The 144179-nt window shown below is 41.1% G+C and overlaps 2 protein-coding genes across 2 annotated transcripts; both read right to left on the reverse strand.

Moving 5' to 3' along the window:
- Nucleotides 1–885: 885 nt before the first annotated feature.
- On the reverse strand, nucleotides 886–1515 carry LOC119652089 (uncharacterized protein F54H12.2-like). Its single transcript, XM_038056026.1, has one exon. The coding sequence runs from the start codon at nucleotides 1513–1515 to the stop codon at nucleotides 886–888; it is 630 nt and encodes a 209-aa protein (XP_037911954.1).
- Nucleotides 1516–21731: 20216 nt separating this feature from the next.
- On the reverse strand, nucleotides 21732–92976 carry LOC119652963 (PH and SEC7 domain-containing protein). The gene is given in 17 exon segments (XM_038057359.1): nucleotides 21732–22058; nucleotides 23900–23994; nucleotides 29772–29965; nucleotides 32399–32536; nucleotides 32587–32862; nucleotides 32921–33018; nucleotides 47583–47749; nucleotides 47806–47998; nucleotides 48081–48274; nucleotides 48513–48845; nucleotides 48847–49247; nucleotides 49334–50131; nucleotides 50229–50704; nucleotides 50765–50818; nucleotides 50874–50940; nucleotides 92291–92795; nucleotides 92868–92976. Coding segments are annotated over 16 exon segments (3636 nt in total). The 5' UTR covers nucleotides 92426–92795; nucleotides 92868–92976; the 3' UTR covers nucleotides 21732–22041.
- Between the last annotated feature and the right edge of the window lie 51203 nt (nucleotides 92977–144179).

Here is a 144179-nt window from a genome sequence, read left to right on the forward strand (position 1 = left end):
GTCGCAGCTTTTGGAACCAGACCATCGGGTTTCTTGCAGAGCGCAGATGTCAATGCACCTTTTCCGAAGGGCTCTTGCGAGTTCCTCCGTCTTTCCAGTTAGGGTACCAACATTTAGCGTGCAGACCTAAACAACGGTGGCTTGATACGCTGGATGGGGATTTGAAAGCCTCGAGATTGCACCCAGATCAGGCATTCGATAGAGCCAAATGGCGAAACCGATCACGACGAGCCGACCCCGCTTATGAACGGGACAAAGGCTGAAGAAAAAGAAGAAGAACCTCCAAATGAATCAAAGTGCTCCGCAGGTCCTTTTTTCGGAATGAAGAAAGCAACCCAATGAGTTCCACTTTTGTAAGAAGGATCTGTATTAGCTATTACACATGCCGGTCTTTTAACTCGCTTCGGTAAATAATTACATGGAAAAACGCCTTTGAAGAATCTTGATGGTATTTTGCTCGTTCTGAGTGTTCTGTTTAGTTCAATCGTGTTCATTCCTGTTCAGAAAAGTTGCAAGCTTCAATATTAATAACTTTCGAATGCGATGTTATATAGTGCTTTATAAATTCTTTTACACCATCATCTTTAACAAATACCGTAGTAAATTTCGCCAATGTTTTTATAACGTCTTCATCCAACCGTCTCAGCTCCAAGTTGCCGCATCTTCCCAATTGTTCCACACCTGCTAGATTGCTTGTTGTAGTAGGATATCTAAAGGTGATCTCTCTGGTGAACAACTTATTATCCGCAGTAATACCAGCGAACGACACCTTTTTAAAGAAAGCTAAATCACCTCCAGGGAGATAGTCAACATTCACTAAACAGCTCATTTCGACTTTTGATTAAATGTGAAAGAATGTCGGAATGTCGGCACTATATATAGATTTTAATAGCTTGTGAAAACATTCCGAGCCTTGTCTATCTCGATACTGCTATCATACTCTGCGTAAACAATGCATGTGACGCTTTTCTTTAGAGCGTCTTTGAATCGCCCCTCGATCCTAATCGTGCCCTGGTTGAGTAGACTTCCACATGTTGAATTGTAGGAATTGTCCGGGGTGAGATCAAACGCCAACAAGAACGCTCCATTATCGAAGAATTTTTTTGATATTTGATGATCCTTGTCGGAATAATGTATTCCAGTGCCCTTGAACAAGCTTAGGCATCCTCGCGTACTAATGGGAGTTTCATTTGAAAAGTCAAACTCAAGAGGTTGGTTCGGTACTTGTACTCCATTGTCTGATAAATTGAACCTTGTCAGATTATTGTGTTTAAAGTTGTATGACTTTTTCGACCGTTTTCCTGTATATGCCTCATTGTCTACCATACCAAACACTAGCAAGTTAGATAATTGTCCCATGACCACATTATCGAGTGAAAGTAAAAATGCGTTTGCCAGTAGAGTATATGTCTTCACTTCTACACGTTTATATGGGTATATTGCATTGGATCTTTGGAGAACACTTTCATGCGCAAGTAAGATGTTCGGATTGACAGTTACATGGATCATGTACATTGTCGCCTCTATAATTTTGATTAGTGATGGCTGAACGTCGTCTTTACAATGCAAGTAAAATTCGGGTTTTTTCTAGCGAAAAAATGACACGCAAATCTACCCCGTTGATTAGCAACTTATCTTGATTTAAGATATCTCCATGAACTTTTCCCATAAACTCCATCACATTGCTGTGTACAAGCAATTAGGATCTTTTATTATATCCTTGGTTTGCATCAGATGGCTTGCCACTTTCAACTATGTCCATCTCATTTTCATCGAGATACCATCCAACAGACTCCAAATGGATTTCGGCGGTATTCTTGCCATAATTTAGCAAATTTTCAATATACGCTCTGTATTGGTGATTGTGGTCAGTTTGCGCTATTGGCCTACCATTTAACTATATTGTACATTGTCTGAACAGCGAATGCAGAACATTATTGACAACGCCAATTGGTGGAGCAGCTTTGTCGTACAATTCCTCTTTCCCATCTTTTGCTTTAATAAGTTGTACTTTTAGTCGAAGATATATGGTAGACAGATCGCGGTATGTATCGCCATGACCTAACGAAACAAATTCTAAAACGGTAGAGTTATCTAATGAAGCTATGGGTTTGTATGCTACTTCCTCTGTTTTTAAAATATTACTTTGAATTGGCGAACTTGAGAAAAGATCTAGTTCAGACTTCATGCACTCTTTGTACGACATTTCTACTTATCAAAAATGTCTATCACACGTTCACGTATCTGCTTTTTGCGTGGTTTGCCTTGCTTTGAAGACGGAGATTTTTGTGCATCTTGGTAATATATTTCGAAAACGTGCGTGTGTGTTATCAGGGTAAAAGAGCAACGAACTATTACTTAGGAGGGAAATATAAAAGTCATCGCTTTCTATATCGACGGGCATCTTTATTACTTTATATCCTTTCCCAATCAAAATCGGGTACACTAGCGGCTCGCTCCTTCCTACCTTTCAAACGTTCACTTTGCCTTGCAGTTTTTTTCACTGGAAAAGATATTTCATATTGACCAGGATCTACACGTGAAGGTTTTAATGTAGTCTTTTTGACAGCACCTTTTTGCTTCCTTTTATACCCTTCCTCTTCTCTCTCCTCTAACTTCTCCATAGCTCTGGCAACTTCACCGGGACTCTGTCTATAGGAACTGTGTATTGAGTCTATAGGAACTGTGTATTGAGTTATACCATCAGCAGCTGTTATTATCCTATAATCATCCGTGCCTGATCTACTTGTACTATAGAAAATATAAATAAATAAGTGTACACATATTGTTAATTCTAAAGAATATTGAATGATGTATATGTAAATAAGTATAATAAAATAAATATTTGAACTTTATCAACGAACTTTTTCATTTAAACTTAATCCCATTACCTAAGTCAGCAATGATAATCGCAAAATCTGCATCGGCCAGCCAACCGCCTCAAGCCCGCGGCGAAGCCTACCACTTAAAGCCCGCACCATAGCCGCCCGCCGTGCACCCCACAAACCCCACTTCAACCAAGGCACTCACCGCAAAGGCCGATTCCCAGGCAAATACATCTAAACAGCTTAATAAACGACAAAAAGCACACCGAAAAGATCGATACCCCCTATAAAGGCACACAAACAACTTGACACTCCCCAAAAAGCACTCAGAAAACATCGCTATCTCATATACACACCAAACCAGCTTAATAACCCACAAAAAGCAAACCAAAAAGATCGATACCCCATAAAGACACAAAATAAAACTTGACACTCCCCAAAAACACTTGAAAAAGATCGCTATCTCAGAAACACACCAAAACATAACTCGGTATTATCCAAGACGTGTCTACTTATCGTAAAAAAAACAGCAATAGAGCTAAATATCCCCAAGACACAAACCACCCACCCCAAGACACGACCCCCGACGAAAGCACAGGCCCCTTCACACAAAGCAACACCCCGTACCCAAGTCGCAACCCCAAAGGCTCCAAAGGCAGGACCCCCGACAAAAGCACAGGCCCCCCACGCAAAGCAACACCCCGTACCCAAGTTGCAAACCCAAAGGCTCCAACGCCACGCCCCTCAGCCTAGGCACACACCCAAAGTTCCCAGCAAAGGCACACCCCTTACCCAAGGCGCGCACCCAAAAGCTCGCAGTGCGAAAGAGACGGAGCGAGCGAGATAGCATGAAAGCCTAAAAGCTCTGTCATGCTATCTCCCTCTACCACACAGAACCTATTGGGAGAGTATCTCACTTACTACTAGCCTTGTACAGCCTAGTTGCTTCTGTGATCTGTTCGATCCCTTCACAGAATTCCCTGAAGCTGTTCTGTTTCGCTTCCCTGATCGCGTTGCTATACGCTATACGCAGCATTTTTGTACCCCTGCCAGTCCCTAGTTTGTTTTGCCCGGTTGAAGAGTTTTCGAGCCTCTGCTCTCATTCTGGCCAGGTTGCTGCTCCACCATGTTACAATCCTTAATGACTTAACTGCCTCAGCTGGACAGCTGGCCTCATATGCGTCAATGGCTACTGTGTTGAAGTTTTCCACCACTGTTTCTAGTTCCAGTTGGCTCCTGATGTCACCGCCCCCTTGAAAGTGGGCAATGTTGCTGCTCAACTGCATCCGTTCTCCTGGGGTTCCTTATTATTCTTTCTATTTCGGAGTTACCTTCAACGTCGAATCTGATTATCCTGTGATCAGACATAGAGAATTCATCCGAAACCCTCCAATACCTGACCATTCCGTTCAATAGAGTATTTCCTAGAGTTATGTCTAGTACCTCCTGTCTAGTGCTAGTCACAAATGTTGGAGTGTTCCCTAAGTTATATATTTCTAACTTATTGTTAAGAATAAATTCAAGAAGGTAGGCGTTGGTATCGCAGCCGAGGAGAAGTGGTAACCTCCTCTTCTCACAATACTTTGTCAGTCAGTTTTGCGACTTGTTCCGGTAAAGCCCGGATTTCGTCTCCTGGGAAGTATCCCGATGCCACGACTGCCTCTCCAGTGCTCCTCCCGGCTTCCAATGAGACTTGGTTAGCCACAAGGTCCCCGGTTAAGAACTCTGAAAGACATATGTATTTTAAATTACGTTTAAGAATTATGCAAGCTCTTGGTTTTTTACAAGAGGAGTCCCAAATTACCTGCATGCTCCTCCTTGCAGACCACGAATCTGCCCCCGGTACACCCAGGGCTCCTGAGCCAGCACTATTCCAATGTTCTCCTTGAAACTTGCCCTTGCAATTACCGCAGATGCAGCTTTCGCATGGTGGAGGTTTATCTGGGCTATCTTAGTGCTGGTCATTGGCTCCGTTATTGTCTGGAGCTCTTCTCCACTGTCAGAGTATTGCCCTCCTCCTCGGACATGGCGCTTTCCTGCGCATCACTGTCCACCCTGAGCCATAGGAGTCCTAGGTCTAGGTCGTCCAGCTTCCGCTCTTCCCTGGGCAGCAGGTCTACTTCCCTGGTTGATCCATCCGCCTCTATGGCTTTCGAGACTTCTTCAGGAACCTCGGTATGCTTTTCATCGGGTGCCTCTTCCGAGGTATCTTTCCTCGGCTTTCCCTATGTACATGCACGGATATGTTGCCAAATCGGTAGTTGATATGGCAACTCCAACGTTTGATTGCCTCCAGGGATCGGTCATCTACCCCGATCGCGAGGAGTTTACCCTTGCCCTTCACCTTGCTTCTGAAGAATCTCCATAGGGTATGGAGATCTTCATTCTGGGCGATTAGGAGCCCCATAAGGTCTTTAATTTCTATTGTTGCGGCTTTTGGCAGATAGATTGTCACCATGTGGGTTCCTCGTATATTATCCCCTGCACATGTTAACAGTTCCACCCCTTCCCACCCTGGCAATCTAGGAACTATGGTTCTAATCCATTCTGCAGTGTCTTCCGTCGCGCAGTCCACCAGTATAAGGCCTGGTCGAAAGCGTATCCCGGTGAACACAAGTTTCGTTGTCCATCCCATGATCATCTGCCTGACGACAAGGTCTTCAATGGTTTCCTGCTCCTCACAAGTGAACATTTTTGGCAGTATGACCAGTCGAATGTCCTTGACCGCACTAGCATAGCTAATGGCGGGCTTCCTGAGTCCTGGCTTCACTCCTGACTTGCCCGGGTTTTCTACCTCCTTGGGTTCAGGTTTGGATTTTTTGGAAGCATTCCCTTTATGCGGGCTGATCTCTGCTGCTCCCCGTTTTCTCGGCTTTGGTGGAGCTGGCTTAGGTCTGTCCTGAGCCTTCTTAATGGCCTCTTCTGGTTTCAGGTCTTCCTTCAGATAGTGCAGGTACCATTTAACACCGGCGCCACTGAGACCTGTCTCCTTCCTGACGTCTGTTATATTTATCTCAGACGTGCTTTTACTAGTACCTGCTCCTTGAGCAGTGGCGTTTGTTGGTTGTTGTCCACGTATTATACCAATGTTAACCTTGGATCTACTGCTTGACGCCCCAACTTCTCCCTTCTTGGGTGTAATCACCTGGCTTTCAGTAATTCGGAGATGTTCCTCGCTGATTAACCAGTTTTTGTGCGATACGGGGCCCCGATTTATTGGTTTTCGTATTCTTTTCTTTTTTGTTTGTACTCATTTGATTCCCACGAGTATGGGGGTTAGGAGGTCCACTGTGCCATAGCCCCCCGTAGCACAGTAAGGTTTAACTTACTCACTGAGGCGACCAAGTATCAGTGAGGCTCCGTTCGGATACAGTCAATTACCCCCGACTGCAAACTACCCAATGGGCACGGTTCACATAACACCCTGAATTGGGGGAGGTGTTTTTCGACTCCCCAGTCTAGATCCGTAGCGTTTTGTTAATAGTAGGGTTACCTCGGACAGGGTGTGGCTATCACCACTCACTAACGCTCCTGGTAGACGAGAGGCTTTGCCCCTGAAAAGCCACGCACCGCCCCAGAGGAGAGACAGCTCATCCTAAGAAAGAGATAGGTTGGCCTCAGGGAGCTATGTTTCGCGTCAGTCTATCCTGCAGTGCACTGCTTGACACTGAGATATTTTTGGTTTGGTTTTTAATGCTGCTTCAAGTTGAAATTTGCATATTTTTCAGAACTTTCTACCATAACATTTCACCAACAAGCATATTCATTTTTTTTCTTCAGCCTTTGTGAACGGGACGCAAGCGTTGTCGACTCGTCGTGATCGGTTTCGTCATTTGTGCTTTTAAGTCGCCATCCAGCGTTTCAAGCAACCCTTTCGACCTGCCTTTTGGTCGTTTATCATCGACGTCGATGTTCAGAAAACTCTTAACAATTGAATTCTCGTAAGCGCGAATTGCGTGACCATACCATCAAAGACGCATTTCTCGCAATTTTTCCACGATCGGTGCAACCTCATAACGATCGCGGATATCGTCATTGCGGAGGTGATCAAAACGTGTCACGCCACTAGTCCAACGCAACATATTCGTCTCCATTACCGCAAGACGCCGTTCCTTGTCTTTTATAGTCGGCCAACACTCAGAACCATAGAGGGCGACAGGATGGACGACATTGCGATAAATTTTAGATTTAAGACGTTCGTTGATACGTCGATCACAAAGAACGCCAGTTGTGGAATGCCACTTCATCCAGGCTACGTTAATGTGTGAAGCAATTTCATAACGCAGTTCTCCATTAGCTGATAGCATTGACCCGAGGTATTTAAATCGCTTAGTTCTGGGCAGATCACTGCCGCTGACAGTGATTGTGCCTATTTCATGCGGATCGGTCGTCAAAAATTCAGTTTTATTTAGATTCAATCTGAGACCGTGTTGCATGAGGCGATCATTCCATTTTGAACAAGTTGCTCGAGATTATTTTTGCTATTAATATTAATTGAATATTCATGTTGAAGCATTTCCATAAAATTCTAGATTATCATTGATAGATAAATGTGGATACTTTAATGCATTTAGTTTGTACTACATGAAACCTTAATTCGGTAAGTCATTGAAGAGCAGTGTGAGCTACGCCCTGGAGTGAGAATGTCAGTATAAAAAACGCGTTATTACCACTGTTACCTAAATATTTTCAGAACCCATTTAGCATTCTGCTTAAAATGCCACCATACCATACCATACAATGTCTCCTAGATTGCATGCCATTTTCTAATAGAAAGTCTCCTTCTCCGCTACACCGGAAATATCCATTGCTACTTAGTTTTGGGTTACTTGCCACCCGTCAGCTTGAACCGAAATATCGCAGCTAAGGTCTTATAAATATTAATCGTTAGCGCGACAATCCGCTAGCACCTGGGTCTTACAGCGTGTTAGAGCACTTCGGATCGTAACTAGGAGGAGAATAAGAAACACACTGCACACTGCACTCGGTATTTGGGTGAATGTCCGGGTCCTGTATATTGGCAATGCACAGTAGTTCATCGAGATATGCGGAAATCCTGAATGATACTCGGTAACATTGCATTATTAACTTGATTAACTTGTGTGCTACCTTATCAGTCCATGGCCCATGTTAGTAAATAAAGCGACATGTATCCCACATGTTTGCAAGCATGACCGTTTACTAACAATGGGAATTCACCAGCGAGTTCCGGACTGTAGAATTCATAAAGCATTAAGTATGCTGCTTTAGAAATAGAAAAGTACATTTTATAAAGTAATTATACTGAAGTGTTGTTGGCAACATGGGTAAGTAAGAAAACGAATGAAATTGTTCTTATTTTTCCCCGATCGGAACGTGACAGTATTTAAGGAAAGACCACCAGGTTTACAGGTAATTTTAACCATTTCATATTTGCAGCCTCGCTATAGAATCAATCAATTACGACGGAAGAGATAAATCGGTTCCCGAGGATAGGTGGCCCAGTAGAGCGAACTCAGCAGTAGCCGCCACTGCATATCGGATACTTTATACAAAGTGCTCCTTGGAGCCGGATTCGAACCAGCGACCTATGGATTAGATATACAGTGCCGGAAGAAAGTATTCGCTCTTCATCCCAAATTTGCAAAGAAGGTATTGCAGGGGTATTAGAATTCTTAATTATCCCTTCAAAAATAACTTTATTTACAAAACAGGACAATAACACAACAGGAAAAAAAAGTAAATGATTCATTTATTACATAAATTGACGGAAAAAATTATTCGCTCTTAAACAGATTTATAACTAAAATTTCAAATTTAGTAATTTGTGTGACGTTCTTTAGCTTTGAAATGTGTTAAAAAGGATCGGGAATGAGTAACTAGTTAGAGTAAGGTTTTGTGTAAAACTAAACCTTATAAAAATCGGTTTACTGTCTGTCTGTCTGTCGCACGCATTTTTCTCGGAAACCGTTATAGCCATTGACGCTAAATTTGGTGGAAAAGTTGGAACTGTGAACGCTCACGCATACAGTGAGTTTCATCATTCCACCTCGAATTTAAGGACGGGTCCTCACACACGTAAATGGGGGCTTTAAATTTTTTTTTTACCAAATGGAGTCATCTGAAAGACATGGACATGAAAGATCTCGGTTAATAATTCCCAAAGCTGGTCTTAACTGGAAAGGTGGGGAGTGCGGGGGATTGAAAGTTATCGTTCCTTTCACCGACCGATTATCGGAAACTACCAAACCGAACAATCTCAAAAAAATCAAGAGGCTGCCACTATATAGGGCCTAGGCTCCGAAATACCATCCATATATCTGCTCAAATAAAGTTAATAATAGTATATTACTATAATTGTTAGTAATTGACTGCGATACCCCCCTTAAGTTCACTCTAGAATTACGATTTTACTATAATGTAGGCTATGACATAAAGCATAATCCTACCACGTTCTGTGAAATTCGCACTATTATTAACAAAGTTATAATAGGTAAAAGTTGTCGCTTCTGTGCAAATTCAAGATTTTGAATATCAGTATCACGCGAAAGTGGATATTCTCACATGATAGGCACAAATGTCCACTGAAATGTTTTTACAAAAGAAATACATAAAATCTTCCTTACCTTTTTTCTCTTGTTAAGGTTTTGTGTAAAACAAAACTTTATTAAAATCGATTCAATGTCTGTCTGTCTGTCACACGGACTTTTCTCCAAAACGGCTAAACCGATCCGAACGAAATTCGGTGGACAGATGGGAACTATGAAATCCCACGCATACGGCGAGTGGCATAAGTGTAGGTGGAGTTTAAAGGCGGCTTCCCATGCATGCAAAGGGGGGATTCAACAAATTTGTTCACCGAATATAGTCATGTAGGGTATTAAATGAAAGGTCTCGATTTGTACTTTCCGAAGCTGACATTAGTTTTGGCTTGAATGGCAAAGTATGTATTTTCGGAAAATCCGATCCGATTCCGATACCTGCTCAAATAAACTTACTAATAGTATATTACCAACTTTCAGAAATTTACTGAAAAATATAATAATAATAATAATCGTTGGCGCAACAATCCATATTGGACCAGGGCCTTGAAGTGTGTTAGAGCACTTCATTCAAGACCGTAACACTACAATACACTTAGGAGGCAATGTGGTCAGCATTGCGCTCCCCCGAGATTATTACCCTGATTTGACTCAGGTACTCATTCACAGCTGAGTCGACTGGTATCCGACGTCGAATCACGATACAAATTCCACTGCTACCAGTGAGATTTGAACCGCGACCTTCCGTACGACAGCCTTGCGCTCTAACCACTCAGCTATCCGGACACACATTACTGAAAAACCCCCCTTAAATTCATCCTAGGATTTCCGTATCCGTACCCGCATAGAGGACAATATTTTGTATATATGTGCTAAATTTCATGGAAATCTGGTTATTAACACCAAAGTTATAGCAGTTCAAACTTAGCAATTTCGCGCGAATTAACTGCTTCCAAAGCCATGCAAATAAGATGCTGACGTCATAATTAACGGGAATAATTGACACTCGAAATGAAATATTAAGGTCGCATTTATGAAGAATCTATTTATCTGCAGCCCTTTTTAAGGTTTTGTGTAAAACACTTACGTGAAATTTAATCTCCGAGAGACGTCCCATTCCGGTATCTGCTGAAATAAATTTACTAATAATACATTATCAACTTTTAGAAATTGACTAAAAAACTCCGCTTAAGTTCATCTTAGGTGCACTAAATTTCGCACCAACATAGAGGACAGTCTCGTGAATACACATTACATAACATACACATTACATTACCGCAAGACGGTGTTCATTGTCCTTTATAGTCGGCCAACACTCAGAACTATAGAGAGCGGCAGACGGACGACATTGCAGTAAATTTTAGATTTAGAACGTGCGCTGATACGTCGATCACAAAGAACAGTAGTTGGGGAATACGATTTCATCCAGGTTGCGTTAATGCGTGAAATAATTTCATTACGCAGTTCTCCATTGGCTAATAGCGATGACTCGAGTTATTTAAATCGCTGAGTTCTGGCAATGGCAGTAACCTGCCTTCGAGATATTTAAATCGCTCAGTTTTGGCAATGGCAGTAACCTACCCAAAACAGCGAATTCAATATCTCGGGTCAATGCTATAAGCCAATGGAGAACTACGTTATGCTCCTCACATAGGGAACCACAAAACTTTTTATACCTGAAGCGTCAAGCTTCCGGTTTCCCGACTTGTTTAGTATATTCTAGAGGAGTTTTCTCCCATTATTTTCTAGGTGAAAATTTTAGCTGTGTCTTATTAGATATTTAATGTTGCCGAAGGCGTTTTTCTAAATCATTCCATAAATGTTCTATGGGATTGACTTCGGGGGATTGTGGTGGAGTATTTAGAGTGTGAAGAATATTATACAAAACCCACATTCGGATGTCTTAAGACGTATACTTGGAATCGTTGTCATGTTGGAAATAATAATCGCTCCCAAGACCTAGTTTTTCAGCACTTACTTTTAAATTTTCCTTGGGAATATTACGATAAACAATCTTGTCCGTATTTTGGTCGATAAAAACAAGCTTCCTAATACCAGACGATGCCATACACCCCCAGACTAAAACTCCACCTCCAACGACCGTTACGGCGCTTAAAATATTTTCAAAGTCTAATTCAGTACGGGGCTTTCTCCAAACACGTGTACGTCCAACGCATTGAAAAATGTATTGGCTATCGGCGGAGAACAAAACACTGTCCCACTACTTTATACTTTTCATTTAGTACTGCTTTGCAAATGCAAGTCTTTTCTCTTGATTCACTTTGTTAATGCATGGCCTTTTCCTAGAACTCACTCTTGTAATTTTGTTGATGTATCGTTGGCTCTATTTGACCATCATCATCATTATCAACGGCGCAACAACCAGTATCCATTTTAACCGTGCCTTAATAAGGAACTCCGATTCCCGATTTTGCGCCGAAATCCACAAATTCGATATCCCTAAACCTGCCTAGTGTCCTAGCCTACCTCATCTCAGGCAGGTTCTGTCTCGTCTTCTTTGTCTACCATAGATATTGCCCTTATAGACTTTTCGGGTTGGATCATCCTCATCCATACCGATTAAGTGACCCGCTCAGCGTAACCCATTGAGCCGGATTTTATCCACAAGCTGACGGTCATGGTATCGCTTATAGATTTCGTCCTTATGTAGGCTACGGAATCGTCCATCCTCATGTAGAGGGCCAAAAATTCTTCGGAGGGTTCCTCCCTCGAACGCGGTCAAAAGTTCGCAAATTTTACTTGCTAAGAACCCAAGTCTCCGAGGAATACATGTAAACTGGCAAGATCATTGTCTTGTACAGTAAGAGCTTTCATCCTACTGTGAGGCATTTCGAGCGGAACAGTTTTTGTAAGCTGAAATAGACTCCGTTGGCTGCCAACAACCGTGCGGGGATTTCTTTGCCGTAGCTGTTATCGGTTGTCATTTTTGACCTCTTCGGTCTGAAAGTTGTAGTCTCCTATCTTTATTCTTCCCATTTGACCAGTGCCGTTTGATGTTGTTGGTTGGTTGGTTTTTGGTGCTGACGTTGCCACCATATATTTTGTCTGGCTTTCATTGATGCTCAGCCCAAGATCTCGCGTCGTTCTTCTCATGATGTCGATATCGTCAGCATAGTCCGTTAGTTAGGTGGACATAAAGAGGATTGTACCTCTCGCATTTACCTCAGCATCACGGATCACTTTCTCCAGGGCCATCCCCTTGTCTTAGATATTTGTTGATGTCGAACGGTTTCGAGAGTGATTCTGCTGCATTTACCTGGCCTCGCACATTGGTCAGGGCCGGCCTAGCCAGTCTTATCAATTTTTTCGGGATACCGAATTCTCTTATAGCCGGGTACAGTTTTACCCTGGCTATGCTATCATAGGCGACCTTAAAGTCTCTGAAAAATGGTGCAAGATCCATATTTCAACAGTTTTTCCATCGCTTACCGCAGAGAGAAAATCTGATCTGTTACTGATTTGCCTGGAGTGAAGCCTCTTTGGTATGAGCCAATGATGTTCTGGCCGTATGGGGCTATCCGACCTAGCAAGATAGAGAAGAATATCTTATAGATGGTATTCAGTAACGTGATACCTCTATAATTGCTTGATGTAATTGGTCGCCTCCATATTTAACCAATTCGGCTGTAATTCCATCCAGGAGTGTCCAGGTGTATGAGGCTTTGTCCTGCTGATTTGTTGATAAAGCTTTCACGTCTGGTGCGATTGCTCCCTGTACTTTTTGGGTTCATAGACCTGTTCTCCCAGGCTTCCTTTTTCCGTCTGTGAAGTCGTTTCTCCGGTTGTCGGAGTTCGTGATAAGTTTCCGCGCTTGCCCGCGTCCTTTAAGAATGCAACATTACTCGGTATGAAGCATTCTTCCGTTCCGTTGCTAGCTTACATTCATCGTCAAACCACCCGTTCCGACTCTTTGCAACTGGGGCCAAATATGTTTGTGGCCGTATTTATGATAACGTTCTTCAGGTGATTGTGAAGATCATTTCTTGATGCTTCATCTTCAGGATTTCTGTTGACTGCGGTTATTGCGTCATCAATTTCTCCCTTATAGTCCGGATAGCTGATTAGTTAGAGCACGAGGCTGTCGTACGGAAGGTCGCGGTTCAAATCTCGATGGCGGCAGTGGGATTTGTATCGTCATTTAACGTCGGATACCAGTCGACTCAGCTGTGAATGAGTACCTGAGTCAAATCAGGGTAATAATCTCGGGCGAGCGTAATGCTGACCACGTTGCCTCCTAAGTGTACTGTAGTGTACCGTTACGGTCTTGAATGAAGTGTTCTAACACACTTCAAGGCCCTGATTCAATATGGATGGTTGTGCCAACGATTATTATATTATTATTATTAATGTGCCTAGTGATTAACAAATACTTAATCGATAGCCGAAGCAAAATTTGTTTCTTTGTTTCTTCGTTGGGTAGCCTTTGTTTTAGGAGGACTTTTGACGCTTAGGATTTTGTTCCATTCGTCCTACAAAGCATTCCTGAGGTCTCTGATGGTTTCCACATTGTAATTCTCGAACCTCGTTTTAATTTTTTTTTCTTTATTTTTGCGAAGAAGAGACTTCCTTCGATTGACAGGGTTTACGAAAGGTTTGTTTACCGATATTCTGCTTCGAAGTTTAAGCCGACGAGGTGACGACATATATGCAAACTTGTTAGCACTGATGAAGGGAACAAGTGGGTCCCGAAATATCGGTATTTGCAAGAATAAATATCCACACCAACGAAAAAGAAACAACAAGTTTTTTATTATTTCAAACGTATAAGGTTTTTCTCGAAGCCCACAATCTCCTTCTTCGAGAAAGCACACCTCAAGATTTGGTATACTTCCAGAACAAGATCTCCGTGGTGATAGGCACCTACGTGAAAGCGAAGGAGTTGGTCTCAATGGTACACGAGGGTATCATCGTAGAAAATAGCAGTCCCGAGGCGGTTGAAGGAATGCCGGGGACATCAAGTTCATCTGGCGTGGAGGGAGATTTAGACAAATCTACCTGAAATGAGTTCGCTCAAAATATCGGTTTTCTGTCATCAGGGAAACGACAGCAGCGGATTTGGTAAGTGCGTTCGGACTCCAAGACAATCCGTTGAGACGGGAAAGTGGCTACCCCTCGATTGATATGCTGCAGACGAACCTCAGCAATTCGGTAATAATTATGGCCAGCGTTAGTACCGAGTTGAAAGGTTACCATATTGGAATAATAGATTTTCACCTCACCCTTGCCCCCAGTGCCCGAGATTCCTACGTTTGGCGGGGACCTAAGTCAGTTCGCGGCATTCAAAAGCATTACCAACTCTCTCTACGGTGGGTCCGATATTGGAAGGGCAGAACGGCTGATGCTTCATAGTAAACTTAAGGGTGATGCTAAACGAGTTGTGGATCATTTGGGGAAAATTATGAGAAAGCTTGGGAACTCTTGGATCGGCGGTATAGTAATCGCCGAGCGTTGATTGAGAATAAGATTCAGGCCCTCATAAACCATCCCCCGATAGCTCAAAAGGATCCTAGTACCATCAGGAAAAATTTAGACACTACGAGGTCGGTAGTACAAAATTTAAAACAAGTCGGGAAACCGGAAGCTAGACGCTTCAGGTATGAAAGGTTTTGTGTATTTCTTTCATATAGAGCTGTGAGTGTGCATTTGTCCCATTAGTATGTAGCACGTAATATATGCATATACCCAGTCTTGAATTTGCACTAAAGCGACAGCTTTGACCTATTATAACTTTGTTAGTAATAGTTCGATTTTCACAAAATTTGGTAAGATCATGCTCTATGATGTAGCCTACACTATTGTGATTCTAGGGAGAACTTAAGGGGGGTTCTCCTGCCAATTACTAAAAATTATAGTAATGTACTATTATTAACTTTATTTGAGCAGGTATCGGTATGGAGGGTATTTCGGAGCCTAGGCACCATATAGTGGCAGTCCCCTTATTTTTTTCAGATTTTTCGGTTGGGTAGTTTCTGAGAATGGGTTCGTTAAAAAATGGTCACTTTGAACTCCCCACCTTTATAACAAATGTCAAAACTAAGACCGGCTTGGAAAAGTACTAACCGAGACCTTTAATTTGATACCCCACATGACTAAATTTGATGAAAAAAAAATTTACACCCCCATTTTGCATGTAACTCACTATATGCATGAGCGTTCACAGTTCCCATCCTTCTACCAAATTTTGTGTCAATCGCTACAACCGTCTCCGAGAAAAATGCTGGTGACAGACGACAGACAGTAAACCGATTTTAATAAGGTTTTGTGTTTACACAAAACCTTAAAAAGCTGGGCTTTACTGCGAAGAAGGCGCTCCGTTTATCCCTTTCCTAACAACCACGAAAATCTATGTCCAAACCCGCATGAAATTCGACACACACCTAAAGAGTTCAAAATTGCATGTAAGGCTAGACAATTTAGGTCAGTTCCTGGGGAACCAATTCATAATAGCCCTCTGGATGAGAAGGGATGAGTGGACCGCCGCGAACTCCGAATTCTAAGAAACCTTTTGCTAATATAGGAAACAACTCTATCAAAAGACAAAGGCTTCGGGAAATCACCCTGGTGGCTAATACCAGTTGGTAAAAAAAACAGGTGTCGTGCTACATTTGCAACGGAGATCACAGAGTTCTTAGATATCCAAAGCTCCTAGAGACCCAAAATAAAATTATTGCATGATTATCAGCTGTGCATTTTATGTGGCTCCTACAACTTCTGACAGGAAGAGAGGTGTCACAAGCAGGAAAATCGAATATGTGATATTTGTCACGGGCAGCTCCAAACGGTGCTACATCCATCTAAGTTCCCGCCGGGGGTGCTTATACGGTAGGGAGCTCATCACACCACGCCGGAAACTCGACCGCAATGGCACACTCTGGTACTATTCTTCCCACAGCCGTGATATGGAAGTTTCAGATGTAAGGGGGATATCCGCAGGGAAGGTGTTTTCAATTCTAAGATTAAGTAACCTATCGTGGGACGAGTGATCAAAGGGGGACTCCCTCGCCTACTACAACGAATCGGTGAGTTATTCGCGGACATAAAATTAGCCGACCCAATCACAAAGTATGCCTCACATGTTCCTGCTGGGGTATAATATCTTGCTTCAACTATTCTTGGAGGGAGTATCAGTGAAAGAGGGATTTCTGGTTCAAAATACACGACTTGGTTGGGTGGTGTCGGGTTCAACGGAGGTAGGCACTGCCAAGGTTGCGGCTACATACGTAGCAACGGAGGAGTTCGAGCGAGAATTAAGAAACTTCTGCGACATGCCTGTCGGTACAGAAGAGGGCGTGGAAATAGATGATGAAAAGTGCGAGCTTCTGTATCATATAGCCACTATCGTGAAAAGGATGGGCACTATGTGGTGCCCGCGCCATGGCTGCAAGAAAATTTCCAGTTGGGGAATTCCGTTCAACACATCAAGTGTTTCTTCCAATGGTATCAGCCTTAATCAGAGAATCCTTCCTGGTCCTAAGCTATAAATTCACATTTTCAACATTGTCACCCGTATCCGTAAGTTTGAGTACGTTTTCTCCAGCGACATAACAAAAATGTATCGAAAAATTCTGCTGTTCCCAGAGTATCAATTGAAAATGCGTATTCTGTGGAGAAGTAATCCCGAGAAGTCTATAAAGGAATATTTCCTGAGGTCCATCTCTTATGGTGTGAACTGCGTCCTGTGGCAGTTTTAAGAACGCTCCATCCGGTGGCCGATGATAATGCTGTCCATGAGGAAACCAAGTGGGTTCTCAATAATGCTTTTTATATGGACGATCTGCTCTTAATCTAAGGACATTATTCGAATGAATTGTAGTTCTATGGTCCTCTTTTTTAATTCCCTCCCAACAACTAAATCAGGGCATGTAGCCATAGAAAAACCGGAGTCTGTGGAGTTCATTACCCATTTTTTGTCATTTAGATGGTTGCCAGGTGCCTGAGGTGAGAACTTCAGGATCTTTAACAGTTCAATCCTTAACGATAATTAAGTTTCAGCAGAGGAGTGTTTGAGAGCCAATTAAGGAAAATTGAGAAAAGTCTCATTGGTTGAGCATCCTCAATCCTTTTATCGAGCATCCCAGTGGTCCGTATTCCGTGTCACCTTAGACAAATGTCATCTATCAGACTTACTGATTTGCTAAGTTCGTGAAGGGAATGATCATTGCAGGATAGGGCAGGTCATGTCACTCTTTCAGGAAAAGTAATATATTTCGGCGTTGTGTGTTAATGTATGAAATGCATCAGGTTTAAAGGGCAGGTGGCAGCCCCCAGAGTGAAAGCGTTTAACTTGAAGTATACAATCGCGACCTCAGTGAATTTAACGGAGAATTTGTTACTAATCTTGCAGTCGGTGGAAAAATTTAGTAAAATATGTGATAAGTAAACTAATGATGATGCACGGGAACATTGTAATTTGAAAAATGCTGTGGAGCTACAAGCTATTGATGGTCGTCAGGACTTAATAGCTGCTTACAAAATCAGTCAAGTTAGTCGCGCTCTCGCGAGCTTTCTTCCCCTTATTCGTCGTTAAGTAAGCAGGGGCTAAAGCTTGTTCAGTACGAAGCACTTGGCAACAATTCTTACAAAAGGAAACGTAAGATACATGGGGTATCGGGACATAATAGTCGGAAAGGAACAGCAGGCTATGAAACAGCAACAAGCAAAAATTGCTTTAATGCTTAATATAATGGATCTGGAGTATAATCAAGTGGAGGGCAGATCAATGCCGTTATAAGCCTTAAAAACCATAAGTCGCCAGGAGCCGATGGAATTACAGCCGTATTGGTTAAATATGGAGCCGACCAGTTACACCAAGTGGTTCATCAACTTGTGCTCAAGGTATGGGACAGCGAATCAATGCCTGACGATTGGCACCGAGACATTATATGTCTCATACATACAAAGAGGGATATTACGCAACGAAGGCAAGACAAAATATATGATGGCAACGTCAGTACCGAAAACCAACCAACCAACAACATCAAACCGCACTGGTCAAACGGGAAGAATAAGGATAGGAGAATATAACTTTCAGACCGTTGAGAATTTCTCTTATTTAGGGTCGAAAATGACAACCGATAATAGCTATGACGATGAAATCCGTGCACGATTGTTACAAAAACTGTTTCGCTCGCCATAGAGTCAAAGCTCTTACTGTACAAGACACTGGTCTTGTTAGTCCTAATGTATTCCTCGGAGACATGGGTTCTTAGCAAGGAAAATTGCGAACTCTTGGCCGCGTTTGAAAGAAGATTTCTCCGAAGAATTTTTAGCCCCCTATGTGAGGATGGATGATTCCGTAGCCTACATAACGACGAAATCTATTAGCAATACCATGACCATCAGGTTGTGGATAAAATCTGGCTCAATAGGTTACGGTAGACGGGTCAGTTAATCCGTATGGATGAGGATGATACAACCCGAAAAGTCTATAAGGGCAATATCTATGGTAGAAAAAGAAGACAAGGCAGACCCTGTCTGAGATGGAGCGATGGTGTAGGTCAGGACGCTAAACAGCTTTTAGGGATATCGAATTTGTAGACCTCGGCGCAAAACTGGGGTGTCTAGAGTTCCCTATTACGGCAGATCTAGACCGAACACCGGTTGTTGCGCCGTTGATGATGATGACAAGCAGCTGAGCCAGCTTCGGTCTCTAGCAGAGCTCGCAAAGTACGTGAAACGCGTTACATAAGGAGGTAGCTGGATTAGTATTGCCGGAATTGGATCGGCCTGAATACATTTTTGATGTTCATCTGATGGCATCGTGAGAGAAAGATGGTCCCATAAGTATTAAATCCCTGATCCCCCAGTGAAGGTTTTTCCCATGTAACGGTGAACTCAACACCTGACACGAAGAACTTTACTTGGGATTTACGAATGGCCGCGCCATTCCGTGGCCTGTTCGTCAGCGCCGGAAAGGATAAGTTCTTCTTTGAGGAAGATGTAGTCGAGATTTTACCTGAGGTCTATGAAACTAAACTAATTAGACAGGTACAGCGTGTCTGGTGAAAATAGTCTTCGAAAGTGTTCCTTAAAAAAATGGAAAGATTAAAGAAAGAAAATTCCCGCAGCCTGCAATAATACCTAGTTGGAGCTACGGTCTCCGGTCATCATGAAAGACTTGTTTTCCTGTACTCTGGACGTGACCACTTTCAACATCAAGCAAGTTCTTTGGGGTACGGTATTGAACTGGCCGAAGACGTTTGAATCAAATGTTCCCCCATTTCGTTAGCCGGCCAACTTGGGTGTAATACCTCCCAAATGGAACGCGCTAAGACCGGAGTTAAAAGAGACGTAGGGATGGGGATAACTTCAGGTAATACATACTGCATAGTTGCGTGGGTGGAGGATTGATATTGAGCGCACTTATAGCTGGTGTTATTATTCGGGGGATGAAAAAGCGAAAATGGTCTCAAACAAAGCGGAATAGTTTCGTGAGTCATCTATTCCTCTTTTTCTTCAGCCTTTGTCTCGTTCACAAGCGGGGTCGGCTCGTTTTGATTGGTTTCGCCATTTGATTTTACCAAATGCCTGATCTGGATGCAATCTCGAGGCTTTTAAATTCCCATCCAGCGTATCAAGCCACCGTTGCTTCGTCTGGTCTTTTAGTCGTTTATCATCGACTTCGATGTTCAGATCAATCTTGACAAGTGAATTTTCGTTAGCGCGAATTACGTGATCATAACGTCTGAGACGCCCCATTCGCAGTTTTCCCACGATCGATGCAACCCCATAACGATCGCGGATATCCTTTTTTTCGGATATGATTAAAATGTGTCACGCCACTAGTCCAACGCAATATCTCCGTCTCCATTACTGCAAGACGCCTTTCATCGTCTTTTATAGTTGGCCCACACTCAGAACCATAGATTGCGACAGGAAGGACGACATTGCGGTAAATGTTAGATTTAAGACGTGAGTCATCTAGACACACGGAAGCTGGCGGGAGGTAATAACCGCAGCCGGTTCAGGAGAGGGGACCGCCTCCTCCTTAGTATAAACACTTAAGGTGTCGTTTTCTGGTATTTAAGAGTACTCTACTATTGCAAATAGTTCCAATCCCCAGTTGTCCGAGAGTGGCCAATCATCCTGACCATTTTTTTTGTCCCAGAATTCTCCGCAGAATTCATTCAACCATTCCAATATTAACCCATCCAGAAATTCCGCTAGTCATCTCAAGTAAGGCCAAACGCTAGTATTGTTATCTGGCTATAGCATAATAAGAAAGGTATAAAATAAGAAAAAATCAAATTAATGTCAAGGTCAGTGTATAAAATAAGAAAATTCAAATTAACGTCAATATCAATGTATAAAATAAGAAAAAATCAAATTAATGTCAAGATCGATGTATTAGATTTAGATTTCTTAAACATGGATGACTAACGATGTATTAGATTTGGATTTCTTAAACACGGAAGACTTGCGATCTATTAGATAAGATTGTAACAAATTTTGAAAAAAATATATATATATATATTATAATCAGTAACAGAATACTGGTTATGCATCGGGTGAATTTGAACCCACGTGTCGCTCAACTTATTGAGGAGTGCCAAACAAACATAACATGTAACTAAGGCTGTCTCCAGGCAGGAGGATATTTGGGTGAATGTCCGTATTTTGTATATTTGCCAGGCATTGCATTACTTCAATGCATAATAGTTCATCAAGTTATGCGGAAATCCTAAACGACGGTCAGCCACATTGCATTATTATGTAACTTGTGTGCTAACTAATCAGTCCGTGGCCCATGTTAGCAAATAAAGCGATATGTATCCCACATATTTGCAAGCATGATCGTTTACTAATAATGGAAATTCACCAGCGAGTTCCGGACTGTAGAATTCATAAACCATTAGCTATGAAAGACGCGGCCTTGGAGTTCTGTTCGAGCGGTGAGAGAACCGTGACCTGTGCTGTTAGGCTACTTTAGAAATAGGGAAAGTAAATTTTGTAAAGTAACTGTACTGAATTGTTGTTGGGAACATTAAAGTGTTCAATAAGGGAACGAGTGAAATTGTTCTTATATTCTCGGTCGGAACGTGACAGCGTGTGGGGAAAGTCACCAGGTTTATATTTCATATTTTCAGCCTCCCTATATAGAAGCAGTAAATTGCGGCGGAAGATAAATCGGTTCTTGAGGTTAGGACCTCGAAGATTCAGTAGAGCGAACTCATGAGTAGCCGCCATCGCATATCGGATCTTCTATAAATTCAGTTAATAGCTCCCATACACTCAATGGGAACATACCAGATAAACCAAGCAGTCTGCCATTCACTTTAATACTCAAAAAAGCATTCCTTTTGCTATATAAAAACAACGCAGTTTATAAAAATATTTACTTCTTTATGAGAGTGACAGCCACAACTAATGTTCCTTCTTTAAATGCTTTGCATCTTTATTATCCAATTTGGTTCTACTTTTCTGATTTGTATCTTATAAATTATGGAAGTAGTTATACAAATAAAGAAGTCTGTTATATTATTGGAAAATACTAAAACAAATAATTATTGACCTTGGAACAATGTAACAATACTCATTTCCTTTAAATTTATTTGGAATTTTAAATATATAGTGGAAAATTCGATTATTAAATTATGGCTTAACCTAAGTTTGTATCAACATTGTAGTAGCTTGTGTATGTTGATGATGAATTCCAATAAACTGGGAGAACTATTTCAGAAAACTATCCTGCCTGAAAGAGAAATAATATTTTCACTATTTAATAATTTTTCAAAATCTCTTAGCGCATTCACAATCAGAAAGTTTGAAATAAATGTGAAATAAAAGGAAAAAATTAAACGTCCTTTCTGAATTCAATAATTGGCCTACGGAATCTTTCTATCGTTAACTTACCACTTATATAAACATAGTTGCACAAAAAATATTGTGTATGTACGAAAAGCTGAAATTATTCTCGTTTATATTTAGAGTTCTCATGAAATATTCAAAAAAGAAACCCTTTTCGTGAGGCCATATCGAAAAAAAGCTGTATATATGAATGAGGACGGTTTTCCTACAAATATAATTCTTTGGCAAATAGCGGAATAGTAAATTAGTACTCATATCTATACTAATAAAGTGTATCATACGGAGGAAGTAACAAATATTTGTTAAACGGACATCTTCATTTCTTTATCAAAGTCCAGCGATATGTTGTGTAAAATTTCAGGAGGGTCAATGAAAACTGAAACCAGAAGACGTACATTTGGTAATGCTAGGTATGTACAAATTCTGCCGCCAACACAACAAGAAGTTCGATGCGTTATTCTTTACGGTTTACGACCTTAGTTGAAGCCAATGGAAATTTATAACAAGTCGATAACCGGAAGCTGGATGCTTCAGGTGTGAAAGGTTTTGTGTATTTCTTATATACAAATATTTGAGTGATCATTTGCCCCATTAGAACCTAGCACATGGTATATGCATATATTATTTGAGAATACTGACATTCAAAGTATTGGATTTGCGCGGAAGTGACGACTTTGACCTATTGTAACTTTGTTAGTAGTAGTGCGACCCAAGCTAGGCAGGATTGTGCTCTATCTTATAGCGTACATTGCTGCAAAATTTGATGATTCTAGGATGAACCTAAGTGGGCTTTTATAGCCAATTACTAAAAATTATAGTAATATACTATTATTAACTTAATTTAAACAGATATCGATATGGAGGGTATTTCGGAGCCTATAGTGACAGCCTCCTGATTTTTTTCAGATTTTTCGGTTTGGTAGTTAAAGAAATCATCACTTTCGGCTCCCCGCACCCCCCACCTTTTCAACAGATGTCAAAACCAAGACCGGCTTCGGAAAGTACTAATTTTCATTTGATACCCCGCATGACTGGTGGGAAAAAATGTGCACCCCCCTTTACATATATGGAGACTCCCCCCCTTGAGTTCGACCTAGAATGATGCAGCTCACTATCCACAGTTCCCTAATTTCACCAAATTTGTTGTCAATCGCTACAACCGTTTCCAAAAAAATGCGTATGACAGATAGACAGACAGTAAACCGATTTTAAGAAGGTTTTGTTTTATACAAAGCCTTAATAAATGGTCGGTCCTCATTGAAACCTGTTTCAAAGTAGTCTGGAAGTTTCCAGATTGGACAATTTTCCTAAAAGGACAAACCACGTGAAGGTCGCTCAAAAGTGAAAGTGAAAACCTTAAGTAGAAGAAAACTCTGAGTAACCCAAGAAACGTTTGCCAATGAACTAAGCTTGAATGCCACGATGATATCACAAATATTTGATCAGCATCCGGGATACAGGAACTTTGAATGACGCTCAAAAGAGCGACCAAGCTATAACCTTCGTCAAAATCGCTATAGATGACAAAACTTGGCTCTGCAAGTAGGCCCCGGAAACCCACTTACATTGTATAGTATGGAACCCAGAAGAAGCCATTTCGCCCGGCAAGGCTAGGCAGCAAAAGTCAACAAAAAATGTGATGATCTCAGTTTATTTCACTAGCAACAAAATTGTAACTGTTATTTCTCTGAAACAGGACAAAGTGGTACGCAGAAACATGCTTACCATAAATTTTCGAAAATTTATTTATTGCACTTTCAAGCATCGGAAAAATTCGTCCAGCTTCATACACCCATGACCTAGTACCATAAGATTTCTGGCTATACCCAAATATAAAAAAAAAGAGAAGAAGAGTTTTTACATCGAATGAGTACATCATAAATGCCGTTAAATTCGAAATTCAAAAGCTGGAAAAAAAAATGTCAAGGATTGTTTTGAATTTAATGATTAATGAAAATTGTTAGTCCCCTCGCAATATTGCCTTGAAGCATAATTTATGTTCAAAAGAAGCGAAAAAGTAGAAAGGGAATTTTATTTTCAATTATATAGAGATATAGAGATAGAACGACTTAATATTCATCGTGTTGTCCCTACAACTAATCACTTTTACAAAGTCATGTTCTGTCGTCTCTCAGTCAGAATCTTGCTAGCTGATGTCTCTACGCCTTTGATTCGTAGTTCATCATTACATCTTTAGCTAACTTCAAGGAGAACACACACTACACTAAACGGTAACGAATCGGACTGAGTAGTCGTCTGATTAACTGAGCTTTAATTGATTTTAGCTTTACTGATTTTTTTAAAAATAAAAACAGACCTAACGTTTAAACCATTTGGCAATAGTACATTTGGAATCATAATTTATAGGTTAGTTTTAACGCCAAGCTACATATTTAAATTGCTTTGCAAATGTATTTACTTGCTATGCAAATTGCTGCATTAAATTTTTTTGTAAAATTATCAGTTTGATTGAAAAAAAATACCAATTTGCGTGGAAAAGTGTTAAAATGGTTGAAAATAGTCCATTTCAACCATTTTAATACTTTTCCACGCAAATTGTTATTTTTTTTCAACCAAACTAATACTTTTATTTTTACCTTTTATATGGAATATAAATTATTTGAAGCGAAAATGCAATCATTAGTGTATAATAGGTAGAACAAAATTAAATGCTGATATGTCGACTTTCAAGACCTTGTGCAAACCCTAAAATTCCCAGAATTTTTCTTCGAATATAATTTGATGAAAACGATTACTGGATAACTCTGCTTCTTAGCAAATTGTAACCTTAATATATTTAATATATATGGGTAGATACCAAACCGAATCCCAAACGTCTGAAAACCATTCTTTGCTTACAAAATTCAAAATAATAACCTGCATTTGTCAATCAAGCAAATCAATATTACCGAGTAGTACAAGCGAAGAAAAAACTTGAGCTGAGAGTAATTTCATTTATTTCGTTCCAATTTTCGTTATTTTATTTATAGAAACACTGCAATGAAATTTATATAATTGATCTTTTTAGCACACCGTTCTTAAGGTATTTTTAAGAATCAAACCTCTATAATATTCTCAACAGCTTTTCTAATTGTAGTACCAATGTCATAATTTCGCAATGCTGGGCCGTACATTCATTGTACTGTCAAGATTATTTAATACCTATAAATCTATAAATCAATAGTTTTCGTTTATGTCTAATAAATAATTCTTGTTTATGTCTGTAATGTAATATTCACAGCCCTAACTAGAGTTTCGTTATGCTAAATATCATTAAAACGAACAGTGAAATGAAACCAATGAGTACATCCAAAGAACTTTTGGTTTGATTTACATACATTTGAATATATAAAAACAATTCTTCTTTCGAAGGCGATCTGAAGTAGTGATTGCGCCATTGATTATATACAATTGAGCATATATTCAGAGCGAGTTTACAAAGCTTTGCGTGTTAACGGTAGCATCCCTCTCGAATTTCCTCCATGAATATGTGTAGATGGGAGTAATCACTCGCGAAACTCACACTATTAATTCAGTTAATATTCTCAATAGCTTGAAGAAAATCAGTCAGCATCACAGCTTAATTTTTATTTGTGCACAACTTTGGTGTACGGAAATTATAAGTATTATGGAGATACAAATTCAAAGTGGTTAATACCTCATGTTTGTACCCTATTTTAGAAACCCCCTCCTGATTATGATTTGTTAATGGTTGTGTAGAATGCTTGAATCCTTCCAAAGAATGCTTTTATACATAAAATACATTAATTTTCCATTAAACAGAAAAACATCACTAGAAGGTAGTGAATGATTTTCCAGTGTTACCGATTTTCCGGCATATTTACATCAAATGTGAATATTATGCCCTAGTTACTAGATAAGTATCTCTATTTTTAAATTTTTTTTCTTTTTAAATAGATGCAATTAATTCCAACAATTTGGAAAGTAGTTGTTATTTATTCGCAGCCATTGTGTAAAAACGATATAAAAAAAATTTATAGATTAAGCTGGGTGATTATGAGAAATTACTTCCCAATATAGGGTAAAGATAAAAAACAAGAAGTTAAGAATTTAAAAAAATGTTGCCGCTTATTTTGCCAGATACCGATGTTAAGAAACCTATGATTAATAAGCTTATTCACAAAGTTGTCTGTAATAATTATTGCCATGCATTTTGCTTTCGACGTTAACATACATACAACTACAGTTTATAGATCTGTCACTTTTACCGTTTGAAATTAACTATGTTGAAAATTACCTATGCTTGCTATTGAATTTTGCAGTTTACTACTTTGATATGATTTATCAGTTCACATAATCAAAAGCGAATATATAGTAACGGACATAGAAATATTAACAGGTAGTCTAATTAATTCTAGCTCAGTTCATCCGAAGTTTTGCAACTAATTTGACGATAGTGCTGTGTTAGATGCAAAAAATGACACGTTGTAGAAAAAATGACAGAAAGTGATGTTATATTACGATCGCAAAATTTAAGTTTGAGTCATATCGATAGACTTATGGTGAGCATCATAACCATGAATTGAGAAACACCGTGAGAAGCATCGCCTTCTTTACATTGTATTTCTCGATCTGGAGAAAGCTTTTAATCACGTGCAACATTGGTATGCTCTACGACAACACATAGTGGCAGAATAAATCATGCGCTGGGTTCAATTGTTCTACCACGATTCGAAAAGTGAAGTTCGAAGTGTGCCGGGTGTATCAAAATCGCATCGTGTCTGTCGATGTTCACCAAAGAAGCGCCCTCTCACCACTCCTCTTTGTTCTTGTTATGAACACTGTCACAACGTCCGACGTCCAGCGCCCTATACAATCCTTTATGGAGATGATGTTTCCCTTGTGTCTAATAGCAAAAATGATCTTGAACAACTCGTCCAAAAATGGAATGATCACCTCATGCAACACGGTCTCAGATTAAATATGAATAAAATTGAATTTTTGACGACCGATCCCCATGAAACAGGCCGTAACCTTTCCGGAACTGAGCGATTCAAATATCTCGGGTCAATGTTATCAGCCGATGGAGAACTACATTATGAAATTGCCTCACGCATTAACGCAACCTGGATGAAGTGGCGATCTTTGTTATCGATGTATCAAAATAACGTCTCAAATCTAAAATTTATCGCAATGTCGTCCATCTTGCTCTTTATGGTTCTTAGTGTTGGCTCACTAAAAAGGACAATGAACGGCGTCTTGGGGTAATGGAGACGAAGATGTTGCGTTGGACTAGTGGCGTGACACGTTTTGATCACATCCTAAATGAGCATATTCTCGATCTCGATATATCGATCCACCAACCAAAAGGCCGGCTGAAGGAACGGTGGCTTGATACACTGGATGGGGATTTGAAAACGTCGCGACTACATCCGGGCTTGATAGAAAGAAATGGCGTAACTGATCATGACAAGCCGGCCTCGCTTGTGAATGGGACACAAGCTAACAAAAAAGGAAGAAGATGGTAAGCAGATTTTGGAAAGCTGCTTGAGAAGAAGAAAAGAAAAGGGGGAAGGGGTCCAAAAGATTCTGAGAAACCACCACGGTGAAGATTGATAAAGAGAATTCCTTTGCGGAATCAGTTCTAAATTACGGAGTGCATGAGAATAGGGCTTGTGGAAAAAGGATGGGATAGAACGGGATACGCGGACACGGTTCCATAAAAACTAGAAAGGTAGTCTATATGCCCAAAAACCCAGGGGAAAATATATAAATTGGACGGCATTCAACTTCAGAAGGATAATATCATAATAATGATGAATCCAAATTTCATTTCTTTGAAGGTGAACGAAGAATTCAGGTATAAGAGCCATTAGGCAGGAAGGTAACCAAATGGTAGACGGAAATACTTACGAAATCGTTATAAAGAACCGGCTATATGACTGCGCCGTGTCATGGGTACCAATTCGTTAGTGTTTTTCATTTTTTGTTCAAAATTTATTGATTATTAAAACCAATAGTAATGGAATTTAACATTATTTAACAGAAATCGGAATTTCTGCACTACAATGGCTTGAAAAACGGCAATGACGTAGAAACCCAAACCTTTTCCTGAGTTAGACAAAGTGGTCAAAGACGTACGGTATAATAAAATTAGACTACGCCTTTTGCAGAGTTTCGTCAATTCGGTGTTGATAGGGTTCAAACCCTCAGAAAACCTGAAGGAGAGTTCAAAAAATATTGAAACAGATTCAGAATATATAATGAGAAATAATTGCATGAGAAATATTGCTATGATAAATATAGATAAAATAAAATAAATAATGACTATGCTTTAAAAATGTGAAAATGTTTTTTTCTAGAATTGATGCTATTTAAAAAATCGCCATTCAGTACATTCACTAATTTCAATGCAAACGACGCTTTCATTTGAGGAAATACAGTGAAATATCAGAAAATATGTTTTTTAGGTGTTAACATTTTTATGTTCGCCACTGTATACAACAAGTTTTGCATTGCTAGTATATTTAATAAAATCATAAAACATGAAAAGAAGTGTTAACTTTTGCATTGTCAGTATAATTCCCCACATTATTGAAAAAATAATTCTGTTATCTAACGTGTTAGGTTAGGATAAAAACTTTTCTCTACTTTAGATTTTTTGCTGAAAAATTCGAAAGATTACATGAGAAGCATTTGTCATGCAGACGGATATTCAAGAAGCTTTCTGTTCTTAAAAACTTAATAAAAAAGATCCATTCATTTATACAGTTGCCGCTTCATCTCTTTTGGTGGAGCTCAGATATCATTCCCAAAAAATCGACAACGTGTATATTATTTTAGCCAGACTAACAATTAAATTAATTAAATTAAAACTTCTTAATTGCAAAAAATCGCGGGTATTTTTTGCTGTAAATCAATAGAACCACAAGAAAACGAAATTAATGTCTAATCGTTTTCGAGAAAAAGAAGTTGCCACATTTTTCTACATTTTCACGACGGCAGTAACTTATTATAAATAATATGAATGAGTGGCCGCCTTTAACATTGCAAATATATTCTGATCATAGAATCATTTTAGATCATTGATTGGCACTAAAGATTTTTGCAACATCTTAGTACATTTGATCAAAATTATTGACCGCGCAACATAAATGTGACGAATAAAGAAGGTTGCTCAAGGCATTCCATAAAAGATTTATTTGGCCCTGGGCTGCTTAACAAATTTGTACAAAGCATGGACATTAGTTGCTACATTATTTAAAATTAAATCGAAATAATCAACCAAAACAGCTATCATAGAATTTTCTCATGGAGTTTTCAGAAGTGCCTGAAAGTTGAGTTTACGATTTGAGTCACCACTGTTGACTTTTTATTTGTCAATTTACATTTATCCTCCATTGCAATTCTTATTCAGCAAGATTTCAGTTTTATAACTAATCTGCAAAGCTATGCAAGTTGAAAACAGTGTATGGGCACATAAGAGTAGAGTGTAAGCGTAATATAAGGAATAAGTTTGCATATGAAATAGGAATGATAATGGTCTTACACCACACAAGCGGAAAAAACCCCCATTACCCGTCAGCCAAGATCTTGTTGACCATCAGTACGATATGCGGCAGCTCGATAACTATACCTGTTTCCTTGTTGCTGGGCATGTCCCTGGAGCATACTGTTTCCCAGATTTTGCGTAACCTGGCCGGTACTAGAGAGAATTGGTCGGTTTGTTGGAAAACGATCCTCTGAATTTATAGGGCAGTTCTGCATTTCTACCTGCTGATCCGACAGTCGCACATTAAGCACATTCGCGTAGGTTTTATACCTCTTCAACTGAAATAAATATACAATTCCATATAATACATTTTGTGAAGGAATAAGATAATTTAATTAAAAAAAATACTTTTTTAGAACAAGCGCAATGAGATTGAATACGCATTTATGGAGGCATAGCGGTCTTACGCACTTCAAAAAAAATTTCGTTACTCGAGAATAGAATTCCTACCTCTTCGTAACGGCGGGTTCTCTTGTTAGTGAGTTATTATCCTTAGCCTATCCAGTAATACGGCCGTATGTAGGGAAAAATATTATTACACAAATTGTAACAACCACAGATAAATACGGTTATGCATATGTTATGAGTATTCCCCTATACCTATCATAAGTACACTTTGCCTGTTATAGAACTCTCGAAAAAACGTGAAAAAATAATTCCGATTAACGTTTTAAAGAATTTCATATGTATGAATATATTAAATGTCACTCAACCATTGTCCAATCTTTATAATTGGGTAATTCACTCAAATTGGGTTTATTTTATAAGTTGATCCAAATAATTTCAATGGGTGCTAAAATGGTAATTTGGTTTCACTTCACCGATAAATGTCTTAAATTTTCTTCTAAATTTGCCAATGTACAAATTTAGACGTAATGTATGTAGTTGGAACAATAAATAATTTGCAAATAAACTCTTAAAAATGATGCGAATGGCTGTGTAGACTTACTGGAAAACAACCCGCAACATGTGAATGTAGACTGCTTTCCGAAACGGAAGCGAAATCATCTTCATCATCAATATACTTTCGGCCTTCTTGATCTCCCCATAGAACCATTCAAACCCTTCTGTTCTCTTTAAAAAATCCTGGGAATATAAGATGTTTCCCAAATTGTATACTAGCTAATGAATTCAATTTTATGAAGATTTTTGTATCATAAAATATAGGTGGTTTTTGAGGTCCAAAAAATGCCATAACTTTTACATGAATATTAGCCCTCCAGTCTCAATGGGTTGTATACAGCCCATTTTATTACCCATAGGTGACATGCCATAAAATTTGGTTGAACGTTGCTGTTGCTTATTATAGATGCTCAAAGGTTAAACTATATTTTTTTTCCTGCCTTAAAAGTTCCAGCACTGAACGGATTAAACAGTTATATCTGGATAACGCTGTTTTGTTGACAGTGGTAATTTATTTGTTGTCACTCGATAAATTAACTATAATAAGTCGGCCTTCGTTTTGCCTTACTACTGGGGGTGCAGTTATCCCAACGCCAGCATCAATTCGGACTGTTTCCCGTCAAAGTTCTCTATGTACGGCTCTTTAGGACCGCCACTGCTGCACAAAAGTGATAAGCCTTTCATTTGTGTCTAGGTCGTACTATCGAGGTATTCTGGCCTGAGATAATACCAAGAACTCCAGCGTTGTTTGGAAAACAGATTTTTCATACGTGGATATATCCATGCGGGTATAGACAGAGAGATTTTGCGTCTTGGCTATGATGATAGCGTTGCATCCATCATGAAGAAATTACAAGATCATCGATGCTATAACCGTCATATAATCCGGGGAAATTAAGATTGGGGCTGAAAATCCAAGTCGATGGGAAACAACCTAAAACCCGACCGAAACTGCGTGGTTTTATATGCTGGAAGATGGTATGAGAGCTTCTTGACTTAACCCGGGCCAAGCTTACGACCGAGATAAATTCCAACCCGATCTAAAGACGCCAACCTAGTTACTGATCAGAGGTTAACTTTTGCTGATCAGATTTTAACTTTTGAACGAACAAGACATACATACATATAACAATTGAAATGTTTTCGCTTGGTAATATGAAGAATAAATGGATCTGATTCATGTCATTTCCAATAGCTTTCGAAACAACATTTTGAAGACGCTTGGCTCATCAAGATTTAGATGGAATTTGATGAGATACTAATGCTTACGGATATTTTTTAAAAAACGTTGCGGGGTAGTCATTATATATGAAGATTATGACGTGAGGTGATTCAATTGGCGAACGTATTTTCATTAATGTGAGTACATTTCATCAATACTGTTACTCTTGTTAGTTTGTTACAGTAGGGGATGTGCCGCTGTAAGGCGATTTGAGCACTATGATTCCAAACTTATTTAAAGAAATCGGTAACCGGTAGCTTTGTTTATGTGGAAAATTTTAGGTATGCGGCTCTCTGACATACGCGTAACCGCATCTACCGTAGAAGCTGTTACGATTTACTCAATTTGGTATTGACGTGAAGACTTGCACCCAACCCCGCAATTTAAGGTAGTAGTGGGTTGGATATGATATCCCTATATAATACTTGGACATTTTTCAACAATAGTTAGAAATGCTTTGCCTAAAGTCGCATTTATGAATGAATAACCTAACCTGGAAACGTATTAAACGTGTTTTAAAACTAAACCACGGCATATTCATCATTTCGCTGAATATTGATAAATGTAAATTTTATATGTACGTTACCTCGTATTGTAGATAGGCTTCCTTTTCCTTATAATTTTGCAGCGGAAGCCCTTTGCTGGGTATAGGTCCCTGTTTGTGTTCAGTTAAGGCATTTTCTAATTGCGTTACTTGTTGCTCATGGAACGCCAGTTGTTCACTCTACGAAATAAAATTAATTTTTCTTCATTTGATTTCGATTAAATATTTACCAGTAAAAATTTTGTATGTGTACTCGGTAGAAGCGGACGCTGGAAACGTTTTTGACTCCCAACACCGCCCTCTAGAGGGGGCGCCGAAAAAGCTGCACATACGAAATTAATTGTATCAATCCATGATTGCAATTCTTTCGAATCACTTGTCTGAAATAAGTATTCTGATTGGTCAGCTGTTTGCAATCGGAACACATGTTGTTTTTTTGTGTAATCAATCGCTTTCGTCGCTAATGCATGATGAATCCTTATAGCGTTATGAACGTTATCAGACATCTGTTCAGGAAATTAACACGCTATTAAACAATATTTTTACAACATACAAAATGTTTACCTGACTTTTCCTGAAGCCATGTTCATCTTTGTGTAAATAAAGTACGAGATCTCGTAAAGTACAATAAAACATCTTCCAAGAGCGTTTACCAAACGGTGCTAAAATGAAACCAAAACAATCTACGTCATAAGCCTAACTGAAATTTTATAAAATACATAAAATTATCAAAAATCAAGCGAGAAGCGATAAGCTGATTAAGATTGAACACACTGAATATGAGGCGATCAGCAACGATATATCCTGCACGAGTTTAATACTGATTTCCTCTTATCTGGAAAAAATGAATTGCACTACCTATCATTAACTAAAATCACAAAAACAAACAAGCAATTCTCTCTCGTAAGTCTTATAGAGTTCCCTTCAGTTAAAAGTTTTTAAGGGCGTTTTCCTATGTGAAGCTCCATATTTCAACCTTTTTTGAGAATAAAAATAAATTCAATCTTTTCAAATATTGGGGTCTTGGATTATGACACTTAATTTCGAATTAATGAATTTGATAATCAGTTTTATTTGTTTTTTTACGGCCAAAGCAGGCTACTCTGAAAAAGGTGTGTTGTTGTTAGGAAGCATATCTCCATTTGGAGTAATCTGAAAACAAAAATTCAAAAGTTTTCTAAAACAGCACTAGGACACATGAAGAAAAATCCAGGTACTTCAGAGAAACTAATAGTTATTATCGAAGTGGGCACAATAGTTCTTTAAGGACGCGGTGCAACTTTCCCTTAACAGAATATTATCGAAGCGACAAGCACGTATCAAGTTTAATAGAATTATATTCTTCTACCGATACTACTTCTTTTTGTCGTCCCCCGCCTTCATTCTACCGTGTCTGGAAGTCATAGGAGGAATCAATTGCCCATAATAGAATACCTCATGCACATTCACTATGCTGAAAACAATTTACGGTTTTCATATGTTCAACAAACCATTTTTTAAAAAAGTACATGTGACAGACAGAAAACCGTCGTTCTACACAAAACTTTAAAATACCTGTGATACAGTCCGCGAAATAATCATATCGGCCAGTAACAAATTTTATTTTTTGCAAAATCATTTAATTTATTATCCTTTTGTTTATAATTTATGCAATGGGGACATAAACACATTACATAATACATACTTATTTCGTTAAAATAATAATATACACCGACAAAAAATAATAATAAGAAAAACGAAAGAAATAAATATGCCGGATAATTATAAAAAATTCTAAATATAGTGTCCAAATCTACATAACGACACTTCGCGGGCTGACCATTTTCCGACGTTATAGAGAGCGGTCGTTAAATAGAGAATAATAAATATTATTTTAGTATTCTATAATATCTATTTATAAATATACTAGTACACATTTTACACACGGATATTAATATTCATACAAATAACACTTTTATAGACAGTTACCCTTATCTGATGATCCAATATTTTAATTGTGCTTTCTTGTGTATTTTATTCATATCTTCAGATACTGTCGGATCAACTTAATTATATAAAAATTATTTTTCTGGTAGTTTCGCTGTATCAAGTGCTTCTTTGATGCTTGGTGGGAGGACAATATTGTCTGTTTCATCTTCTTCCTCCCTTTGTTCTTCCTCAGTGTTTGTCACCGAATCCAAGACTTCTTTATCTGTCAGTGAAGCTGTTGTCGCCAGGTTGATTATTTGGCACTTTGAACTGGTTCTTTTTCTACTTTAACACTCTTAGAACATATACAAAGTCCAGCACGACGAAAAGAATCCAGCATAAATTCAGTTAAATAAATTCACCCATACATTTTCTATATATTTCGGATTTTTCAGAAAATTGTTTACAGTGCATTTATTTCGATTAATTTGTATTGCAATTTCAATCTGGAATAATCAAAATTTCGCACGTTCATCTAAACTTAACAACCCATTTGGGAGCATTGGAAGCTATTTTTCTGAAAGGTTTTTAATCGAAAATCGTTTCGTTGATAATCAAAAATAGAAAAATATTTTTCCTATTTACCAACTTACAAACAAGTACGGAAACCGGAAGTTGCTTCAGGTATAAAAGATATTATGTTTTCCTATGTGGGGGATGATGAGTACATGACAGTTCCGTGTGTTCATAGTTAAAAATTCAATCGCCCCCTACTTTTCAAAAGCTATCTATACAAATAATTTGGTCTGGAAAACACTATCATACGTTACACATTAGGAGTTCAATATTATTAATAAATGTGAAGAAGACAACAGATACAAATAAGTCGGGAAACAGGAAGCTGGACGTTTCAGGTATTAAAGGTTTTATGTGCAAGACAGTTCCGTGTGAACATAGTTAAATATTCAACTGTGGCTATCTTTTAAAGATCCATTTACACCAAAAATTGATGTGGAGTACACTGTATTGATAATAGTCAACTTAATACGCTTCACACTAGGAGTTTAATATTATTAACAAATGTCACGAAGTTAACCTACAATCAAATAAGTCGGAAGCTGGCGCTTCGGGTATAAAGGTTTTGTGTTCATCTTATGTGAGAAACTTTCTACGCACATTTTTCCATTCGTATATGACTAAAAACCTTCTTCATATTTTGTCAAACTACAAGAAATACGTATATATTACAGACGTAGATATGATACTCGAGCTAAACAAACAAACATGGCCTATTACCAGATACTGTATTCAATATGTATGGATATAAGTTGAGCGTACACCTATTCTTGGTGTACTTCGTGCATACAAGTATACATATGTACATATACCTTGAATACCGTTTGTTCAATGTACAAATATATTTATCTGAATTAGGCACTACCCCAAAGCTTCATATACATATATATATAAAAACATATATATGGCTATCTGGAGTAATTGATATTGACATATTAATGATTAAAAAAGTAAAATGAAGTGTTTCCCTGCAACCTTCCATTCACGTGAGCTCACTTTGTTGCGATATTGACGAATTTTATAATAGAAGAGAACTTCCCCGTTGTGATTTTTTCAGATTTTTCGGTGGGATAGATTCTGAGAACGAGACCTGTTACACTTTTTGGGGGTCATATTTTGAACCCTCACTCCCCTACGTTTCGCCCGATATCATATATAGGACCAGTTTCGAAAAGTACTAATTGAGCCCTTTCATTTGATGCACGGCCTCATTCTGTGAACAAAAATGTTGCACCTTCCATTCACATGTATGAGGAGCCCCCCTTAAACTTAACATATAGTGGTGAAACTTGTTGTATGTAAAGGGAACAGCAGAACACCAGAGACTCACCAATTTTGGTGACAATCGATCCAACCGTTTCCGAGTAAATCTGGTGTGACAAACAGATATCGATTCGATTCTAATAAGGCTTTGTTTCACACAAAACCTTAAAAAGGGCTGAGGAGAGGTAGATTCTTCATGCATGGAATTTTGATATTTGATTTGTCTGTCAATTATTCACGTCCGCATCTTATTTGCATGGCTTCAGATGCAGCAAATTTGCACGAAATTGATAAGTTTGAACTGCTATAACTTTGGCATTATTAGGCAAATTTGCGAAACTAAACATGAGTATAGCGGCAATGTCCTCTATGCCGATCTAAAATTTTTTACATCCCCCCTTTAAGCTGTTCGTAAATTTACGTCAATCACCGTATGCGTGGCATTTCATAGTGCCCTTCTGTCCACCAAATTTCATTCAGACCGGTTTAACGTTTTGGAGAAAAGTGCGTGGGACAGGCAGATAGCGAACCGATTTTAAGGTGGTGTTTTACACAAAACCTTAAAAATGTCTAGAGAGAAGTGGATTCTTTATGAATGGAATTTTAATATTTCATTCGAATGTCAATTATTCTCGTTAATTATGACGTCAGCATCTTGCTAAAAAGTTGACACTAATCGCCGGATTTCCATGAAACTTGGCATGCATAAGTACGATACTGTCCTCCAGTTTTGTTTTACACAAAACCTTAAAAAGTCAAAAATATTATCGTTTCGACGAAACTTTAACCTTTGTCCGGTATAATTAATTCGCACTGCACCACGAACAATAGGCAAATAATTGACGCGTAGTACAATACATCACGTTGCGATCGCATATTTTAAAATACCGGTATTTATCGATAAGTTAAACGAGTTCATTTTAAGGTTTTCATACAAATACAAACAAAACCTTATTGAAACCGGTTCAATGTCTGTCAAACTGTCACACCCGACTTACTCCGAAACGGCTGAACCAATTAACACGAAATTTGGTGAAAAGATGTGGTCTACAAATCTTTTTGCATATGGCAAGCAAGTCGCCCTATTTTATGTTGAATTTGAGGGAGCTCCGTGTACATGCGAAAGGGAGCTTTACATTTTTTTCCCCAGAATGTCGCTACGTGGGGTAATCAAATGAAATGGCTCGATTAGTACTTTCCGTACTTTTTTTCTGATGTTGGGTGAAACCTAGAGGAGTAGAGACTTAAAATCTTTGCCCCAAAAAGTGAAGCAGGTATCGTTCTCAGATCCCATCCAGCCGAAAAATCTGAAAAAAATCACAATGGTGCATCTATATGAGGCAGACTTAAAAATACATCTCATTCCGATATCTCCTTAAAGTTAATAATAGCATATTACTATAGTAATATTTATATATATTTTAGATATATATATTTTAGAAATTTACCCGAAAACCTCCATGGATCTCATCCTAGAAATACAAGATTTGGCATTGGATAAGGCATAACTTTTGCAAATTTGAATGAAATCCAATTATTATTAACAAAGTTATGGACGTCCAAAGTTTTGCATTTCACATAAATTTATTGCACTCTGAGACGTTATGACGTCATCATCACATAAAGTGAAGTTATATCAACGGCGGTATTCATGCGGACATTTTACTTTTCCTTTTTTAGTTTTTTTTTTTAGTTATTTGTATATTTGTACGATATGAATTACTTGAGACAGATATGTGTATGCATATATGCATGTGCTAATAAAGCCTGCGCGTAGTGTCCAATAGGATAGATATCTGTGTAGCAGTGGTATTTACTTTAAATACATAAATGCTTTTGCGCATGGAGTAAAGTGAAAATGCGTTACATCAATTTGGATGGACGTTTGCTTATTTAGGGTTAGCACAATGTTGATGTCTTCGATATATATGTACACATATATATATATATATAGTTTAGCAATTAACCAAGGAATATTTTGCATTTTTAGCTATGTACGAATGAAAAAAGGTGAATAGGGAATTCCTGATATAAGATGAACACAAATCCTTTCACAGAAGCGCCTTGTACCGACATGTTCAAGGATATTAACTATTTTACCAATTACGAATGGGGTAATCAATCAAATAATAAGCATCCCGACTTGCAACCGGAAGCTAAACGCTGCAGGTATAAGGTTTTGTGTTTCCCTATGTGAGAAATTATGAGCGCATGATAGTTCCGTGAGAACATAGCTATAAATTTAATTGCGTTCCATTTTTTTAAAAAGCCATTTACACAAATAATTTCATCTGAAAAGCAATGTTTTGATAATAGTAGTTTAACATTGTTAGCAAATGTGAAGAAATTCACCTACAACAGATACCAAAATGGGGCTGAGAAGACAGATACTCCTTAAATCGAATTTTAATATTTCAGGCTAATTATGACGTAAGAATCTTATGTGCATGGCTTAAGATGCAGTAAATTCGCGCGAAATTGGTAATTCTTAACTGCTATAGCTTTGATACTAACAGCCCGATTTCCACGAAAGTCGGCAGTATTATGCGCGATACTATCCTATGCTCAAAAATTTAATACTCCTGGAATGAACTTAAGGGGGATTTTACAGTCAATTTCGAAAAATTGATAATATAGTATTAGTAAGTATATTTGACCGTTATCCCACTTCTTACATTAAATCAAATGCGGGTTCCAAGTTAAATATGGCATATTGCCGAAATGTACATTGTCTTTTAATGTATATTCAAAATTTTGAAATTCTATGCCAAAGACGAGAACCAACTTCGCTTCTTGCTGACATTACCACCCAGTTTAGCAGGGTATACAGTTGGATTTGGAGAAATGTCGTATGAAAACAATTGTTCGGGGAAAGCACACTAACAATTAAGGATACAGCCAAAATAACATCCAAAATGAGGGTACGATTCGAACGAAATCTACAAATACCTCGGCATATTGCAAGCAACAACACCTGCTGTGGCAATAATGAAATCTAAGTGGCTGGGGAAATTTGAACGGGGTCTGGATCTCGTTCTGAAAATACAGTTCGGGAAAAATAAAATCACGGCCATCATCACCTTGGCCATTCCCGTCCTTCTATATACTTTCGCTATGATACAGTGGAGTAATACAGATTTAGAATCTGTCAATAGATAGATAAGGTTATTTCTTGCAAACAACATGCACAATCGAGTTGCCAAAAAATTGTGGACCACTACCTCACATCATCAGCGAAGAACGGGGTACTTGATTAAAAAACCTTTCACTGCAATCAAGTGCATTCTCTTCGTGAATTTTTCTATGACAAACAATCTTCTAGCCAATTACATCAAGCTATCATCATGGATAGGGACTGACCTCACGGCAACGATCTTTGGCTATCGAAAACGAATTATGATTGGTTTCTGGAGGCAGGAATTCCAGAGATATAAACTGGACATTCTGGGCGTAAGTGAAGGAAGATGGTGGGATTCTGGAGAGTATTTCTCTCCCTCTTGCGGCCATGTGCCTTTGTATTTTCGAAAACCAAATGGCAGCGGACACGAATCCGGTGTCGGGTTGTTTCTGACGGCTACCGCAAGGCGCGCTCTCTTTGACATGGGAGTCGATTATTGACAGACTTCTAACTGCAAGATTTCGGTGCAGGTTAAGGAGCATTACGATTGTATAATGCTACGCATCAACGGAGATTTCCTATGTAGTGGAGAAGCAAGTAATTATACGGAGTTCAGGGAAAGCTTCCTAAAGGTGACATTGTGATCGTGATGGGTGATCTAAAGGCCAAGGTGGGATCTGACAACACCTTCCTCGAGCATTAATGGGGAAACACGTCTTGATGACCGTATCCGTAATGGCGGGAGGTTTATGGATTTCTGCAACTTCTCCCGCCTCGTCATTATTGGCACATTGTTCGAGCACAGAGCGTGCCATAAGTTGTTTAGTTTCAGCTGAGCAACACTGTACGAGCAATCAGATCACACTTCGCAGCTGTAGATTTGGGAGTCGGCTTCTGGTTGTGGATAACAAGAGAGACGCTGACATCGGTTTCAAAAAGGATCATGGTCTGATGGTCGTTCATGTTCGCTTGCGTGTTGCGTCTGCCACTTCTCGCAGGGTTGGGGAGCTGCGACAATCTAAGTTCAACATCGACCGCTTGTGCGACCCAGCTGTCACTCGACAGGTGGAAAGCCACCTCGCTGATTGAGCGACAGATCTTATGAGTAACGTGCCTGAGAATATCAATAAGCATTGGGTCGTCATCAAAAATGCTTTTTCCTTGGGTACTGCACAGCTTGTCGACCATGTCCCGAAAGGGCATCATAAGATCTTTCTGATGCGGAGTCGTAGAAGCGGATCAATGAATGGAAGGGGTTGAAGACTCTATTGAGCGCTGCGAGTGATGGCGCACGTGACGCTCTCGAACATCAATACCGAGCAAAATTTGAAAAGTTCAGCGTAGTGTACGCCGCGACAAGAGAGAATATACTGTTGTGTTGATCAGAGAAGTGGAAGATGCTGCAAATGGCAATGATTTCCGAACTGTATACTGCATCACGAAACTGCTTGAATATAGTCGCAAATCCTTCGATTGCTCTGTGAAGGATATCAATGGTCGACTTCTCACCCACGATGATGAACAACTGAAGAGATGGAAAGAGCACTTCACCATGTCTCTTAACCGTACTACATCCGGTGAGGTACCTTCTCTTGTAGATGAAATGGCTAGTCACCGGTGCGGTAATGGCCAGAGTATCGAAGGCGTCGATAAATTTGTATATCTAGGAACTATACTTTCTGTTAATGGTGGCACCGAAGTAGATGTTGCTCGACGCATTAACAGATCCACCTTTCACTGACCTGTCTAAAATCTGGAAGTACAGTTATCTCAACACTAAGATCAAGTTGAGACTGTTCTGTGCTAGTGTTCTTTCTGTATTGCTACGTGAAAATAGCATATGGAAAGTACACTGTTACTCAAAAACTCTAAACTTTCGGCAATACCTGTCTGCGTCGTATCATCGGGGTCCGCTGGCCTGATACTATCTTAAACGAAGAACTTAGTCAGCGCACAGACCTGCCACTCGTACGCATCGGAAGACGGAAGTGGCAATGGATAGGTCACACATCAAGGTAAGATGGCAATTGCATTGGATGCTCTCCCAAGATGGCCGACGAGTGGGTCGCCCCAAGGGCACTTGGCGCAGATAAGTAGAGAACGAGTGCGAGCGTCTCGGGAAGTTGTGGCGCAGCAGGATTCGATCGAAATAAATCGAGGATCGAAATAAATTTCGAATGTTGTTGATGATGTGGCCCAACAGGATTAACAACACTCGAAATTTATCGCCGCCGCTCTCCGCGGCTTTTCTAGAACTCGCCACGAGAGTGAAGAGCCAGCGATGAGGGAGTCCCGTTGTTTGGAGACAGAGGGACCGCATCTCTCTTCTGCTCTAACCCCCGGCGTGATCACACGCACTCTCAAGTAGTAAAGTTTATATGAAGCGAATTTGTGAATGCAGTCGCCTTTGCTTTACGAATCAAGAATTTTCAATTTTTTACTTTTCGGATGTTGAAAAATATTTTAAGTAATAACGAATAAAAAAACTGTATTTTGTTTTTCTTGATAATTTTAATTATCTTTATAAATAAATATATAAAAAGAAAGTGAACACTGAAACCAGCTTTTCAAAAGAAAAATTTCAGGCAATTCTGAGCATATTAAATTCGGCGTTACTTGCTTTTTAATTTCATACATTTTGTTTCCATACAAAGAAAAATAAGAATCGCTGACCCAAAAATATTGTACCGGGCCAGGGAAACTCTGTGGAACTCAAAGTCCCAATTTACTTATTAATGCCATTATCGGCCTATAGCAAAGGTAGAGAATTTACCCAGAAAAAAGTATTTACTCTAAAGTAACCTACCATCCTTATTATAAATAATATATATTCCGCAGGGAATCTTGGAAAATGATCAGGACAAACTACTTTGGGATCACATAACCGACCACAGTGTTAATCATAAAGACCCGATCTAATTCTGCTACTCAAGGAACGAGCTTCAAAACCGATGTAGTTGTACCGTGGGACAGAAATACTGTTGAAAAAAAAAACAAATAGAGAAAATTCCGGAACTACGGCCCCTTGGCGGACGATATAAAGAAGACTTGGAGACTGCAAAAGATCGAAGTAGTCACAGTCGTACTTTCGGCTACGGGATTAGTCCCGTGAAATTTACATAAATCGCTCGATCTTAGGGCATGGAGATGCAAAAAGCGATCATCCTCGCAACGTGTGCTATAGTCCGAAGAGTCCTGTCCGATAAGTGGCCTAGTGAGCTCCAATCAACATATTTTCGCATACTCGCTCAAGCTTTGCGTATCCTTGGGTTGGTCGTCCCTCAGACCGGTTGGGCGGGAAGAGGCTTCGTCGGCTTTTTTAACTGTTTTGGTTTCGTTTTTTTTTGGCTTTGAAGCCGTTATGTTTACGAGCAAGGAGGCTTTATCAGAGGTGCAAATCGAGAAGAGACGCATAGATAACTGCATAGTAGTTCAAAGAAGGGGATTAACAAAAGTAAAAAAAAACTATTTCAAACAGGTGTGCATGTCGATATAAACCTTTGGGGTGGGGCCATCACCCCAGGTGACTTGTCCCCGACTCCTGAAACAGATTGTTAAAAATCTGTTTCGTCACCACCAAGAAAGCGGAAGATAAATGGTGGCCCGGATCAACGAGCGCCTGATACCTCCAGTTACCGATGAGGAGCTACGGGAAATATGTGGTAAGATCGGTGACAATAAGGTTCCAGATTTGAATAGCACCCCTAACTGAGTTTTGAAGCTGACAGTGAAAACCAGGCCCGACCTTTTCGCCAAAATCTTCGAGGTGTATTTAAAAGTTGGAAAAAGCAAAACTTGGTGTTGCTTCCTAAACCGTGCTAGGAAGGAACGTGACTTCGGATAGTATAGTTGCGAAGATGCTGAGGTTAAAGGAGAACTGGTTTAGTAATACCTAAATGGTGGTCTCGCGGGTCAGGATTTTTAGTGGGTGCGAATCCCACATGTGGCGGCGTTCTATCTCTATCTCTAAAGTAGAGCTGCATGCGACCAGGTGCGTGTCATGGGTTGCGTGATGTTACCCTGTATTTCCCTTCCCTACTTTTGGAGGTAACCATACTGTAACATTGGGACTCTGTTGGGTTTTTAATGAAACCTCATGGATATGAAGAAAGTATCCAACATAGTTAAGAGTCTCTCAATATTAGAGCTTCTATTCGCCTTTAAATGATTTGGCAGGTATGCTGTTAATCACTAGGGACGGAAGACCTAGGCGTCGTATGGTTTTGACGCATCAATTCATCAGGGTACAGACACCGACTCCATAACGTATTCATGACCCGATTTCCGGAACGAAGTCATGTTCCGAAAGAGAACATCATCAACCAGTACCGGGTGATAGTGAATAACAATCAAGTTGCTCTACTAACTAGGCAACAACTTTTACACGAAATTTCGCTTGAGCTCAACGTGGAGTCATCAACTTACCGGACTTGTCAAAACAGCAACTCCAATACTCTACTTGTAAGGCATTCCATGAACCCAGTAGTCAGGAGAAGCTTAGTAACTGAGAATGTCGACCCAATTTATAATGAGATTTTGACTGCATTCCAGGTCACATTCACAGAATATGCTGAGATGCCCCCAGCCGCTAGGGCAAAGATCGCAAAACTAAAGTTTTCGGCGGATCGTTCGCGTAGCGACATTACTGCGGCAGATGCTCATAGCCTAGTTTACGTTGCAGCTGTCACAGTTATTCGTCTCAAGAATCAACATCTTGGAGAGAATAACAGAGGTATGCGCAGGAGGACTTTACGGTTCTGGGTGTTTCGACTCACCAAGAGTCGAAAAGATGAGAAAGGAGATTGGTCGTGTCACGCAACCATTTCTTTGGAAATCCATCAGCAAGAGTGCACAGATGCGTTACGAACATGATTAGAAATTACCATCCGTCCAATGATATGCCAGTCAAAGAAATCCTGGAGGTGCCGAAGCAGAAACGTGCGGTACTCCCCAATCGCATCAAAAGAGCTTTCTCCGAAGGATGGACAACACCTTTTTCTTCCAGAACCAACAGGGATTTTACAAAAATCTCAAAAACTCAGGCCAAGAAAGCAATCTCCATCTGAATCAGGCAGAAGACTTCTGGAGAAGTGTTTGGAGCCAACCAAATCGTTGCAATTGAGAAACAGAGTGGCTCCAACATCTTATGCGTTCATGCGAGGTGTTCCCCGAAATGGCCATGCCTGAGATAACTGAAATTGACATCGAAACAGCCCTTGAAAGGGCAGGTAATTGAAAGGCACCAAGAGTTAATAAGATTCAAAACTTCTGGCTAAAACCGCGATCTGAAATTAGTTCCAAAATTGTTCACCAAGGGGATAATTTTTTTCATCCATAAGGAACGGGGTGCATCTTGCCCTTCAAATTGTCGACCAATTACTTGTCTTCCTACCATCTACAAACTCTTCACATTAGTTCTCCGCGCCAACATCTCAAAACATCGTGATGTTCATAAATTGATAGCTGAGGAGCAAAAAAGATGCACAAAAGGCTCCTGAGACAGTAAAACATAGCTTATAATCGATACGCATCACAGCTGTAAACCAGGCTATCCACTAAAAACCAAATATCTCGACAGCCTACATCGATTATAAATCAGCCTTTGATTCCATATCACATTCGTGGTTACTACAAAGGTTACGCTTGTATAAAATCAACCGGAATGTTGTTCTTCTCCTGAAAAGAGTGATGTAAATTAGAGCACGAACTACCGGGATCCTCAAGAACATCAGGAGCGATACCAATCAGGCGTAGCATCTTCCAAGGGGATTCTCTAAGGGGATTTTGTTTGGCTTTGAATCCGCTATCCCACCTTTTCCATGAAAGCAAATACGTGTTCCAAATGAAACATTTAATGTATATTGGTGACATCACCATCCAGTTGAGCAGGGAAATCGGCATGCAGTAGGCTTGGAGAAATGTCGCATGAAAACAATTGTTCGGGAAAAACACAGCCAAAATAACAGCGAAATTGAGGGTATGAATTTGGACGACGTCTACAAATACCTCGGCATATTGCGATCGACAACACTTACTGTGGCAATAAGAAATTTAATTTGCTGGGGAAGTTCGATCGCAATGTGTATGCGATCATGCGAAAGTGTATTGCTGTACGCAAATTCTTCAAGCCGTGACGTGGTGGTTCTAAACTACAAGAGACATATTAATGTTAAATGGAAACAGTACGAATCAAGACTAGAGCCCACTAAGCCATGTATAGTGCAGCCCTCTAAGGTCGAGCGTTTTCAGCGCATTATGCAAATTTCGCGGGGCTAATCCGTGTCGTACTTGCAGTGACAGGATTAGTCTCGTAAAATTTACATACAGCGCTGAAAACGCTAGATCTTAAGACTGGACAATAAATGGAGATGCAAGAAGCGAGAGTCGCTCTACAACAACGGAGCGGTACTTCGTCCCTGGATATTTTGGCGGCTGTGCCTCAACCACCAGGAACGGAAGACTCAGGAGTCGTACAGTTTGGACGTACCAACTTGCCTCTTTTACCGTGTCACGGATTTTTAACGGAATGGAGCCGGAAACACTTCGGCTCCATGTCACGTTTATAAACTGCTTCCCGGAACTAAGCCACGTATCGAAACAGAACGTCGTCAATCAATACTGGAAAGTTTCACTTGAGCTCGGTGTGGAACCGTCAATTTACCAGACTAGTCAAAGGAGTAACTCAAGCATTCCACCTGTAAGGAATTCTATGAACCCAGTAGTCAGAAAAAGCTTTGTAATTGGGGAAATCTGAAAAGAACAAAGTAAATTTCTTTGAACACGTTTTTGTTCAATAAATCAACAAGAAATTGGAAAAACCACTAACCCTCCCCCAATAAAGTGCCGATTTTTTTTAACAGGATGGAAATTGTGAAATTTGTAAAAATTGATATACCAGTTCTTCTCATGATAGACATCCTGAATCCCTCTTCTAAATAATAGACTCCCTAGACACTGATTTGAAATAATTGAGACTTGTATTTTCTTTTCGCTAGTAATACAGGGTGCGGCAGCATAACTTCCTTTTTTTAAAATGCGCGCCACTCAGTTAGTTGATGTCATAGCGGAGCGATAGTGGTCTCGTTCAAGAGGGGATACTGTAAAGTTTTGTACCGACATGGTTCAGTCGCCATCATGCATTGGAATAGTGAGGAGCGTGCCTTTGCCGTTGAGGTTTACTTTTCAAGCGGATGTTCGGTTATTGCAACACAGCGTGCATTTCGGAATCGCTTTAATTTAGCCCCGTTGGCTCCCGTCCCAGACCGCAAATCAATTGTTACATGGGTCACTACATTCAGACAAACTGCAATTTCCTCAGCTGGAATTATTGGTCCCTGTTTTTTTGAGGAAAATGAGGTTACAGTGACAGTGAATTCGGACCGGTATGTAAACATGCTACAGAATTTTTTTTCCCACGGCTAGAAAATTTGGATTTGGGGGACACTTGGTTCCAACAAGACGGTGCAACAGCACACACTTCAAGAGCATCGATGGCTGTTTTGAGGGAACACTTTCCAGAGCGCCTTATCTCAATTAGAGGCGATTTGGAATGGCCAGCACGCTCTCCCGATCTGTCCCCTTGTGATTTTTTTCTATGGGGTTTTCTTGAAATCCCGTGTTTATGTGAACCGTCCAAGAACCCTACAAGATTTGAAGACCAACATCCAAGAAGAAATTGCCAACATAACACCTGCTATGCTAACAAGAGTCATGACAAACGCCAGAAATCGGTTTACGCAATGTATGGAGAATGGGGGACGTCACCTAACAGATTTGATCTTCAAAACAATGTAAATAAAAACTTTAGACATGTACCTACATTATAAAAAATAAATAAATATTTTCCGATGCATACAATAGTTTTTATTGAGTTTTGAAAAAAGGAAGTTATGCTGCCGCACCCTGTATTTATTAATCTTGTAAAATACCAATATTTGGGGGGGGGGGGGTCATTAATAATCATTTCAAATAATTTAATCGCTAGAAACACCGCAAGATTACACTTAGATTTTAGATACGTTCTCTGGATGCGAACGGTGTGTATCAAAATGTGCGTGAGTAGCGACCGTAAGTACATACCAAAATGTTCGATGAACTTAAGTCCAGTTGATAAGTAATCAACACACTTCGCTTGCCCTTGCAGGGAAGTACCTTGGTGCACGCATTGGGCAACAGACAGTTCCTAATGTGTGCAGTTTTTCATTAACTTAATTTTTCAGTACTTTATTGAGATTAAATATGATAAGATGAACGCAATTTAAGCTGTTGAGTTTCCAACTCTATACACACAAGCTTATTAAGAATATTAAAGAAAAACTGAAATATGCAGATTATGAATAGGATATATTATAATACACTTACTTTTTTTATAATTGGAATCGAAACAGCATTTGCGCATAACATATCCTTTCTTATACTCAATAGCTGCCGCACTTTGTGGTGCATCCAGAAATGGATTCGTTCCGATTTGAGAACTCGACAAATTGCTTTCATCCATAGGTTTTTGTTGCTCAGAAAACTCTTCATCACTGCAAATAATCCTTAGATAAATAAATATTAATTAAACCGAATTAACTTCACATACAGAGCCCATTCCAGAGGATGATTTTTTATGGCTTGATACAAGTATTTTAAAACATCCTTTGGAAAATTTTCACCATCATTTAATTCTACTAAGTTATCTATAAATTCGGCACATGTCATCTTACGTCCTATATTTGGCCCATGTAAATCTGTGTTTAAGAGCATGATTGCGCACGTTAGAGTATGAACTGCATCTAAAATACATACACATTTTAGAGAAACATTATCAAAATAATTCATGAGGTTTATCAGCAATTTTTGCCTGCTTCAATTTACCTTGCGAATTGAAAGTTCCGGGATTACAATCTAAATAGCGTTTTGAAAAGTGCACGAGAACTCTTTCCCGTTCTTGCGTCTCCCCAGAAAGAGCAAATTGTTGCAAAAAATCCCGCAACGATTCGTCCAATGTTTGCTTCCCAAAATTGAAAAACTTCAAATATTCATCTGCAACTGCCCGGCTGAAGTCATTGCTAAAGAGGAAAATCCACAAATACATACGTAAACTTATTTTGCGCTTTAATGTTAATTGTATGGAATTTTAACTGCTAGAATTCCCGACCATTCGAAAGTGATCTATTGGCTTATAACTATAATGCAATTCATATTTTGTATCATTAAATTGCCTCGCCATTCAACGAATGCAACAGAAGCATGCCAAATTATGGTCCGCATTTAATATTTATAAATTTCGATAAAACAAAAACATACTTTTTACTTAGGTGCCTCGAGACATCACTTTTCTTGAATCCATCTAAGTAATATAGACGTTTTGCTAATCTTATCGCTGATGGCATATCAACAGCTTTGGGAGAATAGTGATAAGAATGCAATGAGTCGACATCGCTACCATCATCCGAAACCGGAGGCGATGCTTCCTTCTGGTCTGATCCACCAACTAAAACAGTAGGTGAATCTTCTGTTATTGTAGCAAGCTCGTCTTCAGAGTCTTTCAATTCTGAATAGCCTTGGCTTTGTCCAATTTGATTTTCACCGCTCTTCACCTGGATGATGATTTTATGACTACGTTCAGACTTTTCACGTTTTTTTTTGCTTTGCTGCATCTGAAACTAAGATTGTAGAGTCTGAATCACTAGGATCACTAAGCGCCATAGCCGCTAAATCTTTCGAGCTAAGCAAGTTATCATCATCTTGATAATCTGGGCTTGAAATATTAGATACTGCTTCTGAAACACTTTGATCGCCATTTGCTGGGCAGGAAAGTAATCCAGTATTGCTGTTGTACAAAACGCCACCCATTGTTGCTTTTGAACCAGAATTAGATGACATAACAGAACTTGATACCGATGTGGGGGAAGCTGGGCTGTCAGACCTTTGCGGCGATGAACTAATCGAACTAGAATGAGAGCTGGGTGAAGTTTTCGTATTGGGAAAATTCGTTATTGGGGCATTATATGTCCACACTATCCGTTCACAATTTGCAATCTATATTAGAGAGAATAGGTAACTGTTAAGCCAGGATTGCTACACAAAATAGGTCTATCCTACATATTTGAAGTATAATTTCTCACCTGAGAGTCGTCTGAATCATGCCGTGTATCCAGTAAAGTATTGAGTGAACTATTAATATCTTCATCTATATCAATAGGTACGACTGTCCCAAGACCGTCTCGCTGAATTTGTTGCAAATGATCTTCCGATTTACTAGTGCGAAATCCAGCCGCATCGCATTTTCGAATAATACCATTATGCTGCCTCCTCACTACTTCGGGTAAACATTGTTCTGGACTAGTTGGTGCCGAATTCACAATATCCTTCGAATCAATTAGAGGAGTCGACAATGAAATTGGTGAGGCTGGCATAGAAAAACTAGTTTCTGTAGAACTAATTCCCTCACTTTTCACTGTTGTCGAAGATGACGAAGAAGATGGTTGTGGATAATGTTCGCTTTCATTAATGTTTCTACCGCACTCCGCAACTCTTTTTGGAACGTTGTCCGTCTTATTTATCGAGGAGGAAGACGATGATACAAACCCACTCAAATCTTCATTGCATGAAATTACTAAGCGTTCGTCATCACCGCCTCCTCCTCGCACACACTCTTCATTCTTATTAAATTCGCTATTTTTTTCAGTACTTAACGCTTCTTCTTCGTTATAGTCACAAAAAGCCTCACTTGGGACATCTTCATCCAACTGCTTATTACTAGCACTCTGAGCCTTCCTAACTTTACTTTTATTCTTCGTGGAATATTCTGAGTCGTCGGAAAATGAGGAAGATGATGATGGTGTTGATTCCCCAGATGCTCTTGGCGCCAATCCTCCGTTCGGATGCATGAATCTTTGGGGCGAATCGCGTAAACTGTCAACCTAAATCAGTGATTCATTATACCGTTTTCTAACTTTACATATAAATATTCAAAATAAGTAAGGAAAATGATTTCATAATATAAATTAATGCAAATACCTTTTTTGCTTGCGAAACAATTAAACTGTTACTTTGCGGGGTTCTCGAGAGGTTAAGAATCAAATCCCCAGTCATCATAAAAGCTTCAAACCGAGCTTTTCCCGAAGGATGTGTGGCGGTTGATGCCACCGATTGACCGCATCCATCAGCTTTCGTCACATTATGGCCGTTCGCTGATGAAATATTTGATGTCCGTGCTTTCTTGTTACTCGGCTGCAGCGAGATAGTTTTCGCGGGACTTTTCACTGCTGTTGGAATGCGTGATTTCCGACATCCGGAATCTCCTGAACTTTTACGTTGAATACTAGTATTAATACGTTCAAAAGCCAAATTGCTGACTGCGGTGTGTTCTTCACTTGCAGATACTGCTTTCTGTGTAGATCTTATGTCAAAGAAATCTAATGATGATACATCTGAATGATGTAGGCAGCTTGTACGAGCAAGATGCTCTTTTATATGTGCTTTGACTGCTGGATCTGTAATAGAGCCCAAACAATTGTGGAAATCGCCGCACGGAATGCTTCAATTGCATTTACCTCTTTTCAACTCCAATGCCACTGAATCTTTTGATAATCGAAGACACCTTAAAACTAAAAATAAAATCGCATCAAATATGGCGGAGTAATATATATAAAAAAAATTTACCTTCTTTAGTTGTGTATCCATGAACATCGATACCATTCACCTTAACTATAATATCTCCTGCTTCTACCTGTAATAGAAAAATAGAAAGGAATGTAACTTTAAAAGCCTTCTTTTCAATTCAGCGCTATTATGTTGTATTATTGAAAAACTGAAGAAATTCTATGTCTATATATATTTTTATGTAATTGCTACGTATGTGTTCAGTTGGATACCAGAATTTTCGTATTATTTTAAGGTTAAAATTTTTGCCACGAGGGATAGCACAGAAAAATCGAATGAACCGATTTAATCCATTTTTTTATATACTTTTGGCATAATTATCGACTACACGCACCTAAAATTAGATAAATATATAAAATTTTGGGAATTTAGTAGTATATTTTCTAATAAGGAACCCAAGAAGAATCACGTTATGTGGTTTGTAGCGTTGAACTTTTTGGTTGTCTTCAGTCTTTCAATGAAACGAACAGATTGTTTTTTAACAACGCTATTGTATTTATTTGCAAATATCGATATCCCCTTCTAGTTAAAAACTTTATTTTTTGATTTCATGCATTATCAAAATCACAAACACTGCAACAGCGAGGGAACTTTTTTGGAGGCTCCGAAGGTCACGTATAGTTTGCGGTGAGTAGAATATTTTCTTCCCTAAATTTCACCATGTACACATTATTTATCCAAAAATATAACATCAAAATTCCAAACCATTCGGACCATTCGTTTAAAAAAATCCCAAAAAATACTTTTTTTAAGCAAACACAGTAATTAAGCTCTTTAAGTCGATAGCTTTTATCATTTCTTTTTTATAACAATTTCAAAATGATGCACGTTTAACAGTAGAAAAATTCCAACAGTATTTTACTTTTTCTAAAGATTAGCTTATAGTCTTGTATTTTTCCCGAAATAAAGTTAGATGAAATTGAATTTTCAACTAAGTAGAAAAGGAAAAACGTATATAAAAAGTTCCTCACATAAGATGGAAAAAAAAAACCGTCATACCCGAAGCGTCCAGCTTCCGGTATTCCGTCTTGCTTTAATATAATATTGGGTAAATTGTCGGGCCCAGAATATTTCTTATTATTTTTGGTGGTAATGCAAGTTTCAACTCGACTAGATTAAACTGCATTTGTCTGCAAGATGGTTAGGCGGTTGAAGGGGAAAGTTATGTAAGGCAATTGGGTTCGAAGGTGTCTATCGACAGGAAAATCAGTTGTAAAACTGGACCATGTTTTGTGCGCTTCTAGGAAGTGATTGGCAAAAATATTAGCCATTAGTAGGCATGTTGTTTTGTAAGACGTGGGCAGGTTTCGCGTAATTCCAGTAAGTGTTCTGGATGAGAGATTTTACCATGTTTGATAGCATAGTGGTCGGCGTATAAGCTGTGAATTTAGTTTTTTATCATCTGTGATATGAATTTAATTTGGATGCGAGTCCTCCTGGACGAAATCGTTAGTCAATTTTTTGAATAACTTGAGAGTTTAACACAAAAAGGGGGTCCGTGGACCACAAGTGAGGAAGTAAGTTCCTTCCCAAATGGCCCAGTCCGTCACCAAGTGGATGCGGACTCCCTCAATCCTCAACAAAAAAAAAATACCTATTTTGTTTAGCTCTTAGGTGCGGCCGTAGTGTTGGTGTTGCTATAGTCGTGATTGCTTTTAATGTATCTAATGATTTGCCAGCAACAGTTGATGTTACTATAGATTTTTATGCAGGAGTAATGGATTTCCCTGTAGTAAACGGTATGCTCGTAGCTTGCGAGTCCGATGGACGATTGTTCAGAAAGAAGACCGTATTATAGGATGGTCGCATGGGTTTGCCGCCCATTTAATTGTTTCCAATGGCTGATGCAATTGTCGCACCATTTTCTGCCTTCAGCTGTATAATTTACCTTCCGACAGGACTATTTTATTGATTTCGTGATCTAAAAGTTTTTACGGTTAGACGCCATCAATTATAAGCTCCAAGTCTGAATAATCATCTTCTACATCGGAACTTGCCGCATCTCAGATGAGTCTGCTCCTTTTTGCTCGCTCTCCACGTAATTATAATATTAATTAAGTTGTGGCAATGAGCGTGACGCACACAAGGTATTTTCTGGATTACCTTCTCCGTCAGTTATCCGAGATTAAATATGTCGCTGATATGATTACTAGATAACTATTCTTTTCGGGTGTTCCGATCTTATTTTCATTTAGTTATCGCCACAATATTAGCTTATCCTAATACCATACTTTGAACACACATCTATTCACTTGCTCAAGATTCCACTACCGTGTTCCGTGAAGCTTAGCTATCCAGAATTGTTTATCATACTTGATGGGGATATAATGTTTCATACTACAGTCTATATTACTGCAATTTTTTATAACTGGAAGTGTTCCAGGTCCATTTCACCCAAAAAAAAAAACAAGTCTGGATTCTGGAAGCTCGCGCTTCGGTTATAAAGATTTTGTGTTCGTCTTATATGAAAAACTTCTACGTACATCTTTTCTATCCATATATAGCTATAAATCCGTCATATTCCTTCATATTTTTCCAAACTACAAGCGGTACGTACATATTACAGCCATAGATATTATCCTCGCCCTAAACAAACTGCCTATTTCCGAATGCTGTACATAGACCAGCACGTATATAAATTGATCGCACCCATATTTCCGATTTACTTCGGGCATAAAAGCATACATATGTACATATATAGTACGTATATTAAATACGGCTGATTTAATGTACAAATATATCTATTTGAATTAGAGATTACCGGCAAACTTCATTAGAACGCATATACTATATACCTACATACACACATGTCTGTTCGGATTAATTGATATTCATATACAAATGACTAAAAAACAAACAAAATAATTCTTTGCGACCCTATTCATATGAACTCACTTCGTTGTGGTATTGACGAATTGATATGGGATGATGACGTCATACACGTTGTAAAATGCACAAAATTCGCAAAAAATGGCAAAGTTTCACCCCCAATAGCTTTGTTAATAATATCATAGTTGGATTTTCTTCAAACTTGGCCAAATTGGGCCTGATTTTATCCGTTACACCCTCTGATACTTCTGGGATGGATATGAGGATGATTGCCGGGTAAATTTTTAAAGTGTGGAAATATGCTACTATTAACTTTGTGCAGATATCGGAACCGGATGTATTTTGAGGCCTAGATTTTTTAGAGATACACCACTGTGATTTTTAGGTTGGATAGGTTCTGAGAACGAGACCTGTTTCACTTTCTGGTGGTCATATTTTGAGCCGGCATTCCCCTACGTTTCACCCGATATCAAATATGTGACCAGTTTCGGAAAGTAATTGAGCCCTTTCATTTGATATCTCACATGGCCACATACTGCGAAAAAAATTTTGGACCCTCCATTCACATGTATGGGGAGCCCCCCTTAAACTCAACACAAAATGGCGCCACTTGCTATATCTGAAAGTAACAACAGATCACATGCTCTCACCAGTTTTCGTGACAATCGGGTCAGCCGTTTTCGAATAAATTAGATGTGACAAACAGACGGACAGACAGACATCGAATCGATTCTAACAAGGTTTTGTTTCACACAAAACTTTAAAAACAATAATATGCTACTATTACCTTAATTTGAGTACCTATCGACATGGACAATATTTGAGGTCTGGACACCATACAGAGACAGCTTCACGATTTTTTTCAGATTCTGAAAATGGGGTCCGTTGAAGAAATCATCAATTTTGACCGCCCGCAATCCTCGCCTTTCCAGCAAATGTCAAAACTAAGAATAGCTTCGAAAAGTACTAATCAAAACCTTTCATTTGACATCGAATATGACCATATCCAATGAAAAAAATGGTACTCCCCCTTGTGCATGTATAAGAACCGTCTGCCCCTCTTAAACTCAACGTATAAAGATATTGGTAGCTTAGTGCATGTGTTGACGCCCACATTCATAGTTTCTCACAAAATTTCGTGTCAATCGGTTCGGCCATTTCTGAGAAAAGTGCGTGTGGCAGACAAATAGACGGACAGACAGACAGATATTTAACCGTTTTGTTTTACAAACAAAACCTTAAAAAGCGTTTTCATAATAAGCAAGGAGTACATTATTTTGTGTTTTTTTTTGTCATGTAGAAGAGAACATAAGTTATTGCATAGTCGAAGAGCCGATTACATGACTCGTTGCACCCAAAATTTCACCTGCAAATGTTTGAATTGTTGACGATGAAGCAACAGCCGGATAGACAGAAGGCTTGCTGGATGACTAAGGCGTGGGCGGGCTAAATTTTGGCATAGCTATCCAGCAAAAAACCACAAATGCAGGATAAACATTTTCGAAAGGCTAGGTTGAAGATAAAGGGCTGAAATTAGAAACAAGTCGGAATACCGGAAGCTGGAAGCTTCGGATATAAAGGTTTTGTGTTCATCTTCTATGAGAAATTTTTTCCATTCGTACATAGTTAAAAATTCAAAATATTCCTTGATATATCCAACTTGGCTGCTCATTTGAGTTCACTTTATATGATGATGAAGTCATACTGGTCCTAGATTGCGATAAATTCACGTGAAATACAAAATTTTAACTTCTATAACCTTGTTAATAGCAGTTGTTGAGCAGGCACCGGAGTGAGATGTATTTTAAGGGGGTCATCCCGTGTGAAGGCCGTTTTTTTTTGGCTTTTTTTGTGAAGAACTGGAGAAAGATGCAAATATGAATTTTTCACCATATATTTATTATTATCTTGAGCGTGCATAGTAATTTTTCCAGCCCGATCGCATAGTTCGTTATTGAAATACAGAGCAATTTATACACTCATCTCCAAAAAAATGTGTTTTTCTGCTGCCACGCTAGAGGGCGCTGCGATCATCTTAGAGAAAAAGGTAAACGGCATTTGAACGTACAGACTTAACTACAGTCCGCAAACTAGGATTATTAATAAATATTAAAAACTAAATTTTTGGTGATGTGTTAAACTTTTTTTTTTGAATTTTGGCGTTTTTTACGGCTTCTTCAAGGAATAAAAAAAAAGCCTACTGAATGAATCGCAATTATCCTAGTTTGTGCACCGTAGAAATATGTTCTGAATAAGTCGTGAAAATTTCAAAGAATTCGGTTGGATAGGTTTTGGTCTATGGTGGCAGCCGATTTTCAACATGCGGTTTCGAGAAAAACGCATTTAAAAAGTAGCATGCGATTTTTAGCCATAAAACCTTAGCTGACCATTAATCTGCTATACCTAGTCCATAAACTTAGTTTTCTTGAAGAAACACATATACGGCCTGAGCTTCAATTCCTGTCATTCGAACGTCATTCGGACCGATAAATACGAGCTTTATTACGGCGATCGACATAAATCTAGCATGTGACTTATCACGCGTTTGACACTATAATTTCCGAATGACTCCGAATATCAAAAAATCACTTTACCTATATATTCTACACTATATCTAGATACAACTGATACCAGAAAAAAAAATTCAATTCAGCGGATCCGACACACGGGATGACCCCCTTAATATAGGTGCAGATTTTTTATATGGGCACCATTGGGAATTATATCCAGACCTGTTACACTTTCCGGGCATGAATTTTTAGCTTTTACTCTCCTATCTTTCATCCAATATCAGAAATATGATATCCCACATGACCATTATTATTATTATATTACGTGCATTTGCACTCCCCTTTCGCATGTATGGGGAGCTCCCCTTAAATTCACCAGAAAATGGCGGCACTTATCGTATGTAAAGTCATTCACAGACCACATGTTCTTACCAGGACAATAGCCGTAGCCGTTTCCGATAAAATCTGGTGTGACAGACAGACGCAAATGAAAAGTTGTATTCTTCTCCCCGAAAATTTGACTGTTTAACTCACTTTTTCTCGAATTTTAATATACACAATTTTCTTACAAAAAAAATAATCTCCTTTTCACCGTAATAAAATCTTGTTAACATCATTTCACCCTAATTGCCTAATTGGGGGCAGTCACGGGCCTGAAAATATAAACCACAGAAATTAAAAAAAGAATTCATGTCCTTTTTTCTGGACGGCCAGAAATATTTACTGGAGACTAGCCGGTTTGTTGTTCGAATGCCGCAAACATGTTGAATGTCCGAGTAGTTTACTCAAACAAGAAAGATGAGCGTCGCGCAGTTATTACTAACATAGTTCGGATATGTGTAGATATTATTAAGTATTATAAATATTATTTAAAATTTTTATTGCAGAAATAAATATGGGTTTCTCTTTTTCGCGAATAGAATAATTGACAAGAGCTGAGTGTTTGAGGTGAGATATATAAAACAAAATTTGATGTATTAATCTGAATGTAAAGGGTTTATAATACATACATTTTATTTTTAGATGAGGATGTAGCTACAAATAATTATGTTTTATAATGAAACTAAAGCCGATGTCGATACCGTTAGCTAAATAATGTGCGTGAGATTCACTTCCAAACGTCGGCACCTGCAACAGAGACAGGAATTTAGACCAGTGTTATAATTGCGAAAGAGGCACAGTGGAAACTACCGAAAATAACCAAATGGTTTCGAATATAAGCCGAATGGGAGGGCTTTTGACTACTCTGGCGCAAGCTGAAGAGGAAAGGCTTATTAAGAAATGCACGGCAGTTCTGAAACGCATGCGATCTGCGATGTTCCTCCAGAAAAACGTCAGCAAAGGGGTGAAAAATGAGCGAATGGAACTGGAGGAGCTACTGAGCAGGAAGTAAAAACAACCGCGCCTCCCGACGAGAACACTACGAGTACTAAACGGATCGCAAACAACCCATTGCAGAGCGAACTAGGGAAAAACGAAAGGAGAAAGGGACATCTGAAAGATACTTCACGCAGAGTCCCTCTAGGGCTCAAAAGGAGAAGGCGAAGAGGAACAAGGGGCAACACGTCGCAAAATCATAAAAACCTCTGCCTAAAATTATGGGGGACACGGGGACGGACCGCCAAAGAAAAGGTGGAGAGACGAAGGAGGACTAGACCGCCAGCTCTCCTTATTAAGTTGACGGAAGGCAAGCTTTTGCCAAAGTCCTCAGTGAAACGTTACAAGATCAAACCTGAAGATAACGAAACAGAAGTGTCTTCCACTCGTAAAACGAAGGATGTTGAAGCCCTAGTCAAACTAGGCATGAGGACAATAAATGAAGTTACGTTCTGTGAAGCAGTCAATGGTCCTCTGGGCGAAAAAACTTTGATTTCCAGCCACCTGTTCTCTCGAAATCCGAGACCATGACTGCCTCACAGAAAAAACAAGGTAGAAAAGGCCACCAAACGGGAATGTTCGGAGGTAACCAATGCCCAGATTGATATCACCTCTGCGAATGCCGAGGCCAAAAACGCGCTGTGGTAGTAGTTGCCGAGCAATACGCGGGGAAGCTTCTAAACAGCGGTAGGATACGAATCCGGGCCGCCCCAACCAAATGTTACAGATTTTTGGATGATGGGCACACATCTGCAACCTGTCGGGAACCTGACAGAAGGTCAACATGCCGTAAATGCGGTCATCCAGGCCATAAAGCGAACACCTGCAATGAAAAGGAAAGCTGCGTCCTATGCAGGGACCATGGCGCGATTGATGAGAACGTTGCGCACACTGCGGACTCGGGGCGGTGTCCAGTCTTCGGAGCAGAATTGGAAAGAGCTAGGATGCGACCAACATGATTCACATCCTACAAATCAATATGCACAGGAGTGCAACCGCTTACGAGTTGCTAGCGTAAAGCTGATTTAGCACTCATCAGTGAGGAGTACCAAAACAAGGACTCAGTTTCAAAGCACCCTGACATATCAGGTACCGCTGCCATCTGGGATCGAAACGGCACCCTCCTTAGGGTTCTTACTCAAGGCCGAGGGCCACAGACTCCAGAAGGAAACGAATTTTGGAAATGGCGGCGAGAACAGGACTGGTAGTTTTAAACACCGGATCCACCCCAACGTTCCGACGCCCGTGCTGCGAGGGAAGCATTCCAGATGTAACCTTCGCGTCGACATCACTACTGATGTTGCTGGTGGACGAGTGGCGAGTTCAGGAAGACTTCTCGGCAAACGACCACCAATACATTGCTTTCAAAGTGTATTATAGCCGACAAAATTTCGTGGGGCTAGGATGAACTTATGGGGGTTTCCCAGCCAATTACTAAAAATAATAGAAATATACCATTATTAACTTTATTTGAACAGATATAGGCATGTAGGATATAGGCCATATAGCAGCAGCATCTTGATTTTTTTCAGATTTTTCTGTTGGGTAGTTTAGTTAAAGAAATGGTCACTTTCACCCCCCCCCCCCCCTCCCCATTACCTACCTTTCCAACAAATGCCAAAACTAACACTTGCTTCAGAATGTGCTAACCGATACCTTTCATTTGATCCCCCCCCCCATGACTATATTTGATTAAAAAAAACTACACTCCCTTTTTAAAGGTTTTTTGTAAACACAAAACATTAAAATCGGTATACTATCTGTCTGTCCGTCACACGCATTTTTCTCGGTTATAGCGAACCTGATTTCTTTTAAATTTTTCGTTTAAGTAGTTTCTGAGAATGGCCGCCTTAACGAAATGATCATTTTCAACCCCCCGCACTCCCCACCTTTCCAACAAATGTCAAAACTAAGACCGGCTTCGAAAAGTACTAACCGAGACCTTTAATTTGATAACCCACATGACTATATTTGATGAAAAAAAATTTACACCCCCCTTTTGCATGTATGGAGACCCCCCTTAAATTCATCGTAAAAGGATGTAACTCACTGTATGCGTGAGCGTTCACAGTTCCCAGATTTCTACCACATTTGGTGCCAATCGCTGTAACCATCTTCGAGAAAAATGCGTGTGATGACACAAAACCTTAAAAAGTGGAAAAAATGGTGAATATGAAAATTCCAAAATTTGATAATATACTATTAAGTCAATTTGAGTGGATATCGGATTGGGATGCATTTTGAGACCTAGATTTCATGTAGCCGCATCATCATGAATATTTCAGATTTTTCCGTCTGATATTCTCTGAAAATGAGTCCTGTCTTTATATTTTTCACCGCTTACTCTCCTAATTTGCGACGAATTTAGTAACTAGAATTAATATCTGCTCTTGAAAGTACAAATTGAGACCTTTCATCTGAAACCCCATACGGATACGCTTGTTACTTCTCTCTTTTATATCTGAGTCCATCTAAATTCATACCACTTACTGTATGTGTAAGATTTCATAGAACCCAAATGTCAAGTGCGTGTGACAGATAGGCAGAGAGATAGTAAACCGATTTTAATAAGGTTTTGTCTTTTCGTTGTAAACAAAACCTTAATAACATTTGAGTTTACTTTCCAATTTGTTGATATGCCATCAATGTTTTCCCACGTTTCATTTTCAACCAAAAACACTATATGCCATTTCTGTTGGCATCTACTGTTTCTCACTAAATATTACAACATAAAAGTTTGAAGGGTTACATAGATAAAATAAAAAAGTTGATTTCGAAATACAAGCATTTATGCCAACTAAATATATCAATGCATTGCCATATTTTAAGAGATTGGATGACTTTTGAAAACATGCATATATGTTTCAGGATTGCATCAACACTTTTACTTGCCGCTTTTCCAGCTTTGAAGCTTCTGAGAGAACAATTTATGTGCGTGATGAAGCTCTTAGTCTTATCTACATCCGCATTAACCTCCTAATATGGGATGGAAATCACTTTAAAAAATTACACAAATAACTTCGGTTGTGATTCGAAAGTGGAGAAATCATTTTCACACTGTTTGAATTGTTCCTCGGTTATCGATTTTCCAAAATCCATCAGTTGCAAATTGAATAACTATGAAAATGTTTCGAAATCTACTTCACAATTAACAAAACGAAACATCTGAAAAACATTCATGTGAATTAGAACCATGTTCATACTCCGATTTATATTTTCAATTCTCTCACCGCTGGCAAATCAATTTTTCGTGATAACCGATAAGACATAAATTTAGAAACTACATAACGATTATCCGTGACACTAAAAACTAAATTTAAAACTGATATTACTGTAACTCCAACATGATCATCCAATTCTATTAAATTTTTAAAAAATAATGCAATATGCACTCCCGAATAAGTACGCACAAAAGTTGTTACTATGTGCATTTGCTGTTTGATCTCATATTCTGCGCATGTACAGAAAAATCATATGCGTGAAGTATATATTATACTTATGAAGGAAGGAATCATTATAGTTGGCAGTTTTTAGATAGATTCAACGGGACATAACAAATAATTGAATCAATGCAATCTTTGAAATGCAACTGTTACTTATAGTCTTAATGGTATTGCCTTTCTGAATGCAACGGAACACAAGTAAAACGGGTTGAATAGAACAATGTAAAAAAAAAAAATAAAAAAGTAAAATATTTCTAGCACGTAACGACGAATATAAAAGATCTTGCTTTCTTTTAACCGGCAAATCATGGCATGGCATGGTCGATATTCATTGAATTCATATTCTTCCGCATTTTCTTCCCATCGTTTCCTTCTCGATTTCGCGTCTTGGGTTCGAATCATAGTTGTGTCATGCATGCTTATCAGCGTTGTACAAAAGTTAGTTATGACTAATGATTGCAATTAATTTATTGAAAAGTTAGTTGCACATAAAACCTTAAATCCTCGTCGGAAATGAGCAAATAATTTTTCAATTTTTAATCAATAATCGAACAATTTTAAATGACTAACGGTGAGTTACACAGAAATCTGTTAATCGAAAAACAATTATGTAAAATTAGCATGAATGCTTTTGAACTGAACGATATTCCGAAATGGGTAGCGTTTGCGGAGGGATGTTGAGACAGTGTTGCCGCCGTTGTTTTATAAACATTTTATGATTAGTATTCAACTTTGATTTTTAAGGTTTTGTTTCCAAAACAAAACCTTATTAAAGTCGGTTCAATGTCCATCTGTCTTTTTTTTTAAGGAGGTGGAAATCTTCAAAAGACTCTGGCCTGGGCACGCCAGAGTGTGGGATTTTTACCCACTAAAACCACCCAACTCTCCCCCTACCCCGTGGAACCACCTTTAGGTATTACATCACGGGGCGGAGTTAGCTTACTATAGCTAGGTCTCCTTCCGCCTTCCTGCGGGGTTCAAAACCGCGCCTTGCTCACTTCTTCTGCTTTTCGCAGTTTCTCCTAGATTACTGCGATCATGGAATTGATCGCATCCCAGTCTTCCTGACAGGCTACCATTTTCCGAACAAAATTTTCCGATGATAGCACTTCACCTAGAGTTTCCTCTAGGTTCCTTCTTTCTTACACGAATCTAGGACATTAGAAGTATACGTGCGCTGGGTCCTCTGGGACCCCGTCGCAGTTTGGACAATTAGGTGAGGTGTCCAATTTAAACCTGTACAGGTATTGACGGTATCCTCCATGGCCGGTGAGAAACTGGGTGAGATTATAATTGATCTCCCCATGCTTTCTCTCCACCCACTCCCTGATGGAAGAGATCAACCTGTAATTCCAACGACCCTTTTCTGACCGGTCCCATCTGCTTATGGATCTCTCTCTTTCGGCTTTTTTCACCTGCGATAAGGGAGAAATGGACCTGGTGTTATAAATGTTCATCATTTCGGTTGCCAGGATGTCAATCGGCATCATTCCCGAAATGACGAACACTGTATGGTCTGAGACGGCCCTGAAGGCAGAACACACCCTTAAGGCTGCTCTTCTGTAAACCGTACGTTTATATGCATTGCCTAAAACATGCAGCGCGTTTTCCCACACTGGGACTGCATACAGCATGATAGAACTCACCACCCTGGGTATGAGCAGCCTGCAAGTATGCCGCGGTCCTCCTACGTTCGGCATCATCCTTGCGAGAGCCATACTCATGGTGGATGCTTTTTTGCAAGTATGCTCTATGTGCTGCTTAAAATTGAGTTTTCCGTCTATCATCACCTTCAAGTATTTGATGGCCGACTTGGAAGTGATGAAAGTCCTGGGGGGTTTAACGTGAGTACCTGCCGTAAAGGCATAATCCCACGGTCCTCTTCGGACACGGATTGATTTTGGGACCACAATCAGAACCCCGCCATGCAAGCACAGCGGTCCTGGTTTATACTGAGTGCAGGCTCAGCATTCATACTAGTGGATGCGAGGCCTATCTAACACCTCTGCCGCAACTAAAGAGTACGGCACCCGAGTTGTACAGCGCAACTACACGCTCGAGCTCCGAGAAGCTTTGCCACCACAACCAGTGCTATATCATCGGCGTAACCCACCACCGTGACCTGCTCCGGAACCGGAAGGTTAAGCACATAATTATATGTTCCACAGCAGTGGACCCAGTACAGAGCACTGTGGGACACCCGCGGAGACAACGTACTGTTTGGGTCCATCATCGGTATTATACCACAACGTTCACTCATGCAAATAGCTATCTATAATAGCGGCGAGGTAGGTGGGAACACCAATCGTCGCCAGAGACTTTCGTATAAGGTTCCAATTGGCCGAGTTGAATGCATTCCTCACATCCAGGGTGACCACCACACAATATTTACTGGTACAACCCCTTCCATGAATTGCACTTTCGGCCAAGCTAGTAACCATTTTGATGGCATCAATGGTTGATCTGGCTTTACGGAACCCATACTGCCTATCCGAAAAGCCCCCCTTGGGTCTCGACGACTGGGAGTAGTCTATTATAAATAACCCGCTTCAATATTTTCCCCATAGTGTCTAGAATACATATGGGTCTATAGGAGGACGGTTCCCCTGGCTGTTTGCCAGCCTTAGGCAGCAGCATCAGCTCCTGCCGCTTCCACTGTGCTGGAAAGATACCCTCGGACATGCACGTTTGGAACAGCTCCGCGAACATATCCGGTCTACATTTGACGGCAAGTTTGAGGGCCTAATTCGGTATGCCGTCCAGACCCGGGGCCTATTCGACTGCAGGTCTCCAGCATCTCGTCCCTGGTGACTGGTGGAATCGGCGTCACATTCAGGGCACGGTGGAAAGTGTCAGTAGCCCCTTCTGCTGGGGAAATAACCCCTGGATTATTTTCAACAAGAGCATAGAGCACGTGATCTGCGGGGACGACCGGCCTCTGAATCGCCCTGTCACGATTTTATAGGCGCTACCTCACGGATTTATGTCCGCTTTCAAACAGAGTTCCTTAAAACATTCCCTCTTACTCCGCTGAATAGCGAGCTTGAGGTTCTTGCGAGCTTCCCTATACGCATGTTCCTTTTGCCCTTGAACGATCCTATCTATTGCCCTCTGAGATGGTGAAATAGTGAACTTGCCAGCCTTCGATCGATATTGCACAGAGCCAGACATATGCTGTGGCATATCGATCGAAGGCAAGTTCACTATTTCACCAATAATTGGGTCTTCTGGTAGAGAATGGGCATCTCCTAGCCATTGACGCGTCACATGCCTTAGAGATGCCTTGTGTAACATGGAGAGCTCTATCCGTGGAGGTGCCTGCTTTGCTAGGCAGGTCTAGCCATATTTCCATGAATGTTTGCTCATCCATCGATTTTGCAGACCATCCTGGTGTTCTTTTGGATTTCGGGGTGCGGGTATCCTGCCTTGTGTCTCCGTCCTTAGTTCAAAGGTCGTTGCCTGGTGGTCGCTGCACGTGCAGTCCTCGTTAACTTGCCAGGACATGTCACGTGCCAGCGCAGGGCTGACAAAAGTCAGATCTACAATTGAACCAGTTCCCCCTTTCCGATAAGTGTTTACATCGCCTTCGTTGGCCATAACTACATCTAACTGAGCAAATGCTTCTAATAAGCACCGCCCCCTTGCGTTAGTTTCTTTGCTGCCCCACTCGATAGCCCACACATTAAAGTCACCGGCTACCACCTTTTCGACCTCGTCCCCTCGCGTCATGAACAAGATCGTCTAATAGTTCTTCAAACTCAGGAAGTGTGAGGCTCGGTGGAGCGTAGCAGCTGTATACGAATATACCGCTTATTTTTGCCCACACAAAGCCACTAGCCGCCTGACCCATGCTATATTGTATAGCTTGATGACCGCACGCCCATATCGCCGCTCTATCAGTCGAATCTGTGACCCATACACCACCGTAGAGATTTCTGTACGGTTCACTAACGATAGCAACCTCAATCGCGGATTCGTAAGTGGTCTGCGCAAGCAAATCTTGTGCGACCCTGCAATGATTAAGATTTATTTGTATTAACCTCATTTTTTCACAGCAGTTGACGCCTTCCTAAATTCCGGGCATTTACCACCTCCGGCAATATGTCGGTTATCTCGTCCCTCCTTTCCTTCGCACAAAATGCATTTGGGGTCTCTATTGTACTCCTTGGCAGTATGTCCTTTCTCCTCACACCTCCGACATCGATCGGACCTATCGATGCCGCTAGTGCATGCCTTCGCGAAGTGTCCAATTATTAGGCATTTGAAGCATCCCTTTAAAGAGATCCGTTCCATTAGCCGGCAAACAACCTATCCAATTCGAACCTTCCTAACGGCCAACAACTTTTGCGCTGACTCCACTGGCAGTCGCATTGTGGCCGTTTGAGTACCGCCATACGATTTTCTTAAGCTGACGATAGATCCTTCGCTGAATTCCTCCAACTTGAATTGTTGCTTCAAGGCAGTGCAGATCTCTTCTCTGGATGTTACCTCATCGAGATCCTTGCACTGGATATAGATCTCATGTTTTTGGGAACGAACCGCGACATTCTCCCCAAGTGAGTTTAAAACTTGGTTACGAAAGCCGTCAGTTTTACCTACGCTGGATTTTTTCAGCTCAAACATGAGATCCCCTTTCTGGGTCCTCCGGATTTTGCTGACATTTCCCTCAAGGTCTTTTAGGTCCGGGTCAGATTTCACCTTCTTCACTATCTCCGTATACGTTAGATGTCCTCTGCTGGAGATTACAATTGCCTCCGGGCGAATTCGCATCTTTGCTTTCATGTCTCTTTTCTTGTTCACGACCTTAGTCCAGCCACCGCTCTTATTTTCTCTCGGTTCCGCTTCGCTAGCCGACGTTCGTACTTTGGACACTTTGGGCCCTTCTGAACTTTTAGTTCCGTTTGTTGGACTGGTCGAGATTCCTTTTTTCCTTTTTGGGGCCTGTTGGGGGGCCCCCAAAGCTTCGCGTTCTTTGTCCCGTACTCGCTTACTTGATTGAAGATGGATGACCTTGTGCTTTGATGTCACTTGGGTCGCCTCTGATACTGTTGGGGCTGGGATGTCCGGCTTTTCCTTAGACTTTCTTACTTCTTCCTGAGACCCACTGTAAAGCAGCCTGATGGCTCTCACCATGTTCTTAAGCACGTTATGCGTGTCCTTGATGAATCCGGACAGCTCAACAGGGCTCTGTTCTCGGTGAGTCTTGGCGAGATTACTCCTTTTACTTACTCCTTCGCTTTTTTCATTTGCTGAGCTCCCATGGTCTTTCTCTTTTGCCGGCTTTGGTATTGGAAGTGTTTACGATCACATTGATGAGCTTCTCCTGAATGAATCTATTTGCTGTTGTTGGAGTACCTTTTGATGAAATCCGATGGGTGTCCAAATCGTCTTTTTTGGCCAGCTACCTCTTTTAGCCCATATCATTCTTTGCCTTTGCAATTGGTGTTCTTGGCAGAGTTGTGTTTCGTTTGAACACCTCCTTCTCCAAATCTAAAACACTTGTAGTATTAGATGCAACGGTGGCCAAGTTGTCCACCACCGAGGCACTGCGGTCGAGGGATATCGACGGCCGGGAGCCCGCTTGCTCACTACCAAAAGCCGCCGATACTGGGGTTCCGAGCCCCTGCACCGTAACTTTACTCCTTCTCAATTCGTCCATCTTGGTTTTATTTTCTGGGTGTCCTTCCCATAGCTATTTTGGTCCACGCACCAGAGATGAGCAAACACTAGTCCATGCACAGTCAGAAAAGTGTATGAACATATATTTACACATCAATAGGTATGCCCCAATCCGCCAGCAGGGGTCGTGCCTGATGGGAGATCTGACCACTCCTCACAGGTCTGTCTGTCTGTCGGTCACAAGCACTTTTCTCAGAAACGGCTATACCGATTGACACGAAATTTGGGTGGGAACTGTGGACCCCCAGATATGCAGTGAGTAATATCCTTTTAGGTTGAATTTAGGGGGGGGGGTCCCCATACATGTAAAAGAGGAGTGTAAATTTTCTTTTCACCGAATGTAGTCATGTGGGGTATCAAATGAAAGGTCTCGATCAGTACTTTTCGAAGACGGTCTTAGTTTTGAGATTTTTCAGAAAGGCGGGGAGTGGGAGGGCTGGAAAGTGATGATTTCTTTAATGGGCCCATTCTCAGAAACTACTCAACCGAAAAATCTAAAAAAATTCATGAAGTTGCCTCTATATGGTGCCCAGGCCTCAAAATACTCTCCATATCGATATCTATTCAAATTGAGTTAATAATAGTATATTACTATATTTTTGGGGAAAATGAGTAAAACCCCCCTTAAGTTTATCCCAGAGTTATAAAAGTTGGTAGTAATATAAAATATAATATGAAACATATTATCCCGAAGTTTGATCAAAACCATGCCATTACAAACAAAGTTACAGTAGCTCAAAGTTGACTCTAGCCTGTAAATTTATTGCAACTAGATATCAATATTACATTGAAGTGGGTAGTCAGACATGCTCAATGCAAATACATAAAGGGCTACGTATAAATGGAATAGTTCTACACTTAAATATACTCACAGAAGAAGCAAAAAAAACCTTTCATATTTGAAGCGCCCAGCTTCCGGTTTCCCGACTTGGTTTCTTATATTTTTTGTTGATGATCCGTATAACTCACCACTTTTCGTAGCACCAAAAAAGTATACGGTTGGTAAATCTAAAAGAGATCTAAAGACTTGTAAATTTTCGAAAACTAAATAATTTCTAAAATCTAGTATTATTCTATTATTAACTTTATAAAAGCACTTATCGGAATGTATTTTGAGGCATAGAATTTATATAGGTGCTTCAATTGGATTTTTTCAAATTTTTCGGTTGTATAGGCTCTGAAAACGAGACCTGTTGCACTTTTCGTGGCATATGTTTTGTCCCCCCAATCTCCTACGTCTCACCCAATATCAGAAATAAGACCAGTTTCCAAATGTACTAATCGAACCCTTTCATTTGATAGCACATGATCATATCCTGTGAAACAAGTCGGCAAACCGGAAGCTGGGCGCTTCAGGTATGAAAGGTTTTGTTTGCTTCTTGTGTGAGTATATTCAAATATACACTCAAGTGTAGAACTATCCCATTTGTACGTAGCCCGTTAAGAATATGCATTTAGCATATCGGATTTAGTACTTCGAGTTGTAAATTTGCACGGTAAAGACAACTTTGAGCTGCTGTAACTTTGTTACTAATTTTATGATTTTGATCAAACTTGGACACAATATGTTTCATATTATATTTTATATTACTTCCAACTTTTATAACTCTGAGATAAACTTAAGGGGGTTTTACTCAATTTCCCCAAAAAAAAAGGTAATATACTATTAACTTAATTTGAACAGATATCGATTTGGAGAGTATTTCGAGACCTGGGCACCGTATAGAACAGCTTCATGATGTTTTTCAGATTTTTCGGTTGGGTAGTTTCTGAGAATGGGTCTGTTAAAGAAATCATCACTTTGCATCCCTCCCACTCCCCGCCTTTTTAGCAAATCTCAAAACTAATACCGGCTTCGAAAAATACTAATCCTTTCATTTGATATCCTACATGACTATATATGGTGAAAAAAAATTTTACACCCCCCTTTTACAAGTATGGGGACCCCCCCAAAATCTCGACGTAGGAGGATATCACTCACTGCATGTCTGGGGGTCCACAGATCCCATCTTTTCACCAAATCTCGAGTCAATCGATATAGCCGTTTCTGAGAAAAGTAAGACAGACATTGAACCGATTTTAATAAGGTGTTGTTTTACAAAGAAAACCTTAAAAAGGAAGTTACACCTCGCCAGTATTGTCCAAAATTTAATTGCGACTAACGAATAATGAATGAAATTAATTCCTTCAAAAGTTAGTGGCAACTAACAACTGAAAATTCAATTGTTGTTCGAAAATATGAAACTAATTTTCAGATTTTCATTCGTTATTCGAACAATTTCAATTGACTGACGGTTAGTTGTATGGAAATTAAAGAACCAATTAAATAACGAATTATTCAGTGTTTTTGATTGATAATTAACAATTGAATATGACTTAAAGGTAAGCGCATTATATTTGAAAGGTTTTGCGACTTTCTTACGAATTGTGTGAAAATTGGGGTGGACGTTTTGGGACTACGAAATGTTCTGCAATTTGAGTGACGTTTGCGTAGGGATTCTGGAACAGTGTTGTCGTCGTTGTTTTATAGGTATTTTGTGAACAGGGTTGCCGCGTTTGGTCTTTTTAATTTTTTTTATGTTAATGGGTGGAGATTGCAGATCGTTTTGCAATATATATTGAGAGGTTGTCGTTTTATAATTCAGAAAAATAGTGTAAAATTTTAATTTTTGATGTTGCAGTTGTAATTGCATTGTAGCATGTAATTTGAGTTCTTCGGTGATGCTTTGATAAGTTTTATTAATTCTCACATAATACCCACAAAAGATTAAAAATGTTCACATTCAACAACCCAATATTTTACGACTTTACTTTCCCAACAATTCCCAAACCGGCAACACTTTTTCCAAATTTTACGACTGAAAAACGAGAGCAGCAAACCTGCCCTGTTCTACCGAAAACAACCCGCGATCCGCAGTAATTGCTCACGTATAATTACGACAAATCAACTGTTAATCGATCATTGCAATTGATAACTGAATCAATTAGTCGAATATTTAACTAACTACCAAATTAATTAACTACTGCACAACGCTGCACCCCGCTTCCGTATGTAAAAGGAACTTCATCCCTTCAGCACTTTTTACATTAAATGGCCGCTAAAAATTTTAATATAGAAAAAACAATGATCTGAGTCCGCAGGGGGAGGTTTTTTCTTTTAAATAACATTCAGTTGAGATACACTGAACACGGATAATCTTTTTCCAAAGACGCGGTGAAAAAACTATATCACCGGCTTTTTTGTGAATATTTTTGCATCAACATTTTACCGAATCTTCTTAAAAGCAAACTTAATAAACTATTTTTTTTAATCGTAAGAAAGTGCATTCTTTTACGCTGAAAACCCTACCCATTCGTAAATAGCTAAAAATTCAAAGTATTCCTTGATATATTTAACTCCCCGGTTCATATGAATTCACTTTATATAATGATGACGCCATACACATCTTATATTGCGATAAATTCACGTGAAATACAAAATTTTGACCTGCCATAACTTTGTTAATAACAGTTGGATTTCCTTCAAACTTTCCAATTGTGTATTATATTATTATTTAGAAGGGCACCAAAACCTATACTTGTATGATGAACACAAGTAGGGTTTTTCGGTAAATTTCTAAAGTATAGTATCATATTATTATTAATTTTATTTGAGCAGGCATGCAAATGTGATTTATTTGAAGTCTAGATTTTATTTAGATGCACTATGTGATTTCTTTCAGATTTTTCGATTAGATTGGTTCTGACAACGAGATCTGCCACACTTTTCGGGGCATCCATTTTAAGCCCGTACTCCACTGTTTCAATATTAGATGAAACATTGATACCATTTTCGAAAAGTGCTAATCGAGCTCTTTCTTTTGATAGACCACATGACAATATTCTGTGAAAAAAATTATACCCTCCTTTCGCGTGTATGGGTAGAAATATGGCGCCACTTATTATTTGTAGAGGGATCTTGGGCTGCACATCAATGAAGGCAAGACAAAATATATGGTGGCAACGTCAGCACCGAAGACGAATCAACCAACAACATCAAACAGAACTGGTCAAACACGAAAAAGAATAAGGATAGGAGAATACAACTTTGAGACCGTTGACAATTTCTCCTATCTAGGGTCGAAAATCACAACCGATAACAACTACGACGCACGGTTGTTGTCAGCCAACAGAGCCTATTTCAGCTTACAAAGACTGTTTCGCTCGAAGCGTCTCACCATAGGGTCAAAGCTCTTACTGTACAAGATAATGATCTTGCCAATCCTCATGTATTCCTCGGAAACTTGGGTTCTTAGCAAGAAAAATTGCGAAATCTTGGCCGCGTTCGAGAGAAGAATCCTCAGAACAATTTTTCGCCCCCTACATGAGGATGGACGATTCCGTAGCCTACACAATGACGAAATCTATGAGCGATACCTTGACCGTCAGGTTGTGGATAAAATCCGGCTCAATAGGTTACGGTGGGCGGGTCACTTAATCCGTATGGATGAGGATGATCCCACCCGGAAAGTCTATAAGGGCAATATCTATGGTAGAAAAAGAAGACGAGGCAGACCCTGCCTAAGATGGAGCGATGGCGTAAGTCAGGACGCCAGACAGCTTTTAGGGATATCGAATTGGTGGACCTCGGCGGAAAACCGGGATGTCTGGAGTTCCAACCGTTTCCGAATAAATCGGATGTGATCGACAGACATTGAATTGTCATAAGATTTTATTCTGTAAAAAAAAAAACACATCCAAATTTCGTGATAATAGCCCCAGTCGTTTGCGAATAAATCGGGTGTGACCGACAGACATTGGATCGATTCATACAAAACCTGCATTTCCCTAAAACGATGCTCACGAAGCTTATCTGCATGTAGTTGGCATTTTTATTTTCGGATGCAGTATTAACAGGTTGACTGTGGGCGGTGACCCTACTATTAACAAAACGCTACGAATCTAGACTGTGTCATGCGAACCGTGCCCATTAAATAGTTTACAATCAAAGGAATGGAGTCTTACTGATACCTGATCGCCTCAGTGAATAAATTTGACCTTACCATGCTGCGGGAGCTATGGCACGGAGCACCCCCTAACCCCCATACTCGTGTGAATCATATGAGTACACAAACGGGCATAAAAAAAGACTAAAAACAAACAAGCGGGACCCTGACCACACACGAACTGGCCAACGAGGTGCAGGCACATTTTCGAAACACTAAGACCCAGGGGATCACTCCCCCACATAAGGGGGATGCTGCAAAAAAAAAAAAACAATCTGAACCCAAGACGGGGGAAATCGCGGGAGGTGAGGAGTGAAGGCAGGGGCCAGGAAGCGCGCCATTAGTTATGCTAGTGCTGACAAGGCCATTCGACTGGCCATACTCTCAAAAACATTTCCGGAACAAAAACTCACTCGTGAGGATCAAGAAACTATTGAAGACCTTGTCGTTAGGCAGATGCGCAAAGGGTGGATTGCTAAGCTGGTGTTCCCCGGGGTACGCTTCCGACCAGGTCATGTGCTGGTGGATTGCGCGACGGAGGCCACTGCAGAATGGCGTAGGACTGTTGCCTCTAAATTGTCAGGTTGGGAAACCCGCAACGCTAGAGACAGAATACCTTATGGGTTTCCTAATTGCTCAGAACGATGATCTATATACGCCATTATGGATCGGGGTAGATGACCAATCCCTGCAGGCAATCAAACTTCGAAATTGCCATGTCGTGTAGAATTGCCAATGTACCTGTTCACATGCCCAGGGAAAAGCCGTGAGAAGACACTTCGGAGAAGACATCGAGTGGAAAACTTACCGAGATCCCCCAAGGAATCTCGGAGGCCATAGAGGCTGAAAGGACTAGATCAAGCAGGGAAGTAGACCTGCAGCCCAGTGAAGAGAAGAAGCTCGACGACAAACCTGAAACTTCAAGGGGCAGGGTGGACAGCGGCTTATAAAAAGTGTCATATCGGAAGAGAAGGAAGATACTCCGACAGCGGAGAAGAGCACCAAACACTAACAGAGCCAATGGCCAGCACTCAGATAGCCCAGGTAAACCACCATGCGAAAGCTTATCTGCAGTAATTGCAAGGACAAATTCCAAGGATAAAGTGGTATAGTGCTTGCTCAGGGGCATTGGATGTACAGAGGGTAGATTCGCGGTTTGCAAGGAGGAAACATGGAGGTAACTTGGACTCATCTTACGAAAAGCTAAGAGCTTGCATCATTCTTAAACGTAATTTAAAATATATATGTCTTTCAGAGTTCCTAACCGGAGACCTAATGAATTTTACAAGTCTCATCGGAACCCGGAGAAAGAACTCGGGAGCCAGTCATGGCATCGAGCTCCTTCCTAGGAGACGACATCAGAGTCCCACCAAAGTTAGTCGCCAGACAGGTGAAATTCTGCGAGAAGGGCGCTACCACTTCTCTTCGGCTGCGATGCCAACGCCCATCACGAAGTCTACGGAAGCAGCGACACCAATCGAAGAGCTGAGTACCTTCTTGAATTTATTCGTAACAATAAGTTAGAAATATATAAGATTCCAGCATTCGTGACCAGTGAGGTCAGAGTTAAGACATAGCTGATGAACGGACTAGTCAGGAATCGGAAGGTGTCGAATGAGCCCTCTATGTCGGATAACAGAATAATCAGTTGAAATTAGTGTCCATGTTTTTTTTTTACAGTTGGTATATAAGTTGAAAAAAGAGAACTAGGTTTTTTTCCTTATCCTGTAAATACTTTTATTTTTTCCCCGCATACGATCGTTTCGGAGACCGCCTCCTTCTTCAGTGCTAGTACCTAATTGGTAATTACCACGTAGGCGGTCTCCGAAACGATCGTATGCGGGGAAAAAATAAAAATATTTACAGGATAAGGAAAAAAACCTAGTTCTCATTTTTCAGAATAATCAGATTTGAAATTGAAGACAACTCCGAAATAAAAAGAGTAATATGGAATCCCAGGAGAATGGATTGGGATTCCTTTGCAACGCACATAAACAACAACATAACTCACCTACAAAGGGGCGGTGATATCAGGAGCGAACTGGAAACAGTGGTGGAAGACCTCATCAAAGTTGTCATTGAGGTATATGAGGCCAGCTGTCCGGCTAAGACAGTTAAGTCATCAAAGGATGTACCCCGGTGGAACAGGATCCTAGCCAGAATGGGAACGGAAGTGCAAAAACTCTTCAACTGAGTAAAACGAACCAGAGGCTGGCAGGGTACAAAAATGTACTCACTGCGTATAACAACGCAATCAGAGAAGCAAAACGGAATATTTACGGGGTATTATGTAAAGGGATCGAACAAACCACAGAAGCAACCAGGCAATAGAAAGCTGTAGCCAAAGAGAAGGCAATATCTTCTGTCTTGTCTAAAGATGGAAGATGGGACAGTTACCAAGAATGACTAGGACAGGGTACATCTGCTTCTCAGAACCCATTTCCCGAGGTCCTACCCCACAGCGGAAGGCAACAATATTCTACCCGACACTCCTACAAGAACGAAAGAAGAAGAAAGGAGAACTGGAAACCAGCAAAAGAGGAATGCTCGGAAGCTAGAGTGAGGCGGGCAATGAGAATCATTAAATAACTAAAATCACCCAGAGTAGATGGCATTTTCCCAGCCCTACTCCAGAAAAGCTAAGAAGTCATCTTAAAATGCCTTTTTAGGGTGATAAGGGGCAGCGTAGCCTTAGGATATATACCAAGGGAATGGAGGCGGGCAAAAGTGGTCTTTATTCGAAAAGCGGGTAAAACCATGCAGAAGGTCATAGACAACTATATTAGAACTAACGTTCTAAGGCGTAATCCCTACATCAATGTCAACACGCTCACTGAGCAGTATGGTCGACCGAGACTGACCTGTATCCGCTAACAGATGTTTTACGGGATGCACAGTGTACGTTTTTGGACATCGAAGGAGCCTTCGGTAACATCGCACATAGAAATACAAGATACCCTAATTCGCACAGGAGAGTAGACAAATAGAAGTGCCAATAAGCGCAAATTCTATTCTCATGAATACTACTCAATGTCGAGTGTGGTATTGGATGAACACTTGGAGAAAAAACACTGGAATACAAGTCCAGGGTTACGCTGAGGACATGCTTTAATCTGTAGGGGCAAATATGAGGATACCCTATGTGATAGAACACAATCTATACGGCGCTTCAGGTAAAAGGTTTTGTGTTCCGCAATATTTTTCTAAACTCTAATACACACATATATACATACATATCAACGACATAAATACTGTGTTCATTCTAAATAAACATTGTCTATTACCGCTTTGATAATTGATCTAACGCATCTTCACGCATTTCCACTTTACTCTGTGCACAAAAGCGCGTAAGTAAATTGAAAACCACTGATAACCAGGTACACACATGCCTATTATATTGGTTACTACTCGCACATGTCTCCCCCGAGTAATTGACACTGATGTGCAAATAACTAAATAATATAAATTCATTTTATATGATGATGACGTCATGCACGTCTTAGGGTGCAATAAATTTACTTGAAATGCGAAACTTTGACCTTCTATAACTTTGCTAATAATAGTTGGATTGCCATCAAACTTTTCAGATGTCCTATATTATCGCGTATACTGCTGCCATTTTCTGCGGTGAACTTAAGTGGGATTTTCCGGTAAATTTCTAAAACATAGTAATATACTATTATTAACTTTATTTGTGCAGATATCGGAACAGAATGTAATTTGAGGTGTAGATTTCATATAGATGCATCACTGATTTTTTCCGATTTTTTGGTTGGATACATTCTGAGAACGAGACCTGTTTCATTTTTTGGAGCACACATTTTGAACCCTAGCTCCCCTATGTTTTACCCAATATCTGAAATAAGAGCAGACTATATCCTGTGAAAAAATGCACACACCCCTTCCGCATGTATGGGGAGCCCCCCTTCAAACTTAACACAAAATGACGCCACTCGCTGCATGTAAAGGGGCACACAGACCACATGTTCTCACCAAATTTTGCGCCAATCGATTCAGCCGTTTCCGAGTAAATCGAGTGTGACAGACAGACAGACATTGAATCGATTTTAATAAGGTTTTGTGTGAAACGAATCTTTAAAAAAACTAAACTGGTAGAACCACCAATTCTTCAATATCCAAATTCCAATGAACTATTTATCCCAGCTCGGTAAGCACGCTACCGTGCTACATTATTTAAACGGGAAATTTGTCATGACCTATTCCTACCGCAAGCAAATCATTAGCTAAACACGATCTAAACAAACCCATTATCAAGAAAGAACATTTAGCTATCCATTAGGGACTAAACTACTCCTTATCTTTACGGACTGAAATTCATATGCGTGTTGTGGAATCGGACTGCAAGATGCTGAGTTTCTTAGCAACTACTCTGACTAGAGCCTTTTTGTACCACTCTAAAGATAAAGGGCTTCAATTTCTCAAGTAATTGTTTTCTGATAACATAATAAATCAACAATAAACTAAGAAAATTACTTTGAGCACGTTTTTTCCAATAAATGAACCATAATTTGGAAAAAATTTTTTTTTCCGTTTCCGTTTTTTTTCTGCCCAACAAATTGAGGAAAATGGCAGTAATAAAAGTAGTTCCTTTATGACAACTTTGTTCAAAAATTAAAATGACAACGGCCAGATTAAGCTATCCAACAACTTGTCGATCCTTCAAAACACTGTGTTCGGCTGGATGATTGCTGGTAAAGCCAAATAAAGGGAAACAAGCCATGCAACGCGTGGAGTTCTCATCGAATGTTTTTGGAAACTTGATGAAATTAATTATACTCAACCTGCTTTAACAGTTGCGGGAAAATGATGCGAAGCTCATTTCACTCAATACACCACAAGAAGAATTGATAATCTATCCACTCTGAGTGATTCAAAACAGATCACACTCAATAAAATTTTAACACTTGAAAGACGATTGGCCAAAAGTATTACGATAAAGGTACAGTATGTCCGGATAGCTAAGTGGTTAGAGCACAAGGCCGTCATACGAAAGGTCGCGGTTCAAATCTCATTGGTTGCAGTGGGATTTGTATCGTGATTTGACGTCGGATACCAGTCGACTCAGCTGTGAATGAGTACCTGAGTCAAATCAGGGTAATAATCTCGGGCGAGCGCAATACTGACCACATTGTCTCCTACAGTGTACTGTAGTGTACCGTTACGGTCTTGAATGCAGTGCTCCAACACACTTCAAGGCCCTGATCCATTATGGATTGTTGCGCCAACGATTATTATTATGTCCAATTAATGAAATAGTACGAATCGTTAGGTCATGTCAGGGATCGATCATAACAATTGTTATCAGCACACTATTTCATTCCTCACCATTGTATACGGAAACCTGATTGCAGTAGTATTTGATGCCCCAGCAAAAACGTCGGCTCGATTTTCGCTAAATCATATTATATCCAATGGGCCGATCGTTCATAGTGGATTGTTCATTATTCTTCTTCGTTTCCGTTTGCCTAGGCAGATACTAATACATCCAAAGGCCAGAATGTATAAACTTATCATTTGGAGGGATGATATCTAAAATATAATCAACTGAACACCGCCTCATACTTCACTCGAGCGGCACCCTATTTAGCTACTAAATACTTAAAATAGCTGGCTAGGAAAAATGTTCCAAAATTCCCGCTCGCGGTAGAAGCGTTTCGAGGGAGTTTCTATGTAGACAACAACTGTTTGACTGAAACTTACTTTATACCAACGGCCATGGAAATAAAACGACAAATATCTACAGTACAAGAATCAGCTGGGTTCAAATTGCAGAAATGGTGGGCGAATCACTTACGGCTGCTTAACAGTATTTTTCCCGTGAATCACATCGACAATTAAACTTCCGTAAGAATCTAGGACTGACAGCTGGACGCTTCGCGTATAAAGGTTTTATGTTCAGCTCGTGTGAGAAATTTTCTATGCAAGTTTGCCCATTCGTACATAGTTAAAAATTCAAAATATTCTTTGATATATCCAACTTCGCCATTTATATGGGTTCACTTCATATGATGATGACATCTTATATGCGATAAATTCACGTGAAATACAAAATTTTGACCTTTCAATAATAGTTAGATTTGCTTCAAACTTTTCGAAATTGTGTATTATATTACCAGGGAGCAACCAGTGCACTGCAGGATACACTGACGCGGAATATAGCTCCCAGGGGCCAACCTATCTCTCTCTCTTTGAGGGTAAGCTGTGTCTCCTCTAGGGCGAAGTGTGACTTTTGAGCCAAGAAAGCTGGGCGCAGTGGAGATCAGCACGCATGAAGAGAATGCTCCCAACAAATCCAAACCTGAATTGAAAAGGGGAGGAAACCCGAACAGGTCAGGGATGAAGGCACGAATCAGGAAGCCAGCCATTAGCTATGCTAGTGCGGTCAAGGGCATTCGACTGGCTATACTCCCAAAAATGTTTCCCGAGCAAATGCCCATGTGGAGCTGGAAACTATCAAAGACTTTGTCGCCAGGCAGATGTGCAAGGGATGGACTGCGAAACTCATGTTCACCCGGATATGCCTTCGACCAGGTCATATATTGGTGGACTGCGCGACGAAAAACACTGCAGGGTGGCTTAGTACTATGGTTCCTACATTGCCAAGCTGGAAAGGAGCAGAACTGTCAACATGTGCTGGGGATGATATACCAGGAGCACACATGGTGACAATTTCTCTCCCGAAAACCGCAACTATAGAGACAGAAGATCTTATGGACCATCTAATCGCTCAGAATGAGGATCTCCAGACTTCTAGGGCTTAAGGTCAACAGCGAGGTGACACAGACAGTGGAGAAGAACTCCAAACAATAACGAAATCAAGCTAGCACTAAGATAGCCTAGATAAATGCGACAGCTGCATCTGCGGTAATTGCAAGGGCGAGTTCCAAGGAGAATATTGGAATAGCGCTGGCTCAGGAGCCCTGGGTGTACCAGGGGCATATTCGTGGTCTGCAAGGAGGAAGCATGCAGTTAGTTTGGGATCCTCTTGTGAAAAACCAAGAGCTTGCATAATTCTTAAATGTAATTTAAAATATATATGTCTTTCAGAGTTCTTGACCGGGGACCTTCTAAGTCTTACTGGAAGCCGAGAGGCAGTCGTGGCATCGCGATACTTCCCAAGAGATGACATCCGTGTTCCATTGAAACAAGTCGCTAAACTGATGAAGTACTGTGAGAAGAGGGCTTTACCACTTCTCCTCGGTTGCGATGCCAACGTCCATCACGAAGTCTAGGGAAGCAGCGACACCATTCGAAGAGGTGGGTACCTTCTTGAATTTATCCTTAGCAATAAGTTAGAAATATATAACGTAGGGAACACTCCAATATTTGTGACCAGCACTAGACAGGAGGTACTAGACATAACTCTAGAAAAACTCTAATGAACGGGCTAGCCAGGTTGAGTCCTCTATGTCTGATCACAGAATAATCAGATTCGATATTGAGGACAACTCTGAAATAAAAAATAATAATAAGGGATTCCAACGGAACGGATTGGGATTCCTATGCAACGCACATAAGCAACAATATGGCTGGGCTTCAAGGGGATGGTGACATCAGGAGCGAACTGGAACTAAAAACAGTAGTGGAAAACCTCAACACAGTCGTCATTGACGCATATGAGGCCAGCTGTCCGGTTAAAATAGCTAAGTCATCAAGGGATATACCATTGTGGAACAGAAACCTAGCCAGAATAAGAACAGAGGTATGAAAACTCTTCAACCGAGTAAAACAAACCGGGGACTGGCCGAAGTACAAAAATGCACTGACTGCACATAACAACGCGATCAGGGAAGCAAAACAAAAAAGCTTCAGGGAATTCTTTGAAGAGATCGAACAAATCACAGGAGCAACCAGGCTTTACAAGGCTGTAGCCAAAGACAGTGCAATATCTTCTGTCTGAAGAAGGAAGACATTTACCGAGAATGAGGACAAAGTACACTTGCTTTTCAGAACTCATTTCCCCGGGTCCTATCCCCGCGGCAGGCGAAAACATTCTTCCTGACACCCCAACAAGGAATAAAAGGGGAAGAAAGGAGAACTAAAAACTGACAAAATAGACATCACCCGGAGTAGATGGCATTTTTCCAGCACTAATCCAAAGAGGCCTAGAAATCATCTTAGAGTCTCTTCTGAGGGTGGTAAGGGCCATCATAGCCTTAGAATATGTACCACGGGCATGGAGACGGGCAAAAGTAGTCTTTATTCCGAAAGCGGGTAAAAAGGATCCTTTCCACTGTAAATCTTTCAGACCAATTTGCCTAACATCGTTCGTACTCAAAACGGTGGAGAAGGTCACAGATAACTATATTAGAACTAACGTTCTAAAGCGTAATCCCCTACATGACATGGAGGTGAAACGAGAAACAGAAATCAAATATTTGGAAATTACGCCAGATCAAAAATTACTCTGGAAGGCGCAGGTCGGAAACACTTTCGGAAAGCTACGAAGACTCTGATGACTTATAGGTCGATAGCAGGAAAAAAGTCGGATTCCAGCCCGAAGATACTACTTTGGATATACACTGCAATAGTAAGGCCAATGACTACCTATGGGGCGATAATCTAAACAGAAAGAACTGAACTCAGCACACAAGCCAGGGAGTTACACAAACTCCAGGCTGGCTTGCGTGTGTATCAATGGGGCAATGAGCTCATTGGTCCAAGGAAAATGTACTTGGAACCAATGGGTAAGCACACTAGCATATTTCAGGCGGAGATATACGCCATAGACAGATGTGCCTCTCCAATCTCCAAAGGAACTACAGGGGGCAGAACTTTGCTATTCTTACCGACAGCCAAGCAGTGTTCAAGGCACTTAGGTCCAACCAGATGAACTCTAAACTGGTATGGGAATGTCTTGAGAGACTGAATACGCTCGGTTCGCTCAACAAGGTCTGGATACTCTGGGTTCCAAGTCATGTTGGGTTGGAAGGCATTCAGGCAGCGGATGAGCTAGCTAAGAAGGGAGCAGGGAAACCTTTACAGGGGCCAGAACTCTTCTTTGGAATCGGAAACGGGTTTCCGGCTATTACTAAAAAATGAAGAGGAACGGTTGAGGGAACTATACTAGGCGAGCCCACCAGGAATGGAGCGGTCCAGGGTGCTTATTGGGGGATACGAACCCAAGCACACAAATAATAATAATAATAATCGTTGGCGCAACAATCCATACTGGATCAGGGCCTTGAAGTGTGTTAGAGCACTTCATTCAAGACCGCACACAAAGGATTGCTTAAACCTCACCAAGAAGAACCTCCGAATCATAGTGGGAATTCTCACTGGTCACTGCCGGCTAAACTACCACCTAGGGAAGCTAGGAATATCTACGGATTGTGCCTGCAGATTCTGTGCGTAGTGTGATGAAACCTCTATACAGATTCTGGGACAGTCTCCGGCACTTGTGCAAAGTAGGTCGAGGCATCTAGAAAAACACTTAATCGTTTTCTTTTTCTTCAGCCTTTGTCCCGTTCCCAAGCGGGGTCGACTCGTCGTGATCGGATTCGCCATTTGGCTATATCAAATGCCTGATCTGGATTCGGGAGAACACTTAATAGCAGATGCGAAATTGAAAGATTTGGAAGTAGGGAATATACTAAAATTCCTAACGGTTATAGATTTGCACGAGATACTATGGTTAATAGGTAAACTATAATATAACCAGTAAAATTTTTTTAAGGACGCGGTACGACCCCCCTTAATAGAATAATAATAACGATATTATCATTTATAATGGCACCAAATTTAGATACTTCTAAGATGAATTTAGAGGGGTTTTCGGGTAAGTTTCAAAAATATGGTATTATGCTATTATTAACTTTATTTGAGCAGGTATCAGAATGGTATGTATTTTGAAGCCTAAATTTTGTATGTGTGCACCATTGTGATTTTTTTTAAATTTTTCGATTAGATATGTCAACAAAAGACTAGTTCCGAGTAAAAGTATCAATCAAGCCCTTTCATCTGATATCCTATGTGACCATATTCTGTAAAAAAAAAATTACACTCACCTTTCACATGCATGGAGCGCCCCCTTAAACTCAAGACAAAATGGTGCCACTTGCTATATGTAAAGGGATTCAAAGATCACATATCCTCACCAAATTTCGTAGCCGTTTTCGAATAAATTGCATGTAACAGAAATTAAATTGATTCAGTTAATTCCGACTTGCTGCGAATATTTAATTCTCTTGGAATACTTTCACCGATCGCTATCACAGCAAATATATTTGTCCAGCAATTGTGGCATCAAAAATAACTTGCACGACACTCTCACCTAAATTACATACAACAGTTCGAAATAATCTGGACACACTTAAGGATTTGATAGATGATAGAAAACCATATTCATTCGCTGATGCCTCTGAGAAGACTTATGGGGCACCAGTTTCCATTCGATTCACAATGTTTGAAGGGAAGGTCATCGTACTTTGTGAAAAATGTTGAGTAGCTCCAGTTAAAAAATAAATAATGCTACGATTGGAATTATGTACTGCGGTCTTAAGTGTACAATAACAGACAGAATTAAAACCGATTTACATTACAAGGACAAACCAATACACGATGAACTTATAGTGAGATAGTTTTATCGGGGATAAATTTCTCATCATCGTCTTTCCGAATCTTGATTGCCAACAGAGTGGCGAAAATCCAGGAATTATTACTTATTGAATAATGGAGGAGATATTGTATCAGTCTGGCACTATGCAACTTATATTTTTTCTATCATTTTTCTTGCACGGTAATAAACGCATATGGCCAGTTCTCATTTCTATGGACCCCTCCACACTAGTTAGGATAGACACACGTTCCGTTCTTCAGTAGATGTTGAGCTCAAGACCGCGCATTCCTAAATAAAAAGTAGTTGAATTAGCTGAAATTAGTCTAGCTGTAAACATGGCGCTTTTGGCGGGTATTGCATTAAGCAAAAATGGAGCAAAATGCCACCTGTAGCAAGTTTCGGTGCTCGTCAGGCATTCTGGCAATTCATAACTAGAATAGTGAATGTGTGGGAAAACGCTTTTATGTCTGACACGTTCTGGGTCGGAAACGTTACCTGCTAGGTAGTATGAATACCTTCGTCTGTGCTGTGACTGACACGCTCTGTACCGGGCGCGATCGCTGCTATTAAGTATGAATAGAGCTTTATGCGGGGGTTCTGTGATAATAACTTACACAATGAATCATATACATTGCTTTCAATAACCCGGCAACGATTTTGACCAATCCAGCTAAATCCATGGTTAGAGAAGATGTCTAACATTGTACAAGGTGTTGCAAATCCAGACCGAAGGTGCAGACTCAAATGGGAAACCTACCTCACACCAAAGTAGAACCAGCCCGTTCACTTGGTGGTCTTTTATGGAAACACTACACAATACGTAGAGAAGAAATAACAAGACCTATGTTGTAGTATTCGTTTGCTTTAAAACAAAGGCCATCCATTTGCAAATAGCAAGTGATCTGGCAATAGAGATATTTATTGGGGCTATAAAGCGATCTATTGAACTGCAAAAACTTTCGACCTATTGGACTGCAAACATTTTCGACAATTTTGCAATTTTGCATGTACGGTAGATATTCTTGATAGCCGGCATCGAGAACGAAGCCACCACCGTGCTACATTTGCACGTTTTTTGCAATTCCAATTGCATTAGAAGCAAGAAGAATTTCATTGATTTCTTATCTTAGTGTAGAAAGAAGACTCGGCCGCCATTTTGTGTGAATTTTCATATATTCTTTTGCAATTTCTAATTAATGCATGCACTCGTATATTGCAAGATTGTGGAAAAACGTTATATTTATTCTCGAAAAGTTCTTAATAGTTGCGAGTTTTTATTATTATCTATATACGTATTTTAGACATGAAGCTGAGCAAAGACACTGCATTCCTTAGCTTACGTATATGTGGCTGAGATTGATGATGATGTCATATTCTGATTTGATTTGAATATAATTAGCAAATGTAAGAATGGAATTCGGTTAATATATAAGAAATTTAACATGGACTCCCTTCAGGGGACTCAAAGAGACTTATTAAAATAAGTATTGAGAAGAAACCGGGGGTGGGAAGGGGACCAAATTTTCGACATTTTTGCATGTTTGGTAGATATTCTTGATAGCCGTGTAGTGTAGACAGAAGAATCGGCCGGCATTTTTTGTGCGTGTGTGTGTGTTTGATGTGTAATAGTTAGTACGTTGGTTTTATCTTATGTATATTGAAATGATGACTAGATGTGCAGTTTATCTATTGCGCACGCTACTCTATACTTGATTTTGGAAATAGTCAAATGTATTTCTTTCCGATTTTCTGAAATTGGTTTTTTTTTCATTCCCGAAACTTCCCTGGACTGTATGTATTAATGAATAATGAGGATAGCAGCTTTTCCCTTATAGCTAGACCCTTTTGCACGTTTCTCTATATTATTCCCCCTAGAACTCCTCACTTTGGAAGAATATGGGAAGCGTTTGAAATAATAAAAACTTGTTTTCCTATTCGGTAGTGTTAATTTATTGGTCTTGCAAATACCGATTTTTCGGGAACCACTTGTTCCCTTCATCAGTACTAACAAGTCTAGATGCTTATGTTATTAATTGTCGATCAGCTATCACTCATTCAAATTTGGACTTGTTAGCACTGATAAAGGGAACAAATGCTTCCCAAAATATCGGTATTTGCAAGATCAATAAGTTAACACTAGGGAATAGGAAAAACAAGTTTTTATTATTTCAAATAATTTAATCGCTAGAAATATTGGGTAATTACACTCAGATATGGGAAGCGGCAAGCGAAATATCTATTATTATATTCAAGACAGCAGTAATTGCATCGGTCACTTATGAAGAGCCGTAAGCAGTTATGATGGAAATCGAAACCACCTTAAATTCCAGACCGACATCGCGAACGTCTACTGATACATTGACGAACTTTTAACAGCTCAAACCAACGTGCAGTCCTCCCACTGAAGGCAAGTTTACTGACGAGGTGGAAATTGGAAAGGCATCTCAAGCTGTGTTTTGGAAGAGATAGTCTCGTGACTATTTGAATGAACTTTAGTATCGGTAAAGAGGAAGGAGCAATCAGCGAACTTTAAACATGGTACGACGGTAGTTACTCAATAACCTGTTGGACAAATCATCGGGACATACAAAGGCGATGAAGGGGAAGCCCAGATTACAGACGTTCAAATATCAACGGAAGTTTGGAAACGACCAAAACACAAACCAGCACCGCTACGCACACATGAATATTTTAGCACCAACAAAGTTCAAGAAGCCCGCGAAACCGAAGAGCAAGTGGTACCTAAGGAAAGAAAACAAATTACATTAGGCCCGGTATCTGTGGTATTCTGAAAACATTATTATAAAGTTTGGATACTGTTACGAATAGTGTTGACTTTTTAGTACCAAAAGTATTAAATTTAGTACCTTTTTCGCATTTTCCAGTATTATCTTAGTTAAATAGGTTCTTTCCAAGAGAAATCGCGAGGAAGCTAATATTTGGCAATATCACGTTTTGGTGAAAGATAAAATTATCAAATAGTTGAACTGATAACGTTATGCTGCCAGTCGTACTTCCTTTGTTCACCATGTCATAAAAGGTCTAAAATAACACACTAAGTAGGACGACCCACTGCGGAAACTGATAGTTCGAAAACAACGCGACATCATTCACAATTCACATACAAATCTATTCAAAAGCGCAACGACATTAGAAGTAGATGTTGCGACATGCATGGGCGAACAGGTTCAGTTACCCGATTATTGTTGGTTAGCGAAGTTTAATAGCTGCCCGTTTATCTGCAAAAATAACAGAAAAGGCAGCGTGCTATGAAAAACTTACGACTTTTGATATGCAGTTCTGTGGTCTAATAAAAGTAATTACAACCTGTTTAGGTTATACTGGTGAGCTAAAACTCACGACATATATGCAACCATCCAACTTCGTGGTGGAACCGGTTGAATGGTGGCTGACTTAATAGATTGGTAATTACTGACTAGAACATGAAAAGCCAGTATATCCTAATGTGCTGTGCTATCATTTGTTACAAAACTCCAGCTTAGGCATAGAATAATCCTTTGTTTTCCAGTACGACAACAATCTTTATTACACTACTTTCTTGGCACTAAAATGGTTCCTATATAATGTCCAATCTCGAGTTTATATGCCTGGCTTGTTTGCACTGTCTTCAATAATAATAATAATCGTTGGTGCAACAATCAGTGCCTTGAAGTGTGTTAGAACACTACATTCAAGACCGTAACGATACACTACAGGATTAGAGTAGCCCATATCCGGACACTGTCTTTATTATCTTTAAACAAAAAAGGAAAATTATTCCTTTAAGTCAGTGAGTTATTTATTATCCAATATGCGCATTTCGGTAGCTACATGCTACCTTCATCAGCGGGTTATGAATGTAAAGACCAAGATGTTATTATATTCAAAATCAGTGATGAATCTATACGAAATCTAGGCCTCACAACACATGTCGTTCCGATATCTGCACAAATGAAGTTAATAATAGTATATTACCGTGTTTTAGAGATTTACCCGAAACCCCCCTTAAGTTCATCCTAGTATAAAATCTGGCAACAGTGTAGCTGATAATATAGGACTTAATTCTGGAAAATTTGAACCCAATCCAACTATTATTAACAAAGTTATTGAAAGTCAAATTATTGCATTTCATGTAAATTTATTGCATTCTAGGATGTGTATGACGTCATTATCATATCTATAAAATGAACTTATATGAAAAGCGTGGAACATAGAAATACTTTTAAAAATTTTTAAATATTGGCTATGCGGTTTTGATCGCAGGGCAGAGGCGATCTCATCAGACGCTGCCTCAGCGCCTCTACCCTGCGGAGCAGCGTGACCGAAAGCGGCAGCAGGTGGCAATTGACTCGTTTATATGCAATTCAAAACCCGCCAAGGGTATGAATTACAACGACCGAAATCGTATTTGTTTAAACCTACAACTGCGATTTCGGTCGTTGTAATTCATACCCGTTTTTTTATTTGTTGAATCTTTCATCGGTTAGGGTATTGTAAGGAGACAGTATATCATTGAATGATATGCGGCCGCCTTGTTTTGATATAAGATGTTCCATGTACTTATGATAGTCCTTTGTGTCGAACTATTTTTCCTAAAGATATCAAATTCTATTAGATCGTTGTTATAAATTACCTTGAGTTTATGAAGCGGGATTTCTCCTCCTTCGCCTACCGTCATGATGTTGTAGATCTATCTCCATTTCGCTATCTTTAATTATAGCAAGTACGCATACCGTATCCGTATCCATACCCTAGGCAAATGACAACCAACAACAGCTTCGAAAAATGTTAACCGAAAACTTTCATTTGATACCCCACGTGACTATATTTAGTGAAAAAAAAAAATTACACCCTCCTCCTATTGCATCTATGCGGACCTCCCCCTTTCCACCAAATTTGATGTCAATGGCTATAACCATTTCCGAAAAGAATGCGTGTGACAGACACGACAGTAAACCGATTTTAATAAGGTTTTGATTTACAAAAAAAATAAAGGCAAACAAGATTATCGAGAAACAACTACACAACCGTGTAGGAACAAGAAAAATGTAAAAGCAGGATAGGTAACACCTACTCCAAGGAATTTTTCTACGAGGTACCATTGAATTTGACTAAAAATAACATCGAGGTAGTTGACTCCAGCATGGAATATACGCCTAAGTACCGGTTAACTGTAGAGAAGGACTAAAACAACAAAAAGAAAAGAGTAGGATATACCGGATGGAGTGCAATAACTGTCCCAAAACGTACATTGGCTAGACAAAAAGGTTGGTTCATGCCCGTGTCAGAGAGCACCTTAAGAAGGCAGAATTAGCCAAACGCCAAACTAGGCAACACATAAGATCATCCGTGGGGAACCACATAATAGGTTTGGTCCTGACAAAAGTTTTTTCATAGATAGAGAAACTCAGGAAGACCGTCTAAAGTAGGATCTAGGAAACGTGCATTCCCCGCTCTTGAAATTAATTTCAAAATAAATTTATTATTAATTTGAATTAAAATTTTCTTACAAAATCGAAATCACCTTTTCATATAAAAGCCAGCTAAGAGAACAGATACAGCCGATAGTCGACATCAGCACTCGATAGTCGTCTCGGTCGCTTGTACTAGGAAATGATACGTAGACCAACGACATACACACATCAATCAACAGCCGACATTCATTTCAAACTGTAACATTACAAATCAATTACCTAAAGTCCAGAATCTGCATCCCCTTAACCACATACACCTGAAATTACTTTCTAGTCCAAAGCGAGCCTAATACGCAGCGTCGACGGCCCCGACGCGGGTTGTTAAGTAATGTTATATTAAAAAATCAAATGCGGTAATGCTAGGTGATGTTATATTACAACGTGGTACGACGATGCTTGGTAATGCGGTAATTGCATCATGATACACTATCGAAGTACACGACACCACTAAGAGTATTAACTGATCGCCCTATTCCGGTTTTGTCATGCCATCTGTAATTAATAAACCATCACGATTGCACCCGCTACTAGAAAGCTTCGACAGTAAACGTTATGCTACCCAATTAAAGGAGCTCACAGCATTACAAGAGCAACTTGCAAATCAAATCGGCTATAGCGTAAGGCGTTACAGTTATATCACCTGCGGTTATCTCGAAGCCACAACCCAGGTGACGACATACTGATAAGGATTTTACAGTTTCCACAGCAGGGTGAACTGGCTATCGAGGCGGCAGGACATGTAGCATATAAGTTCTATTCAAGTAAACTACAACTTATCATCCTTTTTTTTCCGCAAGTAATTTGCATAATGTTAATTACTTCGTTCCTATATAAATTTGCGAATATCATTATCTCAATCCTTTGCATAAGTAATTTCATTACTTCCATTTTTTTGTAAAAGAGTTTAATATCAATCCTTCATGCGAGTATTTTGCACTTTGCTACTTAGTTTCCTTTCTTTGATTACTTTTTACATACGTTGCAAGTTTTTCAATGTTATCAATCCTTGAACTTGGAGATTAGAATTGCAGAGTGATATGGAAAATTAAAGAATTTAATTTTTGATTACGCTAGCAACTCCTCCTTTTATAAGTGTTTTAGTTCAAGTGCCAACAATACTAACTAAAAGTAATGTTCTAATTAAAGTGCTAACACCTAGTCTGTTCTGAAAGCCTACACCTACAGTAGTTTAAGTGATGTTTTGGTATTTTGTACCAATGGATTCCCCTCGTTAGAAAATAGCTATGTTTTTACGCCTAAATAGTAGCTTCACCTGTCCAATTTACAAATCCGTCGAAAAAAACACATTTGGACCGCTCATTTATTAACTATAATGGTTTAAGAATCGAATTCTCACAAGACGAGGAAGAAAATATGGCAATTGGCCAATACTCCTTATGTGCAAAAATCTCTCTCTCTTGAATATAAACATGAGTTATGTAATTAAACTTAATCATTTCTATTTATGTACCGTAATAAACCTTTCCTTTGAAAAGAGATCATTTTTATCTCTGCACCATTGAAAACCTTTTCTCAGAAAAGATAACGACTAAAAGTTCCTTTTCTATTTGAACAGATGTACATTGGTCATATGTACATAATAAATGTGGAAAAAAGGGAATGTTTATGTTTCAGAGACTATAGCACATCTGCACATTTATTATACTTAGATGTTGTTTCTTATTTTTAGTCTGAGTTCAGATACCGAATTTGCAACACCACTCCTTGAGGTTTTTAAAAGATATTTGGAAATATAAATTAAAACTGAAAGATATTTGTTTTCATTTAGTCAGAAATGACTTTTATGCCTATATTCCCACATGTGTTGTCACTGGGTTAAGTGTCTGTTAATTTCGACTTTTGAAGTAATCAATTAGTTTTTAGTAAAAAGGAGGGATATGTTCCTTTAATGTAACCTTACATTTCGGCAGTAACGGTAACAAGCTATATACACCATATTGAATAAATATGTATATGCGCAGAACTTATTCTTGTTCCTTTTTCCCATATTTGTGTATTTTGTTATTTTTTTATTTGCTGCAGTTGTTTTTTGGGACATGATCTTCTCTGTTAAGCAAAAAGTCATTCGAGCAATAACCGTTATGTGTACAGTTAGCTAATTGAAATGTAAATATTGACTATTCCCATAGAAGAATTATATGTGAAAATGATTTGAGTTGCATTGTGACTGTTGCGTGACAAGTTCCGTTATTTCTTCAAACAGTTTGTTTAATATCATATTGAAACAAAAACGAGTTTTTCGACTGGGTTTGAAGCTTTCATATAATTTTCATTTTCCGATAAAAATCTATCAGAAGAGGAACGTGGATTGATCACAGAATTCAAAGAGAATGGTGGAAAAGTTAGTGAAATTGCAGCAAAACTTAGACGTTTTCAAAATACTGTTATGGTCTTTCTAGAAGATCCAGATAATTAGTGTTATAAAGCGAAGTGGCAGAAAGTCGTCGATTGAAGATAGAGATAGGCGGGTTATTCGATATCATCCGTAAATAAAAATACAATGTCATCTAAGGTAGCATCGACCCTTAATTTGACTAGGATTTGCCAAATATTGCATCAAAATCGGAACGTCCAATATGCTTCGCGGCTAACGAAAACTATATTGAAACCAAACCAAGGACATCAAATTTTGAGACGAGAATTCAAATTATATTTAATGATGAAAAACATTTAATATAGATTTCCGCGAAAGTAATCGGGGGTATTGGTGTTATTTACGGCGTTTCAGCAAGATTCGGCATTGATGCAATTTTGTTAGGGGATCAGTCATGATTTTGGGCGCTTTATATCATGCAATATGGACGCCAACATGTACCTAGAACTATTTGTCAACGTGCTTATAGAATATACTGAAGAAATTTATGAAGATAACTGAAGTTTTCAGCAAGATAATGCCACCATCAAATTCATGTATTGGAGTACACGGCCAAAAGTCCAGACTTAAATTAATCAAAAATTTCTGAAGTGTGTTATAACCACAAGCTCTCAAAAATATTAAGTATCTAAGAGTCGCTCCGCAGAACGAATCTCATCTAAGTTAAGAAAAGTGATTTCTAATAAAAGCGGTCACACTTCCTATTAAACTATATTTCGTGTGGAAAAAAATTCATTAAGAAAAGCCAAAAAGGATGTTTTTGAGAGAACACATTAAACCGTCAATTCTAGAAAACAAGATTAAATCACAGTAGAAGTTTTGTTAAAGAAGATTTTTTTATGTTGCACATATAATTATTTAACAGGGAGTAGCAACAACATTAAAAATTAAGAAAATACCTAGGTTTTGTTCCTTATTGTGCAAATTTTTTATTTGCCTTTGCTTTAATGCATCATTTAATGGAAAATTAGCACAATCATGAAGATCCGAGAGGGATTTAACCAATTTTCCCCAAGGACGAAAATAATTTAACAAATTGTATGCCGGTGGGTACCCCGGTGGTAACTCAAGGGTTAATGCACTTTAATTATACTAGAATAATAGAGTTACAATGTTGACGTTGTCTTTTCTTGAGTGGCGATAAAACGTATGCTTTTGGGAGATTCACAGGCAGCGAAAAAAATGGATTCGTACTGAGCGGGATTCGAGCCTTGAACCGGTTGAATATTCTGGGAAAACTCTTCTGTGATATCATTTGTCTCCTGCAAAATGCCTGCCAAGAGACGATTCTTTTGCAATTTCAACTGAAACATGAATAACAGTGGCGCGTAAAACTCAAAGATAGTAATATATTATTAAATAAGATTGGACTTTAGGTTTACAAAATGTTAAGTCACATTGAAATAATCCTCACAAAATAACAGAATTTTGCACAGTAGTTCGTCAAAATTCATAAATATGCATATTTTGTCAACAGTTCTTTCCATCAGCCCCCAGCCATATTCCACTGACTCACTAAACATTACATCGTTCATACATTCTGGTATCGCAGTGTATGAATGACATTAAGAAACTAATCACGTCTAGGCAATCAACTGCCACATGTTTAGATCAAGATGCTTCCAGTATACATCTGAATAGGTGAACGTTAAACCAAAAGTGCACACATTTCAAATAGAGGTTGTTCCCGAATTCAAATCAGAGCTATCTGAAACAATTGTCAAACTGTCAGCCAACCACTTCATCGCGACGCGATGACCATTTGACGTTTGCAATAATAACAAAATGGAAAACACTGGCTTCCACACTCTGGCTCCACGGATGAAGGTAGGGCGTTTTCCAACGTGGTTCACTTGGCACCGTAAGGACTTCTATGTACTTCCTGCTGCAACTCTATTGGTAACATCAGAAAAGATTCTAATAAGCGCCAATGGATCGTTGGAACCAATGCAAATATAACATCTATGTACCTCCGCAAAACTCCCCATAGTATCCTGAACTACAAGCACTCCTTCCAAATAAGATTACATCATTCACAAGTTCCCGGTTGTAACAAGGATCTTACCAGCAATTCAACCAAATTTAATATGCATTTAAAAACCAGAGGTTGTAACTACGAACCCTATTCTCCCGATTCGCAACTTACCTCTCCCGAGTCGGCAGCCGGTGAATTCTCTACGATATCGTAAATAACATGCGGCAATCCAGTCGTACCCAGTAACGAGAAACCGAATCCCGAATTTTCACTACGCTTTAGAACGACCATCACTTTCTCAGCCATGATGGCCGCACCGAATTATGATACGCTTCTTATTTTACTTGATTGACATCGATCGGCACGAATTGGAACGCTCAAACGCAAAGTGCACTTTTGGAGTAGGCCATAGTGTAGGCGACGGCTATATGCTGAATGACGATATGCATTGAAAAAAAACGTACTAGAACTCGACTTATTTTACACTCCACATTCACTAGATATCGAAAACTGGTTCCACACTACCTGCGTGCCGTTTGGAGTTCACGAGTCTTGTGAACCTCGCGAAGTGTGCCGTTTGAGGTTGGCATCTAACCGCGATTATTAGTCGCTATTTCAGTTTTCTATCAAAACTCCCGTTGTTACTTCCAAGCATTGCGACGAAATGTCAAATCAGCTAAGAAATAAAGAGAATTTTCCATTAAATCGCTTTATATTCAATCACATAAAGTATTTACTAAATAATTACCTCCTTAAAATTCAGCCTTAATAGTTAAACGCTGACAAGCAAAGGAAACGACATTCACAGCGCCTGTCGTGGGCCTCGCAAGGCTCACCGGCGCCAACGAAAAGTACTAAACACAACAGCGGAATGAATGCTCGCGTGCCCAGTGATAGAGCTGTCAAAGTTCGAAGTTCGTTACAGGGGCTTGTATGAAGTGTATAGTTATAGTGGTATTTAATTGTATGAATTTCATAACATAAAATGTAGCAAAATGCATGCACTAATTGCATAAACTTGAAGGTTAAGTGCAATGCCCTGATTTTGTGCGCAGACAATCGCCTTGCGCGCATATTTTATGTTATGGAAATCGGAAAATTAAATGCTCTTTAAAAATGGACATACCTCCAACTTAAATTCCATCTATATGAATGGAAGCGACGGGGCTAATGCCTTGGTGCTCAGGTTCGTACATGACATTAATAATTAGCAATTGCAACGCAATTAGTGTCATCCGCAGTTCTTAAAACGAATTCATTTAAATTCATTACATTCTAAAGAAACAGCCGGAAATGGTAAGCGCCGTCAAATTGCAAATGGCGTAATCTGTCACCAGAACGAACCGACCTGTATTCTTGATTGTACAGTGAAAGTGCTTGCGGATCGGAGCTTCTCTCATCTGCGTTTCGCACACATCTTAATTGCGTTCCTCGCCTGACACAGCTACTCTAACTGCTTGCGTTAAGCGCTTGTGAAGTTCGCGATCCTCTTGCGTTGTTCCGCTTGGCAACCGTGTTCAGTCACAGCCGTCATGGTAACGTCACTTCATTCCCACCGCACTTAGCTTGCCACTGGTGAGTCGTCGTTGGCTGCGCACCTTTAGGCGATTACAAACACTCTGTCAGTGGATGCCGTTCCGTTCGTTTGCCGATGTTCGATGTGATTGCAGCAGGAAGTTAGGAGGTGAGGTACCCCCAAATAACAAACACTTCTATAGTTTCGCAATTTCAGTACTTTTTTCCACTAACCACCACGACCTTCAGCAAAGATCGGTCATGGCAAGCTAAAACGGTCTGCTGATGTCCAGTTTTAACTGTTTTTTTATTTCTGAATACGGTACATCAAGTTCAAAGCGAAATTCGTGGTCCATTAGATTTTATAGGGGTAGAAGCCAGTGATTATCGGGTATAGGCTTCGGGCCCACCGCCCAGGAGGTAACCGCACTATGTCCTTTTGAAACTTTGTAGCGTTATATAAATAGTGTATTTATAAATACTTGGCGTCAATCCCTTGTACAAGTGCATTTGTATTTGCCGTAACTGCATTTTGTTCATAATTAAGTTTTAGAAATGTCTCCAAAAGGGGATTTTTCACAAATTTGTTTGTTCAGATACGTTTTTCTCAAAACGTCATTTTTCACATTTGCGGGAATTCTAGCTCAAAGCCGCAATTTTAAATAAAAATTGGAGTCGCTACACATCCCGAAATTGGAAAATTCCAGTTACAACCTTCAGCAGAATATTGTCGCGTAACTATTTTGTTTTTACCTTAAACGTTTCAAAAAAAATCTACCTAGCTGTTAAGAAAATGACTAATATAATGTCCAAATTTGATTGAAGCCCAAATAATTTTTCCCAATAAAAAAATCTCAAAAATATGTGAAAAAAGGCCGCCTATTGTGGTTTCCCTCCTTAAACTGTTCAGTTAAATCGTTACGTAGATAAACTGAGAACTGTACAGTTCAACTGACAACTGATGAAATTCTCATTATATAAACTGTACAGTTCAAACTGTTCCATTAAAACTGAACGTGTGTAGCAAAAATTGCGTAGCTAATCAGTTTAAAGCCGTGTTTCGGTGTGTTCGCACGGAAACAAAGCGTAACCAAAGCGCAAAAACCTTGGCAAACTAACGTGAATGGCTAGAAGAATTTATTGAAATTTACCATTCTGAGCCCTGTGTGTGGAAATTCAAAGGTAAAGAGTAACACGATGGTAGCAAACCTAATGCAGCATATGAAAAATGATCGGGCAAACTTCAAAAATTGAAACAAAAAGTAGCAAAGAATCTGTACTTTCAAAGTTTATAACCTACGTTGGGTATATAAGAAAGAGCATAAAAAAAATAATAATCACTGGCGCAACAACAATTAGATTAGGGCCTTGAAGTGTGTTAGCGCACTTCATCCAAGACCATAACGGCACACTACAATGTAGGAGGCAATGTGGTCAGTATTGCGCTCGGCCGAGAATATTACAATGAATTGACTCAGTTATTCATTCACAGCTGAGTCGACTGGTATCCGACGTTAAATTACGATACAAATTCCACTGCCACAAATGAGATTTGTACTGCGACCTTTCGTACGACGCTCATCTATCCTGACACTCAAATGATCGCTTCTAAATTGGATCAGGATCAAGATATTCCACAACAGTCACTCGCGGCGATATTCTCGCGAAAACCCATAGTTGTATATTTTCTCCCACAGAATTCAATCACATCACATCTTAGTGGAAATGCCTTAAGCTATTGCTTAGGGTTTCTTCATTAGGATTGTGCAATTCATTGTTCTGGAGCTTTTGAAAGAATTTTGTATTTTATAAAACTCCACCGTCTGATATATATTCGTTGGTTCCGAAATCACCCAAAATGAACTAATATTGAGGGTTAACTATAACCATTAAAACCGCTGTATTTTTTGTTTTGTTTTTGTAGTTGAAGTATGTTGATGCACTTCCTTTTGGTAAATTTTTTGTGTAATGTTTCCCATTATTCGCTCGAAGCAATGGTGAAAAATTTCATTTTTGTTCAAATAATGCAGCTATTTTCTTCCAATCTTCTGGTGGTTGAGGAAACTGCAACACAAAATATATTTATCGGCAATGGCAGAACTGGATATGCAAGAAACCTTAAATAATGAAGCCACAGACATATCTGTTTAAATTTCTCCCATCCCTACAGCACTATCATACACTACAACAAATTCTACTCCATCATTAAGTATCTCATCAACTATGCAAAGAAACTCTGAAACAGATCTTATGAAGGACATTTTAATTTCTGTTAGAGATAATTCCAAACGTCCAGTTCAATCTCCCGACGATCGTTTCGACATTTTTTGGAAAGCGGTTGCATTTAAACTTCGAGATTTGAGTAAAATGCAACGTATTCTCGCTAAGAAAATTATCAACGAGACGCTTGTAGCAGCTGAATAGGGCAGTTTAAGAGCATCAGTGACACTCATCTACATCCAGTCGCTTTATTCACAACATTTCACCGTACTCAGGTCGAAACTGTCCTCCGATTCAGTCGGCAGTGTATGAAGAATACAGCTAGTAGTGTAAACCGGCTAACCCCTTGACCCTGACTGGATTGTGTCACAAGCTCAGTTTTCACCAGCTATTCTATTATCTATGCCTAAAAATTCACAAATATCCACTCGCTCCATTCAAAATGCTTCACCATATTAAAAGAGTTCTCAAACTCAATCGCTAGTCTCTCAACAATGCATAAATTCAACTGCTGACTACGTATCTAACTGCAATGACTTCTGATCTGCACCTTATATTTATATAATTATTTATAACTAATTTGAAATAATATTTGGTCTTGGAATTCTGGCCATTCTTTGGCCAAGCATGTCATGTTCTACGAGTTATATAAGGGAGCATTCAACATCTGCGAGCCGCTACGGTCACGCTGCTCCCAGGGCAGAGGTGAGGCAGCGTCTGACGGTTTGGTAAGAAACGGTAAAGCCGTCGTCGCTTGATTTGGTCTTTTATTTCTTGCTTACCTTCAAGTAATCCCTGCGTAAAACACTGATGCCGCTTTACATGGATGTCAGTGGGACCTGAGAAGTTAAAACTGCACGTCTGCATCGGGCTTTATCGATGGCGTGCAGCTTTCGAGTGACGACAGCGTTCAATTTCCATATGCTGGTTTCATGTAGCAGCGCAGAGAGAACATTGGCGCGAAACAAGTATTGCATCCAGTATCTGTTAGGCAAATAGTTTTACTTTTTATCGTAATGGGGATTATGGGGAGTTCCCATCCTGTAAAGTTTCGAACAGACCTAACAAAGGTATATTTGCCGTTTATTTTAATTCCCAGCTCGCAAATCCGCTGGGTTTACCAGACAGGGACGGTATCATGTACCGAATATATGACGATGAGAGTACGGCGTTCCATCAACATGGTAACCAAGGCTGTCAACCAACCAAACTATCCTAACAGGTTTGTCATTCGTGAACACCGACGGCGCGAGATAATATGATGAACCGGACGGCACATGCTGGAGCTAACCCGAATGCTAGTAGTTCGTCGAGATGAGAGCTGAAGTTCTTGGCCCTCAAATATCACCTCCTTGTCAGGACGCAGAGATTTTATCACGTGCCTTAACTCAATAGTCAACAAAACTAAACCCCCGCGGGGTAAGCTACTCTAATATTATAGAAACGTGAAGTCTCAAGGCGGATTGATACCACCGAAAATTTCAATCCGAAAGGAGGTATACTGCCCAACGACCTAATAAGGTTGGGGACACAATCACAAAAAAACCAACGTGCGCGGGATGGACAGGGAAGGATTAGCTCTGAGCCGACTCTGGAATCTACGCGATGAGTGCCCCCATCTTCCTTCCTTTTTCATGGAAGCCAAATGACATGGTGGTCCTCGGCAACCCACCCCAAACCTAAACGTTCACCCCTTGCCACTTCAAACAAAATGAGGGGGAGGGAGGGCTAAATACATGGGAGGACTGACGTCTTCCTAGGGACCGTTGGAGTAGAAAAACAACTTACTTCAATTCATAATTATCCATTATATAATAATGGAATTATCATATCAATAACTGTTTATAGGAAGAGCCATAGTTAACTTATAATATGTAACAATTCAATGTGACGCATGATTGAATAATAATTAGTCTCTACATCTAAATTTTATTAAACCGGTTCTTCATGTTTTGTTCTTGATTATATGCGCAAACTTAAATACTAACGCAGTTAATTGTTCCTGATATTTTTGTCTTCTTAATGATTTCGGGCTTCGCTTTTTTTTCTTTTATTGATTTGCTTTAGCACTTATCTATATACATATATATATTTTCGCTTTATTTCTACTTTATCGAGTAGTTCTATCAGTTTCCAGGGTATGGTCTTAATATAGTTTACTTTCAAACATGAACAGATCGGAAAACGTTTGTAGATATCTTTCTTGGTTCGATCCTTGAATTATTTTTATTCTTCTTCGCATCTATTCCCGTCATAGATGCTTCATCTTGACGGTTTTTGATTACTAGGAATTCTATACACTAATCCATTATGAACTGTTATCGGCTGTTGCTCCAACTGAGGACTGATAGCCGCAACTTTCTGCTCACATTAGGAATATTTATCATTTGCACGAAATCAACATTTTTCGTGCACTTGAAACGCCTCTCAAGGGCATAGTCGGGATTCGCGGGTCAAATAGACAACGTCGTGGACAAGAAAAGTACCACGGGACGCGGCGCTGATTTTTCAAGGAAAAACTGTCCGCGCGTACGCCACCAGGAAAAATCCTTTTCAGTCGACAAAATTTTGCATTGTCCCGAAGTTTCTACACTTCACGGCCGAACCAGAATTAGGAAAGACACAAGCTTTGTCAAGTCCATTCTTGCGTTCTCACACTCAGGTCCTTGGCAGTACCTTGTGTCCCACCTTAATTCCACGCCATATTTTGTTTTTCCAATCAGCAAATCAGATACTCACCACAAACGACAATATTCTTGAAGAATTCACTGGTCGTCGCTTGAATCCTAGAACTATTCTGAAAATCATTACCAGAAGAATCCATAATGATCTATTGCCCGAACTTGAGAATAGAACCTCATGTCTGAAAACAATACCGGAAAACTTATATTTGCTTATGGGTTGCTTACTCGGCCGATTATCTTCTTTCCCTTTGCGACTCAACTTTTGTCGTGTTTACTATTTTATGGTCGGGGATGGGTTACTGAGAGTTCACTGTGACGAATTTGGAACGGCGGTAAACGTCAGTTCCCGCACAAAATGAATTATTTTTTTGACAAATTCTGTGCTCATCGCGCCTAGGGTCCTCGGCGAATTTTACAACATTTCCGGCCAAGGGATAAACTGTCAATTGCAGATGTAACGCACACGCTGCAAAGTATCAAAAATCGCGATAAATCCACTAGAAAATTATTCTTTTTGCGATGCTGTGATGAAGACAATGATGGAATGCAATCTAATCCACTCCATCCCAATCTGGCCTGAGACCGAAAAATGTCTCACCAAAATTCTTTCTTTCTCTTCTCCTTTTCCCACTCAGTGTACACAGACTAGACAAGATAACTTCATCCGAACATCATGCCCGCCATATTTGAATTTGGTAACGTCAGATAGTGATTATCGAGTAGTCCGTTTTGCTTTGAAAATCGTTGTGAATATTTTATTGAGAAGTGTTAAAATGTGGGGTTTTAATTTTTTTATCAATCGTGTTTAAAGCAAACTAGTGAAAAATTGAAAATGGTAAGGTACACGATAAATGGTTGTGATGGTTGTCAAGGCAAAAGAGGAAGCACCTTGAGATTCTTTCGTTTTCCACAAAATGAGACAATTAGCAAAGAGTTGAGAAAATGCGTGTGTTCAAAACATTTCTTGCAAGCCGATTATAAGATCCAAGATATACTTCTGGAGACTGGACATCAAGCAATTTCGGGTGAGCGCATTGCTGACCACATTGCCTCCTACAGTGCAACATAACGACGTATTGTACCATTACGCCCATGAATAAAGTGTTCAAACACACTTCAAGGCCCTGATCCAATTGGATTGTTGCGCCAACGATTATTATTATTTTCCGAGTTAACACACATTTTACCTAATACTACCACTAAGTGTTAAGTATTTAGCCTCGGACGATTCTACGTATCTAAATTAGAAAGGAGCGCTGGTGGTGGTGGCCGGTGGTAAGTCAATGGGAGAATCCGTCGAGAACTCCCCGCAACACATTTAGGAAAACCGTGAGGGATTTAGGTGCAATACCTGTAGCTGACAAGATTATGGGAACTGATTTGACACTTGTCCAATCCAAATTCCATCCGAATATCTCGGCTGAACATGGCAACTATTTGCAACAGACTTTTAAGGTGGCTGTCAGTACCAGCATACAGCTTGATGTCATCCAAGTTCATCAAATGTGTCAGTTCGCACTTGGTACGTAGGTCATATTTTATTGCAAAACCACAATACCCTCTGGTATCATTCAGTAGCCATGAAAGGGCGTTCAGTGCCATGCAAAACCAAAGGGGACTCAACAAATCCCCTTGGAAGATGCCCCTCCGTATATGGATGGGCTCTGAGGTATTAGCACCCTCAGATGTACGTACTGATACGGTAGTATGCCACCATTCTATGACTGTCTCCGAAACCTTTATTAGTTTCGGGTCAATACGATACAGATGTAGGACATCGGTTAGCCAGTTATATGGTATCGAAAGCCTTGATATAACCGATATAGCAAATAAAGAGGTTTCTTTGGCCTCTAATTGCTTGTATTGCAACTACCAAGTCGATTATAAGTTGCTCTTTCCAACCCCTTGACCCAACTCAGCAGCCTCTCTGCTCATCGGACAGACGCATTGACTCTTCCACTAATAATGGACGTTATGAATTTGTAGTGGGTTGGTAAGCAAGTAATTGGTTTTGTGACTGCGGGGTCCCGCATTGTGTCCTTTTTAGGGATAAGGTAGGCAGACCCGGCGGTGAGGAAGAGTAGAAATTCCTCCGTCCTAATAATGACCTCATTTATGCTGTATGCCAAGCGGCTGTGTATACTGGTGAAATTTTGTACTTGAAGTTCTGCATCCGATCCAGACCTGAGCCCCTCCATTTATCCTAGCTGTTTATGGCTCGTCGAACTTCCGCTCCGTTAACATCTGCAAAATTCATGCGAGGCATAGTGGCATGGTGGCTGCCTTCGGAAGTGATCCACTCAGCATGCTGGGCGGGTAACCCCCAAAGCCCATTCCTGTATTCTTTCGCTTCCATTACCGAAAACTGTGCTGTCTGGATGCTCTGTTAGGATTCCGCTGATTCCCCGCGTATGTTGCATTGTGGTCACGTCTGGAGTGACTTTCGCCATACTGTCGCAACCGACTGCATATGACAGAAAATGTCTGCTTTATTGTGTCCAGAATTTCAACTACGGGTATTTCATTGGGGATACCATAGTTCCTGTAAACCTTCTCCACTTTATTTCTCACCCGTCTGCTGGCATTGTCAGGGCTGATTTGAGTCAGGCTAGAAATGTCCTGCCTTAGTGAGTCCCATCGATGCCCCAGACGAATTTTCTATGGTGCATCTCTTCGGTCACTCTAACCCATAAAGCGAAAGCGAATCTTCTGACCATGCAATCTGACAGCCGAAACTACACCACAATACAAAAGTGATCCCATGATCGATTTGAGATAGAATTCTCGGAGTTGCTGGAAGCCTGGGAATACCTGGTATATGCAAAGGATCCATTTCCCACAATTGTTTACACGTTCTTTGGAATTCGTTTCGAACCTCAGCAGAGATTTGAACCGGGCGGTGAAGAAGAGTGCTTTGGCGAGTACTGAAAGCGTTGCCTGCAGTGCGGCGTGGTGTTGATGCAGTCTTCTCTGCCTCATCGACTCTTGGTCACCAGTTTCCGCGATGACCTCAAGTCGAACACGCTTCCTGATGATGGCCGGGGTTGTGTCGTAACGAGTAATAAGGGGGTACTGGTCTGCCACTCGCTGCACAGTCACGTGTGCAAATTGCAGGAAACACTCGACCAATCTCTGGTGCAACAAGGAGTGGTAAAGTATTGTACCCGCCCTCATCATCGTAGCAGGAGCGGATGATGAAGAGGTTCATTTTCTCAGTCCACTTCATCCGCTACCCACGCCCACCTGCTGAAGTGGTCGCCACAGATTTTGGCAAACAAATGCAACAGGCGAAGAAACGCTCCTCGTCGTCGTGGCGCCTAGATATCGAACCGCCCCACCATTAGCGATTTCGGCGCCGCGCTGTCCATTACGGCAATCCGACCCAGTCGCCAAATCAGACGACTCCTGGAAGTTATCCCTACCGGTCTTCTCTTTCTTCTCATTAGATGGATTTGCAGTTTATCCCTAACTGTCAGGTGTAGTGATAGCTTCCTCAGTGAATAATCTGCAAGACTGTAAAGTGGCGTACAGTCATTCAGACTGAAGCTATCCATCCATCCTCCTTTCAGAACCGGGCTTAGGACCGGCTACGGAGGATTTCATTAAAGATATTTTCCTTTCGCTACTAACATCAAAAAGCTATTTTTTAAATGCTTTTCTATTTTCGAACTAGGCACCTAAATTATTTGCTTTCACAGCCGGCCTCTAAAAAAAGAAAAAATTATTATTTATTATTATGTGTTCATGTTATACATAAACGTGATTAATTGATTTTATTGTCAATGAATTTTGCAAATTTTGATTGAATTTCTGAAATTGAAGTGTTCTGTTATTCGTAATTGAATGCAACATTCGATTTACTAACAATAAATTTTAGTGATGACTTCATTTTTGGTGCTGTCTTAACAAATCTGTGGTCATCCCACCAAATTTGAATTTCGAAATCGAATATCTCTGAGACTTTTTAACCGATTTTCATAGACATCGACTTTATTGATAGATAGAGATGTTACCTACGAATTCATAACTTTCCTTTAACCGTAATTGTTCCAGAGATACAAGATGTTCATTAAATTTCACTACATCGGTCCATGTGACGTCAACAGCATTCTGACGTTTCGTATTGATATTACCTTGTCTAGTATGTGTACACTGCGTCGTGACCTCCACTTTCACTATTCACTTCCTTGTAAATCACTATATTTGCTTTTCTTAATTCACTTTATTAAACTATGTCACTGAAAACCCCTTTAATTAATTGACATATTTTATTATTTGACTTTACTCGTCCTTTACCAACCTCGCGGGTTCGCTTTTTAACATCGACCAACTCTAACATTTGTTTATGCTTTTTCTAAACCTACTTTAATCTACTTTCCTGTTTTTATTTCCCGACCCACGATTACCTCAAAACATGTTTAAGACGTCAGTGCTATTATGCAAACACTCAGAATTCGATAATACTGACCGACAAGTATGTTCCGCATATTGTAATATAAAGCTTGCACTTTCCATCACAATATCGGTTACACACTTCCCGGTCGTCCAACACTCCATTCCGCTGAGGGTGCTATCCTCTCCTTGCCCATCTGCCGACATAATGGTAGAGACTTTCTTTTCACATGCGAAGCTTGTCTCATTAGCTGACAACAACATCGGGGTGCATTCGCTAATTCCCTTTTCACTCATCAGGGCACTACTAACCGCCAAATAGTCGGCCTCTAAATGGTAGTAATGAAACCCTCCATCCAGAGCCACCGGAATAGCATACGCTCGGAAGAGTTGAAACAATTGCTTCTCCAGCAATGGCACATCAAGTCGAAATAGTAGCTTCCACCATTCGAACCTTCATCAATTGATCCAGTAACGGATGATCCAGACTCAAAGTTTCCGCGTTCAGAGGATCCCGGTTTGGTAGCCGTTTCAACTTTGCTAGGAGGTTCTGATTATGAAGTAGACCTGAGTGTAGCCTTCCATATTTCGCGCTCTCAATGATCCCTCTTAGAGTTCGTTGACGGTCCAGCAAAAACTAAATTTCCAACCGTGCTAATAAAAAGAGTTCGATTACATCACTCCGTCGCTCCTCGAAGTTAACCGCACTCGCTGTCGAATTCAAAGCTGCTGCTAAAGATGCATAGAGCAACACGATTTGCTTTCGTTCTTTCGCTTCCTGTCCCCTCGTCTCGTTGTCTAATTCGTAATTGAACTTCATCACGGGCACTTGTTCCTCCAGTAAATGGAAAGTCTGATTCTCCTTGGCATCCAACTCCACCAGCCCGTCATTAATTCGTATTAAGTCGCAAGAGGAGCCTTGCTAACTCTTCCAATACCATCAAAGAAAGATGGCCTCCCACGCCGAGTGGTTTCTGTTACCACTTTCGCTTTTCCCTTCATTAAGGCAGCGATGTATGGTTGCTGCTAGAACTCCACACCTCGCGTCAATTCCATTCAGCTGTGCACATAACCTGTCTGCATTCTTAGGGATGTTCGCCACCACTTCCCACAATTCACTTGTATCTCCTAGTTAGATTTTCGTCAAGACCATCGGAACGCAGAAAAATGCAAGCGTCCTATCTCCTCAAACAGGGCTCCTGTAGGCTCGACCTGCTTCATCTGTAGCATTCAAACTAATGTCCACCACCAGAAAACCAGCAACAATATGCATGTCGCCTTATTCCTAACAGTTGTTAGTCCTAATTTTACAAACTTCATGTTCTTTCCCACTACCATCTACCACTAACTTTTTTTTTCTTCAGCCTTTTTTTTTCATTCTTTTTCTTACTTACCAACTGTTAACTCCTGCAAATCTTATACTAATGGTGGGAGTAGCAGTAGCTGATGCCTGCAAACGGAGAAGGAAACTCAATTACGGTCACCTAAAGAGGGATTTATACAAGTGGGTAACGATTATACTTATTCACCGCAATTACAGCACCCGTCGCCAGTCCGCTCGCTTCCCTAGTTGAGAAAACTGCTCGTTCACCTAGTTAAGAGAACCACATTGACATCATTTGACCTTCTAGGCATTAAAAATTCTCTCTGGCCTGTCCAAAACCGAAGTAACCACCAACCGCATTTTCGTTTGACGATGATTTTTGTTTTTCTGGCATTTGAGATACTTGGCCACATGTCGTTGGACGTCTTTTTTCATCCCCCTTCCAACTCCTCCTTATCAGTGAGCGTTTCACCTTCTACTTGCACCTGTCCTCTTGATCGAGTTACCACTAAACAATCAGACCCCGGCTCTACTGAGGCTTCTCGCTGTACCACCCTACTCAAAGCATCTACATTCCCCATATTACGGCCTATATTGCAATTCGCAATCATACTCAGACAACTTCTGTTGAAGCCGAAGAATCCGGCTAGTGGTGTCTCTAGCCTTTAGCATTCCCTTCAACGGCTTGTGATCCGTGAACATTTTAAATGGCCTCCGCAGGAGGTAAGAACGGTAATTTTATATCGCCCATGTCAGTGCCAAGAGTTCTCGCTCAAAAGTTGAGTAATTCCACTCTGCTAGGTTCAGCATGTTCCAGTACCGCACCTAGAGCTTCTCCACTAGCATTTGTCACCAATATAAATTCCTTATCAAATTGCGAACACGCGAAGACGGGCGGCAAGGTTAACTCTTTCTTCAACCTCTTAAAAGCCTTCTCGCACCCTTCATCCCATTCGAACTTCACATTTTTCCTCACCAGGCGATTAATAGGGGCGCAATATTCGCGAAACCGGGTACAAATCTCCTATAGTAATTTGCCAACCCAAGGAATGATTTTATCTGCTTGGAGGTTTTCGGCTGCGGGAAATCTCTAATTTTCTCTGTTAGTTTGGGATCGGGTCTAATTCCATCTTCTAAGCAAACGTGTCCCAAGTAAGTTACCTCCTTTCGCAGGAACTGACATTTCGCTGGCTGCAGCCTCAGCCTGACTTCACGGAATCGTTGAAATATCTCCGGTTTGGGTTGTGCTCGTCCAGGTTTTTGCAAACACAACTACATTATCCAGATATACAAAGCATTTTATACCCTGTAAGCCTGACAAAACCTGATTCAGCAAAGACTGGAAAAATGCAGGAGCAGTTTTAGTACCAAAAGGTACCCTCTTAAACTGCAGGTACTGGTACAAGAAACTGAATGCAGTTTTACACCTATCCTCCTGATCGATAAGCACTTGGTGGTACACTTGCGCCAAATCGAGTGTAAAGAAGTATCTTCAGTTTCCAAGCTCATCCAATATATCCTCAATCCGTGGCATGACATAGGTGCCACTTTAGTGTTAAGGTCACGGAAATCTACAGATAGGCGAAAATTTTTTTCCCCGCCCTTTAGCTGCTTCTTCGGTGCCAGAATGAATAGGGAGTTGTATGGACTATCACTTGGCTCAATCATACCGCCCTTCACAAGTTTATTTATCTGCCGATTACATTCATCCCGATGAGCCTGCGGTATCCGATACTGTGGCTTATTTGCATGTGCCGCGCCTGGCAACAGGGGTATCGAGTCTTTACTTCCGTGTACGGCACCTTATCCCCAGGGAGTAGGAATATATCCCCATACTCCAGACACGACTGAGTAATTTTTTCTCTCTCTTCCTGATTAAGATTCTCCGATAACTCCAGTATCTCCTTTGACTGCTTAAGTCTATCGGTGTTCAGATGTCGGCTCCGTCCTTCCTCCGACCGCCAGAATTTATAGTCAGACAAATACCCGAACTCAGGCCTAAGGTTCCTAAGCCTCACTTCCTTCTCATTCACGTTGATAAGCCCAACGAAAACCGTCCCATTTCGAGGTTTCACTACGGAATTATAAATAAATCCACCCGGCACTACGTCCTGACGAGGACAAATTCGGGTCTCTTCAAACTCCACGGGTAACTCCACGATCCTTTGTTCCCTAGGATCTACCCTAATATTTCCTAGCTTTGCTTCCCCTCGTGTGGAACTTTCCCAGTTGCTGCTTTTCCCGCCCTCTGCAGCTCTTCTATTGTTATTCCTGTATCTTCAGTCACAGCTTCCGAACTCCTACTGCGCAGCTGCTTCGAGCCTACTCGAACGTCTTCATTCCTTATTTCGCCACTTTGTACCGACGCAAAATTCCTTTCACAGTCTTCACCGAACAATGACCGAAATACTCTCCCCTCCATTTCGTCCTCGTCGGTTTCCTCAGTATCTTTCTCCGTCCTCTGAGAAGATACCGCAAAAATTCCTGAAATACAATTAGTGATGGTGCGATCTTGCTAGAAGTCCCTCCCCAAAATTCCATCATATACGAGGGACTCCTGGTTCTCAACCACATTAAAATCACAATTATACCACTCTGAACCCAGTTTCACGCGTCTTTTACATCTGCCAAGGTCATATATGACATAATCCCGAAAAGAACCCTGCTACTTCCGGAAACTATCCTAAGGGGCGTTTATTGAAACACGAATAACGTAAAAACTTTTCGCAGTCGTCCTCATAACAAATGGCATCTGCTTTAGCTTGTTCCAATGTTGTGAAATTTTTACCCACTCAATATACCTGCCTTAAAAGCACCGGTACAATCGCGCTCAAATTCTTTTTTAAGACCTTCGTCACCGCGAGGATACTTCACGCTAATGGCATCCTGCGTCCGTTTTAGCAATAAGCTAACCTATTGCGCATATTCCTCCAATTACTCTACGGGTCGCTGTATGCACATTTTGGTAATCGCTTCTGGGCCTAGCCTGTACCTTACTTGCGCCCGTTTTCGATGAAGTGACACCAGCACTTCCTGTTCCACTCACACCACTGATACTTTTCCTCCTTTCGTATTTATTAAATTCCTTATTTCCGCGAACACCTTGTTCAATATTTATGCTTTTTCTGTCTAATTGCTTTTCCAATTCCACGTTGCATTCTTTTGCTTCCCTTAACTGCCGCTTTGGTTCACTCACTACCTTGCTTAACTGCTCTACGTCTTTATCCCTTCGTGCTAACTTCCCCTCCAATCCTTCCTCCCTATGATGAACACTTTCTAGGAGGCTAGATAGTAGAGTATCCACAACATCCACCGCACTAAGAGTATCACTCTTTATATTTACTTGCTCCTTCCGAGCCCTTAATTCAGTTTCTATTTGCTCCGCAAAAAGGAAAAGACCCTTGATTGAGTCTGCCTGATCCTTTTTCAGCTGAGTAATAGTATCCGCCCACAAACCTTTCTCAACTTGCAGCATTTGAAAAAGAGCAAGTTCCTCTTTTGTCAATGCGATGGTCATTTAGTCCCTCGCCCTCAGGACTTTACAACGTCACAATAACCTGCGTGCAACAATTCACCGCCACAATAAATTTAACAACACACCAAATTTAACGGCACACTAACTTCCCCACGCAGGATTCACTTAATAATTCTAACATATAATCTATAATTTATTTAAAATAAGGAATATGAAAACACTTACCTAATACCGGCTGCACCAAATGTCGTGACCTCCACTTTCACTATCCACTTCTTTTAATCACTAAAACTCTTTATTTGCTCTTCTTAATTCACTTTGTAATACTGTATCACTTAAAACTCCTTTAATTAATTTACATATTTTCTTATTTGATTTTACTCGCCCTTTACCGACCTCGCAGGTCGACCAACTCTAACACTTCTTTATGCTTATTCTAGACCTACCTTAACCTACTTTCCTATTCTTACTTGCCGACCCACGATTACCTCACAACATGTTTAAAAGGTCAATGCTATTATGCAAACACTTAGCATTCCACAACACAATACTGACCGACAAGTATGTTCCACATATTGTAATACAAAACTTGCATTTTCCATCACAATATCGGTTACACACATCCCGGTGCGCCCAATAAGTCACCTCACTAATACAAAACGGTTGTTGAAGGCAAAACAGTTATTAGGTTTCAATAAATAAATTCCGCCTCTGCCCTGGGTGAAACCGTTACTCGAGGTTTTGTGTGTTAAAGCCTTTGTCCCGTTCCCAAGCGAGCTCGTCGTGGTCGGTTTTGCCATGGTGGTCCATTGGTTCTATCAAAAGCTGTATCTGGATACAATCGAGAGGATTTCAAATCCCCATCCAGTGAATCAAGCCACAATTGTTTCGGCGGGCCTTTTGGTCGTTTACCATCAACTTGGATGTTCAGACCAACGTTGGCAAATGAATTCTCGTTAGCGCGAACCAGGTACCATGGTATAAGTTTTATAGGTTTTAAGCTTTGCTATCTCACTCACTCCACTTCTTTCACGCTTTGCTTTCACGGTGCTTTGCTTAGAAATGGAACTTTTATATCTGATTTGAAGGATATTAAGCTATGTTTGAGATATGGGGCTTTCAAGTGGATTTGGGGAAATATTAAGTTATTACTGGTGTGTTTCTGAGATCACGATCTTTTTCGTGTCTTTCTTAGGAGTGTCAAGTTGTTCTTGGTGTTGTGCCGACCGAAGATTGCCGCGCTCACCACCAGGGGCACGAGATTTCTGGCAACATCGCACGTATTGACGAGTGGAACTGAAACAGCCATCTGGTTAACACCCAACCTACAATTCGTTAAAGTAAATTTCTTTTCGCTTAAATAAAACCGTTGTTGTTACTTTTCAAGTGCCGTACTTAGGGACTCGAGAGCACATTGCTGACCCCGCTAAGGTAACGATGCATTTAAGAATCATCATGATCATCACCAAAGGCGCAACAACCGGTATCCGGTCTAGGTCTGCCTTAATGAGGAACTCCAGACATCCCGGTTTTGCGCCGAGGTCCACCAATTCGATATCCTTAAATGCTGTCTGGCGTCCTGATCTACGCCATCTCTCCATCTCAGGCAGAGTCTGCCTCGGCTTCTTTTCCTACCATAGATATTGAACTTATAGACTTTCCGGGCTGGATCATCCTCATCCATACGGATTAAGTAACCCGCCCACCATAACCTGTTGAGCCGGATTTTATCCAAAACTTGATGGTCATGGTATCGCTCATATATTTCATCGAAATGTAGGCTACGGAATCGTCCCTTCTCATGTATGGGGCCAAAAATTCTTCGGAGGATTCTTCTCTCGAACGCTTTGACCCTATGGTGGGACGTTTCGAGCGGAACAGTTTTTGTAAGCTGAAACAGGCTCTCTTGGCTACCAACAACCGTGGGCGGATTTCATCGTCATAGTTGTTATTGGTGGTGATTTTCAACCCTAGATAGGAGAAATTATCAACGGTCTCAAAATTGTGGCCTCCTATCTTCATTGTTTTCGTTTGACCAGTCCGATTCGATGTTGTTCGTTCTTTTGGTTTTGGCACTGACGTTGCCACCATATACAGGGTACGGCAGCATAACTCCCTTTTTTCAAAACTCAATAAAACTATTGTATGCATCGGAAAATATTTATTTATTTTTTATAATGTAGGTACATGTCTAAAGTTTTTATTTATATTGTTTCGAAGATCAAATCTGTTAGGTGACGTCCCCCATTCTCCATACATTGCGTAAACCGATTTCTGGTGTTTGTCATGACTCTTGTTAGCATAGCAGGTGTTATGTTGGCAATTTCTTCTTGGATGTTGGTCTTCAAATCTTGTAGGGTTCTTGGACGGTTCACATAAACGCGGGATTTCAAAAAACCCCATAGAAAAAAATCACAAGAGGACAGATCGGGAGAGCGTGCTGGCCATTCCAAATCGCCTCTAATTGAGATAAGGCGCTCTGGAAAGTATTCCCTCAAAACAGCCATCGATACTCTTGAAGTGTGCTGTTGCACCGTCTTGTTGGAACCAAGTGTCCCCCAAATCCAAATTTTCTAGCCGTGGGAAAAAAAATTCTGTAGCATGTTTACATACCGGTCCGAATTCACTGTCACTGTAACCTCATTTTCCTCAAAAAACCAGGGACCAATAATTCCAGCTGAGGAAATTGCACACCACACTGTGACTTTGGGTGAATGCAAAGGCTTTTGATGCAATTGGGGTTGAGGGTTGGTGTCAGCCCAGTAGCGCATGTTTTGTTTGTTAACCGACCCACACAAATGAAAATGGGCTTCATCGCTAAAAAAAACAATAGCACCCTCGGGAACGACATCAAGAAGAAGCTGACACGCGTTCATCCGAGAATTGAAGTCACGTTCTGAAAGTTCCTGCACTATCGCCATCTTATAGGGATGAAAATGAAGATCATCACGAAGAATTCTTCTCACAGAACGATTGGATAGTCCAAGGGCAGATGCGTGTTTGCGCGCAGAACGCCGTGGCGATCGCAACATTGACGCTCTCACTGCTTCAATGTTCTCAGGTGATCTAACGGGCCGAGGGACTCCAGTTCTTCCTTTTGCCGTACTTGCAGCTTGTCTGAATGTAGTGACCCATGTAACAATTGATTTGCGGTCTGGGACGAGAGCCAACGGGGCTAAATTAAAGCGATTCCGAAATGCACGCTGTGTTGCAATAACCGAACATCCGCTTGAAAAGTAAACCTCAACGGCAAAGGCACGCTCCTCACTATTCCAACGCATGATGGCGACTGAACCGTGTCGGGACAAAACTTTACAGTATCCCCTCTTGAACGAGACCACTAGCGCTCCGCTATGACATCAACTAACTGAGTGGCACGCATTTTAAAAAAGGAAGTTATGCTGCCGCATCCTGTACTTCGTCTTACCTTCATAAATGTGCAGCCCAAAATCTGATAGACTGCACATCTCGGGTTGTTCTTCCCATGATGTCAATATCGTCAGCTTAGGCCAGTAGTTGGGTGGACTTAAAGAGGATGGTGCCTTTCGCATTCTCATTAGCATCGCGAATCCCTTTCTCGAGGGCCAGGTTGAAGAGGACGCATGATAGGGCATCCCCTTGTAGTCGCGTAATTTCTTTTGCGGGGCTTAGTGATGAGGACCGCTTCCGTCTTTTCCTCAGTGAGTGCCAGTCCAGCACTCCCTAACCAAGCCTTAACAACACTGATTGCTTCGCTTGAGTACAACTCAGCATCATCGAGATGCTTTGCGACCACAACCAGTGCTATATCATCGGCGTAACCCACCACCGTAGCCTCCTCCGGAACCGGAAGGTTGAGTACATCATTATACATGATGTTCCACAGTAGTGGGCCCAGTACAATGTTCGCTCATGCAAATAGCTATCTATGATAGCGGCGAGGTAGGTGGGAACACCAATCGTCGCCAGAGACTTTCGTATAAGGTTCCAATTAGCCGAGTTGAATGCATTCCTCACATCCAGGGTGACCACCACACAATATTTGCTGGTACAACCCATTCCGTAAATTGTACTTTCGGCCAAGCCAGTAACCATTTTGATGGCATCAATGGTTGATCTGGCTTTACAGAACCCATACTGCCTATACGAAAGGCCCCCTTGGCTCTCGACGACTGGGAGTAGTCTATTATAAATAACCCGCTCCAACATTTTCCCCATAGTGTCTAGAATACATATGGGTCTATAGGAGGACGGTTCCCCTGGCAGTTTGCAGCAGCACCTGCTCCTGCCGGTTCCACTGTGCTGGAAAGATACCCTCGGACATGCACGTATGGCACAGCTCCGCGAACATATCCGGTCTAAATTTGACGGCAAGTTTGAGGGCCTAATTCGGTATGCCGTCCAGACCCGGGTCTTTACTGTCGCCTATTCGACTGCAGATCTCCAGCATCTCGTTACTAGTGACTGGTGGAATCGGCGTCACATTCAGGGCACGCTGGAAAGTGTCAGTACCTCCATCTGCTGGGGAAATAACCCTTTTCAACAAGAGCATATGGCACGTGATCTGCGGAGATGATGGGTCTCTCAATCGTCCTGTCATGATTTTATAGGCGCTACCCCACGGATTTATTTCCGCTTCCAAATAGAGCTCCTTAAAACATTCCCTCTTACTCCGCTGGATGGCGAGCTTGAGGTTCTTGCGAGCTTTCCTATATGCTCCTTTTGCCCTTGATCGATCCTATCTATTGCCCTCTGAGCCGTTTGTCTGGCTCTGTGGCAAATTGATCGAAGACTGGCAAGTTCACTATTCCACCAATAAGTGGAGAATGAGCATCTCCTAGGCATCGACGCGTCACATGCCTTATAGATACCTCGTGTAACATGGAGATCTCTATGCACATTTCCATGAATGTTTGCTCATCCATCGCTTTTGCGGACCATCGGGGTATCCTACCTTGTGGCTCCGTCTTTAGTTCAAAGGTGATAGCCTGGTGATCACTGTGCGTGAAGTCCTCGTTAACTTGCCAGGACATGTCACGTGCCAGGGCAGGGCTGACAAAAGTCAGATCTACAACATTACCTTCGTTGGCCATAACTACATCTAACTGAGCAAATGCTTCTAATAAGCACCCCCCCCTTGCGTTAGTTTCTTTACTGCCCCACTCGATAGCCCACGCATTTAAAGTAACGGCTATCACCTTTGGACCTCATCCCCTTGCGTCGTGAACAAGATCGTCTAACAGTTCTTCAAAATCAGGAAGTGTGAGGCTCGGTGGAGCGTAGCAGCTGTATACGAATATACCGCTTATTTTTGCCCACACAAAGCCACTAGCCGCCTGACCCATGCTATATTATATGGCTTGATGACCGCACGCCCATATCGCCGCTCTACCAGTCGAATCTGTGACCCATACACCACCGTAGAGATTTCTGTACGGTTCACTAATGATAGCAACCTCAATCGCCGATCCGTGAGTGAACTGCGCAAGCAAATCTTGTGCGACCCTGCAATGATTAAGATTTATTTGTATTAACCTCGTTTTTTCACAGCAGTTAACGTCTTCCTAAATTCTGGGCGTTCACCACCTCCGGCAATATGTCGGTTATCCCGTCACTCCTTTCCTTCGCACAAAATGTATTTGAGGTCTCTATTGTACTCCTTGGCAATATGTCCTTTCTCCCCACACCTCCAACATCGATCGGACCTATCGATGCCGCTAGTACATGCCTTCGCGAAGTGTCCAATTATTAGGCATTTGAAGCACCCCTTTAAAGAGATCTGTTCCCTTAGACGGCAAACAACCTATCCAATTCGAACCTTCCTAACGGCCAACAACTTTTGCGCTGATTCTACTGGCAGTCGCATTGTGGCCGTTTGAGTACCGCTATACGATTTTCTTAAGCTGACGATAGATCCTTCGTTGAATTCCTCCAACTTGAATTGTTGCTTCAAGGCAGTGCAGATTTCTTCTCTGGATGTTACTTCACCGAGATCATTGCACTGGATATAGATCTCATGTTTTGGGGAACGAACCGCGGCATTCTCCCCAAGTGAGTGTAAAACTTGGTTACGAAAGCCGTCAGTTTTACCTACGCTGGATTTTTTCAGCTCAAACATGAGATCCCCTTTCCAGGTTCTCCGGATTTTGCTGACATATCCGTCAAGGTCTTTTAGGTCGGGGTCAAATTTCACCTTCTTCACTATCTCCGCATACGTTAGATGTCCTCTGCTGGAGATTACAATTGCCTCCGGACGACTTTGCATCTTTGGCTTCTTGTCTTCTTTCTTGTTCACGACCTTAGCCCAACCACCGCTCTTATTTTCTTTCGGTTTCGCTTCACTAGCCGACGTTCCTACTTTGGGCACTTTGGGCCCTTCTGAACTTTGAGTTCGGTTTGTTGGACTGGCCGAAACTCCTTATTTCCTTTTTAGTGCTTGTTGATTCCCCAAAGCTTCGCCCTCTTTGTCCCGTACTCGCTTACTTGATCGATGATCGATGACCTTGTACTTTGGTGTCACTTGGGTTACCTGTGACACTGTTGGGGTTGGGATGTCCGGCTTTTCCTTAGACTTTCTTACTTCTTCCTGTGACCTATTGTAAAGCACCCTGATGGCGCTCACCATGTTATTAATGGCTTGGTGCACGTTGTGCTTGTCTTTGATGAATTCAGGAAGCTCAACTATTTTAGTCCCAAGCTGCATAAAAGGTAGTTCTCCTGGGTCAGGGCTCTGTTCACGGTGAATCTTGGCGAGATTACTCCGTTTACTGACTCCTTCGCCTTTTTCAATTACTGAGGTCCCATGGACTTTCTCTTTTGCCGGCTTTGGTTTTGGAGGCGATCGTAAAATTGATGAGCTTCTCCTGAAGGGATCTACTGGCTGCTGCTGGAGTACCTCTTGATCAAATCCGATTGGTATCGAAATCGTCTTTTTTGGCCAGCTATCTCCTTTTAGCCCATCATTCTTTGCCTTTGCAATTGGTGTTGTTGGCAGAGTTGTGCTTCGTTTGAACACCTCCTTCTCCAAATCTAAAACACTTGTAGGATTAGATGCAACGGTGGCCAAGTTGTCCACCACCGAGGCACTGCGTTCGATGGATATCGACGGCCGGGAGCCCGCTTGCTCACTCCCAAAAGCCGCCCGTACTGCGGTTCCGAGCCCCTCCACCGTAACTTTACTCCTTCTCAATTCGTCCATTTTGGTTTTATTTTCTGGGTGTCCTTCCCATAGCCATTTTGGTCCTCTCACCAGAGATGAGCAAACACTAGCCCATGCACAGTCAGAAAAGAAAAGTGCATGAACACATATTTACACATCAATAGGTGTGCCTTTGTCCTTCTGTCCGTCACACGCATTTTTCTCGGAGACGGTTATAGCGATTGACACCGAATTTGGTAGAAAGGTGGGAATTATGAACGCTCACAGATGCAGTGAGTTACATCCTTTTACGTTGAAATTAAAGCGGGCCCCCATGCATGCAAAAGGGGGATGTAAAATTTTTTCTCACCAAATATAGTCATGTGGGGTATCAAATTAAAGGTATCGGTTAGTACTTTTCGAAGCCGGTCTTAGTTTTAGCATTTGTTGAAAAGGTGGGGAGTGCGGGGGTTTACAGTGATCATTTCTTTAAGGGGCCCATTCTCAGAAACTACCAAACCGAAAAATCTGAAAAAAATTAGGAGGCTGCTATATGGTGCCTGGGCTCCGAAATACCTTCCATACCGATATCCGTTCAAATAAAGTTAATAGTATATTACTATATTTCTTATAATTTTATAATACCCCCTTAAGTTGATCCTAGCACCACGAAATTGCAGTAATATATGCTATCATATAGAGCATGATCTTGCCAAGTTTGATGGAAATTGCACTATTAGTAACAAAGTTACAATACATCAAAGTTGTTGCTTCTTTGAAAATTCAAGACTATGAATGTCAATATCACCCGAAAGTGGATACTCACACATAATATATGCATATATTACGTGCTACGTACTAAGAAATATACAAAACCTTTCGTACCTGAAGCGGCCAGCTTTCGGTTTCCCGACTTGTTCATGTTTCAGTTGAAATTTTAAGCAGTTCTCATTAGATTCGACTTTCAAAACTTCGGAACGACTCATTCTGGGAAAATTCGAACTGCAGCCTCAAAATTGTAAGGGAAACAGAAGATAGATGAGCCTAATTCAAATTAAGTTAGAGGAGAAGGAACTCATTTCGTTGTAGTATTGCCGAATTGATATGCGATGATGACGTCATGCAGGTTGTAGAGTGCACGAAATTCACAAAAAAATGTGAAGTTTCACCCCCTATAATTTTTTTAATAATAGTTGGATTTTTCTTCAAACTTGATCAAACTTCATTACACCCGTGCCACCCGTGCTTCTAGGATGAATATAAGGGGGGTGCCGAGTAAATTTCTAAAATGGGGACAAATACTATTATTAGCTCTATTTGTACAGGTATCGGAACCGAATTACTAATTGAGGCCTTTCATTTCACATGGCTACATTCTGCGAAAAAAAAATTTGCACCCTCCATTCACATGTATGGGGAGCCCCCCTTAGACTTAATCTAAGATGGCGCCACTTACTGCATGTGAAGGGAACACCAGATTACATACTCTCACCGATTTTCGTGACAATCGGTCTAGCCGTTTCCGAATAAATCGGGTGTTACAGCCAGACAGACGGGCAGGGGCGATGCTTATTAGAAGCTTTTGCCCAGTTAGAAGTAGTTCTGGCCAACGAAGGCGATGTAAACACTTATCAGAAAGGGGGAACTGATTCAATTGTAGATCTGACTTTTGTCAGCCCTGCGCTGGCACGTGACATGTCCCGGCAAGTTAGCGAGGACTTCACGTACAGCGACCACCAGGCAATCACCTTTGAACTAAGGACGGAGCCACAAGGTAGGAGGATACTCACACCCCGGAAGCCGAAATCCAAAAGAACACCAGGATGGTCTGCAAAAGCAATGGATGTGTGGCTGGACCTGCCTAGCAAAGCAGGCACCTCCACGGATAGAGCTCTCCACGTTACACAAAGCATCTCTAAGACATGTGACGCGTCGATGCCTAGGAGATGCTCATTCTCCACTAGAAGACCCAAATATTAGTGGAATAGGGAACTTGCCAGTCTTCGATCGATTTGCCACAGAGCCAGACGAATGGCTCAGAGAGCAATAGGTAGGATCGATCAAGGGCAAAAGGAGCATGCCTATAGGGAAGCCGGCAAGAACCTCAAGCTCGCCATCCAGCGAAGTAAGAGGGAATGTTTCAAGGAGCTCTGTTTGGAAGCGGACATAAATCCGTGGGGTAGCAGCCTATAAAATCGTGACAGGGCGATTGAGAGACCCATCACCTCCGCAGATCACGTGCCATATGCTCTTGTTGAAAATAATCCAGGGGTTATTTCCCCAGCAAGAAGGTACTGACACTTTCCAGCGTGCCCTGAATGTGACGCCGATTCCAGCAGTCATCAGGAACGAGATGCTGGAGATCTGCAGTCAAATAGGCGACAGTAAAGACCCGGGTCTGGACGGCATACCGAATTAGGCCCTCAAACTTGCCGTCAAATGTAGACCGGATATGTTCGCGGAGCTGTGCCATACGTGCATGTCCGAGGGTATCTTTCCAGCACAGTGGAACCGGCAGGAGCAGGTGCTGCTGCCTAAGGCTGGCAAACCGCCAGGGGAACCGTCCTCCTATAGACCCATATGTATTCTAGACACTATGGGGAAAATGTTGGAGCGGGTTATTTATAATAGACTACTCCCAGTCCTCGAGAGCTAAGGGGGCCTTTCGTATAGGCAGTATGGATTCCGTAAAGCCAGATCAACCATTGATGCCATCAAAATGGTTACTGGCTTGGCCGAAAGTACAATTCACGGAAGGGGTTGCACCAGCAAATATTGTGTGGTGGTTACCCTGGATGTGAGGAATGCATTCAACTCGGCCAATTGGAACCTTATACGAAAGTCTCTGGCGACGATTGGTGTTCCCACCTACTTCGCCGCTATTATAGATAGCTATTTGCATAAGCGAACATTGTGGTATAATACCGATGATGGACCCAAACAGTACGTTGTCTCCGCGGCTGTCCCACAGGGCTCTCTACTGGGCCCACTACTATGGAACATCATGTATAAAGATGTACTCAACCTTCCGGTTCCGGAGGAGGCCACGGTGGTGGGTTACGCCGATGATATAGCACTGGTTGTGGTCGCAAAACATCTCGAGGATGCTGAGTTGTACTCAAGCGAAGCAATCAGTATTGTTAAGGCTTGGTTAGGGAGTGCTGGACTGGCACTCACTGAGGAAAAGACGGAAGCGGTCCTCATCACTAAGCCCCGCAAAAGAAGTTACGCCTGCATTAGAATCGGGAATCATATCTTCACTTCCCAGCCGGCGATCAAATACTTGAGGGTGATGATAGACGGAAAACTCAATTTTAAGCAGCACATAGAGCATACTTGTAAAAAAGCATCCACCACGAGTACGGCTCTTGCAAAGAAGATGCCGAACGTAGGAGGACCACGGCATACTTGCAGGCTGCGCATAGCCAGGGTGGTGAGTTCTATCATACCGTATGCAGTGCCAGTTTGAGGAATCGCGCTGCATGTTTTAGGCAATGCATATAAACTGAGTACGGTTTACAGAAGAACAGCCTTAAGGGTGTGTTCTGCCTTTAGAACCGTCTCAGCCGATACAGCGTTCGTCATCTCGGTAATGATGACGATTGATATCCTAGCAACCGAAATGATGAACATTTACAACACCAGCTCCATCTCTCCCTTATCGCAGGTGGAAAAAGCCGAAAGATAGAGATCCATAAGCAGATGGCAACAGAAATGGGACCAGTCAGAAAAGGGTCGTTGGGCTTACACGTTGATCCCTTCCATCAGGGAGTGGCTGGAGAGAAAGTATGGGGAGATCAATTATAGTCTCACCCAATTTCTCACCGGCCATGGACGATACCGTGAATATCCTGTACAGGTTTAAATTGGACACCTCATCTATTTGTCCAAACAGCGAGGATCCAGCGCACGTATTCTTCAAATGTCCTAGGTTCGTGGAAAAGGGATGGACGATTCCGTAGCCTACACAATGACGAAATCTCTGAGCGATACCATGACCGTCCGGTTGTGGATAAAATCCGGCTCAATAGGTTATGATTGGCGGGTCACTTAATCCGTATCGATGAGGGTGATCTCACCCGGAAATTCTAGAAGGACAATATCTATGGTAGAAAAAAAAGACGTGGCAGACCCTGCCTAAGATGGAGCGATGGCGTAGGTCAGGACGTCAGACAGCTTTTAGGAATATCGAATTGGTGGACCTCGGCGCAAAACCGAGATGTCTGGAGTTCCTTATTAAGGCAGGCCTAGGCCGGATACCGGTTGTTGCGCCGTTAATGATGATGATGGTATCATAGGCGGCTTTAAAGTCGATGAATAGATAGTGCAATTGTTGTCCATATTCCAACAGTTTTTCCATCGCTTGCCGTACAGAGAAACTCTGATCTGTTGCTGATTTATCTGGAGTGAAGCCTTTTTGGTATGGGCCAATGATGTCCTGGGCGTATGGGGCTATCCGGCCTAGCAACATAGCGAAGAATATCTTATAGATGGTAATCAGCAACGTGGTACCTCTATAATTGTTGCACTGTGTGATATCTCCCTTTTTATGTATGAGACAGATAATGCCTCGTTGCCAGTCGTCAGGCATTGTTTCGCTGTCCCATACCTTGAGCACAAGTTGATGAACCACTTGGTGTAACTGGTCGCCTCCATATTTAACCAATTCGGCTGTAATTCTATGGGCTCCTGGCGACTTATGATTTTTTAGCCGATGAATTGCACGGACTGTTTCTCCTATACTTGGTGGTGGCAGTATTTGTCCGTCGTTTTCAGTTGGCGGGACCTCCAACTCGCCGATGTACTGGTTGTTCAGTAGCTCATCAAAGTACTCAAAACATCGCTCCAATATGCCCATTCTGTCGGAAATCAGATTTCCCTCTTTGTCTCGGCAGGTTGAGCATCGAGGTGTATAAAGCTTCATCCTGCTGACTTGTTGGTAAAACTTCGCGCCTGGTGCGGTTGCTCCCTGTACTTTTCTAGTTCACAGACTTGTTGGTTCTCGCAGGCTTCCTTTTTCCATCTGTGAAGTCGCTTCTCCGCTCGACGGAGTTCGTGATAAGTCTCTGCGCATGCCCGCGTTCTTTGAGAATGCAACATTACTCGGTATGCGGCATTCTTCCGTTCCGTTGCTAGCTTACATTCATCGTCAAACCAAGTAAAAATCCCACACTCTGGCGTACCCAGGCCAGAGTCTTTTGAAGATTTCCACCTTCTTGAAAAAAAAAGACAGACGGACAGACAGACAGACAGTAAACCGATTTTAAAAAAATATTAAATAATAATAATTTTAAAAATGAATAAAATTGACACAAATTCTAAATTATAATTCTAAAATTTAATCATATATTGTTAATTAACATAAGATTGTTTATTAAATGCTAACTCACATTGAAATGATCTTCACAACAATATAAGAAATCGGGAAACCGGAAGCTGGGCGCTTCAGGTATGAAAGGTTTTGTTTGTTTCTTCTGTGAGCATATTTATGTGTAGAACTTATTATTTGTACGTAGCCCGTCATGTATTTGCATTTAGCATGTCTGACTACCCACATCAATGCGATATTGATATTCAGTTGCAGTAAATTTACAGGGGAGAGTCAACTGTAACGTTGTTAGTAATAGTATGATTTTCATCTAACTTTCGGATAATATGCTTCATATTATAGTTTATACTACTAACAGCTTTTATAACTCTGGGATAAACATAAGGGGGGTTTTACTCAATTTCCCCAAAAATATGATAATATGCTATTATTAAATTAATTTGAATAGATATCGATAGGGAGAGTATTTTGAGGCCTGCAAACAAAACCTTAAAAAACTTTCAGCGGGGTTTTTGTGGAGTTATTTGTGCAACATGGCACGAAACAATATTCCACCCTTCTCCTTGACATTTCACGCATGACATTTTTATATTTTTTGAGAAACCGGCAGTTGTCGATCTACTGAAGTTTCTTGGTGTGACTTGCGACGTCACACAATATGGCGCGGGCTTTTTAGTGATTTGAATTTGAAATTTAAAGCGCTGATGTTGTTGTTTGAGGATTATGAGATCCTAAGTCCGCATCCACTTGATGTCGGACCTGACCAAATGGAGAGCAACTTACTCCCTCTTTTTTTGGTCTACGGTCCCCTCGTTTAGAGCTTAGCGCCCAAACTTTAAAAAATATTAGGTGAAAATGGCTTTACGGTTTCTTACCAAGGCAGAGGCAAATCGTCAGACGCTGCCCCGCTTCTGCCCTGGGCGCAGCGTGACCGAAGCGGCTCGCAGGTGTTAAGTGCTCCTTTATACAATTCGCAGAACACAACATGACTACGAATTATATTGAGCGCAATACCGCCCGTACTTTGGACCAAAGCTTGGCCAGAGCTAAAGATATTTTTTTGAGGATTGCGGGGTCCGGGTTGTTAAGGTAAATGATGCAGTAAGTCAAAACAATGTTGCCAAATCAGGGACCGCACAAGGAACCGTACTGAGGTTGGCAAAAATTGGAAAGCTCCAGGAGGAGTGTCACAAACTCTGCCGCTTGACACAACGTCTAAACGAGCGGTACCCATGTACCATAATAAAAGGGTACAAATTAGCCAACAGAGACTCCGGAGCGAAATAAACAGGAAGAAAACTCGCTGCTGGCAAGACTTGATCGACGAGGTGAATGGGGACCCGTCGGGACTCGGTTACAAACTGGTAACCCGAAAAATCGGGACTCTGCGGAAACCCTGTTCACTTAAGGTCGAGTAGATGACCACATTGTACGGGACACAGCTCGACGGGCGAAATGCCTCTGATTCCGTAAGATGCAAAAAGCAACAATTTTTATTCAACCAATAATAATACAATTCTAAATTAACTTAACTTATGTACTACCTTAACAGCTGAGCTTAATCTAAGGTACAAATTATAGCTTAAACTAACTTATCACTAAAGAATAAATTGGAAAATACATAAAATGTTATCTGGAGGAAAAGTCGAATAAAACCTCAACTCGTTAATTTTTTTTATAAAAGCGGGCGGGCGGGGAAGGAACTAGCATGTGGGTTGGGATGGAGGGCATGCGGGAGGGGTTTGGGAAAGGAAGCTAGGAGTGGCGCTAAGGATGGGTAGGTTTTGAAAACTGGGATGAGGAGTAAATGCCGTTGTAGAAGATTACTCTACCGCCGGGGTCGAAAAGGAGGTTACGGGACTGGAGAGATAAGAGGATTTGAGGGAACAGATAAGTTCGTAGAAGATTCTCTTCGACGATCTCGATCTGCATGGTCTGGGAGATAAGTGGATTTGGGTGGGATATGGATTTTTCTGGGAATTTGAGGGCATGACGGGCTAGGACGGCGTCAATGCGGGGCGTTTGAGAGGAGTCGTAGAGGATCTGGTTGGAGATGTATTTGGAGCGGTCTTCGTTCTTGAAGATATTGGAACAGTGGCGGAGGATTCTGCGCTCTTTGCAGCGGATTCGTTCGAATTGATGGGGGGAAACGTCGGACCAGAAAATGAAGTCGAGGAGGGGACGGATAAGCTGTTTGTAGCAAAACAGCTTGACTTTCTGAGGTGTTGGGCTACTGTATTTTAGGATTGGGTGGAGGGATTTGAAGACACTTGTTGCACGGTTCAGTGCATTCGTGATATGTGGGACGTGGAATAGGCGGGAATTGATTGTCACCCCAAGGTAGGTGACTTATTTGACGGTTGAGATGGTGTCGTTGTGGATCTTCAGGGATAGGGTTCAAATGTCGTTCCTCATTTTCGGTGTCATCCTCGCGGTACCACGGAATACGATGGTTTCGCATTTTTGTGGGTTTAGGGACAGTTTCCAGCGGGTGAAATACCGGTAGAGCTCGTCCAAATAGGAATTCAGGCGGGCTTCACCGGCAGGGATGTTTCTGGTGGAGGTGTAGAGGATGAGATCATCCGCGTATTGGAGGATTCGGATTGGATTTGGGTGTGGAGTTGGTTTAGGAAGGTCTGCGGTAAACAGGGAAAAGAGGGTAGCGGAGAGGACTGACCCCTGAGGGATGCCAGCCGGGCTAGAATATGGAGAGGAGAGGTGTTCACGGAGTTGGACTTGGGATTTCCGCCCATCAAGAAAGCTAAGAATTAGCTTGCAGAGGTGCGGATGGGACTGGAGGACTTCAGAAAGCTTGTATGCGAGTCCATATTGCCATACGGAGTCGAAAGCTTTCTTTATGTCGAGGAGACAGGCTATGGTCGATGGATGCGTTCCGGTTGAGGCCGAGAAGGACGTCCGATTTGAGCACGAGTAGTGCATGCTCGACTGAATGTTTGGGACGGTTGGCGAATTGGAATTGTGGGATTGATTGGTTGATTGGGCTCGTCGATGATGAGTTTAATGGTCCGCTCGAAAATTTTGGCGAAGGATGAGAGGATTGAGATAGGCCTGTAGCTATCGGGATTTAGAGGATTTTGGTTTTTTTTTTTGGGGATAGGAACAATTCGAGCACTCTTCCAATCTGTTGGGAAGTGGGCGTTGACAAGGCAATGGTTGATGATGGCGGACATAATGGGGGCAATGCTTGGAGGGCATTTTTTAAGGACGATGGAGGGGATTTTGTCAAGGCCAACCTATTTCTTGTTTTTTGAGGCGGCGATGGCCGCCCTGACGGAGTCTGGTCTGACAAAGCGAATGGGTAGGATATTCTCTCGCTGACTTGGGTCGGCGAGGGCATGGGTGAAGGGACTTTGTGCGGACTGGGGAATGAGGTAGGAAGAGTGGGTTAGGAGTTGCGAGATCTTTCCGTTTACCTCGTTATCGAAACTTGGTTCACGGAAGTAGAGGGTGCAGTGGTGAGCTTGTAGGAAGTGGTCAACGAGGACTTTCATTTTTTCTGTGGGTGGGATGTTTTGGGGAAGGATCGCGTTTTGTTGGACTGATTTGCCCAAACGCGGGCAGGTCTTTCTGAATTCCCTGTATGTACCAGGGTTCAGTTCAGTGTTCGAGAGGCGGTTGTGGAGATATTGGGAATATAGGGTGAGGATTCGTTGGCGAATGGACTTGTCCAGTTCGCGGATTTCGGTGAGGAGGTGGAAGGATTGCGGAGAGTATCTATTCCTAAATAATCTCCGCCTGAGGGTCTTTTTAAATTGGATGTCGGATAGGATATCGTCGGGAAGGGTGATTAGGTTGCGGTAATTTAAGGGGCGGGAAGGGATCCGTTCGTCACATACTTGCCGAACTGCTTCGGTGTATTGACGAACTGTCAGGTCGATGGATTCATTAGGAACTGTACGGTTGGATGGGAGTAGGAGAGGTTGAAGTTTGGTTTTGAGGGCCAGGTTGATATGTTTCCAGTTTGCACGCTGGAAGTCGGGAACTGAGGGTGGGGTGGACCGAACGACTCTGTCCGGGAGTTTTATGTTTAAGATTACGGCGTCGTGATCGCTGATGTCGGGGACCGTTTGGAGGAAGGGGAAGGTGTTAGGGTTGGGAATGACAGTCAGATTACTGCTAATCAGGAAGTGGTCTAGGTAGGAATGGTAGTGTGGTCTGTTGAAGGTCGGAAGTGCTGGACTGAAATGGGCTAGGTTGATGGTGGGATTAGAGGTTGTGAGAAACAGGTGGAGCTGATCCCCGTTGTGGTTCGACGGTGCATCGAACCAGGACGGGTGCTTGGCGTTGAGATCTCCACCTATGATCAGCGAAAATTTTTTACCGGGAGAGCGGTGTAGGGACACGCAGAGGGACTTGATGCGGAGAAAGTCGTGGGTGTCGAGGGATTGGTTGGGACAGTATACAGAGGCAACGAAGACCAAGGTTGATTGGGATTCGAAGGAGATCAGTGAGATTTCGATGGATTTGAAGGTGGGGAGGTGGGTGGATTTGGATGACTAGGAATTTGTCGGAGATAAGGACGGCCGTTCCGCCACAAGTGTCCCGGCCTTGGGGATTGGACTGAGGTCGGTCAGCCCGGAAGAGGTTGAAGTTGGGGAAGGAAGGATTGTATCTATAGTTCAACCTAGTTTCACATAGAAGAACTATATCGGGTGCTTGCCAAGGAACAGCTCGAACTCGTGTCTGCGGGCATGGCCGATGATTATTACTACTTACTGCTATTATTAACAATTATCTTAACGTCCATTAATGGATGCCAAGATATCGATCATTGAGTTGAACATCTGCAAGAATTCTTGGCGAACTCAAGGAAGTCTGGATTCGAGATGGTGGTGGGTTGGATTACGTTGTTGGGTATCCGGGGAGAAGTTCCGCTTCGTGCGGCGTCGGCGAAGGACGTGGACGGACGGAGGAAGGCTGGGTTCGTGATGGGACGACCAGCGGGGCGGGAGGGAAGGGCACGTTTTTGTGCGTTCCTCCTTGCCACCACCTGGATAAACCGTGGGCACTTCCGGTAGTTGGCGGGGTGATCATTACCCCCGCAGTTGACGCATTTCGGTGCCTCCTCGACTGTTTTGGCGCATTCGCCAGGGCCGTGTAGTTGGTCACACATAACGCACCTGTAGGTGAGGTGGCAGTTGGTTGCCGCGTGTACGATGCGCTGGCAGTTCTTGCACTGTAGCACTTGTGTGTTATGGGTCTGTTCGAAGCGAACAATAATGTGCTGAACGGCTTTCACCTCGCGCAGCTGCTCCTCGTTAAAGGTCGCATCAAAAGTGACCAACCACAAGTCGAGGTTGACATTGTTGGTCTTTGCCCAGGTCTTGGCAAAGGGTTTCGCGCTCAGGGTACTTGAGACTCCCTGAGCCTTCAATTCTTCAACGATCTCCTGAGGGGAGAACGTTAAATCAAGGCCTCGAAGGATGAGGCTGGTCGTCTTTTCCGAGGGAAGGGTGTATGTGAAGAACTTGTTATTGTTCTCCACGAGGACTTTCTTGGCGGTAGAATAGTCTTCCGGCGTTTTGGTGATTATCTGGTGGGAACTACCTAATTTCTTGATCAGGTAGTTGTTGGGGAGGGCACGGGATATATTGTCTTTGATTGTTTTGAAGGTAGCCGAATTTTTGACTACAACAAGTGGAGGAATTTTTGGACTTACCTCCTTCTTTCCTGGGGCTGCAGTGACTGGCCTCGCTGGTGTTGTTGTTGTACTTTCGGTTGCGGCTGCTTGATTGCGTTGGCGGGCTGCCGCTTCTTCGCCTCGCCGAGGGTCGGGAAAGCTGCCGGTTGTGACCTGGATGGTAGGGCGAGTGGTGCTGGTGGTGTTTCCTCGGTGTGGACGGTGGTGTCCATCACCTCGGTAGGCGCTGTTGGTGCAGTAGGCGCCGGAGGGGGGTTGGGTGTCCCGAAGGTTCGGGCGATGGTCACTTCGAGCGACTTGATGACGGTCAAGAGTTGCCGGTTGTTTTCGCGAGCTTCCCGGAGTTGCCTCAGCAGCGGCTTGTTCAGCTTGCGCGGAGCTACAGAATTGCGGATCCCGCCGACGGATACGGAGCTCTTGACCGTTCCGTCCGAGCTCGTCTGCGAGTCGGAGTCGCTGGAGAGCGTTACCTCAGACGCGGTCTCCATTCCGCCGGCTGAGTTTCCATGTTTCAATTCGCCAGTCGGGCTGTCCGTCGCCTTCCTGCGCTTTTTCCGGGTCACCTTCGTGAACCCGGTTGCGTCGGTCTCACTAATTTATTGTTCTTTAGTTTTTTCTCACTTATTATTTTTTGTTTTCTTTTTGTCTTTAAATTTTCGCAGTTATTATTGTCTTTAGTTTGATCACACTGGTTCAACTTGTCTCAGCCACTGCTGCACACACTCGCACAGACGATTGCGGACACAGTCCGTCACGATCTCGTTCACCGATTTCGTATACCGAAAATTTTCACTTCAGTTATTGCGGTTGCGACTGTCTCAGCCGAGAGATACACGCAGACTAAAAATATGGAAGAATGCTTATTATCTTACAATTTGTATGCCAGATTTTGGCCCTGATTGAAAATAAACATATTCTGCTGTGACTGATTCCGTAAGATGGAAAGACATCATCAATATATATCAATATCAACATAATCATTTAATATCAATATCAATTACTCGAGACAGACGTATGTATTTATATGTATTTGCTAATGAAGCTTTGGAGTAGTGCCTAATTAAGATAGAAGACATATTTGCATTGTGGTATTCAATATACGTACTCGATAAGTACATACATACATATGCAGCTTTCGTGCATGAATTAAATCGGAAATATGTGTAAAATCAATTTATATACGTATTCGGTATTTTATTGGACTTTGGGGGTGGCTGCCGGAGGGTTGCCATTATGATAGCTGTCTGGCAATGTAAAACTTGATTTATGACAATACCCTGAAGAAAATATAAAATAAAAAAATACTCTTTATACTGTGGCGTGGTTAAGTAGGAATTTTTCTCACCTTTGTTACTTGTTACCTGCTGAACCCACTTCGACTCAAACTCTACAGTACGCAATTGTTCCTATATCTGTAGAGACTTTCCATGGACAAACTTTAAAGTTTTACACTATGCGGTAGGTTTGACTTCCGCGGATTCTTACTCTACAATTTTTTCAGTACGACGGGTCATCGTACTCTCCCTATCCGCGTTAATGGGCAAGACATCGGAGGCGTCGATCTCTTTGGATATAGGTTTTGCAAGTAAAATTCCAAATCTTCCAAACAATTTCAGGTTTTCCCAAACCGATTTTAGATTTTTCTAAATAAATTTCAGAATTTTCCATTTCAAATTCAGACTTTTCTATCCCAAAATTAAAATTTTCCACAATTCTCTAGTTTTGAGGAGTATAGATCTAGTTTAGAGGAGGAGTGCCGGGCCCGAAAAGGGTCAATTATTTTAAGGACCTATTCTCGAAAACTACCTAACCAAAAAATCTAAAAAAAAAATTATGGTGCTTTACCCATATGGTAGCAAAATACTCTCCATTACGATATCTGCTCAAATAAAGTTAGTAGTAGTATAGATAGATAGGTAGATAGTTTATCCTAGATCCGTAAAATGGAGTAAAGTAGACTTTAATAGGGTGCAGCACACTTGAAAGTTTGGTGGAAATCCTACTATTATTACTACTATTATTAACAAATAAAAATATAAGGTCAAACTGGTCCTTTGCGGCAAATTACTACTCCCTACAAGACAAAATATTACTGACACATCGAATTGAATATCGGGTATATTCAACGTATATTCACTACGAACTATATATATAAGTGAAACTATCACGTAACCAAATGGTCTTAGGTAAAAATCAACAAAACCTTTCATACCTGAAGCGTTCAACTTCCGGTTTGCAGATTTGTTTTAATGTAATGTTGGGTATATTGTCTGGCCCAAACGATTTCTTATTATTTCTGGTGGTAATGGAAATTTCAATTTGGCTAGACGATATTGCTTGGATTGGGCTATATTCGTCTATAAGATGATTGGGCTGGTGAAGGGGAGAGGTTATGTAAGGCAAATGAGATGAAGTAAGTTTTTGAATATGTTTAACGACGGGAATATCAGTTGGAGCGATGCATTGTTGCTTCGTGGGTCTTTAGGAAATGGTTGGCAAGAAGACTAGCTTTTTTTTGTAGGCATATTGGCAATTATGTTGCCAAGGGGTCTCCGTTTCGCAAAACGTAGGGATGTATCGCGTAGTTCTCGCTAAATATTCTGGTTGAGATAGATTTTAGAATGTTTGTTGGCATAGTGATTAACGTATACTCCAAGTCGCGAATTTGATTTTAATTCATGTGTGATATGAGTTGAATTTGGACTCGCAAGGAGCAGAAACGTGGAGCCTACCTGTTACGGTGTAGACGTCGACGTAGGCCGTTTTTAAGGTTTTGGTAAGAATATGTGATCTGTTGTTCCGTTTACATGCAGCAACTGGCGCCATTTTGTGTTAAGTTTAAGGGGGGCATACATGTTAAAGGAGGCTGCAACATTTTTTTTCGCCGAATGTGGCCATATGGGGTATCAAACGAAAGGGCTAAATTAGTACTTTTCGAAACTGGTTCCATATTTGATATTGGGTGAAACATAGGGGAGTGAGGGCTCAAAATATGACCCCCAAAAAGTGTAACAGGTCTCGTTCTCAGAACCTATCCAACCGAAAAATTTGAAAAACATCATAGTTGTTCAAGCGATTTCACCGGATTTTCTCCAGCAGCCGCATCTTTGGAGCTAGCCCCATGAAACCCAGTCTGCCTGCGCATTTAACCTCTTCCGTCGTTACATCACATGCTATGCAAATGGCCTGTTTGGACATCACGAGATTCTTTTCCGCCTTTGCATCAGCATGTTACATACCAAATGGTATATTTGGCCTCGACATGACTTTCTTCCGTGTCAGCAGTTCGCAGCGCAACAGCAGGTGTCGATTTGTCGCCGACAACCAAAATTATAATAACAAACAAGTGTTATTGTGTTGTGTACAAGAACACTTTCAAAGCAATGTGTAAACACGGAAGGGTCAAACATAGGTGATTTTAAGAATAACGTTACTTTTAATTTGGAGTTGTGAACAAGCCTCTGAACAGAGCTAAAGGGTTCTATCCGAGAACACTTTACGCGCGGGAATTACTTTAAAATCGCTTTTAATTAATTAATTATTAATTAAGTAAAAATTATTAATAAGAGTGAAATAGAATATTGTGATTAGAAAATAAAGGTATGTTGAAGTGGAGTCGCGAGTGTTCTCATTTACTTAAGCCATACAAATCAAGTAAGTATTATTTCTAACCCCTTTTAGCGTTTTCTGTTTCAGTGGTGTTTGATAACCCCATCGTTCCGAAGTTAGGTTTCGGCAACCCGGAACGAGAGCAACCACGGTCCTCTAGTAAAACATCCAGGAGCTAGTGCGCGAGCTTGGCCAACGCCGAGCAGGGTAGTTCACTGGAAGAGGCCGTTTAGGAGAATGCTGAAACAGCTGGTCCGTCGAGCCGGATGACGATCCAAAGTAAGTTTTTAAATAAAATTACTATTATAAAAATAATTTCTCTTGTGAAAAAATATATATAAAGTGCGGGAAATTATAGTGATTGTGTTTCGTTTACACAACATAAAACACTACTTGAACGTCAACGTTGCTGTGCATTGTTTCTTGTGTTGTTGATCCGTGGGCGCGTTCAGACCCAAGGCAAAGTCCTTTTAGTGTTGCGCCTCCCACGTTTCTCTAACGACATTCTATCATCGTTGGTGTGATTTTTTGTGGTGTTGTTGATCCGTGGGCGCGTTCAAACCCAAGGCAAAGTCCTTATAGTGTTGCGCCTCCCACGTTTCTCTAACGACACTCTAACAACGTTGGTGTGATTTTTGTAGTGTTGTTGATCCGTGGGCGCGTTCAAACCCAAGGCAAAGTTCCTTATAGCGTTGCGCCTCCCACGTTTCTCTAACGAAACTCTATCATCGTTGGTGTGAATTTTTGTGGTGTTGTTGATCCGTGGGCGCGTTCAAACCCAAGGCAAAGTCCTTATAGTGTTGCGCCTCCCACGTTTCTCTAACGACACTCTAACAACGTTGGTATGACTTTTGTAGTGTTGTTGATTCGTGGGCGCGTTCAACCCAAGGCAAAGTCCTTATAGTGTTGCGCCTCCCACGTTTCTCGAACGACATTCTATCATCGTTGGTGTGAATTTTTGTGGTGTTGTTGATCCGTGGGCGCGTTCAAACCCAAGGCAAAGTTCCTTATAGCGTTGCGCCTCCCACGTTTCTCTAACGACACTCTATCATCGTTAGTGTGAACTTTTGTGGTGTTGTTGATCCGTGGGCGCGTTCAAACCCAAGGCAAAGTCCTTATAGTGTTGCGCCTCCCACGTTTCTCTAACGACACTCTAACAACGTTGGTGTGATTTTTGTAGTGTTGTTGATTCGTGGGCGCGTTCAACCCAAGGCAAAGTCCTTATAGTGTTGCGCCTCCCACGTTTCTCGAACGACATTCTATCATCGTTGGTGTGAATTTTTGTGGTGTTGTTGATCCGTGGGCGCGTTCAGACCCAAGGCAAAGTCCTTATCGTGTTGCGCCTCCCACGTTTCTCAAACGACACTCTAACATCGTTGGTGTGTATTTTTATTATTGTTGTTGTTACGTGGGCGCGTTCAGACCAAAGGAAAGATCCTTATAGTGTTGCGCCTTCCACGTATTTTGTGTGTCGTTCATATACACTGTCCGTACCAAACGGAAATATTTAATTCAATTAAGTGACAACCAGTTGAAATAGAACCAAAAATGGAGATCCAGGAGATCATTGAAGCTCAGCAAAAGCGGGTTTTGAAAGTTGAAGAGGTTCGCGAGACGCTATGCAAACTGCGGCAGGAGAAGCGAACTAAGGAACGCTTTGAAACCGCGTGGAGTGAGGTCCGGCAGATCTATTTAGAGTTCATTGCAGAACATAAACGGCTTCTATTATTGAATCCCTCGGCAGATTTAATATATTTTCGAGAGAATAAGCTGGGACTTATGCAATCAGTTTATTTGAAAACAAAGGAGTTCGTTGAGAAAGTTCATCCCTCTCTTATCCCTGAGGAGAGACAAACAGAGGTCGACCCGTTAACTTTGGGACCAGTTAGGGAGCAAGTCCCTAAACTCCCGCCAGTGACTCAAAATTATGTAGATCCCGGTGAAGGAAGTTCGAGTAGGGGGGTCGTCCCAAGACAAGTTGAAACAGGGTTATTAGAACGAGACTTGGGCATAGACGTCAACGACAGACTCCAAGGTGAAGCGACAGCTAGGGATCTGCCCAGGAGTTCAAGCAGATGTGAAGTTGCATTTGGAGGGGCATGGGGGGCCTGTGATAAGGATAGACAAAATTATCCAACGTGGAGAGACGAACCGCGTACATCTAATCTTGGGCCCTTCCCCACCCATCTACGACCGGACTATTTATTAGATCCTAGTCAGCCCCGCCCAGAATATTTGCGGACTCCTGGACCAAACCGCTCAGAATTCTTCTTGGATCCCAGCCAAACCCGGCCAAACCATTTTGGTCCTTCGAGCCATTTTTCCCCTTGGAACTCAGGATATCGTTTTAGACCCGCCCCACCAATCCCAGATATTCCAATATTCAGTGGGGACATCAGTCAATACGAACCATTCAAAAGCCTCTTTAACTCTGTATACGATGGTTCTGAAATCGGTTTTGCGGAGCGCTTAATGATGCTTCAGAGCAAGTTAAGAGGCGATGCAAAACGTGTAATCGACCATTTAGGGATATACGGAGAGAATTACCAACAAGCATGGGTTCTTCTTGACCGAAGGTACAGTAATCGTCGGGCCTTAATAGAAAAGGAAATTCAGGCGTTAGTTGACTTACCTCAGATAAACCAAAGGGAGGCTAGAACGCTGGGAAGAGCATTGGATACCATGCGTTCCGCAGTTCAGAACCTACGGAAAGCAGGATTCAATGCAGATGAAGGTATTCCATTCATTCCGTTCGTCCTGACGAGGAAAATGGATATGACAACTCGGAGGGAGTTCGACTTAACGTTACGAGATCCAAAAATGCCCGTTACGATAAACGACATAGACCAATTTCTAGAAAATAGATATGTGGTCATGTCCCCCAGTTGGGATGGTCTAAGTGGGATATCCAAGGCGGAGGATCTTGGGAATAAGAGAAAAACCCAGAAGGAGATAGCCTTGGTCTCCAAGTCGGATGGTGAAAAGAGAAACTGGATTAAATGCTTCTTATGTATGGGGAAGCACTTCACAGCCCAGTGTCCTCAATTCATTGAAAGTACCGACAAGGAGAAACTGCTCCGCCGTTATCATGTTTGCATTTACTGTCTCTCCCACAAATATATCAGGGGGGAAGCGTGCAATAAACGCAAGAATCTCCAATGCGAAATATGCAAAGGGCAACATCTTACTGCCATGCATCCGTGCAAAGGGGATAACCCGTCTTCTGCTGTTCATCATGCCAAAAATTCGACAGCATTGTCATGGTCCGGAACCGTTCTTCCAACAGCTGTCGTTAAGCTAGAGACAAGAGAAGGACATGCCGTTCCAGTTCGGTGTTTGATCGATCAAGGTAGTCAGAGCAGCTATATAACCGAAGATCTAGTACAGAAACTTCGGTTAAAAAAGAAAAAGACCAACATCGAAATTTCAGGAGTAGGTGGTGTGTCAGCAGGGAAAGTGTCAGCGGTTGTGTGTCTCACCCTTAAATTGGACGATGGTTCCGAGGTCAGCACTAAAGCGTTAGTAGTCAGACGGGTAACTAAAGGTTCCCTTCCACAAGTACCGCCGCAAGTAAAGGCATTGTTTCAAGGGAAGAAGTTGGCGGATCCCGTAACGGAACATGCATCTCACGTTCCAGTTTTATTAGGGTCTAGTATCCTTCCACAACTTTTCGTGAATGGAGTAGAAACCGTAGATAGTTTCCTGCTCCAGAACACGAAATTGGGATGGATTGTGTCTGGTCCGGCGGAATCCTCGGTATCGAAGTTCACCTCAACACATGTCACTATCAAGGAATGGGAACAGGACTTAAGGGCTTCTTGGGATATGCCCCTAAGTAGAGATGAATCTAGTCGCATAGATGACGAAATTTGTGAGGACCTATTCGTAAAGGGTCATTACCGAAAGAACGATGGCCGATACGTGGTACCGACCCCGTGGCGACAAGATAATATTAAACTAGGAAACTCGTACCACAAGGCTGTGCAGCACTATCTCGGTCAGGAGAAAAGGTGGTTGAAAAACAAAGACCACAAGCTCAAATCGGATGAGTTTTTGGAAGAATATTTTAATTTGGACCACATGGCTGAAGTTCCAAAGGATCATCAATCTGACACTAGCGGCGAAGTATATTATATCCCGTATTTAAGCGTGGTTCGCCAAGAGGCCACGTCGACGAAATTGCGGAATGTCTTCAATGCTTCCAGTCCGACATCAAATGGTGTGAGCCTTAACGAGATGATCCATCCCGGTCCAAAGTTGCAAAACCATATTTCCGACATTGTCACTAGAATACGCAGGTTTGCGTATGAATACTCTAGTGACATTACTAAGATGTATCGGCAGATACTTTTGAGACCGGAGGATCAGATCAAGCTTAGGATTCTCTGGCGGGCGAAGCCTCAAGAACCGATAAGAGAGTTTTACTTGAAAACGGTGACCTACGGGTTAGACTGTGCACCCTGGCAAGCAATTCGAACGCTTCACCAGGTGGCGGACGACAATGCTCCTGATGAGGAGGTCAACTGGATCATCAAGAACGCGTTCTATATGGATGATCTGTTGTACGGGGCGTCTAGTATAAAAGAAGCTCAAGAGGTCATCCGGAAAATCACAAAAACTCTAGGGAAAGGCAAACTTCCGCTAACGGAGTGGGCAGTCGTCAGGTATCAACAAAAACTACTCTTCGGGAGGCAAATTTTCAGAATTCAGAAGGTATTGAATATCGAGAAAAATCATTGGCTGTCCACGCTAAACCCCTTTGTCGATCAGGTATCTGGGGTTCTCCGAGTGGGAGGAAGATTAGAGCAGGCGCTCATCCCGTTTGAGCAGAAACACCCTATAATTCTCGGGAAGTGTCACCTAGCTGACCTCATAATTCAACATGTTCATAAGTTTCACCAACATTGTGGAACAGGACTCACAATGGCTATCATCCGAGAAAGATATTACATTCCAGCGCTGCAGCAGAGAGTGAAGAAGTGGATTAGGGGATGCGTTAGGTGCGTTCGAATGCGAGGAGCCACTATAATCCCGAAAATGGCAGACCTTCCTCCCGAGCGAATAAGGTCATCCGCTGTTTTTGAAAATGTGGGAACCGATCTGTGCGGACCATTTCAAATAAAAGCATCAAATTTACGGACCACAAAATCTATGAAGGTCTACATAGTGGTCTTCGTATGTATGTCTACTAAAGCGATACATTTAGAGCTCTGTACGGATCTTACCACAAATGCATTTTTGGCTGCGTTTCATAGGTTCGTAAGCCGGCGAGGCCAGCCGAAAATGGTTCGCTCCGACAACGGCACAAACTTAGTAGGGGCTTCCAAAGTGCTCAGGGAAGCCTGGGGAAAGTTGACCAGTGAATGCGAGGAGAGGTTGGCTCAGCGTCAGATCGTATGGCATCATAATCCCCCAAGAGGCAGCCACTACGGAGGGCTGTTTGAGGCAGCAGTGGGGAGTCTAAAACGCTACATAAAGCGGATGCCTTCAATTTCCAACCTGACATATGAAAACTTTCAAACTGCCGTCTGCACATGGGAAGCAATATTAAACAGCCGACCATTGTATCCGCTGGCTGATAATAGTCATGACCTGCAGGTACTAACTCCTGCACATTTCATCATTCAAAGAAGCCTATTGTCACCTCCGGCTGGGGAAGGTCTAAATGAAAGTCTCCCAGCAACCAAAAAATGGCTTCAGATCCAGGAACTGCAGAAGCATTTCTGGGTCAAATTCAAGACTGACTATTTGGGGTATCTACAGAAGCGGTATAAATGGAAGCCCCCCGGTAGGCAACTGAGGCCAGGTGAACTTGTTCTAATCAAAGAAAGTGGTCACAGACCATTAGATTGGAAGACCGGGCGAGTGTTAGAAGTTTTTCCAGATCTACAGGGCACCATCCGTCAAGTAAAATTAAAAACTGCTGGTAGGGACAATATACATCGTGCTGTGCATCAGCTCGTTCCCCTTCTTCCAGAAGAGGAAGCTGAGCCCTCTCAAGCGCAGGAAGCAGATGATAATGCGTTAGAACCGGACAAGGCTCCACCTAACATTCCCTCCCGAACGCGAAGCGGAAAAGGATGGAAGCCGTGGTCTCTAGCACAAGTGGCTACTCTGCTGTGTATATGCCTAATCCCCGCCACAGTGGTGTCCTGGGCAGTGGACCCGGTCTTGGAAACCAGAATTTTGGAATTGGGATTAGTGCAGGTAAAGGCATTTGACCTAAAATATACTATTGTAACCTCAGTAAACCTCACGCGTGATCTCGACACAATGTCGCAACAGTTGGAAAAGTTCCATAGGATATGTGAGCGGCAGATGGTGGAGGAAGTCCAAGAACATTGCAACGAGCTGAAACTTACAAGCGAACTGCAAGTCGCTGATGTTAATCGACAGTTGACCGCTTCCTATAAGGTCAACCGAGTTAGGCGGGCCTTTGGTATAGTCCCCCTAATATCAAGTAGTTTATTGAAAACAGGGGCTAAGTATATCCCAGGTCTCTTAGCGGCGGGGACAGTAGCTTACCTTAGTTACCGAGACATAGCTATTCGCGAGGAAGTGAAAGCTCTTAGACATCAACAGACAAAAATCGCAGCGTTAACGTTAAACATCACGGACCTAGAGTATCATCAGGTGGAGAACCAGATAAATCAGCTAATGGAGCAGCAGGGGAAAGAAATGTTAAGGCAGGAGCTGTCGGAGTTCTCCCTAGGAATTAAAACATTAATTAGCGAAATCGTTGCCAAACATGAGCAATTACGAAACATTCGACCTACCAAGGAACTGGCGGCTTTTATAAGCCAGGTTAATAGGGAGGTCCCTGGGGTAGTCCTGCCGAAACAAGATGAGCCAGAAAGAGTGTTCGAGGTTAATCCAGTGTCTGCATGGCTTCAGAATGATCTCGTTACGATCGAATATACAATTCCTCTTGCGTATAAAGAGGAATTTAGACAGGTAGCAGTTATCACCCCTCCAGATTCTAAAAATAACACTTGGGACTTGGGGACAACGGTACCATTCCGCATCCTATTCGTTGGGCCCAATGCGGACAAGTTTTTCTTCGAGGAAGAGTCTACAGAGATTCTCCCTCGCCTATATGAGACAAAATTGTTACGCTCTGGACCATCATGTATTAAGGAAATTATACGGGGAGGCCAACAATTAAAGGATTGGTGTTCGACCACGCGGTGGAGCAATGAGACCTACATCGGTCGCATTAGCCCCCATGTTGGAGTGATATTCAAAGGGCAAGTTGATAAAATACCAATCACGTGTAATGACACTCAGTTAGAAATTCGGTTTCCTGTTTCTCTAGTAGAGCTCGACTATTGTACCATGGGCGAGGTCCCCTTCCAGATAAAAGAGATTCCACGAGCCATTACAGTAAACAGTAGGGACCGTTATCGTAGGTATTTGAGTACGGTTAGCCAGAAAGAAGCGAAAGGGGGATGACGATCACCCTACCTTTATAAGCCATCTAGCAACAGCGGATCGGCAGCACGGGAGATGGGGTCAAGAATCGACAAACCCTATAGGTATCATGTCACCCGCAAATTCCTCAGTCTAGAATTCCTGTGTATACATTCCCATGTAAAAAAAAAAAAAAAAAAAAACAAACCCGTAGTTGGATCCGAAATTGTAATGTAAATAAATGAAATTAAATAATAGTCACTAACCTACGTATAAATGGATTGTAAATAAGTGACTAATACAAATTAACAACAGACCGGCGGCAAAAAAAGTCACGGTCAAGAACAGTAGCATGGTGTCAAGGTATCAGATTTGTTTTGATTGTTTTTTTGTTTTTTGTTATGTTGGGTGACAGTCGCTGGATATGTGTTGTTGTTGGTAGCATGAGTGCAAGCAAAAATGAATGCAGACGCGTGCAAAAGAGATTCAATGTCTGGGGCAGCCGGCGCTCTGATTTCAAATGTGCAAAGTCAACGCTTGATGGATCACATTTCTTTACCGTGGTACGTCATCGTGAAACTGAGCTGATGAGGTATTCCCTAGGCATTGAATCGCTTTCGAGTAATTTTGATTACTACGCGTGTAGTTTAATTACTACCAATAGGTAGCACACTTAAGTGCACAATGAAAAAAAAACGAAATATAAGTAATCTGAGAACAATTAACTGAGAGTAAAAATATTGCAGAAATAGTAAGCAAAAAACGAAATGTGGTGATCTTGTGAAGTATGAATATTTTCTAAATCAACACTAAAATTAACTATAAACACAAAATGCATATGAACATAATGATAACTACATCATATACAAGCAAAATAGCATCCAATTAAACGATTCAAGTTTTCCAGGCGTTTGTAAAAACGACCAAGTATTTATATTTGTGTAATTATTACATTCTTCATTTTCATCCTCTTGTAACAAAGTCCTAGGGTTAAATAGCCTTTTTTATTATAATTTTTAAAGAGCAGATTCGATTATAAAAGAATAATGAACACAATGAAGAAAATAAGAACGATACATTTAAGAACAAACAAAATTGTGGACCCTTCCGCAAAAAGAGAATTAGGCATAAGCTTTGATATGTATAATACTAACAAGACAATCGACTTCATCGGAAAAAAGCAACACATCAACACCCGGAAGACAATTCTGCATCAATCGGAGATCTACCAGGGGACTGGCTATTGATGGAAGGGGTTATTAAGACGCTACGCACTACTTAGGGGTTTCCGTTTTGGGCGCCATCATTTCGATCGTTAGAGGTAGAAGGATGGCCTTACACCCTTAGAATGCAAGCTGGCAACGAGTGACACCAATACAAGAGTTTCCATATTCAGAAACTTGGGACCGTTTGCCAATAGATAACAGTCCAGGTCCAGGCAAATGGACTTTCTTTGCGCGGGAGGATGTTCAAGCGATTTCACCGGATTTTCTCCAGCAGCCGCATCTTTGGAGCTAGCCCCATGAAACCCAGTCTGCCTGCGCATTTAACCTCTTCCGTCGTTACATCACATGCTATGCAAATGGCCTGTTTGGACATCACGAGATTCTTTTCCGCCTTTGCATCAGCATGTTACATACCAAATGGTATATTTGGCCTCGACATGACTTTCTTCCGTGTCAGCAGTTCGCAGCGCAACAGCAGGTGTCGATTTGTCGCCGACAACCAAAATTATAATAACAAACAAGTGTTATTGTGTTGTGTACAAGAACACTTTCAAAGCAATGTGTAAACACGGAAGGGTCAAACATAGGTGATTTTAAGAATAACGTTACTTTTAATTTGGAGTTGTGAACAAGCCTCTGAACAGAGCTAAAGGGTTCTATCCGAGAACACTTTACGCGCGGGAATTACTTTAAAATCGCTTTTAATTAATTAATTATTAATTAAGTAAAAATTATTAATAAGAGTGAAATAGAATATTGTGATTAGAAAATAAAGGTATGTTGAAGTGGAGTCGCGAGTGTTCTCATTTACTTAAGCCATACAAATCAAGTAAGTATTATTTCTAACCCCTTTTAGCGTTTTCTGTTTCAGTGGTGTTTGATAACCCCATCGTTCCGAAGTTAGGTTTCGGCAACCCGGAACGAGAGCAACCACGGTCCTCTAGTAAAACATCCAGGAGCTAGTGCGCGAGCTTGGCCAACGCCGAGCAGGGTAGTTCACTGGAAGAGGCCGTTTAGGAGAATGCTGAAACAATAGTGGTGCATCTCTACAAAATCTAGGCCTCAAAATACATCCGGTTCCGATATCTGCACAAATAGAGTTAATAATAGCATATTTTCACATTTTAGAAATTTACTCGGCAACCCCCCTTATGTTTATCCCAGAAGTATAAAATTTGGCACAGGTGTAATGAAGAATATATTGCACAAGTTGGTCAAGTTGAAAAAAATCCAACTATTATTAACAAAGTTATAGGGGGTGAATTTCGTATATTCTAAAACCTGTATGACGTCATCGCCACATTTCAATTCATCAATAGCATAACGAAATGAGCTCTTATGAATGGGTTCGCAAAGAATTATTTTGTTTCATGTTTTTAGTCATTTGTTCATGAATATTAATTACTCCAAACAGACGTGTGTGTATGTAGATATATAGTATATGCGTGCTAATGAAGTTTACGGCTAGTTTGTTTGTTTAGGGATAATATCTATGGCTGTAATATTATACGTACATATTGTAGTTTGGAAGAGAATGAATGAATAAATGATGAAGGAATATGTTGGATTTGTAGCTATATAGGAATAGAAAAATGTAAGTTGAAGTTTCTTACATAAGATGAACACAAAACCCTTATACCCGAAGCACGAGTTTCCGGTATTCCGACTTGTTTTATTTTATGAGGTTAAGGATGTATTGAGGTAGAGTAATGAGGCCATCATAGTTGAGGGTCGGATTTGAGATGTTAACGCTAGAGTGACTTTATTGACGGAATTGTCAGTGGATACCGGACTAGGTTCAGACGACAAATCAATGTTTGATTTTGCATTAATAAAAACTTGCTATTTCTATTCGCTAGTGTTAATTTATTGGTCTTGCAAATATCATAGCAAGGACTTGCTAGCACCGATGAAAGGAACAAGTGGTTCCCGGAATATTGCTATATATGCAAGACCAATAAATTAACGCTAGCGAATAGAAAAAGAAAGTTTTTATTATTTCAAATAATTTAATTGCTAGAAATACCGCGTAATTAGACTCAGGCAATGTTTGATATTTTGCCAGCTAAACTATAAATTATATGACTCCAGTTTGCAAACTGGAAATCTAGAACGGTTTTGGGTATGGGCTGGTTATCGTTCCCGGTCGGTCGTGTTCGCTTATTCCTGGAATCGTGGAAAAATTATGGGGTAAGGGAGAGTGATTTAAGGATGACAGATTATTGCTTATTATGAAGATGTTTAGGAACAAATGGTAAATATTTCGGTGGTAGATAGGTTGTAATGCAGGAAAGCTATTTGGAGAGTAGATGAGTTCTGGATGTACCACTTGAAGAGAGAAATGCCATTCGAATCCAGAGCTGGTGCGTCACATTGAAGAACTGGTTGCTTGTTTGGCATAATGCGATGCTTCCTTAAATATTTTTTTACCCAGAAAGATCAAGTGGGCCTAGAGTTTTATCAGGGCAGTACAAAGAACATGTGAATGGAACTGATGCGTTGGTTGTAATAACTATTGTTGTCTGAGCAGTATTTGGTGGTCGAATATTTGTTCTGTCAATAGCTGGTTAGCTAAGAGGTTTGCAATTCCACACCCTCGGGTGTCTGGGCGATCAGTTTTGAATATTTTATAGTTCGGGATTGTAGAGTTATGGCGAGCTTTCAGTCTTGTTTCATTAAGCAGTAAGATGTTTGGTTTGTGGGAAGATAGGAAGAGAGATGTTTCATGACGACGGTCTACAGAGTTTATGTTTAAATGAATTATTTTAAGATCACAGTGCAGCAATTATAGAGGTATCACGTTGCTGAGCACCATCTATAAGATATTCTCCACTATCTTGCTAGGCCGGATAGCCCCATACGCCCAGAACATCATTGGCCCATACCAAAGAGGCTTCACTCCAGGCAAATCAGCAACAGATCAGATTTTCTCTGTGTGGCAGGCGATGGAAAAACTGTTGGAATATGGACAACAGTTGCACCATCTGTTTATCGACTTTAAAGCCGCCTATGATAGCATAGCCAGTGTAAAACTGTACACGGCCATGAGAGAATTCGGTATCCCGACGAAATTAATAAGACTGACTAGGCTGACCCTGACCAATGTGCGAGGCCAGATAAAAGCAGCAGGATCACTCTCAAGATCATTCGACCTCAACAACGGTCTACGACAAGGGGATGCCCTATCATGCGTCCTCTTTAACCTGGCCCTCGAGAAAGTGATCCGTGATGCTGAGGTGAATGCAAGAGGTACGATCCTCTTCAAGTCCACCCAACTACTGGCCTATGCTGACGATATCGACATCATGGGAAGAACCACCCGAGACGTACAAACTGCCTTCATCCAGATCGAGCAGGCGGCAATCGGCGCGAGATCTTGGGCTGCACATCAATGAAGGCAAGACAAAATATATGGTGGCAACGTCAGCACCGAAGACGAATCAACCAACAACATCAAACCGCACTGGTCAAACGCAAACACGAAGAAGAATAAGGATAGGAGAATACAACTTTGAGACCGTTGACAATTTCTCCTATCTAGGGTCGAAAATCACAACCGATAACAACTACGATGATGAAATCCGCGCACGGTTGTTGTCAGCCAACAGAGCCTATTTCAGCTTACAAAGACTGTTCCGCTCGAAACGTCTCACCATAGGGTCAAAGCTCTTACTGTACAAGACTATGATCTTGCCAGTCCTCATGTATTCCTCGGAAACTTGGGTTCTTAGCAAGAAAAATTGCGAACTCTTGGCCGCGTTCGAGAGAAGAATCCTCCGAAGAATTTTTGGCCCCCTACATGAGGATGGACGATTCCGTAGCCTACACAATGACGAAATCTATGAGCGATACCATGACCGTCAGGTTGTGGATAAAATCCGGCTCAATAGGTTACGGTGGGCGGGTCACTTAATCGGTATGGATGAGGATGATCCCACCCGGAGAGTCTATAAGGGCAATATCTATGGTAGAAAAAGAAGACGAGGCAGACCCTGCCTAAGATGGAGCGATGGCGTGGGCCAGGACGCCAGACAGCTTTTAGGGATATCGAATTGGTGGACCTCGGCGCAAAACCGGGATGTCTGGAGTTCCTTATTAAGGCAGGCCTAGACCGGATACCGGTTGCTGTGCCGTTGAGGATGATTTTAAGATCCGTTTGTAATACACATTTGAGAGACGAGGGAGACGTGCGCTAGTCCCTTCTCCATGTCAGAGTTCAAAGATTGATAGTTAGGCGTAAATTCTGATAATTTTTGCCCTAGTGTGGGAACCCCAATATGTAATAGAGCTTTGGGTTCTGAGTAGAGGTTGGGAGTTGTATGGGGTCTCTGTGCTTTTGCTATTGAAGCGTAGGTGTGGGTGCTTTTTTAAGGTGTTTGGATTGGGATGCTAACCGGTTGGTAATTCTTGGGATTGTGATGGATGACTGAGTTGGTTATTATAGACCAACTCTGGCCCTATTAAAAACGGGTAGTTATGATAGCATGCTTGCTTGGACTTGGAACCGCAGTTTACTGAATAATATCTTTTGTTCTAAAAGCTTCCAAAGGCACTATCATGTGGAATAGAGTTGGATTGGATTAGTTGGCCGTCTGGAAGCCTGATCTGAATGTAATTAAAAATGGATGGAGCTCTTTCCGATTGCGGTATGAGTAGCTTGTTTCGTGAAGACCAAAAATTGTTGCCTCTATTATTCTAAGACGATACCTAGTCGTTAGAGTAAGAAATATCTAACCCTTTTATAAAGAGATTAATCTGCCTATCTATTGGGAGAGTAAATGTGAAGAAAGGGTGGTTCTTCTTTTTTTGTCGAATCATATTTGGCTCTCGTTGCGGATAGGATTTGGGTTGAAGTAGGATTATTGCATTTTTAGCTTTATGGGAAGGATTTCTAAATTTTGGGTAACCCATTTGGGGGTCTGTTTTGGTATTATAAGAGGAAATTTTCCACAACTTGCTTACTCTTGGTAGCCGTTAAAGTTTTTGGATTCGCTGTAGTTGTAAGTGTGGTGTAGCTGATGATATTGCTGTGAAGGTTTTAGCTGATGTTGCTGCTGGGGTAGCGGACTTTCCTGTAGTCGGTATGCTGACAGCTGTTTAATCCAGTGGCCGATTGATTCCAAAGGAGGCCATATTACCAGATGGTCGCATAGATTTTCTTATCCATTTTATTGCTTTTGATTGTTGATGCAAATGCTGCGCCAACCTCTCAATTGCTGCCTTCTGCTGTATAATTTTCTGTTCCTGTAGCACTAGTTTGGCGGTTTTGCGTTGTATACCTGGACGTTCTAATGGTTCGACATCACCAATTATTAATTTCAAATCTGAAGAATATTCGTCTACATTGGAATTATTCTTAATTTTCCGTAACTTTCTTCGTTCCTTCGCTTTTTTACATAATTGAAATTGTAGCTTTTAAGTTAATTACCTTTTCCTTCAGCTGTCTGGGATTGGCTGAACCGACTGACTCCGAAGACGGGCCTTCAGTCCTTTGAAATCCCGCGGAACACTTTAGAAAACATGCAAGTATTCGCTAAAAAACAGCTTTGACCGGATATCACACATATTTTCCCCAAAGCGACTTTCGCCACAATATTTTTTTTTAAAAAAAATAAATAATACCATCAAAATTTACCGATGCGAACGTCAACACAAAACTTAATTTGTACTTTCTTCAAAAGCAAATGACATTGATATCTCTCTAATATCTATAGCCCATTTTGCAGCAAATACAATATATTATGATAATTGCTCCGCGAAGTATTTCTGGCCGTCCAACAAGGACATTAATTTATGGGCTAGACAGTGCATTGCATGTCAGAAGTACTAGACTACGAAACATATGAGAAAAAAGGTAGGAGTGTTTGCCCGGTCGACCAAGCCTTTGCCCACAATCCACCTCGACATCATTGCCCTTTGCAAGGCTCACACGATTTCAGGTATTGCCTCACAATCATCGATTAACTGTGAAAGACATTAGTGTACAATTTTGCGCAGAGATTCCACATCTTGGTTCGCCGGTAATTATAATCATCGACCAGGGAATGCAGGTTGAGTCCTCCCTTTTCTCAAAGCTTGGCAAACTTCTCGACTTTAC

Source organism: Hermetia illucens, chromosome 3 (assembly GCF_905115235.1).
Source record: "Hermetia illucens chromosome 3, iHerIll2.2.curated.20191125, whole genome shotgun sequence".
Classification (NCBI taxonomy): Eukaryota; Metazoa; Arthropoda; class Insecta; order Diptera; family Stratiomyidae; genus Hermetia; species Hermetia illucens.

What these genes read in the sequence shown, in the direction of transcription:
- LOC119652089 (XM_038056026.1), bottom strand. Translation starts at nt 1,515, where the DNA reads ATGTACATGATCCATGTAACTGTCAATCCGAACATCTTACTTGCGCAT.